Source organism: Eretmochelys imbricata, chromosome 7 (assembly GCF_965152235.1).
Source record: "Eretmochelys imbricata isolate rEreImb1 chromosome 7, rEreImb1.hap1, whole genome shotgun sequence".
NCBI classification, from domain to species: Eukaryota; Metazoa; Chordata; order Testudines; family Cheloniidae; genus Eretmochelys; species Eretmochelys imbricata.
The window spans coordinates 107846848-107991026 of NC_135578.1; the positions used below are offsets into that span (position 1 = coordinate 107846848).

General features: G+C 41.2%; 1 protein-coding gene across 1 annotated transcript; it reads right to left on the reverse strand.

Annotated features, from left to right (window-relative positions):
• Nucleotides 1-17178: 17178 nt before the first annotated feature.
• On the reverse strand, nt 17179-111748 carry PLPP4 (phospholipid phosphatase 4). Its single transcript, XM_077822863.1, has 7 exons — nt 111693-111748; nt 77637-77745; nt 70373-70463; nt 67598-67661; nt 66114-66238; nt 21980-22150; nt 17179-17378 (listed from the first exon to the last, which is right to left on the reverse strand). Exons 1-7 carry the CDS (start codon nt 111746-111748, stop codon nt 17179-17181), a joined length of 816 nt encoding a protein of 271 aa, XP_077678989.1.
• Nucleotides 111749-144179: the final 32431 nt, after the last annotated feature.

Consider the following 144179-nt stretch of genomic DNA (forward strand, 5'->3'; position numbering starts at 1 on the left):
GCCTCATCAATCTACTAGAATTCTTTTAGGGGGTCAACAAGCATGTGGACAAGGGTATATCATGTACTTAGATTTTCAGAAAGCCTTTGACAAGGTCCCTCACCAAAGGCTCTTAAGCAAAGTAAGCTGCCATGGGATAAGGGGGAAGGTCCTCTAATGGATTGGTAACTGGTTAAAAGATAGGAAACAAAGGGTAGGAATAAATGGTCAGTTCTCAGAATGGAGAGAGGTAAATAGTGGTGTCCCCCAGGCATCTGGGTCCTGTCCTATTCAACATATTCATCAATGATCTGGAAAAAGGGGTAAACAGTGAGGTGGCAAAATTTGCAGATGATACAAAACTACTAAAGATAGTTAAGTCCCAAGCAGACTGCAAAGAGCTACAAAGGGATCTCACAAAACTGAGCGACTGGGCAACAGAATGGCAGATAAAATTCAATGTTGATAAATGCAAAGTAATGCACATTGGAAAACACAATCCCAACTATACATATAAAATAATGGGGCCTAAATTAGCTGTTACCACTCAAGAAAGAGATCTTGGAGTCATTGTGGATAGTTCTCTGAAAACATCCACTCAATATGCAGCGGCAGCCAAAAAAGCTAACAGAATGTTGGGAATCATTAAGAAAGGGACAGATAATAAGACAGAAAATATCATATTGCCTCTATATAAATCCATGATATGCCCATATCTTGAATACTGCTTGCAGATGTGGTCACCCCATGTCAAAAAAAGATATATTGTAATTGGAAAAGGTTCAGAAAAGGGCAATAAAATGATTGGGGGTATAGAACAGCTGCCATAGGAGGAGAGATTAATAAGACTGTACTTTTCGGCTTGGAAAAGAGATGAATATGGGGGGATATGACAGAGATCTATAAAATCATGACTAGTGTGGAGAAAGTAAATAAGGAAGTGCTATTTACTCCTTCTCATAACACAAGAACTAGGGGTCACCAAATGAAATTAATAGGCAGCAGGTTTAAAACAAACAAAAGGAAGTATTTTTTCACTCAATTCACAGTCAACCTCTGGAGCTTCTTGTCAGAGGATGTTGTAAAGGCCAAGATTATAACTGGGTTCAAAAAAGAACTAGATAAGTTCATGGGGGATAGGTCCATCAATGGCTATTAGCCAGGATGGACAGGGATGGTGTTCCTAGCCTCTGTTTGCCAGAAGCTGGGAATGGGCAACAGGGGATCACCCTGTTCTGTTCATTCTCTCTGGGGCACCTGGCATTGGCCACTGTCAGAAGACAGGATACTGGGCTTTATGGAGCTTTTGTCTGACCCAGAATGGCCATTCTTATGTTATGTTCTTATGTTCCACCTCTCATTACCATGGGACATAGTTTAAGAGAAAAATGGCTTCCTCTTCAGTATGTGTAATTCTATTACTATTTAAATATGTTGTATATAACCACACTCTCAGCCAATGGGATTTCCACAGTGGGTCAAAGGCAGTTCTGCATATGGCCCATAGTTTGTTTTATATCTGTATTGTTCATTTATCAATAATGAACTCATTTAATGAAGAAAAATGAAACTATTATCCCTATAAGACATATAATGACCAATGACTTTTTTATTTATTATTTGTGTTATCATAGTGCTTACAAAATCCCATTGTGCTAGGTGCTGTACAAAGAACACAGAACAAAAAGATGGTCCCTGCCCCAAGGAGCTTACAATCTAAGTATAAGAAAAGAGACAAACAGATGGACACAGATATATCAATAGTGGAATACGAGGAAACAATGAGACAATACTGGTCTGCATGATAGGCTAGGGTCTGTGCACAACAGCAGCCTAGCTGTTGTCAAGTTATTTATAAGCCACGCAGCAAAGGATAGTTTTAAGGAGGACAATGAGTTGATATTTACATAGAGCTTCTCCCAGGCTTGAGGGGCAGCATGCGAGAAAGCACAAAGTTGGTTTTCCAAAAATTTAACAAGTAGATGAATAGAGGTTGACATTGTTGGCTGATCATTAGTGGAAGTCACATGCCCTGTACAGCTGATAGCTACAATAAGTTCTTGTTTAACTTAAGTGGAAAAGGCTTATTCTATGCAGCAGAAGGATGAGTTGGGCCTTTGGGGATGTGTGTTCAATAATGGTGAACAATCATTGCACAAAAATATAAACACTGTAGCAATGAAAACAAACCTTAATCTAAGTCAGGGATTCATAAAATGGGGATCAGGACGCCTCAAGGGGTCGCGAGGTTATTACATGGGGGCAATGATGAGCTGCCAGAAGCTGAAGAACCGGTTCCTTCAGTCGCTCCAGATCTTCAGCGGCATTTCAGCGGCACGTCCTTCAGTCGCTCCGGGTCTTCAGTGGCACTGAAGGACCTGCCGCCGAAGTGCTGCCGAAGGCCCGGAGCGAGTGAAAGACCCGCTGCCAAAATGCCGCCGAAGGCCCGGAGTGCCACTGAGTGAGTCAAAATTCTCAGGGGAGCTTCCCCAGCCGAGAGCTCAGGTGGGACGGAAAGGATGGTCCTGCGGGCCACAGTTTGCCCACCCCTTTAATAACTGGTTCTAAACCGGCTTCAAAATTTAACAACCGGTTCGCGTGAACCAGTGCGAACCGGCTCCAGCTCACCACTGCATGGGAGGTCGCGAGCTGTCAGCCTCCACCCCAAACTGGTGTTAAATATATAAATGGTATAATGGTATAATGGTATAATGGTGTTAAATATATAAAAAGGTGTTTTTAATGTATGGGGGGGGTCACACTCAGAGGCTTGCTGTGTGAAAGAGGTCACCAGTACAAAAGTCTGAGAACCCTGATCTAAGTGAAATCCCCTTTTCAGCTATTTTTGCTGAATACAAATTTTAGCAACTGGTGGAAGTTGCTGAGATTTTTAGTATCAGCATTTTGAAATGACCCCAAGATATACAAATATAATTTTGTCTGGGAAAGGTATATGCCCACTTAAACTGCTAAAAGAAAGAGCATCACTGGACAGCGTTGCAGGTAAATGTGGTGTTTTCTGGGTGGTGGGGAGTATCTTTATTCCTCACTGTTAATAATTTTTCTCTGCTCATCTTAACAGTTTGTGAGCCCCACCTCCCTCCATCTCAACAAACTCCCTCAACAAACTTTGGAAGAGTACATGATAATCGCCACCATCTCTTGGAGAAAAATGAAAATTCCACCCAATAAGGACATGATATAAAAGCTTTTATCTGAGTCCAACTGACACAAGATGCATTTTTGCCCTAGTGTCTTCTGGCAAAGCCCATTGAAATTCAGCTCACAGGATTGTTTCAAATTGTGTTATGCCTATTAATTCTTGTATTTAAACAAGTTCCTCCGTGGATGGCAGCACTTTTGCCAGCAAAGATTTAGCACAATGAAAATCAGGATGATAGTTCTTAATGTTTGATAAACCTCACAAGGTTCTGGGACTAGTGCATGTAAGTTATGCACATGGCTGAACATTAATACTAATTACAGCAGTGACTCCAGTTATTTACTGCATTATCACAAAATAACGAAGCAGTGTTTCCATGATTTTCTTTGCCTAAAAGAGTTTACTGGGTAATAAATACTTCAGTCCCAAATGCAAAATGCTGCACAGGATTTTGCTGTAATTTAGTAAACAGCCATGACATGATTATAATTTTGCAGGAGGGTCTTAGATTGCACAAACTTTCCTCTGTATTTTTAGTGAATTGCTAAGTAATGTTCATGGTTTACAAAAACCTGTATTCACATCCCTAATAGTTTTGCATAATTTCTTACTCTAATGTTATATGTTTTTGGTAAGCGCCCAATAACACTAATTGGAGTTCTATAAACATGCATTCAAGGGACTCTAATATTTAATTGCCCCTTAAGTGAACACATTTTAGCTCTTTGCTTTATGAAACTATTACAGAGAGAGAGAGAGAGAGAGTGTTTAGCCTCTTTTATATTCACTGTGGCACTGAGAATGTATTAAAATGCTTTATCTTTGCTTGTTTGGAGAATGCTGCAGATACAAATTCCAGCATGTTTGCTCCAGAGATTGATTTATAGCAAGAGTGTTCGTTTAAAGAATTATATTGCCATATTATTCCTTTTCCCCTTCTCTTTTGCAGTTTTACTAAGAGCTTCAATAAGGGATTACAATCTTAATCTGCTGTTGTGGTTTTGAAGCATGATCCTGACATTGAAGATGCAGTTCAGCAGTGTGGCACCATAATGCTGATAAAAAAAAGATAGATACCAAATTCTGATTAATATGATCACATCTTCCATTTAATCTGTTCCATGTACTATTTTAATAACTATTTAGAAAACATCAACTGCAGAATAGTATATGTTACTTGATTTACAAATGAGAATGCTGCCAGGAATAAAGAGGGGTTTGCTTTGACCTAATGCCCTGGTACATGTTAGTGAGCAAAAGAACTGAGGAGAGTTGTGACAGAAAGAAGACTGCAGAGCTCCTCTCAGTGAGTAAACATCACCGCTAACCATCAGTGCATTGTGTGTGCATGGCAAGAAACATGGCTCTGGACTGATGCTTTGATTGAGGTATCAAACATACATTTTTGGATGTACAGAGGGGTCATGCACTGTGTTTCTCAACATTGGAACCTCTTGTCCCCTCCCTTCTGATCATAGGTGCTGGAACCAGTGGTGCTGGGGATGCTGCCACACCCCCCGGCTTGAAGTAGTAATAACAACCCAAATACATGGTTTCCATCTTCAGCACCCCCACTATAAAAATTGTTCCAGGACCATTGCTTCTGACTAGTTTTTGTGGGGCTACTTGCAGAGTAAGGTACTACTCAACATAAGGGTGGCAGATTTCATACCACAGTGCACAGAATGGTTTTTATGCAAAAGGGTTGCAATGAGGAAAGGTTACAGAACCCCTTTTTTCCCCCCACAGAATTGGTTCCATCCTCCACAGGTATCACAGAGTGAGAAGCTAGAGCCAGGTAAAATTTAATTGCAATAACTCCAAGCGGTGGAAATTTGGAGCTGGCAGCAGCCATTGGAATCACACACTAATTGTTTTACTAAACCTCTATATTTTATGCAATAATGCTAGCAATATAATTTTAGTATGGCAAGCAATGTGCCAAGAGAGATCAGCATTACTGGACATTTTCTATCCCATCTACAGTTAGGTACCTGAAGAGATGAGAATCTGCCAGGTTGGTTACGAGTGAGGAAATGTAACGAGAATATATATACGCGTCAGGGAGGGGTTGATATTAATATCTTAGGTTTCAGAGTAACAGCCGTGTTAGTCTGTATTCGCAAAAAGAAAAGGAGTACTTGTGGCACCTTAGAGACTAACACATTTATTTGAGCATAAGCTTTAAGTGAGCTGTAGCTCACGAAAGCTTATGTTCAAATAAATTGGTTAGTCTCTAAGGTGCCGCAAGTACTCCTTTTCTTTTTATTAATATCTTAGTGTCTTAGTCCATTATGGGCTTGAGGTGATCCTGATTTTATATAATCAGCAGGCTGGATTTTGTAGGCATCATGGCAGAAGTGAGTCTTAAGGAAGGATTTGGAGAATTGTCTCCAAACGGAGATACTCCTATCCATAAAGGCCATGAAATACATTTTATAGACAGGTTTCAGAGTAGCAGCCATGTTAGTCTGTATTCACAAAAAGAAAAAGAGTACTTGTGGCACCTTAGAGACTAACCAATTTATTTGAGCATGAGCTTTCGTGAGCTACAGTTCACTTCATTGGATGCATTCAGTGGAAATACAGTGAGGAGATTTATATACACACAGAACAGTCCAACATGTCTGGTAGATCAGATGTGTGCTGCTCTGCTCTGTGGCAGACTATGGATCATAAATGTGACGAACAAGAACCTGATCCTGCTCCAGTTGAACTCAGTGGTAAAACTCCCTTGGACTTTGAGAACAAAAGAGGGCTACATTTAGGCACCTGTCCTTGCTCATCAGCTGTTCTCACTGAGGTTTTAAGGAGTATACAAGTGAACATGCCTTTTTCTAATACATTGCTGAAGAGTCAGATGCAGACTATTTCAGGGACTTAGGGGTAAGATGAGTTGTCCTGCTGGGGTGTTGTAGTTGAGTTTTAAATGGTTTTTAGAGGGATACCTGGTCTGTCATGAGCTACAATTATACCTTGAGGTTAGTTGTAGTTTAGACTGTATAATGATTGAATTAATTGTAGTTTATCCCTTGTAAACACTAAAGTTGTCTACTGAATAAAGAAAACAAAAACCACACACATGGCATCACTGTCCCCGGGATCAGCGACACAGCCAGGGAAGTGGTATTTATGTATTTAAACCTGAATGTTCCTGACATTTTTCTCATTATGACTTCCCATTATTTATTCATAATTATTTCCTGTACAGCCAACATCACCCAAATGTCATGATTTCTAAGTACATCATTTTTACTGTCTGTATTTGTTCCAGATTCTCCAATTCTTGAGCTGCAAACCCTGGTCCCTGTGCACAGCTTTGGAACATGGGCTGTACATAGGGGAATTGCTTGGGGACTAGGAGGGAATGGAAAACCTGTCTTCCCCAGCTGCAGAGTAGCCCAAAAGTGGCTCTGTGGCCACAACTGCATCCTCACTGGATACTCCATTCAAAGGGTTTGGCTCGTGAACACTTGTAATCTCAGATATACCAGCCATACTCCCCCACCGCTAATGTGGAGAGAACCCCCACAGAACAGTGCTCTGTGATGCTTAAGGGGCAAAGAAGAACTCCCTGTGCAGATTTGCTGTACAGCAGACCTGCACCAGTTCCGCTACCTATTGGGTCAGAAGCATCAATGAAGAGCATGGCAGAATTTGACTACGTGTTATATTTGCACTGCTGTAAGCTTATTCGCCAGTCAGACATGAGCAGACAAGTTCAATGGTGATTATCTGAGAAAAAGAGAGTGAGTTTTTGATGGTTGTTTTTTTTAAAGCCTACTTTAAATTCAGTCCTGATGGACTTCACCGAGTGTGGAAACTAATGGCCACTACCTTCAAGTACAGCCACTACATGGGGTTTTCCTTCTAAAAGTGAGGAGTTTTTGAATGTGGATCAGGCCAGCCAAAGCACTGGTACCAGCAAAACAGAGATGACAAGGGAATGAAAGCATGGATTGAACTGCAGCAAAAAAGAGCTCTTTGAAATCCTTTGAGCAACACCAAGAAAGGAAAGAGTTTATTCTCAGGCTTCAAAAAACATTTCTGTTTTTCCTTCGTGCAGCATCCGAAAGAAGGATCTGGAGACTGAGTGGCGAGGGACCCAAAGGAGCATTGAGATGTTAAATTTATCTTTTATATCTGTGACTGCTAGATCAAAATATTTAAATAATAGAAGTGGGTTTTAAAAAAACCTTTGACAATAAACTTTGTTTCATTCCAATCAGGATGAGTATAATAAATTTGTGGTGAGCCTAACACATAACGGATGAGATCTTCAAAGGTGCCATGGTGTTTTAGACCTAGTGTGCTCATTGAAATTAATAGGAGTTTTGCTTCTAAATCCCGTTGCAGCTTTGAAAATCTCAGCTAATAGGAAAACAGCATCCTAAGTGTTTGAGGTTAGGTTGGTTGGGTTTTTTTAATTGTAATTTGTCCTTGACACCCAGTAATACACACAAACCAGTTCAGTTCATCACATAATTGTATACATTCACTGCACCAGACAGAGATTTTCCATTTCATGCCTCATTCAAAATTTGGATTTCAGAAACTGACATTACCATATATTACCTGGTTATACTTTTTTGTTCTTTTTGGAAAGTTTTCTCAAGTTGGCTGCATAAAGCAAGGGCCAAATTCTGACTTCAGTTGGTCTTGTGTAAATCCAGAGTAACTCAAGTGACTTCAATACCATTATACTGAATTTATATCTGACGACAATCTGGCCCCTGGTGTGCATTGGTGGTTTGAGGACTTTCTGGTTGTGCCTGTGACTTTAATCCAACATCCCATAGCACTGAGGCAGCTGTTAGGAAATCTAGGCCCATTTCATTTTAGTATATCACAAATTCTCCACACAGCCTTGTCATTGCAATGTTATACGTGTTTAATATTTGTATTCTGCTGACATTTGGTGAAGTCCCAGTCTGCTGTTTCAGAAATGATCAAAACTGTAGACAGCACAATCTATGCTCTGGTTCCTGTATCTGCACTCCCCCATTTCTAACTTGGCCTTTTGGGATAATGTCCCCTGTCCGTTCAATGGGATGGAGCAAACTTCTACCTCTTGATGGAAAGATCAGTTAGAATAGAACTCATGTGGTTTCTACTCCACTCTGTGTATTTTCCTGTGGTGGAATGGAAAATTATTTACTCTCCATGGAAAAGAGAATGTATTACAGTATCTTTTGTAAAGGGCTCTCACATATTGTATATATCCAATTTAGTTCTAACCTTTTGGAAGAAGGATGTAGGAGTCATTCCGATCAGCTTATACAGAATGTACATAAAGGCAGACAAGAAGGCAGATCATGAAAAGGTGGAATAATGAGGATAATACAACCGCATGTTAATACTGATAATATTCTTGATTATTCAAAAATAAAGTGATGCTTAGCAACTGTTAGATAACTACAAAAAATCTCTATAAATATTTTCATTGTGTATTTAAATAACATGCAATAATTAGCAAATTAAATGTAAACCAGCTGATTCAGAACTGATTAGCACATAGGATGAGTATTTCAAATTGGTCTTTCCGTTTTCATAGAATCATAGAATATCAGGGTTGGAAGGGACCTCAGGAGGTCATCTAGTCCAACCCCCTGCTCAAAGCAGGACCGATCCCCGACTAAATCATCCCAGCCAGGGCTTTGTCAAGCCTGACCTTAAAAACTTCTAGGGAAGGAGATTCCACCGTCTCCCTAGGTAACACATTCCAGTGTTTCCCCACCCTCATAGTGAAAAAGTTTTTCCTAATATCCAACCTAAATCTCCCCCACTGCAACTTGAGACCATTACTCCTTGTTCTGTCATCTGCTACCACTGAGAACAGTCTAGTGCCATCCTCTTTGGAACCCCCTTTCAGGTAGTTGAAAGCAGCTATCAAATCCCCCCTCATTCTTCTCTTCTGAAGACTAAACATCCCCAATTCCCTCAGCCTCTCCTCATAAGTCATGTGTTCCAGTCCCCTAATCATTTCTGTTGCCCTCCGCTGGACTCTTTCCAATTTTTCCACATCCTTCTTGTAGTGTGGGGCCCAAAACTGGACACAGTACTCCAGATGAGGCCTCACCAATGTCGAATAGAGGGGAACGATCACGTCCCTCGATCTGCTGGCAATGCCCCTACTTATACATCCCAAAATGCCATTGGCCTTCTTGGTAACAAGGGCACACTGCTGACTCATATCCAGCTTCTCGTCCACTGTCACCCCTAGGTCCTTTTCTGTAGAACTGCTGCCGAGCCATTTGGTCCCTAGTCTGTAGCGGTGCGTTGGATTCTTCTGTCCTAAGTGCAGAACTCTGCACTTGTCCTTGTTGAACCTCATCAGATTTCTTTTGGCCCAATCCTCCAATTTGTCTAGGTCCCTCTGTATCCTATCCCTACCCTCCAGGGTATCTACCACTCCTCCCAGTTTAGTGTCATCTGCAAACTTGCTGAGAGTGCAATCCACACCATCCTCCAGATCATTTATGAAGATATTGAACAAAACCGGCCCCAGGACCGACCCCTGGGGCTCTCCACTTGATACCGACTGCCAACTAGACATGGAGCCATTGATCACTACCCGTTGAGCCCGACAATCTAGCCAGCTTTATGTCCACCTTACGGTCCATTCATGCAGCCCGTACTTCTTTAACTTGCTGGCAAGAATACTGTGGGAGACTGTATCAAAAGCTTTGCTAAAGTCAAGGAACAACACATCCACTGCTTTCCCTTCATCCACAGAGCCAGTTATCTCATCATAGAAGGCAATTAGATTAGTCAGGCATGACTTGCTCTTGGTGAATCCATGCTGACTGTTCCTGATCACTTCCCTCTCCTCTAAGTGCTTCAGAATTGATTTCTTGAGGACCTGCTCCATGATTTTTCCAGGGACTGAGGTGAGGCTGACTGGCCTGTAGTTCCCAGGATCCTCCTTCTTCCCTTTTTTAAAGATGGGCACTACATTAGCCTTTTTCCAGTCATCTGGGACCTCCACCAATCGCCATGAGTTTTCAAAGATAATGGCCAATTTTTTGTCTATTTCATTTGAGATCCTATTGCCCATTTAACTAGTTTTGTTTGGCCCTTCTGCATTTTTGGTAATTAGTACTGTGTTAAATTATTATTAAAATATTTGCTAAGGATTACAAATGTAGCAACTACATTATTATGCATAACAGATAGTTTTAATGAACATTTTTATTAACATGAAATTGCGTTATATTTGTCTAAAACCATATTTACCTATTTTGATTTAAATGGTTATTTTAAATTTTTGTGTATCGTATATTTATGTAATCTGCATGTACTAACTAAATGGAACTCCCTGAACATATGGATAACTTTCTGAGAAGACCTTAAAAAAGACCTTAAAAGAATTTAAAAAGAAAGCACTGAAACATCTGGAGGGGAAAATATTTGTTTGGATTCCATGACTGGTGGCAATTTTTGGAAAAAAAATTATCCAAACTTCAGTGCTACTTTCTCTTGCAAGCTAATTTTTTCTCCATTAGAAAAAGGTAGAGTGGGAACAGATGTTCATGGAGGTTTTACGTCTTTGAAGTAGTTGTTCTCTGTTGTACAGATGGACCCTGAATGTGAAGCTACAAACTTTTTGCATGTTAGTTTGAGGCTCATGAAATGTATTCTGTGTAATAGCTATGGGCTGGATAGTCTTTTCCGCTTCTGCGAGCAGAAGGGACCTGGAGCATTGATCCCTGTCTTGGGACCCTGCAACAGTTCCACTCCAGTTTCCTCTGCATAAATTTGGGGGCAATCCTGGTAGAGAAATGCTGGTAGGGAAACAAAGCTCATTCCTGGATGAGTCTACAGATATCAAAGTGAATATGCTTTTAGGAACTGATGTTACTTTTAGCTGCATTAACTCTTACTGGGGTCCTTTTTGTAGTTGCTACCACAGGAGCCTTGCTGATAGGAATCCTAGCTATCAGTGAGGAAATGGGCTAACCCAACCCCTCCACACAAGTGTTTCTGTATCTAGCCAACTGTATCTGAAGAGCTACAGGTGAAATTTGGGGCCCTGGTACATTATGTTCACTGCCCCCTCCCCACTTCACTTTATTTATACAGACATTGCAGATCTTTGGTGGGGGAGAAGGGAGGAGGCTGAGCTTGAGGCCCTGGTACAATTGTCCTCACCTTCCTCCTCTCTCATCAGCACTGACAGGGCCTGCAGGCTGCACCTACTGCACACTGTGCTCTCCACAAAGCCTCTCCCCCTGTGGGAAAACCTACTGGGAAACTCTGAGAGCACAATCACAAACTGTTTCCTGGCCCCTTTATTCCCCACTCCCTAGTAGCCCTCTAGTGGAATTCTCTGTGAGAGAGGATGAGCCAGCCCTTAATTTTCTAGTTTCTATGGGCTTAGTTCTAGTGTAAGTCCTTGGCATTAGGCCCAGGATGAATTTGGCCCTGTGGCTTTGATCAGACAAAGGTGATGCTGTACGTTGTACAGCGAGGAAGGAACTGAACTTGCAGTACCTAAGGCTTTCTTCCTTCCTAGGGGGGGGTCTATGATCATGGTCCAGTTCAGAGGGGAAAAAAATCACCGTCCCTTCCTCTCACTTTTATTTGCAGCTATTTGTGTGCACATGTGCTATTCTTCAGGCCTAATTCCATGCTGACATCTTACAAGTGAGCACTAACTGGGTCACAGACCTCTTCTTTATTTCCTCTTCCGTCTATTAGTTCTTTTCTTACATTTCTTCTGGCAGTTCCTCCTCTCCCTCCCCACTTAGACAATGGCTTCTATTGAAATTGAAGATGTTCTTGCATCTGCTGCCAATACTCACATTGCCTCTGAGTCTCTTCCTCTTTATTCTCTGGCTTACAGGGAGCTTCTTTCTTTTGCTGCCCTCTCAAATTCCATTTGATCAACTTTTCCTCCTTGAGTTTTCCTTTCCATCATCCCCCTCCAAATGGCTGTTGTTGGCAGCCATCAGATTATATTAAAAACCTGTTGAAGGCACCCATTCTCTGAGGAAAGATGAGCTATTGCGTTGTATTGTAACATCCATTGTTTAATTTTACGATTAGGTCTCAAGTGATATAAAAGTAAACTGTCCTTTTAAAAATGAACAGTCCCACGTTCTGCACTGATGTAAACCTCCTTCAGCTCACTGAATTTAATGGAGTTGTACCAAGGTTAAATTAGTGCAGGATTTGACACTGTGTGAAGCCAAATGCCAGCGCTAAGTAATAAATCCTTCCATTTTTTATTACAGTCTTGTTTGTGCTGCAACAAACAAACACACGCACCATGGGAAAGGACCGTGACCCTGCTCCTGCTCCCATAGAAGTCAATGGAAGTTTTGCCGCTGATTTCCCTGGAAGCAGTATTGGGTCCATTTTTTAAAGAGCCATGCACACCTATGGCCCTGGGGCCAGGCACACCTCTGGCACATTAATCAAACAGAACACCTGCACTGTAAACTGCACACTAATGGCAGTGTGTTTACCATAGTTACATTAGACCAAGAGGTTCCACTGCCAAAGCCTAATGCCCATTTAACAGCAAGGCACTTTTTTTCCCCCTGGGTCTATGGAATGCTCTTAGGTAATTATTGAGAGCTAGATGGTACCCAGTTACAGTGGAGGTGTGCAAAGGATGCGTGAAGCCTTTGCAACACTTGCATCTCCTCTACAGTGGTAAGACCCAATGGCTGCCTCTCCAAGTTCCCCTGTAGACTCTAGCCACCCCAAAAGGGGTTGGCTGGACACATCCACCCTCTCAGGGAGGTAGGAATAGGCATGATCCCCTGCATGTTTGGGAACACTGGAAGATGTCTTTCCTGAGTTCCTACTCTCTCAGCTTCTGCTCTCAGGTCTTCTTATACATTGCTCTGTATGTTTGCTATAGTTTTGCATCATAAAATGACTGTGTCAGCACTTCCATGGTACCTGAAGCCTTAGGGCTGTATTAGAATGGTGTAAATCTGGAGTAATACAATGGATTTGTATTTACTCTGTATTTGCACTGATTTAATTAAGAGCAGAATTTTGGCTCTTTCTCTGTGAATTAGTATGAGCACAGGAGGAGTGCATGGATCATGTCATATTTGTTCTGGGAGACACTGGGCTACTATAAAGTAATTATGTATCTGGAGTAGACACTATAAAAATAATAATGTATTGTATGTTTCTTGTACTTTCTCATAAATTCTGAACAGCAGACTTTCTGGGCTGATCTGTGCAGAGCAAAGTTGATCTGACCACTCCCCTGTTCCTGCGTCTGCTCTGTTCAAGGCTATTCCCCTTTCAGAGGTCAGAGCAGCGCTGCTCTTAGATCAGCTCTCAGTAGCCCCAAGAACCCCAAACTGCAGCCAAATCTAATTAGATTCACCCTTACCCACAAAACAATTTGTAAAATATGTGGTCAAAAGTTGGATTAGGAGCTTGATTCTGGTCTTGCTGATATTGGTATAAATCTGAGTCAGTGGAATTATACCAATGTCAAACCAGAACCAGGCCCCTAATTTCTATCTTGTATCTTTGACACAGTATTTTCTACCTCCTAACAAATTACAAACATTCTCACTATGTTAGAAACCAAGGGCTTATTGTACTGTTTTGGAAAAAGCAGAGCTCCTGAACCTACCTGAATCTACAGTCAAGAAAAATGTGAAAAAAATGGCTTAAACACCCCTAGATTTGTTTCTAGTCTGAGACGTGCATCCACCCCTGCAAACATTTTCCAAGTTCATCTGACTCTCACCTGGACTCTTAGATGCTCTTGGTTTCAGTATTATTTCATAGTTTTCCATAGCAGTTTATTATTCCTCTTATACTAATCCGATGTTTTATGAAGTATGTAATTCTCTAAACTTCACAGACAAAGAGGCATGTTGTAGTTCAGCTGATTGGATGTTCCGAGATGAACTTCGGATTTTAAGATCTAAAACTGTGTGTTTTTCCTGGATAGAAATTGGATAATGTGTACTAGCTGAATTCTGAGACGGATCCTTTCTTATACCAAAAGTAACTGACTCTTGGAACTGTTCCTTGCTCCTAAGTGACTGCAGTTATTTTAGGGCTGGTGGTTTGCAATACTCGTTATGGTTTACTAATGAAACCAAATTGGTGACCTTTGTCCTTACCAAAAAATGATAACACGCAGATGTACAAAAACCCACATTCATGTGCAGTTTTATTGGTGCATTACAACATTACATTTCCTTCACATTAAGAGAGCATGAAATTAAAATACACTGATCCACAAAAATGCTTTCCTTACACTGACTTGTACTGGTAATTATAGCTCCTCTGGCCTTTTCTGTAAGTTTCATTTTATTACATTTTTCATAATTTTAATTACACCTTAATCAAAGCTTTTCCATGGTCTGTTTTATTACTTTCAATTTAATTACATCCATTAAAAATACTTTCTTTGCTGCATTGCAAAGTCCTTTTCACCCATTTATCTTGCAATATAAGTATTATGGTGCACAACATTTCATATTCCAGCATTTTCACAGTTGCATTTCTTCTAAGTGCTGTGTCAGCCTTTCCCATCCCAACTAAGAAGGGGAATATAGCTAACTTGTATCAAAGTCCATTAAAATAGTGGGGATTTTTACAGCACATTTAGGAGGCCCTACTCATTTTTTAAGAATACACCAGATTTATATAAAAATGTGTAAAATGCACTATATCTCAATAATAAAAGTTCAATTTCAGTTTAAGAATTTTTTAAATAGTTGCATACATGCCAGAAGCCAGGTTTTTCCACTAAAAGACAAAGCTAATGGAAAAGTCCTACAAAATTTATAGAAATGATAAATTTGCTAGTTTTCTTCATCATCCTATATAAAATTATATTCCTGATTTAGAATTCTGTAGAATGGTGTAAAAACTCTATAGCAAGGAGATAATTCTTTATTACATTTGCTTAGGTTTCTAGAGTAATGATTGGTCTACTACAGCTGGGTTTTGTTGGTAAAGCTAAACTAGGAAAACCCTTCTAGTGAGGATGCAGTTAAACCGGCATAACTATGCTTATATTGGTTTAATTTATGTCATTCTGAGGAACTGGCATAAACTATAGTGGCATATAAAAACAATTATGCTGGCATAATTTTATCTACACTAGGGCCTATAGCACCAGTATAAACCAGGCCTAATTTCTGTGGATCCCCTATTGGTCTCATCCCTATTGCATTTTCTACGACTTTTCCATAAGGTCATTTCCTATTAATGTATATTTCAGAATTTTGTATCTGTTTTTATTAAATGACTTTGACAGCATTCTTTTGCGTGCATTTTTTTTATTTAGAAAAAGGATTCATAACTTGTTTTTCTTCTATAAAAATTCAAGTGTTGCCAATCAGGGAATAGCTCTTCTCAAAAAATCTACAAAGTGTACCTTTGACAAAAATAAATGACAAGCCTTTACACTGAGACACACAGCTTTTTTGAATCACAAAACGCCTACAAGGCCAATACATATTCCAACAGGAACACATTAGTTATAAGGTAGCTATGGCACCGATCTCCTCCAATCTAAAGCACCATAATGGATATTGTTGATCAAAGCTGTCATGATCACCTTAAAGAGCTGATCTAGCCAAGAAATGTTCAACTGTCAGAGTGTGATTTTTAGAACATTTTACCTGCTCTTTCCTAATCCATATATTAAAGGAAATGCTGGAAGCTGACATTCTGCCATTCAAAGGTACATCATTTCACTGGAGTGTGATATGTTTTTAATATGTCATACTGCATGAATAATGAATGGAAACATGAACCTAAAAAAATAAATTAACTAACATAGGTTGGACATACACATAGTTACCTCCTCTGCACTGCATCCAAAGCCCATTGGAGTACTATGAAATGATTCCCATTGACTTAATGGGCTTTGGATCAGGCAACAAGATGACCCTTACAAATGCTAGGCTTAGCAATATGATGAATTGAAAATGGGGAAATGAGCAAATGGAATATTTTTCTCAGAATTCAGCCAGGCATATTACAGTGCTGGAAACTGGCTGAAGCATTCATACATGTGAAACCAGTGCTGATGAACCAAAGTCCTTACATTCCTTAAGATCACAACCAATGCTGGAGTGAGACATTAGAGACAGTTCTACCAGGACAGCTGTGGCACATGGAGATTCACAGAAAATATGGTGTTTCTTCAACTGTGCAGTTCTAGGATTTTTGCTTGTTTGTTTTTAAGATTGCAGCTTGTTATATGCCATGGGAGTTGCTGCAGTTTCATTCAATTTTGAAAATAATTCCTGCACGAGCTCTCAGAAAAAAAATGCTAATATTTTAATATCCAGTTTCTAATCCAGCCTATGAACATATGTTATTGCAAGCTGACAATTTCCACAGCTTTGGCTCACTCTGCTGTCAGCCTCATCCTCCAAAACCCTGGATGTGAATAGACTTGGCTCTTTTCAGACTCTTGCTCTTCATACATTTCAGCAACTGTTTAATTACCAGCTCAGAATAACCCTGCCAAAACTTGATAACTAGCACTTCAACATCATGTGGAAGATTTATTATGTTAGAAGACTAGAACAGAAACATAAGGAAGTTGCCGCTTACACATCAAATTATATAAAGAAATAGACCAAGGGCTGATTATGGCGGTTGCTGAAAACCTCCTGAAAGTGATGACCACACTCAACACTCACTGAAGTCATGGACAGTTGAGGACAATCTGCTTCCTAGGAGGTGCTCAGCATCACACAGCATCCACTGTTTTCAGATTGACTGTATCTTCAAATACCTCTCATTCAAAACTATTCAGTTAACTAGCCTGGATTTGGCATGTTCCTTCTATTGACACTTTTCTCCTCCCTGGATTTTTTTTGTTTTGGCAACGGACTGAAAAGAGACAGCTGGACAAAACAGTATGCACTGAAAACTGAACCTTAAAAGTAAGAGGATGTTACTGTATGAAAAAGAATATCTTAAAAAAAAATCACTGCCCAAATGTACTGTAGGAAACATCATGTTAAGAGACCAGTTTGGAGGAATGTGAGAAGGGCTAAAAGTTCATTGTACACAGTTATTAGTCATACTGGTCCTTCAGTTACTCCCTCTAGAGGCAGGCTGGTAGCATTATCTGCTGTAGGTCTCTCTTCTTTCTTCGTTGAGGTCTGAACTAGGAGGCTGACGTAAGGTTTATGGCAAGCCATGTTACCCAAAGGTGGGTAGTGCTGTCTGTAGCAAATATAAGCGAAAATTAGGCCAATGATTCCTCCGACAAAAGCATCTAGGTAGGAAAAGCAACAAAAAATCAAGCATGTTAGTGTTGAAATAGCAGCCAATATCAATGGGGGTGGATGGGGGGAATTAAAGCCTGCATCCAAGAGGTGGAAAGATTCTCTATGAGTGTAAGTGACATTGCATTGGGGCCTTAGTAAGAATATCAGAACGGCCATCTTAAGTCAGACCAATGGTCCATTTAGTGCCAAAGGCTTCAGAGGAAATGAACAGAACAGGGCAATTTCAAGTGATCCATCCCAGTCATCCAGTCCCAGCTTCTCGCAGTTGGAGATTTAGGGAAACCCAGAGCAGGGGTTTGTGACCCTGACCATCGATGGACTTACCCTCCATGAACTTATCCAATTCTTTTTGGAACCCAGTTATACTTTTAGCCTTCACAACATCCCCTGCTAACCAGTTCTAAATGTTGACTGTTCACTGTGTGAAGTACTTAATTATGTTTGTGTTAAGCCTTCTGCCAATTAATTTCATTGGGTGACCCTTGGTTTTTCTGTTATGTGAAGTGGTAAACAACAGTTCCATATTCACTTTCTTCATTCCATTCATGATTTTATAGACCACTATCACAGTGATCTCCATTCCCTCTGTCCTAATCGATAGCATCACATTGGAACTCCCGCTGGAAAATGTCAATATAATGGCAACTCTCATTATATTGATGAAGATGAGAGAACAGCACCCTTTTCATTTAGAGAGGATACTAGGACTCCCAGAGTATCCAGAGCTGCAAGCACACTGTTAATTATGTTATGTCCTTTCCACTATGATCAACATAGTTAGCTGCAGTATAATGACCTCCTTTTGACTCAAACTTCTCCTGACAGCATTGGACTTTACAGCTCAGGCATGAGTATTTTTAATTTCTCTCAGGTTCTTCAAACAAGAGCAGCTGGGAAACCTTGTGTGTTCGTCCTTTCTCTGTCCTTTAAAAAAGAGCTCACCCTTCCTGGAGGCTTTTGAATTATGAAGATTAGTACCTTTTCTTTAGGTTATTGATATGGCATGATTGATAACTCAGACCTCAATTCTGCCAGTCTTACATATAGTAAGTAGCACCTTACTCATGAGTATTCTGATGGACTTCACTGTTACTACTCACAAGTTGCTATATGTAGTGAGGATACACAATCATGTGTTCCTACTACTCTATACTGTACACTACACCCACCTGTTACATCTCCTTAATTAGAGCTAGATTGTACAAACCTTTAAATTGGTGAGCACAAGTTGACATGTAGAGCCCCACGGAAGTCAAAGAGATTGCTTGTGTGGGTACATTCTTGTGTGGGTAAATGCTCACCAGTATGACCAAGTGTTTCACAATCTAGCCATTCATACACTCTTTGGGGTAGGGATGCTTTTATTGTGTGTTTGTACACCATCCACCACAGAGGGACTCTGATCCTGACCAAGGCCCATGGAAACTACCACAATACAAACTAACCACATGACTGCAGTGCTTTAGATCTCTGGGTTGCTGATCTTGCCCCATGTACTCCACAAAATTAGAGTAAGCATTTTCAGTCTGGTTTTCTCCAAGAAGACGCCTGTGTTTAGTTTGAGATCCTAGTAGAGACAGTCTTGTAAAATACTATTTTTAATTAATTTACCAACAATAGAAAGGGAACATTGTTCCAGACTCCTTGTTTACTCCGGTTCTATATATTTCCATTTATCTAGTTAATAAATTCATTGGAATCTTTTCAGATTAGAGAAAGCCATATGTTGAGTTAGGGTCTTAAAATAGTCAATGTACTTGGGATTCTATATGGAATATGCTAATCTGTTATAGTTCACTAATGCCAGCACAAAGACAATGAACACTATACTTTCCATCACAACTGAAGGCGGCTCGGAGAAAGCTCATAATATTGATTCTGAGATTCCGTTCTATGGCTTTTTAATGTAAGGTAATGCTATTTCCTCTTTCACCTACAGTTCACTAAGTCCTGTACAGTATATTGATAGTCCTTGCTCATTCCCCACTGGACAGTTAAGGCTGTATCACAAAGCCACCATAAATAATTTAACACAATTGGCTGCCTCCACTGAGCACAAAAGACAGGGGCTGAGCTACAATGCTAAATTTTACAGAGTGACTCGCCCCTCCCTGGAGACTGCGGTTTTCTCAGGTAAGAGCTAAGGTCACTTGCAGGATAACATGGCTGCCTGAATAATCTCTGGTTTGTAAGCAGCCAGCTGAGTTTTCAGCATCATCTACTTAAGCTTCAAAGACAAACATATGCAGCTGTAATGGACATAGTGGTAACCCCTTGGGTGTAATCTATTTCCACAACATATAAAACACATCATAATTATCTGCCTCACAGCACATATTTTAGTCCATAAATAATTCTTGCTCTTGGCAGGATAAAACACACTGCAAACATGCATAGACCAAGCTAGAGAATAATTACTGAATCTTTTCTCACAGACACGCAGTTTTAATACTACATTCCACAGCATATCTATCTCTATGCACATGAATTTGCCGAAATAATTAGTCTGCAATTTCAAGTAGTTATCTGAATTTTTTAAAATTTAATTTCTATTTTTCTTCATTGATTTAGAATGTTCCACCATCCTTAAAATGTCTTGTCAATAAATTGCTATAAAAATGATTGTCTACACTTGAAATTGTTGCTATTTTACTGTACATTACTTTTACAGCTGGTCAACATTGTTTGACCAAATTTTTTTTCTGTCAGAAAATATGGTTTCATCTAAATCGATTTTCACTAGATATTTTAAATTTTCGAATCAGAAAAAGTACAATGAAAAATTTTGTTTTGAATAGGATAAACCCACTTTTCCATGTTTTGTTTTAAAATTCTTAAATGTGTTGAGGTTGTTTGAGATAAGCATGCAAAGCAAACATTTTTAAAGTTTTTAATTTTTAAAATTTCTTTAACAAACACTTTGTTTCATTTTTTTTAATTATTATTTTGAGGTCTGTAGTGTCAATGATTGGTAATAATTTTGCAGGTTTAGGAAAAACGTATTTTTAAGAAAAAGCAAAAATACTTCAATTTTGCCATTTTAAATTGTTGAAGGTTAAGTTGCTAAAGCGCAGATTTTACTTTTTTTTCCTGAAATAACTTCTTGGGTAACCCCTCTTTGTTAACAAAACATCAGGGCTGCTACTGCACTAACTCTGAATTGAATATCAAGCCACCAGAATGAAGGGCTCTTGCAACACCAAACTTTTTGGTGATTTCTCTGAATGTTTTGTTTTCAAAATGTTTTGTTGTTGTTTTGTTTTTGCTCTCTTTGGGTGTTGCAAAGGGCTCAGAAATGCAAATGTAGTTCCAAAAAAACATCAATTTGTTGCTTCTTTTAAAAGGAGACAACAAACTTGGGTAAGAACACCATCAGGGCTAAAGATTTGTTTCCAAGTGTCCAAGATTAACCACTAGTGCCTAAAATATTCGTGGTTTGTGTAAATGTATAGCTTTAACTGTGTAAGTGGCAAAAGAGGGGATTTCGCACCCCCCCCCATCTTTACCCATCCAGGGCATACAGACAAAGACATGGTAAGAACTGGTTTGTTCTTCAATATCTTACAAATATATAACAGCACCAGTTTTAGCTACAAATTAAGTGAGTTTGAGTTCTTAGTGTTGTTAACATCTGGAAAATTTAACTGCAATTTTGGTAACATTTAATCAAGTAACATCTGTAAATCCCAGTTTTGGAATAAGAAATTTGCAACTTTATAATGCAAATTACACTATAATCGAGTACCTTTTTCTTTTCCTTTCCCCCCCTATATGCTTGTGATAAAATAAGGTTTTTCTTAGTAACTGTGATTTTATGAACAAATGTCTGATACCAGGCGGAATTCGTTCATAAAAAAGGGGAATTATATTATGATAATTGGGCTTACAAATTTATTCTAATTGTGAGCTCAATTGTAAAGGATATGTGAAAGTTCATAAAATGTCATAATAACCTATAATAGCAAATGTTAATGGGAACAGGTGCAAAAAAACCTGATAAAAATAACCTCAGAATTAGTCAAAACAGAAAAGTCTACTGATATAATTCACAGTCTATGTCAAAATCATGCTTGGTAAAGACAAAAGGTATGTAACTGGATTATAATGAACTGCAATTGGTGTGTCGGATATTAGGTCTTATATTAGGAACAAAATAATGAGGGGATGAGCTTATTCCACCCATCACTCCCTTTTTGGGGGGAACCTTAAAGAAAGACTTTGGGGGGGGGAATTAGAAAGCACAGACGAAGCTACTGGAGCGAGCTGCACCATCATGGCGGCCATCCCCAGTGTTTCCTGGGACCCTGGGCCTTCTTCGCCCTAATCCTGAGGGATGTGCTGACCAGATCGGGCCAGAGGGAGGGATTCAGACGACATTGGTATCCCTACCTGCTTGAGCTAATGTGCATTCAATCATATATAAAAACACACAGATATACTGGGCCCCGTCATATTCACACACACTGTTGGAACTAAAATGATGCCTAGAACTAGCAGCGAGTCAAACAAGCTATAACCACTCCATCCCTGGAGCTCTCACTGCAGAAATACAAGGATAATAAAAAGGAAAGGTATCATCATGACTCACCTTGCCAATGATGCTTGTAATCACACATGCGTGACAGGGCAATCATCATGGCACAATACAGAGGCAGAATTGCTGCACAAAGTCGCCAGCTTTTCCCTCGGCCATTTTCGGTGAAGCAGTGCAACTTTCCAGCTAAGTAGAAGGTCGTAAAGCCAAGGCCTGAAAATGCAACTGAGAAGAAAAACACAAAATTACAGAATCATGTAATTAACAACTGGAGTAAGAGTGTGATCCTGTGAGGTTTAACAGAGAAGTGAGAGGCCTATGATATACAGGAGTCAGACTAGATGATAGGGTGGTCCCTTCTGGCCTTAAACTCTATGACTTTATGACAGGTATCTTTCTACTGCAACACGGTCCTGGTCCTAAGGTCCTTTTAGGTTTTCGGACATTAGAACCAGAAGGATACACAAAGCACAGGCCATGCATCCTGAACCCAGATAAACTGTAATGACCATATGGGGGAGCCACGGGTGTAGAGTATCTGGTGGGAGGCACACAGCACTCTTTAGTCTCAGGCCCATATCCACTGTGTAAAGCGGAGTAATCTATTGTTTTCTGTCAAGGTCCAAATTTCTCGGTCAAGGAATAATCAAGGTCCAGACTCCAGAGAAAATAATACAAAAATAATAACAATAACAATAATGATAATAAAATAATAATAAATAATAATAATAAGTAAATACAAAGATTTTGCGGTCTGTTCAAAAGCATCTGGCAGTCCGGACAGAGGCAAAGTGTGTGTGTGTGGGGGGGGGGGGGGGGCAGAATGTGGGAGTCACGTGCCCCGCCAGGTTTTCTGCATGGGCAGTACCGAGCATGCTCATAAGAACTGAGCATGCTCAGTAACACCACTGAAACTGGCTGTCCTCACTCTATCCCCCCACTATTGGTAGGCACAGGTCATCTCTGAGTTCGGATTTGGCCAATTGTCTGCCCATTGACAACCCCTGTAAACTTTGCACACACAGTAATTGAGAAGGTTGCACAGTAATAACCCCCGCCTTCATCTTAACAGTATTGATATATCTTGGCTATTTTAGTTATAAAAAATTAACCTTCCTAACAGCTGACTTTTAAATGTTTTTTGTTAAAAGGCAATAGTGACATTACAAATCTTAGGCTCAAGCCTACAAGTTCTAGGTTGTGGGTACTCGGTCCCATGCAAGATTGGGCCTATTATTAATACATGCTTTCCATATCTGTGATATACATCTATACACTAATACAAGGTAATGAGGTTGAGTAAATACTTCAGAATAAAGCCACCTGCCTTTCAAAGATGTGCAGCTCACACATAACCCACCAAATCCCAGAATACTGTGATCTCTCTCTCTTTTTTTAAAATCTTTTCAGTAAAGTTTTCTTTAACAGTGAACTCTTTTCCTCCGGAAAAGCCAGATCTCCTATCCAGTATTACACATTTATCTTTTGCTTTATGGCATCCGTTCCAATAAGCACGTAAGCATATGCTTAACTTTAGGCACAAGGTTAAGAGTTCTGATGAACTGGAGCCTTTGCTGGAAAGTCCATGATTGATGGTGTAAAAGGATTCACTTATATAAAGATATTTTGATATATTTAAAAGATATTATTGGGTTCCATTTACTTGCTTCTATATCACATTCTTAGCTAGCAGTTATGACAGAATCCAAATGCCAAGTTTCTAGATACTGAATGTTTTTATACAGATTGCTGTTCACATTCCAGATAGCTGGTGATGGATTTGGGCAGTGATTTAACCAAAAAAAAAAGGTTTTTTTTACTTTTTAATAAAAATATGTATCTTATACATTTTAAACATTTGTTGTAGTAAATGTAGTGCTGATGAAAGGCGTGGAACAGACAGCACTGGAAAACAAAGTCTTTTGTTGCTCCACAAAAGGGTACAAACACAGAGTAACACAGAGAGGCTCACCTATGAGCCTTAACTATGGTCTGGAAGGACCAGCTGTAGGAACGATAGCAGAGATTGCTCTCTAGACATCTGATCCAAAGCCCATTGACATCAATGGGAGTCTTTCGACTGACTTCAGTGAGTGTCAGATCAGATCCTTATATTCATTTCCCAATCCTGTAAATTGCTGAGTACCTTCTCTAAGAAAATGAAGGAAGTTGCAACTAATTCATTGATAATTCCACATAACTTAAATATATTGGTTTCACTCTGATTTGAGGTTATGATTCAAATTCGATTTATGCATGTGTCTAGTGAAAAACAGTCTAATTAATACACTGCCATTATGTAAGTAAATGGAGTCCTGAATATTCATGGGGTACCTAATAAAAATAATTATAAAGAACTACCTGTGTACCTCCCTGTGACATCTGTTATGCGTTTGTCACTGTAAGAACTAGGCATTACTCGTTTATTGACACATGAATTGGTCACCTTCATATGATAAAAGCCACCGATCCCACTCTCGTAGAATTCAATGGCAAAACTCTCATTGATCTTGGATCAAGCCCAGATTTGTTTACTAAACTTATGCTTAGAGCTTTCAAATATCCTTCTTCACATACTTTCCATCGCTAAATGAAATATGAAATAAAGTAATTACCTTTGTGTTCTGCAGATGAATCTATGGAATGGTCAATTTTAGCTGATACCACAGTGGAGCATTTTCATACATTTCAACCATGCAGACAACTGAATGTAGTTACTGAAGACTTGTTTTCACCTTTAAATTCACAAATGAATTGTCTCTTTTGAACAGATGTAGCAGATAGAGATGGGATGCATACTAAGCATCCAACAGGGGTACCAAACACTTAGTTTTCGGATAGCCCCCTTCAGCCTTTGGTGATTTCACTACATTCTTCCTGGCTGAAGAAGGTGGGAAGTGGACTCTGAAACCCAGGTAAATGTCTAATGCACTCCATCACAGTGAAAGGTCTCCTACAGATAGTAAACCTACTTTTTAATTCTTATTTCAAAAAAACTTTTAGGATGTGGGTATAGACTGAAAGTGCCCAAACCAATGGATAGTAAAACAGACAGCACTGGAAAACAAAGTCTTTTATTGCTCCACAAAAAGGGTATAAAAATGGTATCTTTCTACTGCAACATCCTTCTATCTGTACAGCAGTGGTTCTCAGACTGTGGGTCACGACCCCAAAGTGGGTTGTGATCCCCTTTGAATGGGGTTGCCAGGGCTGGCTTACACTTGCTGGGGTCTGGGGCTGAAGTCCGAGCCCCACTACCCAGGGCCGAAGCCAAAGCCCAGGGGCTTCAGCCCTGGGCGGCAGGACTCAGGTTGCAGGCCCCCTGCCTGGGCCTGAAGCCCATGAGCTTCAGCTTTGGCCTCCCTTCCCGGAGCGGTGGGGTTTGGTCTTTGGTCCCCCACCCAAGGCAGTGGGGCTTGGGCAAGCTCAGGCTTCAGTTCCCCCCTCCTGGGGTCGTGAAGTAATTTTTGTTGTCAGAAGGGGGTTGCGGTGCAATGAAGTTTGAGAACCCCTGCTCTAGAGGACATGTTGTGGTGGTTTCCTCCCATGTTCAAAACTAGTCTTAACTTGATGCATGCTTTTTATCTTCTTTATTTGATGAGCTAAGTGAGATGTGTAATAATAGGATGGACTAGCAGGGTATAAAACAGAATCTGACCCAGATGTTCACCACCACTCAAATGTAATTAGATTCCCTTTTTGAAATAATACTAAAAAAGTAGGTTTACCTTTTTTTTCATGTCTCTCCTTTCCCCCCTCACCCTACAATTTCTGTGCGCCTTTCCACCTCCTTGTTCTTTCCATGACTGCAAAAGGGAAAGCTGAAATACATTGACAATGGTATTTCCTTCAATCCATCTGGAAGCACATAATGTAATAAATTTCACTAGCGAACCTCCACTTGTGAGATTTGCAGCCCCTAGCAGTTCAGAGGGTTTGGATAAGCATCTGAATTTTGTACTGATTTTCCAAACCTAGCGTCTGAACAGTTGAGAAGTACCCTTGTGCAGTAGCAATCGCTCTTTGTAATGTAGGTCTTCAGGTCACCCCTACTCGTATTCAGAATTGCTGTGGTTTGAAAGACAATTCCAATGCAGAAAAAAGCAGCAAACACAATTTACATTTTAGTCTGGGGAGCAACGTATTTTCCCACAGTGAAAACTCCAGCGAGGTGTTGTTTAGCATCTCTTAGGATCACGACCAACATTGAAGGGAAAAAAACAGCAATTAAAATATGTTAATATGTTAATGTCAGCGCCTATATTTTATTAATGCTTTGAGAATATAAAATTCACCTGGTATGCAGAAAAACAGATTTCTGGGTGCCTGTCTCAAAATTTGTACATTATGAGGGGATGCAGGAACAGTCTTACTTTCCATACATCATGCAATTTAAAAAATGGGAGTTTCTTCCTTAATTTCTTTAATCTAAACCTTTTTATTTTCAGGCACGTAATTTTCACATTCCTAGTGCAAGAAGTATTGGGTTCTATTAAGATGCTCCAGGGCCATAGATTTTTGCAAAGGCAGTGAGACAAATATTAATCATAGACAGCGGTACCCACCAAAAAAAAAAAAAAAAGCACCACGTTGCATTTCAATGAACTTAATTAGCCCCTAAAGACAAAGGACCTAACCAAAGCTTTTTTTAGATAAGATCATTATTAGTTTCAAAAAGATGATGGTAAGTACAGAACTTCCTTGATATTTATCATTTGCATAGGCTGTATCATCTCAGGGGGATTCTCAGGGAACTTAGTATCAGGGGGTAGCCGTGTTAGTCTGTATCCACAGAAACAACCAGGAGTCCGGTGGCATCTTAAAGACTAACAGATTTATTTAGGCATAAGATTTTGTGGGTAAAAAAACACTTCTTCAGATGCATGGAGTGAAAATTACAAATGCAGGCATTATATAATGACACATGAAGGGAAGGGAGTTACCTCAGAAGTGAAGAACCAGTGTTGACAGGGCCAATTTGATCAGGGTGGATATAGTCCACTCCCATTAATACATGAGGAGGTGTCAATTCCAGGAAAGGCAAAGCTGCTTTTGTAATAAACCAGCTACTCCCAGTCCCTGTTCAAGCCCAAACTAATGGTGTTAAATTTGCAAATGAATTTCAGTTCTGCTGTTTCTCTTTGAAGTCTGTTTCTGAAGTTTTTTTGTTCAAGTATGGCTACTTTAAAATCTGTTATTGAATGTCTAGGAAGATTGAAGTGTTCTCTTACTGGCTTTTATATGTTACCATTCCTGATGTCCGATTTGTGTCCATTTATTCTTTCCCTTCGTAAAAGGATAAATGGACACAAATTGGACATCAAGAATGATAACATACAAAAGCCAGTAGGAGAACACTTCAATCTTCCTGGACATTCAATAACAGATTTAAAAGTAGCCATACTTGAACAAAAAAACTTCAGAAACAGACTTCAAAGAGAAACAGCAGAATAAAATTCATTTGCAAATTTAACACCATTAATTTGGGCTTGAATAGGGACTGGGAGTGGCTGGGTCATTACAAAAACAGCTTTGCCTCTCCTGGAATTGACACCTCCTCATCTATTATTGGGAGTGGACTACATCCACCCTGATCGAATTGGTCCTGTCAACACTGGTTCTCCACTTGTGAGGTAACTCCCTTTCCTTCATGTGTCATTATATAGGGTTACCATATTTGAACATTCAAAAAAGAGGACACTCCATGGGGGGGGGTATTTGCTCACGCCCCCCACCCCACCCCACCTCCATCCCTTCCCCGCCCCCATTCCAACCCCTTCCCCAAAGTCCCTGCCACAACTCTGCCCCCTCCCTGCCCCATTGGACCCCTTCCCCAAATCCCCGCCCCGGCCCCACCTCCTCCCCTGAGCGCGCTGCATTCTCCCTCCTCCCCGCTCTCTCCCAGCCACGCGAAACAGCTGTTTCATGGCACAAGCGCTGGAAGCAAGGGGGGGAAAGTGGGCACTCTCTCAAGTGATTAACATTCACTTTCTTTCTCGAATGATCAACATTCACTCTCTTCCTTGAATGATCAACTCTTCTTTGGGGAAAAATAATAATCGCAAAATCCCGGATGTTTTTAGATATTTAAAAATTCTTCCCGGATGGCAATTTAAGAACCAAAAAGCCAGACATGTCTGGGAAAATACGGACTTATGGTAACCCTACATTATATAATGACTGCATCTGTAATTTTCACTCCATGCATCTGAAGAAGTGTTTTTTTACCCACAAAAGCTTATGCCCAAATAAATCTGGTAGTCTTTAAGGTGCCACCAGACTCCTTGGTTTTTTTCAGAGAACTTAGTGACAGAGAGGTATCAAAATTTGCAGACTCTTTGGGCAGATATACAGTACAGCCTAAGTCAAATTACTTATGTCTCTCGGGTGGGGGGGGGAACCTCCTCCCCACCATCCAAGAGATGCAAGTTCTGCGCTGTCCATACTAGCGTTATGTCAGCGGGAGACACTCTCTAGCTGACATAGGGCTTGTCTACATTACCTGCTGGATCGATGGGCAGCGATCGATCCAGCAGGGGTCAATTTATCGTATCTAGTCTAGACACGATAAATCAACTGCCGAGCGCTCTCCTGTCAACTCCGGTACTCCACCGGGGCAAGAGGCAAGCGGAGTTGACGGGAGAGTGTCAGCCGTCGACTTACCACAGTGAAGACACAGCAGTAAGTAGATCTAAGTACGTCAACTTCAGCTACGTTATTCACTTAGCTGAAGTTGCGTAACTTAGGTCGATTCCCCCCATCCCCCAGTGTAGATCAGGGCATAGCTTCCACCTCTCGCAGAGGTGAAGTAATTATGCCAACAGGAGAGCGCTCTCCCATTGGCATAGCGTGTCTGCACCAGATGTGCTGCAGCTGCGCCGATGTAACACTGTAGTGTAGACTTGCCTCTAGCTTCAAATACATTTACATAGTAAAACAAAGGGAAACAACTCATCAGCTGGGGTTCAAAACCTTCTTAAGATGGAATTCCTTCAAAGTTTCTCTTTTGTGAAGAGAAAATGTTGTAATTTTGAAACACTGACAGTGATTCTAATTGGACTGAAATGACGTATTACTGGATTAAATGGGCAGTGTGATGCAATTAGCGTCAGAGACCTTTAATGCTGATTTGAACAGCTGAGTCATGGCAGGCCATGTATATTATAAACATTCAGTCTGTTGCAAAGCATATTACAGCTATATCAAGTACTGACTTTTAAGTTTGCTGGCAGTTCCAATTTTTTTGAAAATTGATAAAAAACAACATTTTTCAGAATTTTCAGCACCTCCCAACCCCCTATTTCCTCACTCACCTAGGATGTAGGAAACCCAGATTCAAATCTACACTTTATATGAAACTGGGCCAGAGAGTGAGAATGATTCTGTAGCTTGGTGGTCAGCGCACTCACCTGGGTTTTAGTCCCTGCTCCAGTGAATATTTAATTATTTATACAAAGTAGAACAGCTTCAATAGGAGAGATTAAGACCCATCCTAGAACAGCCACTACCATAGAGGAGAGATCTGAACCCACTTCTCCCATATCCCAGGTGAGTGCACTAGCCTATCTGATATAAACAGAGGGGGCCCTCTTTTTCCTCAATGTTGTGAACAGCACCTAAGTCCCCTTGTGAATCTTGCCTGGAAAATCTAAATGTTTCATTTTGAAAATGTTGAAATGAACGATAGAAGCAGTAGATGTGGTATAGCTTGACTTTTAGTAAGGCTTTTGATATTGTCTCACATTACCTTCTCATAAACAAACTAGGAAAATACAGCCTAGATGGATCAGTTCTGCGTCTGGTTCTGTTCAATATCTTCATCAATGATTTAGATAATGGCATAGACAGTACACTTATAACATTTGCAGATGATACCAAGCTGGGAGGGGTTGCAAGTGCCTTGGAGGATAGGACTAAAATTCAAAATGATCTGGACAAACTGCAGAAATGGTCTGAAGTAAACAGCATGAAATTCAATAAGGACAAATACAAAGTACTCCACTTAGGAAGGAACAATCAGTTGCACACATACAAAATAGGAAATGACTGTCTTGGACAAGGGTGGGCAAACTATGCCCCAGGGGCCGCATGTGTCCCTTCAGATGTTTTAATCCGGCCCTCAAGCTCCTGCCAGGGAGCGGAGTCTGGGGCTTGCTCCAATCTGGAGCTCCAGCCGGGGAGCAGGCTTGGGGGCTTGTCCCGCTCCACATGTGCCGTGGCTCCGGGTGGCTCCCGAAAGTAGCGGCATGTCCCCCCCTCCAGCTCCTATGTGGAGGGTCAAACAGGGAGCTCTGCATGCTGCCCCCGCCCCAAGCACTGCCCCCGCAGCTCCCATTGGCCGCGCCTCTGTGTACGAGCTGGAGGGGGAACATGCCGCTGCTTCCGGGAGCTACTTGAGATAAGCGCCAGCCGGAGCCTGCATCCCTGATCCCCTCCTGCACCTCAGCCTCCTGCCCGAGCCGTGATCCCCCTACCACCCGCCGAACCCCTTGGTCCCAGCCCAGAGCACCCTCTTGCACCCCCAACCCCTCATCCCCAGCCCCACCCCAGAGCCCACACCCCAGCCAGAGCCCTCACCCCTCCCGCATTCCAACCCCCAATTTTGTTAGCATTCATGGCCCGCCATACAAGTTCCATACCCAGATGTGCCCCTCGGGCCAAAAAGTTTGGCCACCCCGGTCTAGGAAGCAGTACTGTGCAAAGGGATCTGAGGGTTATAGTGGATCACAAGCTAAATATGAGTTAACAGTGTAACGCTGTTGCAGAAAAACCCGAACATCATTCTGGGATGTATTAGCAGGATTTTGTCCGCAAGACCTGAGAAGTAATTTTTCCTCTCTATTCTGTGCTGATTAGGCCTCAACTGGAGTATTGTGTCCAGTTTTGGGTGCCACATTTCAGGAAAGATGTGGACAAATGGGAGAAAGTGAGGACAAAGCAACAAAAATGATTAAAGGTCTAGAAAACATGACCTATGAGGGAAGATTGAAAAAGTTGGGTTTGTTTAGTCTTGAGAAGAGAAGACTCAGACAAAACATGATAACAGTTTTCAAGTACATAAAAGGTTGTTACAAGGAGGAGGGAGAAAAATTGTTCTCCTTAGCCTCTGAAGAAAGGACAAGAAGCAATGGGCTTAAATTGCAGCAAGGGCGATTTAGGCTGGGCATTAGGAAAAATTTCCTAACTGTCAGGGTGGTTAAGCACTGGAATAAATTGCCTAGGGAGGTTGTGGAATCTCCATCATTGGAGATTTTTAAGAGCAGGTTAGACAAACACCTGTCAGGGATGGTCTATATAATACTTAGTCTTGCCATGAGTGAAGGAGACTGGACTAGATGACCTCTCGAGGTCCCCTCCAGTCATGATTCTATGGTTCTGACATTTCTGAAATTGTTTTCCTTTTTTTTTCCAATTAAAAAAATCACTGAAATTGACATGAATGTGTGAAATGTTTCAATTGTCTCAAATCTACATTTTTCAGGAAAAAAAATTCTGGATGAAAAATTCTGCCCAGCTCTAAGGAATAATTTAAGCACATTATCATCATGCAGGTGCCCCTTAGTCAAAGGATCCATGTACATTTTTATACTTTATACAATATCTGAACCCATTGTGAAGTCTTTAGGGAGATCATTAAAAACCTTCCTACATGTAAAATCTTTTGCATTGTGAATTTCCACTTTGTGGGCTTGGATTCTTCTGTAGAATTCCCTTCATGGTGATACATAAATAAATGAAAAGCAGATAGAGCTGTAGTTAAATGTACTCCATATAAACAATATATGGGTGACTGACAGTGTTATAAATTACATGCATTTAATTCTGAAGGCAAGAAGGTAATTAAAAGCATAGGCTAAGAGGCCAAGTCACAGCAAACTGTATCTGACTCAAATGAATGTAGGCAAACCATCCCTACTTTTATTAAGGAACCTCCACATCTGCCTTGTATTCTGTTCTATTCAATCTAATCCACAATGCAATGTCCAGAACTGTATTGATGTGTTATATTGTTCTGAAGATTGGTGGCAGAATCTAACAACATAAAAAATCATCCCTTTAAAAGTATGGTGGAATCTAGTGGTAGATTTATCTTGATGAAGCCTGGATCAAGTCCAACCAAAGAGCCTGGTACAAAAAAATCAAAATGCTCATGGCATTCCTGGTCCCTTTGCCATGCTCTGTATTTGTTCAGAGCATGAAAAATTTCCATTGAGGTCAGTGGAAGTTCCTATCATAAAAGAATGCTCAATACACAGTTGGATCTGTATTTGCAGTGTAGGTGGAGAGACACATTTTGCCTTAGGCTGTTAGCTTGTAACTCTGAACTCAAGGGCAGAAATAAAGACTGACTCACAAAGTCTCCTGGGGGGACTTATGCCCCACATAAGATGAAAAAGTAAAGTCATGATGCTTTAGCTTGTGGCCGTGAAACCAATATTCTCCAGCCAAGCTTTACATTACAGTGTTGTGAGATTGACTTTCTAAAACCTGGAATGTGTACATCCAGAACCCAGCTGCGTGTCCCCATAGGCTCAGTGTGTACTGTCAGCAGCAGAGGAGAACATGGACACAGCAGCTAACAGCTCTCAGATGGAGGAGCATCAAACAGAGAAGTAAGAGTAGACTCTGACATCATTGGATTGCTGTACACTCTGTGTAGGCTGCTACTTTGCTTGCTGGCTATATTTTGAAGACATGGTTAGTCAACAACATTAATACAGGCAATTCACTCTGTAAAAAGGATCAAATACTGCTTTTAGGATAATATTCTAACTGCCCAGCTATTCATATAGGCTTCTCTGGATGGTGAACTAAATTCCTTAGCATTCTTTTCTATACATACTTTGCTTGTTTTACTTTTGCAACTACAGCTTTATGGGTTATGCAGACCTGCAAGTCAGAAGTGTTGTAAGGATATGTTTGCAGGAGATTATAATTTAGAGAGACACCCTCATAAGGGACGGTATTATGAACATAGGAATGTGGAGATGTGCCCTGGAGGCAGGGGTTGGGACCACTGTATGGCTGTTGCAGCAGCTCACTACAGCTCTCCAGTTTGTTTTATTAAGTTTTATTCCTTTCTCATTCATTTGTTTGTTATTTAATGAACCCCAAGATCGTTACAGGAGTCTAACTGATTTTGCTTTGAGTATGGTTGCAAACCTATTTGTTTACTTACTGTACAATGTGTTCCATCAAACAATCCATACCTCAGTGATGTTACAAAGGAATCTTGACCACTCATCTCTCTGCTCATCATAGGAATTCCCTATTCTTATGCACAGAACAAGTCTCTTTTGAGTACCAGTACACACTGGACCAACTTGTCACTGGCTTAGATTGGGCCAGTGTACATTGAGCTTACACAGCCCCCTGTGACTTACATTGCTCAGAACACTGCCTATCTCATTAGCCGAACAGGGCCCTTTACACAATTCCCAGTAAAGCTTCCTCTTTGTCTTTTGTTTTTACTTTAGTATGTTTCTGTCTGATTGGGTATGTCAGTACAGTTGCTGTGTGAAATGATCCGCAAATTATATGATGCTTTATGTACATTTTATCACTCCTTTTCTCACAATCACATCCCATCCTGCTCTCAAGACACTGATACTGAGATGAACACTTTGATTCTGTGCTCCTTACCAGCAAATGAGCAAATCTTAGGAATATCAATTTGAGGGAACAGGAATTTACTCAGAACTAACACATCCACAAATGTTCTGAATCTGTAAAAGAGTCTCCTTTGATCAAAACACAGCCTCTTATATTCATAGACTTTATGAGTCAGCTAGCTCAATGAAGCTGGCTCATTTTTTGCTTGCATTCCTGATTTGCTACCAGCTTGCTGTTCTGATGCTAATAATATTATAGTAATGTGATCAGTACTAGAGATAGAATGAAAGAGAATTTTATTATCTAACTCCTTCCTCCTGAACATCTAAGGTGCAGATGAAGTAGGACTGAGTCAGAAGCAAACCACACCTGACTTGGTCTTGGTTTGACCACTCTGGGCCCTTTCTGCTTATTATCTAAGACCCTGATTCAGCAAAGTACTTAGTATAGGACCAAAGAAAGAACAGACACATGCCAGGTGCTTCAGCAAGGAACTAGAGAACGATCCCTTAAATCCTTCATACAACATATCAATACATGTTGTCTTATTTCAGAGTAATGAAGTACATGCACAACCTCAACAGGACTACTCACATGCATCTTTACATGTATTCTCAAGTGCCTTGCTAATTAGGGCCTAATTCTGCAACAAGGGCCCAGCTGGTACCCTCTAGGGCCCTCTTAGGTACCTGTTAAAAAAGAAAAACCTCTCCTTTTATTTTAAAAGCAAGCTGAATGTACTATTGGTGTACAGTGAACATGAACATATCCTCTGACATGATACTGAGACACTGGAAGAATATCTAAAACAAAATCTCCAGCCCTTTGGCTATTTTAAAAAAATTCAGAATGTTCACCTTGACTCTCTTTACCTAGCAAATTACAGTATGTATTTTACTTGCCATTTAAATGATCAGATATGCTATTCATACCTTACATCATTATGTTTTACAGACCTGATGTATTTCTGAACGTTTAACTTGTGACTCAGTAGAGGAGCAGAATAGATGTGAATGAGCACCAGGCTATCATTCACATAGGGGCTTTGCTGAGGTCATAAACCACTCAAATGTAGCTAAGTTGATTTGCACAGCAGCACAGCCCAGGTTTGAAACCCAGCGAGTTTCAGCTTGATGTTGATGTCCTGGAGCTCGCATATTTCCTTTCCATTAGCGTACATGGGAGTATTTGCGAATTGCTGTAATCGACTCTCAGGGTAGCAGAGTAAAGCAAGGTGAAAACAAGAGACAAGGTGGGAGCGAGAGTCCTTGAGTGCCAAAATCTTTATGGTGATTTGATTGACCCCACTCGTGCAATGACGTGTCAGTCCAGATTGAGACATTTGGGCCTGCAGAACATAATGTTATTTATGATAGCGTGCTTAAAGAATCAATAATTTATTTAGGAATATCTTATTTTAATAGTGTGGAGGAACATGAAGAAAACTAGGACTGGAATTTTGTCTGTTTGAGATGTCACCAGATGCCTTCGCTGGAGGTGGTAGATTGTTAATATTTATGTGATGATCTGGCTGTGAAACAGAGAGGTGTCTCCAAAGATGCTTGGAAAAAGATGTCTCTCTTCCTTTTTAACTTTGAGAATTTTAGATCATTGATGACAGCGGGAGGGGAGAGGGTAAGAAATAATTGTTGACAGTGATCTGAGAGTGACAGGGTATCACTGTTTTCCATTGCCATCATTGAGCCACTGTACCCACGTAGATAGAACTGAAATTATTAAATATGCTTATTTATTATTTATAGATATAAAGGTATGTTAGGCGCTTTAGAGACAAGGGAAAAGACAAGGTCCGTGCCCAAAGAATTTACAGTGTAAGTCCTGATCCTACAACTGGATCCGAACAGGCAGATCCCTGCCTCCATGCAGTGATCCACTAAAGCTAATGAGTTTCTGAACAGGTGCAGGTTCACCCCTACAGGGATCAGGGTCTAAATCAGGCGGAGGCGCAGCCAGGCAGCTCTGCACACTGCCCTGTCCGCAGGCGCTGCCCCCGCAGCTCCCATTGGCTGTGGTTCCCAGGCAATGGGAGCTGTGGGGTCGGCACTTGGAGCAGGGACAGCGTGTAGAGCCCCTTGTCTGCCCCTATGTGTAGGAGCCAGAGGGGGGACATGCCGCTGCTTCCAGAAGCTGCATGGAGTCACGTATGCACGGAGTGGGGCAAGCCCCCGACCCTGCTCCCCAACTGGAGCTCTGGAGCGGGGCAAGCCCCGGACCCTGCTCCCAGGCAGGTGCTCGAGGGCCAGATTAAAATATCTGAAGGGCCAGATGTGGCCCCTAGGCCCTAGTTTGCCCACCCCTGGTCTAAATGATAAACATAGGTTGGGAGAAGCAGTTTAAGTAGAAGCAAGTAACTGAATGGTGATTTCACATCTCCATGAGCAACACTGGCTGCCAGAGGATTTCTGAGTGAGGTTAAAAGTCCTGATTTTGACCTTTGAAGCCCTCAAATGGCTTATGACAGCTCTTTCCCTCTGTTGTTTAAAGAGGAGGGAGATTTGTGGTGGGCTATCTCAAAGTGCTGAACGGAAGATGGATTTTTAAGCTATCCCATGGGTGCCTATTAGCACTGGGAAAATACCAGTTCAATTAAATTGATACATCCCACAGGAACATGTCAACTTCATCAAATCTTCCAACAGAAACCAGGCAAGTTTCCCAAGGAAATGTCACCTGCCTCTTCAGCAGCCAACCTGACAGGCTACCATGGCGCCAGGAGCCTGGAAGCCCTGGCTGGAGCTGGGTTCTCAGGGATTCTAAGCTTCCTGCTGCATAGAAGGGAGCATGGAAGCAAGACGTAGAAAGGTCTCTGCACAGCTCTGAAAGCCTCATCAATTTTGTTTCAAAAAGTCTAAATGAAATGTTTCAATTTGTTGAAATAAAATTTCACAATTCCCACTCAATGGGAAACTGCAAAATTTCACGGGGGTTTCTAATGCCGAATGAAATTGTGTTTTCAAATGTTCAAATTCCCAGGCCATGGGAATTCCAGGTCCCGAGAAGCCTTGGAATGTACACATAGGAAATCTTTTTTGACATTTTAATAATCCACATAAATAAATCTTTCTAGATTCAGCCTTCTGTGTGTGTTGTGTTCACGGATATATGCAAAGAAGTTAAGATTTAAAAAAAAATCAAAATGATCTTGCTGGAAAGTTGCAATGTAACACTAATTCTTTTCTTAGAATTAAGAACCCCAACAAACAAGAACCTAAAAACAGTGAAACACAAAGCAGGCTGCTCCAAGACATGCACACCCTCCCCCGCCTTACTACAGGCTGGCTTTCTGCAGACTGACTCTGATGGCATGCTTCTCTACAGAACCCCCAAGGATCAGGAAACCCCTTACATTTAGAGTGACAGCTTGTAATTTTAACGCAATAAACAATACATCACAGTGTTATTTGTTCTTGTTTTGTTTCCAGTAATTTCCTCCCTCCACCCTCCCCAAACAGTCATTAGAGAGGAAAAGTACGATCTAGAGGCAGTTTGCTTTAGTGGCGAGACCATGTGCTCCATCCTGAAAATGGATCCATGAAGTCAGTGTGGCTCTGCATGAGTGCAAAGACCCATCTGCGCAGATCCTAATGCAGGATTGAGACCCATAAAACTAGAAGCAAGGAACAAGGGACTGATCTAAAACCTATTAAAATCAATGGGATGTTTTCCATTTACTTCAGTTGGAATTGGATCAGGTCCCAGCTGGGTTCTAACCCTCATTCTACCATTAATGTGCTGTATTGCCTTGAGGAAGTCACTTAACTTCAAATCTCAGTTATCCCTGTTTGGGGATAATAACCTATCACCCATGAGTTTGGTAGATTTAGTTCATTGGAATATATCTATATAATCATAAAGGAAAGCACTGTACAAGTGTTAAGTTAAGTTAATATTATATGGAAGTTTACTGAGAAAAAAAATGATTTTGTTGGTGTTTGCTGAGAAGTAAACTACCCCATCCAGAATCCTAATCTTATGAAGTTTTAATGGCTGCTTTACTAAATGTGGCATTATATGTGTCTCCTTACTCAAAGCTGCTTTTGTACTGAAGAAAAACTCTCAACGTATCTAAATAGCAACAAATTATGACATTACAAAACAACAATTTACAAAACTGCCTATATAACAATCAGAGAAAATGATCCGTCTCTTTATCTGTAACACTTTATACTTGAAATGATTACTGTATATTTTCCAAATACAAACAGACACCATTCATCACTGGAATTGCACAGCAGCCTGCTGCAATTTTAGCTGGGGCAACTGGTGTATGTTTTCAGTTTCACACTGTTCAGAGAATGGATATTTATCGTTCCTGAAGGAAAATGGATGGTACCAGATGGTTGTGTAAATTTTAATGCTGAAACTCAGTGCAAAGACAATTTGATAGAAGTACATTTTCATGAGAACATTTTGAGTTCTGTGTCACAGGCATTAGAGCATTTTTGAATAGTCAACCATCTTTCTTTTGATTTAATTTTATTTGTTTTCAGAAGTAACAAAGAAAGACAATTTAGCAGAGACAACATGGCAGAGATGTTAAAGTGTAAGCATACCGATATAACAAACGTATGTGTACCCCATGCCTGCTTGGTGTGGTGCTCTGTCCCTCACTAGTGGCACCTAGACCACCTAGAGATTGATGAGTCTGCCACAGACTTAGCTAAAAGCAATGTGGCTTTTAGCTCATGCAGTAAAGGCTCATGCATTTAGCTCCAGAGATCCCAGGTTCAATCCCGCCTGTCGATAACTGTGTACATCTACTTTAGGAATGAATTATGACTGAGCCAAGTGGGTCACTCCAGACTCTTCTGATGCTGTCTGATGCCCTTGGACATGCCAATCTGGTTCCTTTTTTCCATTTCATAATAGTGGCAAAAATCTTAAGCAGAATCTTAAGGGAAACATTCTACACCATATCCTTGGTCCAGAATGACAAAATATTTGCTTCCCTTAGCAGGAGGGAATCACTCACTTTCTCAAAAGATTTTGAGAGGTTGGTCCATTTGTTTGAGGGGCACTAAAACAGGATGAGCCATCTAGGTTAAGCATTTTACCTCTTCATTTTCAATGGCACTTTCCAGTTTAGTCCTCAGACCCTTTGAGTGCCTAGGTAGATTTGTTCTGTTAATGTGTTATTTTATGTTCTTTTCAGAAACCGACTTTCACTAGAATAGTGGGGAGAGCCGAACTGGAAAATGTTAACAAATCTCTTTGAATTTATATTTTATCAAGCCTGCCCTGTAGCTGATAACTGATATTGATCTTTTGTCCTTTCTCCTGTCTGAGTTTATAAGCAAAGAAAATGTGGGCTTTATTACCACATTATAACAACATTCCTTTAGCTAGCAATGGAATAGCTCTATCTTTTCTTATAGAAAGATATTGAATTTGGCTTCTGGAGATCACAAGCATCCTAAGATTCTTTTGGATCATGGGGGGTTTGGGGTTTTTCCATGTGTTATTTCTAATGGTTCAATTTCATTGTAAAATCTCTTTTCTTTCAATTTCCCTTGCTTTTTCCCAAGAAGCAATGTTCATGAGTTTTCCTTTTATGACTGCTTCATAGGCTTCCCAGACAATGATATTTGGGGGTTCCGCATTTTTAATTAATTTCAAAATATCTTCTTAAATTGCTTAATAGAATTACTGGGTCTTCAGACAGCATCGTTTTCACCCTGCTAGATATCAGTGCTTCACCATTACACCAGTCATAAAGGGCGGCTGAAATTACACCACGATCCCTCTAGCTGACCAATATCAGATTCTCATAGAAACAGCCTAAGAGAGGATGAGATGGAAATACAATCAGGCCTTGATTATATCTGATAAGGCTGAGAAGAATCAGGTGTAGTGCCTCGATAATGGACTTTGTTCCCTGCAGGCATCTAAGATACCAAGCACTGGCATCATATTTTTGTTGTACCGATCTGTATATCTATCTATCTATCTCCAGTTATAATGTATAGCCCGAAGATCTGTCTCCAGTTTTTTATCAGACTTGCCTAAGTTGAAATCAAGTTTTACAATACTAATTAAGATAGAGAGAAAATGGCAGACATCTTATTGTCAAATAAGATGATAACCAGAGACTGAATTTTCCCTTTCTGATCCCAGTTCCAAGATCTATGCATAGAAAAGTTTGTTGGTCAGACTGCATTTTATTTGCTTAACATAATGTTTCTAGCCCTGGGTTGTCTGTTGATTCTCAAAATGTTGATTGCCATATAAATGCTGGAACCGAATTAAAGAGGAAAGAAAACTTGTAATCAGAATGTCTTTAGAGTGCTGCTGGCCCTTGACACAAATGTTGTATATCAGTGAAAAGCTGAGGTTACCAGATTCCCAACAGTGTTAGTTACTAACATTAGGATAATGTGAGGTATTGGACTTCAAACAACCATTATCAAGCAGCATTTTTCTGCTCCAGAACTGAATATGCCAAATTTAAAACCTTGGAACAGCTTGGAACTTTTGCTGCCTGGTAAGGCAATAAATATACCACATTAGCAACCAGCAATGATGGATTGCATTCTTCTCTCAGTTACTTGCACCGTATTCTTCATGCTAGTTCATTGCTGTGTGTGCTTTAAGGTGGTTGGTATTTTTAATTTAAATGTTATTTGTATTGGATTGGGGCAGAAATGTGGATTAGTATTGGAAAGATAGTCAAAAGTGCATTCTGAAGAGTGATGTGGAAAATGGGAATTTTGCCTGAGATGGGGCCAGGGTGATCATACCAGACATCAGACACAGAATGGGAGAAAGCACAGAAGTGCTTTTGGGATACCAGCGTTGATGCTGTTTCTACATAATCCCAGAAGCTAGGGGAACTCCACAGGGCTTTTAGCTATTGCAGTAAGGATTATGTGGAAGATGATTCAGTGAGGCACTGCAGCACAAGAAAGAGTGTTTTACCAACTCCTGATGCACTAGAAGGTGGAAAAAGATAACGTCTACTCTATTCCCTTCACAAAAAAAAAAAAACATTTGGAGTGGACCAGTTCCCTAAAATCTTGGTGAAGGAACAAGATCTGGGAATGCACATCAGACCCACAGAAGGAACCAAACCAAAAAAAATGTGAACAGCAGGTCTGGAAGTAGGTAGGGGCTCTCTGGCCATGTCTATACTCGAGAAAAGGTATATTTGCAACACATTCGTTCACATGTGTTAATAGTCTAGTGTAGACAAGGCAAGCTGTAATTTTAACACGTTAACTGGTCAAGGTAATCTCTAGCGACCCTAGGTTTTACTTTAAGCCGCTAACACATGTTAAAAGCCAGTGCTTAATTTGAAAGAGGTGCTGGGGCTCAAGCAATTTTTTTAACCTTCACAACTTATGCAGCAAGCCCACAAGGGCCTGGCCATGAACTGCCAACCCTAGAGGTGCCAGGGTTCAGCCGTGGCACAAATTAAGCACTGTTAAAAGCACACATTTTCCCTAGTGGGCGCAAGGCATCTGTGTGCAGAGGGAGGAGTGGGTTCGTCCTGAAGTTTTACATCTTCATATAGATCTGCTGGAGTTGGTTCATTGCTAGTCTCTGAGAACTAAAGTTTGTAGTGTTAACTTACAACTCCCTCATGAGTTCAAAAAGCCCTAAACTGTTGCATATTTGACTGGCAAATATGGGTACAACAGGAAAATTTCTGCATATTGCTAGGGTCAAATTAACAATCTCTAAAGGAGATTTCTTTCTGCATATCTGAGAAATTATTTCCTTATTTTCCTGGACTCTTCTTTAAGAGGATGAAATATTTCAGACAGGCATTGCTATATAGTTGTTAATTAACAGATTTATCTTGAAAATATGGAAGTAGCAGTAATTACAGCGAAGAACCTGGAGTTTGTAGCTAAACTATTACTTAAAGTGAACTTTCATTGCAGAAGGTAATATGCTTATGCTCCATGAAATTACTAAGGAAAGATAATTAACAGCTCAAATTCAGATATCCAACTACAATTACATGGGCTGGAGTAATAGTCGATACAAATTCTCTGAGTACAGCAAACAATCCGATTAAAATTAAATATTTTTCCACTCTACAACATGCCACTTAAATTTTTTAACTAATCAATTTGTTTTAAAACGTAAAAATATTGTCTTGTCTACAATTTAGTAGCTTTCCAATTACTTTTCAAAAAGGAACAAGGATCTTGTAGTCCTTTTACATCTGCTGTGCCGTATTTTTCAGTCATCCATTTTCCTTTCTTTTCACTGGCACAGCAAGACATGCAACAAACTCTATGATTAATGGTTCACAAGACAAACATGGTGCTAGCATAATTGGCTTTGATATCATAATAGGGGTAGGCTACTCCAGGACTAATATGATGATAATGAACTCTACAGTGGAAAATGTCACCATTTTGAGGAGAATAGTTAATGGCAAACCAAACAGGAAAATGGACTATTTAATCATCCTAGACTCAGCAGCCTGTAGGCTGCCAACAGGGGTTTCAGTGACAATTGTGATGATGATTTTAGCGGTGCAGACAAGTCTTCACTAGGAACTCAGCTGAAACCACAAAGTCATTTCACATTGTCTCTCAATCCACCACCTGATTGTTCATGACTTTGTAACTGTTTTAAAGAGGTACAGTGCAATAGAGTTGTCCCTCCTTTCCCCAAATACTAAACAATTCAGGAATGTTCACAGGCCACCTCCAGGATCCTTGCTATTCAGATCAGAGGAGTTCAGACAATGTGAGAGTGACGTGCTTAGTTTCTGAGAATGAGTGCTGCTTAGTCAATTTTCTGAGTGGCACCTCCTGTCTGAATTAAGAGGGTGCATTCAATGGCTGTCCCGTTCTCACAGCAAATAAAACACCATCACAATGTTGGCCATAGCTTGAACTGGGCAGAGACTAAACTGGACAATCCAGAATGCAGGAACGTGCAGAAAACACCTGGTGTTCATCCTATGATCAAGGCCAGCTGTAGGAAAGGGGAGACTCTCTATGCCGGGGTGCTGTCACACCAGAAGCCAAAATTAAATAGAAAATATACAAACCTACCCACCCTGCAACCCTATATCTGGGGGGAGTGGGGGGGAAAGAATGTGAGGCAGATGTGCTCATCAAACGACACACAGGAAACAGATGTGCAGCTTCATCGATGCCAACAACTCTGACCACATAAATCTTCCTCATACTGCAACGTGTACAAGGGGGGGATTTCTTGTGAAATTTGGGATACATTCCAAACCTAACTTACTCATTTTACAAGAAACATTTTGATGACGCTAAAGAGGAGATGAGTGAAGAGATCATTAGGTTCCTGCCCAGAAGGGCTTAAAGTAGATTGAACCAGGAAGGAGAGCTCTCACCAGACCAGAGAGCTGGGAGAAGGGGGAGTTGAGAAGAACTGCTCACCCTTGCTCTCCAGCCTTTGCTGCCCAGCGGCACGTTCCTTTCAACACCATTGACTGGTTTGCATTGGTTTATGTTGGTTCACAATACATGTCGAACATGTTGAATTGGTTTACCACTTGACTAAAACTATCCCTTCCTTCAGGTTTTGTTTTCCATTGCTGAATACTCTGCATGATGTTTTTTTTCAGATTCAGATAAACCATACCACACAGCTCAGGTAGCTAAATGAACAAGTGATTAGGTGGGGTGCAAACCACAACACTTGAGTCAGGAAGGTAACTTGATAAAAGTGTATAAATAATGTCTAATTTTGGAGATGTCCTTGGTATTGGTAAGCAATGTGTGTGACTGGGCAGAATCAAGCTATTTTTGGTTTCCTTTGGATAGCCTTCTGTAGATTTCTGTTGAGACAGAAGAGATACAGAACATCTCGTGTTACAATTCCTTCAATGTGTTTAGTTAAAAGATATGGTTCTTGAGAGTATAAAAGACCAATAGAAGGCCTGTAATAGATTAAGATTCACTTAAGATTCAGTATATCATCAGACAGGTAAGTATTCTACAATGAGTCAGATAAAGGGCATACTAATGTGGTTATGTCCATTTCGTAAACAAAACAACTCAGGAAATGATTCTGGAAAGCTTCCTTCTCTACCAAAACATCCTATCACCTGTGAGTGAACACTTTTCACAAAGCAACCACTCTATATTTGACCTATCAGTCCTCATCCTCAAAAGAAACCTGCACACTTTCAAAAGACAAGCCTTAAGTTGATTACTCTGCGAGACACTAAAAATCATGGACAGAACAGAGACACCGGATTTATAGCTTCTTACCACAATCTATAACTCACTAAAGCCCTCTTTTTTGTCCTATGATTGCAGAGGTGTTAACACGCCACTCTGCCTTGAATGGTCCCTTAGAATGTGTGCAAGCTACTTATTCTAAATAATCTGTTCCACCTTGCTTTTAACTGGGATGCTCTAGTACTTGTCCCAGACCTGTAGAAGAGCTCTATGTGACTCAAAAGCTTGTCTCTCTGACCAACAGAAGTTGGTCCAATAAAAAATATTACCTCACCCACCTTGTTTCTCTAATATCCTGGGACCGAAATGGCTACAACTACACTGCACGCATTATCTACCACTGTAATACATGCTATTTCCACTTAATAAGCTGTGGATTGGCACTGGTCCGGTACACTCAAGAACTTAATAGCCCATGGAAATTAACTGTCATTTGTTTGCAGGTGGGTGCTGAATAGTAACATGGAGCAGCATGTTTATTTCTTTGTGACTGGTCACTAGGGGATCATATCCACAGGATCCCCACAAACAGGAGACCATCTCTGTGCAGTCTACCCTTCCGCAGAGCAGAGCAGAGCTACACATTCCACAGTGCATCTGTGTCAGCATCCTTCCATTCCTGGACCCAGTGGGCAGCCCTCTGTAGAAAGGGGGAAAGGGAACAGTTGAGGGTGGGGTCAGTGCTGGATGCACACGGTCCCCGTCCCCCCGGCCCCGGCCACCATCAGCAGTCTATGCGGAAATACACCAAAAAGTAAAAGGAGAATAAAGGTTATCACTACAAAAGGTTTCCTCCCACCCCCCTCCAGCCCCCGCTGGTAATAGCTCACCTTACCTGATCACTCTCATTACAGTCTGTATGGTAACACCCATTGTTTCATGTTCTCTGTGTATATAAAATCTCCCCACTGTATTTTCCACTGCATGCATCCGATGAAGTGAGCTGTAGCTCACGAAAGCTTATGCTCAAATAAATTTGTTAGTCTCTAAGGTGCCACAAGTACTCCCTTTCTTTTTGTGGATACAGACTGACATGGCTGCTACTCTGAAACCTGTCAAAGATGCACTAGTTGTTCATCATAGCCCCCCTCTGTGCTGGGGAGCATCCCTCTAAAGGGAAGCTCCAGAGGCAGTCACTGGTGACATAACAGAGCTGTGCTGTCTAGAAGCCAGACATCAGAACAGAGGCCCTTGGTGTTTATGTGGATGTAATGTGTATTCCCTAAGATCTGCAGGTCTTGGGGGACAACCCCTGTATTTTCTGCAGGGAGGTACCTTACAAGGAGCACCTGAGGGAAATCCTGTGAGAGGAGCCTAGGGGAGTTTTCTTCTCCCCTGTTCCCCTTCTACGGAGTTTCCAACTGGGGGGAGGAAGGATCTCCAAAGAAGAATTTTACTTAAATATATTTAAGGTTGTTACAATAGCTGAAGTAAGCAACTGTAGTTGTATGGAATCTGTCTATTTTAAGTAAGGAATTACTACTCAAAACTGTGATCTTGAGATGTCATCCCATTTAATTTTCCAGCAGTAAAAGTAACATGGATTCTTTTCAATTACTGTCTTCATCCCTCTTCTTGGAAATTCTATTATTTCTCCCCAAGTCTGAGCAAAGATGTCTTAATGCCCAGTAACATCCACTGTGCAGCTCAGACACATAATGCAAAAATAATCTATAACATGCAGGGGCCCAATTCAGCAACTGTACAGAACTTCCATGGAATCCAGTGGTTCTTTGAAGTGCTTTAAGCATGCTTTAAAGGGTTTGATTCTTCTGTTATTACTTGTCACTGTCTTCAATTACTGATTCATTTTTGAACCATTAGCAGTAGTTAATAATAAATTGCTATTTTCATATTAAACTCAGCAAATGAGTTTTGCCATTGATTTCAGTTGGAGCAAGATCACCCTCCAAGATGGAATTGGACTCAAAACCCACTTGGGTTTGAGTTTAATTTTGCAAAACATAATCATGAATGATGAGGTGATGCAAAACCCAAATCACCCCAATAGTATCCCATCCAAATGTTGAAGTCTCAGCAGAAATGATCAATAGCAATCAATAGCATTCGCAGTGATGTGTTAACATGTAGAATTTTTTGCATGAAAATATGCACTTCGGGTTATTAAAAATAGTCCCTGAATAGGACTGTTTAACTCTCAATCGTACAGTTCTAAGGCTTGCTTTTGAAAGCATTGATTTTCTACAGAAGAAAGGGTCATGCTAGGATTATATATATCAATGAACTTTTTTCCAGTTGTTTGCTGTTGTGATGATGAGGTAAATATATGCCTTGCTTTGGAAAAGGGAGAAGATCATTTCTTTTCCACTTCCAGAGGGTCATAATTCTTTCAGACATATCACGAGCCCTCCATTCATTAGGGAGTAACTAATTCAAAAAGCATATGACACAAAAGCCACTGTTGTTGCACTTACAGCCAAGCATGCTGATTACATGCTTCATCTCAGATTTCTAATTAAATTCTCTGAAAATCCTTCAGCTGTACTCAACAATAATTGCTACAACTATTTTTCAGCCAGTATAATACAATCCAGGGATAGAAGAAAATAAGCAGAAAGGAAAGAGATGGTTTCATGTACAGCAGGAGTTTAAGATTCATGCTGGAAGCAGATCAAGTTGAACTGAGATGCTACTAAAAGCTACTCTGGAAACAAGGAGCCTTTGAAATAAATGAGGATTCCATGGGCTGTATGGCCTAAGGTCAACATCTCAAATTTATTTAGGTTACTGAATTCAAGCTAAAATAATAGAATCACAGAAGTGGCATACGCAAAAGACCCATTAGGACATTTTCATTCATGTTCCTGCCAATGTGGGACTGTTTCATGCAAAACAATATGTTTTCTATTAAGTTTAGTATCACTATACATAAACTAAACATCACCTGTCTGTAACTTTGTGTCTGTCCAACAACTTTTATTTTTATCAGTTCTGTTTTTCATTTAAGGCCTGATTCAAAGCCCACAGAAGTCAACTGAAGTCTTTCCATTAGGATCAATCGTTTTTGGATCAGGCCCAGTCAGTAAAGATCAGACTGGTGAGAGCCGCACTCATACACGTAGTCCCTTTCATGATTGAATTTTACTGGTAAAAATGAATGAAGTTAGCAAGTTTAGAAGTTGCACATATGAGTATTCATGGGACTCAAGAGCCTGATTCTCTGCTTGTTACACCAGAATTACACCCACAAAACATGGCTTCAACAGAGTTACAGAATAAAACATGCAGAGAACAGATGTAACAGAATGAAGAGTCAGGCCCCAAGACTTTTAAATGCGTATGTTTATGTATTCCCACTAAAAGTACTTCTGTGCTCATCAAACAGGGAGCAGAAACAATATCACATACTGTATGAGAAAGATCTCTTACCTAAGAAACACAGCTCAAGGGTTAAATCTTCTTGATCAATCCATAAGTGAAACATTTAAAAACATTCAGTAAATGAATTAGAATAATTAAAAAATTCTGAAACAACCACAATCTGCTCACAGCTATTTCTGAGCAGGAAAAAGAGGAATAAATTATTCATCACAAATTAGTCATTCATTTCTACTGAGTCAGCAAATAGGGCTAGAATTTGACATGTTATCTGCAAAGCATTTTTGGTGCCTTTGGAATAAAAGATTCCATACCAATGCTATTATGTACTCCTATGAAGATTTTAACAATCTGATCCAGCAGCTTCCAGCAAAGTCTATTGTCTTCAGTGGGCTCCGGATCTCGACCATCACCTTCTCCGGATCTCGACCATCAAATCCTTCAAGATTTTAGAAAAAAGGAAACCACTGGAGAAGACAGACTTGCCAGCAGGCCTGCTGATAGGGGTGGGGTCAAAGGGGGCAATTGCCCAGGGGCCCGAGCGATTTGAAAAGGTCTGGTAGAAGCGGCAGCAGCTGGGAGCCCCAGGCCCTTTTAAATCGCCTCGGTGGGCCGCAGGGCTCCTAGGCATGTGCAACCGCTCCAGGCCCCGTGCTTTGGGGGGCCCCATGGGCCAGCGCGATTGGCCAGCGCAGTCGGTCCTGGAAGTAAGATTCGTCACTTCCGTCCCACGCCCCGCACCACCAGGGACAGCCCTTGCCCTGGCCCTGGGGCCCAGAATTGCTGTCGGAGGGCCTGCTAGCCAGACATCGATATCTAATTGTCGAATCAGCTCTAATAGTTGACTCCATAGTAAAACAGCATTTGCAGTAATTTTGCATTAATATTTATTTGCACCGCCCTAAAAAGCTTTTACTAGCTACTTTCCCCAGCAGTATGTGTTAAGTATGTCAACGTGCAAGGAAAGAACTGATATGCGTTTCTGAAGATATTTCTTGCTGATACTAAAAGCTAGAGCTAACTCAAAATGTCCATTTGGTTATTAAGCTGAGATGGCAGGGCCCTTGTAGATTAGTCTATAGATCTGCATACACCCTTTGTATAGCAGTTGGCTGGGTTCATTATCTTAGTTTGAAATGCTAGTCTGAAAAATCTTTTCTTCAGCTTTTATAACTACCCAGGGAACAGTTAAACCATGTGAAGAAGGCAGCAGCTACTGGTAATTAGAGTCCCACAGTCTGAAAAAGAGAATCGCACACTTCCCTTAGCTTTCCCTGTAGCAATAATTCATGAACTTCAGAGCCAGAACCAAGGCAGCAAAGCTACTCAGGGGGAAGATTAGAGGCACAATGGTGTTGGCAGCCTGCTCAAGTGTGTCTGAGTTTTTTTTAATCTTTATTGATCTAGATCAGTGGTTCCCAGACTTGTTCCACCGCTTGTGCAGGGAAAGCCCCCGGCGGGCCGGGCCAGTTTGTTTACCTGCCTTGTCTGCAGGTTGGCCGATCGCGGCTCCCAGTGGCCACGGTTCGCTGCTCCAGGCCAATGGGAGCTGCTGGAAGTGGCGCGGGCCGAGGGACAAGCGGCGGAACAAGTCTGGGAACCACTGATCTATATGTATCTGAGCGCTTGTTTGTTCAGACTATATCCAGACTGCATGTGCATCCAACTTTTGGGAACACATCATGCTGCTCTTATCTGATGTGGTTCAAACAAACACAGCACACACTTTTTTTTCACAACACAACTATGTTTGTGTCCACACCTACCATACTGCCAACCATGTTTGTAACAGTGCATTCTGAGAAAACCTAGGCAGCTATCCCACAGTGCTTCAGTGGGGGATAGAGTGCCCTTATGACACATACACAGAGCAGGACCAGCTTTGCATGGGGCAAAGCCCTCAGGGATGTTGTATCACCCAGAGAGCTGGGAGGAAAGAAGAGAGCTTGAACTGCCTCTACAGGCACTACTGAGTGTTAGGATATAGATATTCAGGCCTGTCTGTAAAGGCCTATACTCTAATTTAGGTGTATTCTTATCACTTAGCTAGTTATAGAGGTATAAAAGAAAGAATGAAAATCACTGTCTGCCGGTGTAAGGGCCTTCTCTTACTGTGACAGTCTGAGGCCCTGTTCTTAGGCTGAGATCTCTAGCTAAGCAACAGAGGCAGCCATAAGCTGGGAAGCGAACGGTCACATCCTGACATTCCAAACTAGTCACATTGAAATAAGGTGCTATTGGGCTGTTAGGATACAATCCTGTCCTGATAATACCTATCGCCTCCAGAGAAAGGGAAGTGCCTAGAAGATGTAAACGGAAACTTAGTTTGATAGCATCCTGTCTGGTAAGAACTCACTTATCAATAGCTGGGATGTGAAATCCTCACTTCTGTATTGTTTTGTCATTATAGTTCCCAATTTGCCATTGTTTGTCTGTATAATCTCTGTCTGGTTCTGTGATTGTTTTTGTCTGCTGTATGATTAATTTTGCTGGATGTAAACTAATTAAGGTGGTGGGATATAATTGGTTAAATCATGTTACAATATGTTAGGATTGGTTAGTTAAATTTCAGTAAAATGATTGGTTAAGGTATAGCTAAGCAGAACTCAAGTTTTACTATATAGTATGCAGTTAATCAGGAAGGGGGTGGATGTGTGGGTGGGGGAACAGGGAATGGGGGTGGGGAAACTGGAATCATGTTTTGCTAAAGGGGGAAATGGGAACAGGGAATGGGGGTGGGGAAATTGGAATCATGTTTGGCTAAGGGCAGGAATGGGAACAGGGACACAGTTGTAAGGCTCTGTGGTGTCAGAGCTGGGAATGGGGACACTAAGGAAGGAAACTGAAATCATGCTTGCTGGAAGTTCACCCCTGTCATAAATATAAAGGGAAGGGTAAACCCCTTTGAAAATCCCTCCTGGCCAGGGGAAAGCTCCTCTCACCTGTAAAGGGTTAAGAAGCTAAAGGTAACCTCGCTGGCACCTGACCAAAATGACCAATGAGGAGACAAGATACTTTCAAAAGCTGGGAGGAGGGAGAGAAACAAAGGGTCTGTGTGTCTGTCTAAATGCTGGTTTCTGCCGGGGATAGACCAGGAATGGAGTCTTAGAACTTTTAGTAAGTAATCTAGCTAGGTATGTGTTAGATTATGATTTCTTTAAATGGCTGAGAAAAGAATTGTGCTGAATAGAATAACTATTTCTGTCTGTGCATCTTTTTTGTAACTTAAGGTTTTGCCTAGAGGGGTTCTCTATGTTTTGAATCTAATTACCCTGTAAGATATCTACCATCCTGATTTTACAGGGGGGATTTCTTTAATTCTATTTACTTCTATTTTTATTAAAAGTCTTCTTGTGAGAAACTGATTGCTTTTTCATTGTTCTCAGATCCAAGGGTTTGGGTCTGTGGTCACCTATGCAAATTGGTGAGGCTTTTTATCCAACATTTCCCAGGAAAGGGGGGGGAGTGCAAGTGTTGGGAGGATTGTTCATTGTTCTTAAGATCCAAGGGTCTGGGTCTGTAGTCACCTAGGCAAATTGGTGAGGCTTTTTACCAAACCTTGTCCAGGAAGTGGAGTGCAAGGTTTTGGGAAGTATTTTGGGGGGAAAGACGCGTCCAAACAGCTCTTCCCCAGTAACCAGTATTAGTTTGGTGGTGGTAGCGGCCAATCCAAGGAGGACGGGTGGAATATTTAGTACCTTGGGGAAGTTTTGACCTAAGCTGGTAAAGATAAGCTTAGGAGGTTTTTCATGCAGGTCCCCACATCTGTACCCTAAAGTTCAGAGTGGGGGAGGAACCTTGACAACCCCAATAAGCATCGAATTGTTTGCACCTTTGGACTTCAGGTATTGTTGCTCTCTGTTCATGCGAGAAGGACCAGGGAAGTAAGTGGGTGAAGGAATAAGCCCCCTAACACTGAGAAATCCTGTCTACACTGCAAGGTAACAGTGTTACAGAAAGACTTTCATGAGCTAGCCTCAGCTTCTAGCAAGGGTGACATGCTGTTAGCTGCTATGATTACTAATTGTGTATTACCATGTTGTGTGGGGGGGACACAAACCATGACCCTAGCCAGGTACAGACTCAATTAAAACTTAACATGGAAACGGTTTACAAGAGATTAACTTAAATCAAAACTGTGAATCTCCATTTTGGGAAAGGATGCATACACAGATCTTGGTTTAAACTTCAACGGTCAGGCCTTTCATCATTTGGCTGAGACCTCAGTCCCAAAACTCAACATCACAAACTTGGAAAAACACTGGATCTGGATAAAAAGAAAAGGAGTACTTGTGGCACCTTAGAGACTAACCAATTTATTTGAGCATGAGCTTTCGTGAGCTACAGCTCACTTCATCGGCTGCATACTGTGGAAACTGCAGCAGACTTTATATACACACAGAGATCATGAAACAATACCTCCTCCCACCCCATTGTCCTGCTGGTAATATCTTATCTAAAGTGATCATCAAGTTGGGCCATTTCCAGCACAAATCCCAGGTTTTCTCACCCTCCACCCCCCCACACACAAACTCACTCTCCTGCTGTAATAGCCCATCCAAAGTGACAACTCTCTACACAATGTGCATGATAATCAAGGTGGGCCATTTCCTACACAAATCCAGGTTTTCTCACCCCCTCACCCCCCTCCAAAAAATACACACACAAACTCACTATCCTGCTGGTAATAGCTCATCCAAAGTGACCACTCTCCCTACAATGTGCATGATAATCAAGGTGGGCCATTTCCAGCACAAATCCAGGTTTTCTCACCCCCCCACCCCCATACACACACAAACTCACTCTCCTGCTGGTAATAGCTCATCCAAAGTGATCTGGATAGAGGCTTCACACATCAAGCCCTTCTCTAGCGAAGTTCACAGAAATGAATATTAAAAATATCCTTTGTAATTCTAGCTGGCAGGTTTCAGGGAAGAATTTCTTCTTGAAACATCATGCTCTGTTGTTCAAGAGATTCAAGCATCAGTTCTTTGCAAAACTTTACCTAGTCTCATAAAATACGTTTTCAATTACAGTATGTTGCATAAAATAGCTCCACAAGAGTTTCAATTACAGTTTTTCTGGGGTGACGTTTTGCTCTTCCTGAAAGAAGCTACAAGAATAAAATCACAATAGGAAAAATGCAGATACATTCCTAATGGGATTTTCACATAGGCCCAGACTGAACTGAAATCAGTGGGAGTTAGGCATTTAAATACCTTTGAGGATCTTGGCCCAAGCAAATTTCAAAATTCCCGCTAGATGTCTATCTTCATTTTTAAGTGCCTGAATACCTTTGAAAATCTATCCCTAAATCTATCCCTTTCTTTTGCTGCCCTGGTGGGAGATGATTAGAGGGAGAATTCTTTTCTATGTAAGCAACATGGCAGGTCTCCATAATAGTCTAAAGAGGTCTAGGAAGTATATTTGGAGTTATAAACAGCCTCTGGCTATATATTTCAGTGCCCCACTCTGAGCCATTCTGCCCAGAAGTGCAGGATGGTTTCTTGCACTGGTTGGTAGCCAGCTCTGCTCCCTGCACTAATCCCCAACTGGCTCTTTCAGGTCAGGGCAGGATTTTTCCCATTGAGCTCGATACCTGAATAGATCAGTCGAGCAGCGTTTGTAACTTTTCGTTTCTGAACTACTATTTGTTCAAGCAACAAGAAAATGTGACATGCTACAAAGGAAATTTGTGGTAACTGCATAGGCTGTACTTCCACAAGAGCAAAAAGCAGACTTTGTAACAAATAATTAGAGCATTTAGTAAACTGGCATATAACGCAGCATAGCTTAATAGGGGAGAACATACTGAAATGAATTCAGAGCATTATGAAATGACGCATTAAGTACAAAAGAGAAATATCCAATTACATGGCTCAAGATTAGATCAGAGAGAAATATGTGCCCTATACTGAACACGTAAACTGTATAATAATATTCCTAGGGAATTGCTGGAAACTCTATCAGTTAAAATGCTTAAAATTAGGCTGGAAAAGCTCAAAAAATATATTTTGTTGGGAACAATCCTCCACTAGTAAGGGACTAATCTACTGTAAATAATTTGATAAGGCTTTTGCATCTCTAGCTTCAATACATCTAGATTCAGGATGGACCAGAACTGGAAAGTTTGGTTCTGGATCCAAATTTTCTGAAAGTTTTTAGGGAAGAGGGTTACTTAGATATAGCACTCTACATAGAAAAGGGTCAACAGAAAAGTTCAGATTAAAACTCTAAATCCAAATTCCTCAAGGTTCTGGAGTGTTAAATACCCATTGATATGCTAGGCCCATTACTAGTAACACTGATCAATTATGTTAGAACTAGTTTGTACCTGTGATACATTGGTGGGATTGTTAAATCAAGGCAGAATTTCCCCTTCCATTTTCTCCCTGCCCTCACTGAATTATGGCCTGCTGACTGGTGGCATTGTGACATCAGGACTAGATTAACTCTCCTATTCTCTTTTCCCCTTTATTCTCTCTCACATACTGTCATGATCTTCAATTCACTTGCATACTGCAATCCTATCGGTTGAAATAATTTAATTGCAGCAAAGCTTTGTTGCAAACTGATGTTGCTGGCTTGAGGATGGAAGTTTTAGACAAATACATATGTGGATGATATGCTCTGCTCTATAATACAGAAATGGTTGAAGTGGCCTATGTTTTGAGCATAGCTTCCTGGCCTGCGTAGTCCACTCCACCTTTCCCTATGGAATACCACTGAAGGTCAAGCAGACACCCACACACAACATTACAGCCTCTACTAATGCCTGACAGTGACTTGGAGGTAGAGTCCAGAGGAGAAATAAGAGTTAGGCTTTTTGATGTCTCCTCTTCTTGAGAAGTGAGGTACACTGTCACTAGAGGGTCAGCCTGCAGTATAAAGGAGGAGGAGCCCCCATGTTGACTACACACATTTTTAGAGATTTTCCAAGCCCAGGGAAGAAAGTGAATTAGAATTTGGATGCAATCTAAAACAAAGCTTGTAAGTATGTCTTACAATATTTTATGGTTAATTTAGCAGGAACAGTTATCTTTGGTGTTTGCATCTCTCCCAGTTCTGTTTGGGAATCTCTGTCCCTAAGAAACCCCTGAAGATTTCTATCATGAAGTCAGGTTAATCTTCTCCTGTGTCTTCTGTATGAAAAGTGAGCTGCAGTTTCACTTCTGACCGCATATCCTTTATAGAAACATGAGGCCTCATGGTGGAGAACCTGTTTTGGATTCTTGTCACATTGGTTCACCAGGTGCTTGAGATATGGCCACTCACCTTCCCATCAGGCAGAAAGTCAAGACCCTTTGTCATACTATTGAAGCTCACTAATAAGGGGAGGAAAGACAAAGAGCCCAATCCTGCATGCCTTGCAGCTCCAATATTCCCACTAAATTCAACAGGAGTTTTGAGTGTACAAGGAATTCGGAAATATTCCCTAAATGAGGGAATTCACTTCCTGAGTAGAGTGATGACAGACATGGAGAGTTATTTTTTTGCAAGCTATTCAGTTTATTTGCATTGAAGAGGAAACAGGGAGCTGGACAACTGATTTCATTCTTCATGGTCCCATGGTGATAGTAAGCGATAAAATAATGCAATAAAGATATATTAGGATGTCCTCCTACTAAAGCATAATTATTTTATTTCGTCATAAATGTCTGTGGCCATTCATTTATAAAACTGGAAATTGGGGTCACTGAATTATGGAAAAATTGTATTCTACTCTTCTCTTCCAAATTTTCTAACCTAATAAAACTCAGATCCCCCTTCTTCCCCCCAAGTACTAGCTGAAGCCTAATATCAAATATTCACTGCAAGCATAGTACACAGAATTGATGCTTTGAGAAATCTCTCTTGAATTGGTAAACACAAAGCTACTTACAGTAACAAAGGGTTGACAGATATTGAAAAGAACGTTTCTGATTACATTTCCAGTCTTTATCACTGGCCATCTGGTCTGCTTAGAATTGCTTTACTGCATGTAAAACTGGCATTAGAAGGGTTTATTTCCTGTGCACTCTGTTGTCTAAGGCAATCCTGAAACTTAACAAGGAGCTTTTGTGTGATAGTAACTTTTTAACAATAGAGATTCCAAGAGTCAGACATTACTGATTGTTCAATAAATTACATGACAGAACTCCAGGCTCACACTTTGCTTATGGAAGGATCTTGTGGACCTGACACAGACATTAAAATGACATCAGTCACAGGATAAAGGGGAAGAAATCAATTATAGGAGGCTTTCTGTCCACCCCATAAGTATGCTGTACGCCTGCAAGTTCAGTGTGCTTTTCAATCATCCACTACTATGTGCATGGCTTAATCAATTAAGTGGACTTTATTTATACGTTGTATTTTCCCCCATTCAATATGCCAGATGATCATTCTGTTATAGGTATCATTAAATCCAATTTATTCTGACTATAAGAGCTTTTACTGATTTCTGCCCAATTCATGCTATTTGTTGTGCTAAATGTACCAGAGCATCAAGTCTGCATGTCTGTCCATTTTGTCCTTTATTGTTTATTCTGATTGGCTTTCATTTTGCTATATTACAGGGCTGAATTGTGCCTCATACTAGGAGAGAGAGAAAATAGCAAAAGGAGCATTTTTGCCTTCCTAGTTCACCTGTTCACAAGGAGGAATAATCTGCCTCCTAGCACTGGGAGGAGTGATCCCAGAAGGGACACAGATTCTCCTCCCCCTGTTACACTGGGGCGGCTGCACTGAGGATGAGGGGCAATGTTAGCTGGATCTGTTACACAGGTGTGATAAAGGGTATTTCCCAGCACACGCACCCATCACTCAGCAGGAATTATGCCTTTGGAAGGCACATTACTGACAGCCATCTCCAGTGGCATGGCTGATTTCCTCCAACTCAGCTACCTCCAAGGGTACTATAACTTATTCTGTTCCTGTGTGCTCTGACATATCTTCAGAGGTAGTAATTTGGAAGAGAGTAAATAAAATAGCCAATAAAATATAGTAGCATTGGAATGTCAAATTCAAAGAGTAGCCTTGCATTTCAGAAGGACTCTGCTTGGATTCAGTGCAGGGTCAATACTGGTGGTCAATTCCAGAGCAGGACAACCAGATGAAAAGTTCTCCAGGGTAAGAGGTTGCATTGGTATAAAGAATCCACAACCTCAGTTGTCCTGCATAAGGCATAGCGTGGGAGAGTGGTGGGGATTAGGATTTCTTGGGGTTGTGTTGATTCCAAGCATCGTCTCAGCATCTTTCACAGGTGAGGCTCTGACCACAAATGAAAGCTTCCCCATTCAGAGAAGGTAGCAGTATCGTTGTCTACTTTGGGGTCAACCCACTCCTCCCACTCTGGGCACAGATGACTTTATTGGTTCAAGCAGCTGTAATTTACACCTCCCTGTTCCGCTACTAGTGAATCTGACCAGCTGTTTGCAAAGGATTGTGGTGTTGGAACTTTTCCCCAGACCTTTTCTGAGTTATAGGTTGTATTTTCCACAGTGTTTTGATCTGCAACCAGCCAATTCACCTAAAATACCATAAAATTGGTGTTTAAATGCAAAATAGGAACCATGCTCTGTCATTATTCATGATATGGTTGTGAGCTTTGTTCATCATTTTAGCCACGGGGTTAGTCTAAAGCAGGGATCTCAAACTCGAATCACCATGGGGGCCACATGAGGACTAGTACATTGGTCCGAGGGCCGCATCGCTGAAACCTTCCATGAGGCCCCGCCCTGCCTCTTCCCACCCCTTCCCTGCCCCCATTCCAACCCCTTCCCCAAAGTCCCTGCCTCAATTCTGCCTGCTCCCTGCCCCTATTCCAACCCCTTCCCCAAATCCCTGCCCTGGCCCCGCCTCTTCTCTGCCTCCTCCCCTGAGCATGCCACGTCCCCACTCCCCTCCCCGCTCCCTCCTGGAAAGTCCTAAGTGCCGCCAAACAGCTGTTTGGTGGCGGGAAAGCGCTGGGAGGTCGGCGGAGGAGCAGGGACGCAGCATGCTGGGGAGGGGAAGCGGGGGGTGAGGGGAGCTTGGCGGGCCATAGGAAATAACTCCGTGGGCCGCATGCGGCCCCCGGGTAGCGTGTTTGAGACCCCTGGTCTAAAGGATCTAATCCAGCAGTATCTATTGAAGTCCATTGTCTGCAGTGAGCTCTGGATCTGGCCCATCATTTACAAAAGCCGCAATCAAGAGTTTAGAAAAAGGAAACCATTGGAGAACACAGACCGTTCATGCAACAGAGGCACTTCCCAGTACCTATCCCTCCATCAGAGAGGGAAGGACAGCAGTTTTCAGCAGTAGCCAGTGCTACTTCTCAGCCAGCTGTTAACAGGTGTGTGCTCCTTCAAAGCTGTAAATATTCGAACATTGACATATAATTAGTCTCCAATATAGCTGCCCTGAGTCAATGCCAGTGTGATGATTTATTGTATGATTTGCTTATCTAAGAAATATAATATTTGTTTGTGGAGAAATTCATCCAATTTTACCTTACTTGGTGTCAGAGTGGTTGTGTTTGCTCTTGAATAAAGGAGAAGAATAACCTATGGTTTCCCAAATGTTGGCAGGTACCAAAATTTCCAAATACGTAAAGGGTCATTCTCAGGACTGGTACATGTTGCTCTGTGCCCACCATCCTAGCAGTCCTTCCATCCTTATGAGAACACAGAGGTGTTGACTGTACAAGATTCCTGCCACCTGTATATTTCAGTGCTTTGCCTGCTTATCGGAATGGATGGACAGAATATTGCCCACATGCCCATTGGCAAACCACCTCAGCACTTGGGGTTAGTCCTAACTCAGTCTCTGAAGTTTTAACAATACTGCAGCACTTTTTTTCCTGGCACTGAATCAGGAGAATTTTATTATGTTTACGGGTAAATTCAATTTGGTGTCTTTCCACTATGACAGTCACAGTGTGTTTTGCCTCTGCTGGTGACTATTCATAGATTATAAGGACAGAAGGAATCGTGATCAATTAGTCTGACTTCCTGTAAAACACAGGCCCTAGGACTTCACTGAATTAATTACTAGAACTAGAACATACCTTTGAGAATCTAGTCTTGATTTAAAAATAGGTTGTGATAGAAAACGCCACCACAACCTTTGGTAAGGCGTTCCAATGGTTTATTACTCTCACTGTTAAAAAATTTGCACCTAATTTTCATTCTGAATTTGCCTGACTTCAACTTTCAGCTCACTGGATCGTATTGGAGCATATTCTACCTTTCTCTGCTGGATTGAAGAGCTGACTATCAAATTTCTGTTCTCTCTGTAGGTATTAATGAAGATTAAATCACCCCTTAACCTTTTATTTGTTACGATAAACAGATTGAGCTCAGAGTCTTTCACTTTAGGAAGTGTTTTCCAATTCTTTATTCATTCTTGTGGCTTTTATGAACCCTCTCCAATTTACCAACATCCTTCCTGAACTGTGGACACCAGGACTGGATACAGTACTCCTGTAGTGATCTCTACAGTTCCAAATACAGAGATAAACTATAATCTCTCCACTCTTACTCAAGATTGTGTCTGCCAAACAACTGCAGCACAAACACAGCATGTGATGCTTTTGTATATTATTCCATTTCTTCATAAATTAATACAGTAACCACAGAGTAGTGATATTAAATTCTAAAATTGTAAACAACCCTACTACTGGCCTCCAAAATCTTTACTACAAAGATGCTTAGCTTCTTGGCATTCCCATTAAGTACCATCAAGCTGCTCAAAAAGAAGGTGACTTTTGTCATTTATTTAGACTATTTCTTGTACACAAGAAGAAAAAGCCACTCAACCTGGAAAGTTAAATTGGGGGAGATTAAAAAAAAAGTATCCAAACTGCATAAATCTTCCAGATGCACTTAAAAATAATTCTACACTGCTTGCAAGAAGCAGTGAAACGTATTTTACAATGAAAAAAAGACTTTACGTGCTTCTAGCTCTTGCTGTCACCAGCTTTTGAGTTCAACTGCAAAATAAAGTAGTCAAATCCTTTACCCTGTTTAAACACCCTCCTGTATGATAAGGGTACCTTCAAAGTAGGGCATCAGTTTGACACTCTTACACACTTAGAGAAGTAACTTACTTCATGTACAGTCTCACTGGAATCACAGATGACCAACATAACACATCTGTGACTGCAAGAATTCTCTGGTGCCCACTTCCTTCCTGACCTTAATCAGCAAGAAAGACCAAACCAGAAGCAGAATCCAACACAATGCGCTTCCCCCAACCGTCTCACTCTACCCTAGGTACAATATTTTTTTAACATTAAGGACCTGGACCCTCATCCTCTATACAGATGCTTGCAACCCACCCACCACCCACCACAGCAACCCCTCCCTCCCCCCAAACACAGACACACAGCATAGAAAGATGCATGGGAGGATGCTTGGAAATTTTGCTGATCTTCTAACCCCCCTGAGCAGGGTTATCACCATACGTGACTTATCTACCCCTTATAACAAAGTAACATGAGCCCAGTTTTTATCCTGCGTAATGCACTATCATTCTTAATCACATCACTCCAGGAAATATCAGACCTGAAAATGGTGCTTCCTTCAGTGAAGTCATATGATTGGATCTCATTAGTTGTACTCTGCAGTGATATGACTCTGGAAAGGGTTTTCTGTAAGTGGCATCATTTTCTGACTTGACGTAAGCAAATTACAACTTCCTAGCAGTTTGCATCCCTGCCAGGGAGAATCAGGTTTTTATGGGATACATACTTATAGCCAGGCAGCTTAAGCATCATAAAACTTGTTCAACTCTCCAAGTGCAGCAGCAAGCCACGCAAGAGCCACCAGTTAACCTCAGAGTACAAGTAGAGTGGCATTCAACATGGTATTACTGCACATGTAGTTTCAGGTTCCTCCATTGATGATCTGTCAGTGTGACCGACCTTGCTCTGCATCTATGTAGCACCACAGCCACAACAAACAAATTTTCTTGTCAAAAGTCTTGTCTGCCTGGATCCAGTATCAGATCCTTGTACAACAAGGCTTTTGATTGACAGCCTGGCCAAGGAATACTCGCAAGAATGCTGGTTTGAAAATGAAAATAGCTTTTGACTGAGGCTTTTAATCTCTCTTTACCAGCTTCTGAGCAGCATGTTACTTTCACTTGTGATTTATTTCTTTCATATGACCAAATGAAAGAGGAAATGCCAAACTGCCGTGGGCTACTTTTAATTATCGTTCCAAGAGAGATGCTATGGTTTATTATGTCAACTTTCATTCCTCCCAGGGTAAGTGATATATTTTTACTACCAGAAAAACATGAAACCATAGGAAAAACTATAAGCTTCTTTGATGCAGCCTAAAAGGAAAGGGACATGGGGTAAAACTCACCTTCAGTACTGCTCCATCCATTCTACACGTTACAGCACAGAAGCTGCAAGGGAACATAACATTGAAGGAGCTAATGCAACACTAAATCCTGTTTCCACTTACCCCTTTGTAAATATGGTGCAATTCCACTAATGTCAGAGGAGTTTCTCTGGATTTACAATGGTGTAAGTGAGACTAGAATTTGGCCCTAAGAGCTAGGTTTACACATCTGTAACAGGTTGGATGGATTCTCCTGTTGTCCTATCCTGCTGGCAGGTTTTAGGTCCAGGCAAGGAGCTGCTGGTTAATTACTAGTAAATCATTGGGTTGGTGTGGCTGATTAGATTCCATGCTCTACAGAAAGGGAAGTGGGAGTAGTCCTCTGACCGAGAGACCTAGGGTCTAAGACAAGAGAAATCCCAAGGGAAGGAACACAGCCAAGCCTAGGGAGAAGTCTTAGGCTTGGCTCTTTGGTAATTTTGGAAATAACTTTATATTAATAACACCAAAACACAGGAGGGTTAGCATTCTGACTCTAGGATGAGTGTGTGGTTTTTGTTAGGAGTTGTGTGGGGAGTTCACCATGTTACACAGAAGAAAGCCAGGAAATGTATAGCTGTAGTAACAGCTCTAAAGAGAACAACTCATAGAAACATAGAAATGTAGAACTGGAAGGGACCTAAAGAGTTAATCTAATCCTTCCTCCTGCACTGAGACAGTCTTAAATATACATGACCATCCCTAACAGATGTTTGTCTTGTTCTTAAAACCCTCCAATGATGGGGATTCCACAGTCTTACTAAGTAACCTGTCCCAGTGCTTAAATCACACCAAGAACATGATGTGATGCTGCACTTTACATGATGTTTGCTGCTTGCCACACTTACGCCCCGTGGAGTAAGTTAAGGATGAAGTGGCAGCAAGGAAATTAATTTACAATGATTATGATTTTTTAAATTTAATTTTATAAACACTCGTTAATCCTATAATCTGGATACCCCTTGCTATATAGAAAGTTTGGTGGGTACCGAAGTAAAAATGTAATCTTAGAATAGTTTCTTTTTCCTGTGCGGAAATAAAATATTTATTATAAACTGCTTTCTGAGTCTTCAGAGCATACAACACTGCCATATAATGGCATCAAATTGGAAACAACTAAGGATTTGTAGCAATTTCCGAACTGCTGCACTTTAGCACAGGATTACCAACAGATACAAATTGCTGTGTATATAATATCCTCTCAGTAGCATCACTTCGTAATAAAAGGTTTTGTGGTTAGAAATATAATAATCTAAACTGTATAATAAAGTTATGTTAACCGATGGAGGAAAAAGGTGTTCTCAGAATTTTGGTCCGTACCCCTACTGATGTTGCATAAAGTCAATTTACAACTCATTGCTTACAAATCCAACCTAGTTTTTAAAAAAATCGATCCCAAATATACACTCTGGCCCAGGGGCACATCAATAATGTACTTTGCTATATGACAGGGAATCTTGGTATGGGAACAGTGGTCGGCTCCTGGGCTGTGCAACAATACAGACCGGAGCACATTACAGCCAATGATGTTCTTAGCCTCTGGGGAAAAGTACACTGAATGTCCTCTAGTACCTAAACTTTGCAGCCCCCAATTTATACTGAAATATGTTCCAGCATGGGGAAGGGACACTGTAATTCACATAACATTAGTGTTGAACATTATTCTATAGACGTGGTGCTATATTTTTAATATGCGCTCAGCACAGGTCCCTTATTAGTACATCTCTGTATATTTACAGTACTTGAAGTAAGCATGCAGTTATCAAAATCTGTATAGGTGTAATTTTTCACTATGCTGAACCAAGCTGATTGCAACCAGATGTAAGGAACCACCATCTGGGGATGTATTGCAAATACTTCAAGTTACTTGAACGTGACATATGTACTATACACATAGAATCATAGAATATCAGGGTTGGAAGGGACCTCAGGAGGTCATCTAGTCCAACCCCCTGCTCACAGCAGGACCAATCCCCAATTAAATCATCCCAGCCAGGGCTTTGTCAAGCCTGACCTTAAAAACTTCTAAGAAAGGAGATTCTACCACCTCCCTAGGTAACGCATTCCAGTGTTTCACCACCCTCCTAGTGAAAAAGTTTTTCCTAATATCCAACCTAAACCTCCCCCACTGCAACTTGAGACCATTACTCCTTGTCCTGTCCTCTTCTACCACTGAGAATAGTCTAGAACCATCCTCTCTGGAACCACCTCTCAGGTAGTTGAAAGCAGCTATCCTATCCCCCCTCATTCTTCTCTTCTGCAGACTAAACAATCCCAGTTCCCTCAGCCTCTTCTCATAAGTCATGTGTTCCAGACCCCTAATCATTTTTGTTGCCCTTCGCTGGACTCTCTCCAATTTATCCACATCCTTCTTGTAGTGTGGGGCCCAAAACTGGACACAGTACTCCAGATGAGGCCTCACCAATGTCGAATAGAGGGGAACGATCACGTCCCTCGATCTGCTCGCTATGCCCCTACTTATACATCCCAAAATGCCATTGGCCTTCTTGGTAACAAGGGCACACTGCTGACTCATATCCAGCTTCTCGTCCACTATCACCCCTACATCCTTTTCCGCAGAACTGCTGCCTAGACATTCGGTCCCTAGTCTGTAGCTGTGCATTGGGTTCTTCCGTCCTAAGTGCAGGACTCTGCACTTATCCTTATTGAACCTCATCAGATTTCTTTTGGCCCAATCCTCCAATTTGTCTACGTCCCTTTGTATCCTATCCCTGCCCTCCAGCGTATCTACCACTCCTCCCAGTTTAGTATCATCCGCAAATTTGCTGAGAGTGCAATCCACACCATCCTCCAGATCATTTATGAAGATATTGAACAAAACCGGCCCCAGGACCGACCCCTGGGGCACTCCACTTGACACCGGCTGCCAACTAGACATGGAGCCATTGATCACTACCCGTTGAGCCCGACAATCTAGCCAACTTTCTACCCACCTTACAGTGCATTCATCCAGCCCATACTTCTTTAACTTGCTGACAAGAATACTGTGGGAGACCGTGTCAAAAGCTTTGCTAAAGTCAAGAAACAATACATCCACTGCTTTCCCTTCATCCACAGAACCAGTAATCTCATCATAGAAGGCGATTAGATTAGTCTGGCATGACCATCCCTTGGTGAATCCATGCTGACTGTTCCTGATCACTTTCCTCTCATGTAAGTGCTTCAGGATTGATTCCTTGAGGACCTGCTCCATGATTTTTCCAGGGACTGAGGTGAGGCTGACTAGCCTGTAGTTCCCAGGATCCTCCTTCTTCCCTTTTTTAAAGATTGGCACTACATTAGCCTTTTTCCAGTCATCTGGGACTTCCCCCGTTCGCCACGAGTTTTCAAAGATAATGGCCAATGGCTCTGCAATCACAGCCGCCATTTCCTTTAGCACTCTCGGATGCAACTCGTCCGGCCCCATGGACTTGTGCACGTCCAGCTTTTCTAAATAGTCCCTAACCACCTCTTTCTCCACAGAGGGCTGGTCATTTACTCCCCATGTTGTGATGCCCAGCGCAGCAGTCTGGGAGCTGTCCTTGTTAGTGAAGACAGAGGCAAAAAAAGCATTGAGCACATTAGCTTTTTCCACATCCTCTGTCACTAGGTTGCCTCCCTCATTCAGTAAGGGGCCCACACTTTCCTTGGCTTTCTTCTTGTTGCCAACATACCTGAAGAAACCCTTCTTGTTACTTTTGTCATCTCTTACTAGCTGCAGCTCCAGGTGTGATTTGGCCCTCCTGATTTCATTCCTACATGCCCGAGCAATATTTTTATACTCTTCCCTGGTCATATGTCCAACCTTCCACTTCTTGTAAGCTTCTGTTTTATGTTTAAGATCCGCTAGGATTTCACCGTTAAGCCAAGCTGGTCGCCCGCCATATTTACTATTCTTTCTATTATCTCATGGGGATGGTTTGTCCCTGTAACCTCAGCAGGGATTCCTTGAAATACAGCCAGCTCTCCTGGACTCCTTTCCCCTTCATGTTAGTCCCCCGGGGATCCTACCCATCCGTTCCCTGAGGGAGTCAAAGTCTGCTTTCCTGAAGTCCAGGGTCCATATCCTGCTGCTTACCTTTCTTCCCTGTGTCAGGATCCTGAACTCAACCAACTCATGGTCACTGCCTCCCAGGTTCCCATCCACTTTTGCTTCCCCCACTAATTCTTCCCTGTTTGTGAGCAGCAGGTCAAGAAAAGCTCCCCCCCTATTTGGCTCCTCTAGCACTTGCACCAGGAAATTGTCCCCTGCGCTTTCCAAAAACTTCCTGGATTGTCTATGCACCGCTGTATTGCTCTCCCAGCAGATATCAGGAAAATTAAAGTCACCCATGAGAACCAGGGCATGCGATCTAGTAGCTTCTGCGAGTTGCCGGAAGAAAGCCTCATCCACCTCATCCCCCTGGTCTGGTGGTCTATAGCAGATTGCCACCACTACATCACTCTTGTTGCTCACACTTCTAAACTTAATCCAGAGACGCTCAGGTTTTTCTGCAGTTTCGTACCGGAGCTCTGAGCAGTCATACTGCTCCCTTACATACAGTGCTACTCCCCCCACCTTTTCTGCCCTGCCTGTCCTTCCTGAACAGTTTATAACCATCCATGACAGTATTCCAGTCATGTGAGTTATCCCACCAAGCCTCTGTTATTCCAATCACGTCATAATTCCTTGACATCACCAGGACCTCCAGTTCTCCCATGCACTGCTCACCATATATGAGCTAGATTCTGAGCCTGCCACAAGCCCTATTGATGTGGTGGTGAGAAGCTACACTGTTCTAGGAGCAGCCAATGGAAAGAACTGTGCCTCAATTCCCGCTATACTCCAGCGGATAGTAATTTGCTACTGATTTACTGCCTCCCATTATGTGAGGAATCATCTGTGCTAGCACATTAAGGGTGGAGTCAAAGCTCTCCATCTACCTCCTTGGAATGAGCACACAGCTCTTACTTATCCCTGTGTGTGCTTTGACACTAGACAAGAATGTAAGGATGGGGAAGCAGTCTTATTCCCTTTTACAGCCCTCTGTCCCCTCACAGTCCAGCCCATGACACTGAAACAAAAGTAAAAACTCTAGGATATGGAATACTGTAAGGAAACATCACTGTGAAACTGTAAAGATATGGATAAATGTCAACCTGTACAGATAAGCCACCTTAATGACTCAACTTTGTGTTCATGAAGTAGTGCTAAAAAAGAACTAATGATGCATTATTTGCAATTTTTTCAAAACTCAATAAATAAATTAATCAACTCCTGCTCAATTCAAGCATATTTCATTTGAATATAACTAATGAAATAAAACACAATTTAATATTTGTAGACACCTTCCCCTGCCCCAGTCAGAGGCTGGGGTCCCATAATGCTGGAAACCTGTGACACAAATCTTACATACAGTTCTCAATTCTGTCATCCTCTCTCACCTTGAGCAACTCTACAAATTGTCTGGATGAATTGAATGGGATGGCCTGTGGAGTAAGGTAGTGCTCAAGATAAGAAAGGGTCACAGAAGCAGAGCCTAAGTGTTTAAAAGGGGTAATGTCAAAAAGTTCAAGCCAGGTGTTTTCTACAAAAGTACTGTTCCCTCCAGCTAAAACCAGGTGCATGATCCATCAGAAATAGCAATGCTAACACATAGATGAGGATAACATTGCCAAAGATGAGTGGTATTTGAACGAACTTACAGGAAGAGTGGATACTGGGAAAACTCTTTCTGCCTTCGGACACCAGATCTGGATCACCTGTGCAGTGCATTTCAGAGTTCATTACTCCATCTGGAAAGCAGCGGTAAAAGAAATCGGGACGAGGTCTACAAAAAACACCATGGACATTTGAAATATAAGAGCTGTAGTTATAAATGAACCTCAAAGTGATTATTAAATTTACTGACTATCACATAAAGAGAGTTTACTTCCTTCTTTTTATTCTGCATGTGGTAGCAATAGATATGTTTCTTTATTCCTTCCTTCCTGCCAAACTTTTGCACACATGCTGTCTGTAGGAAAACTTCCAGCAGAGTGTGCTAGCAGCAGCTGGATGGTGGCATCTCTGCTTTCTGACAGGCTCATTCCTGATGGGCATGTATAGGCTCGATCCTGAAAGGGAATATGCAGGGCTACGCATTGCATATCCCATAACTCAGTCAACCTGCTCATCGTGCTCAGTGATCAAGCAGGCTATCCAATAGATCAATAATTACCACACATGTTCCATGGGGTTGCACAGGGCTTGTTGACTCTGCTCAGTAGCACCCTTACCTGTTACTATAAGAGGAGGTATGGCCTGCTGGTTAGACTAAAGAACTGGGATCAAGGAACTACAGAATTCTAATCCCAGTCCAGATGCTGAGGTTCAGATCCTCAGTGGCATTTAGGCACCTAACTGCCAGTCACTTCAATGGGAGTCAGGCACTTAAATACTTATGAGGATCTGGGCTTGACTCCTGGGACAAGTCAATTAACTTCTCCGCTTCCATTTCCCTATGTGTAGAATGGAGCTAGTGATACTTACCCACCTCCCAGGGCTCTTGTGAGGATCAGTTAGTTATGTTTGTAAAACGCTTTTAAAGTGAAAAGTGCTAAGTATTATGAGTGCCTGCAGAGCAGTGTTGGGGTGGAGCAGGATGCGTGTCAAAATATAAGCAGAGATACTTTGTATGCTCCACTCCTGAAACAATATGAGACAGCCCTTTCAGGAGTCCATTGGTAATGGACTCCTGAGTTTGGCAATCCTGATGGATGCTGCTACTGATGGAAGATCTCATGGACAGTAGCATGTATACTTGAAATGCAGAACCATGAATTGATTTAAATTTTGTTGTGCTAGTGGGAACTGGCAGCTGAACCCCCGCACACTGTGACTGTTCCCCTTATGTGACACCAGTAAAATGTATAGATTTCAATTTACACCTTTTCTTGCTTGTCTGGATCTTCAAACTAGTCTACCTGCCACACAAACTCCAAAAGCTGACAGCAAAGAATCCTGCCAGTCATATGTCACATAATGACGATATGCGCCATCTTTTCCGGGGGTGAGGACAGGGTAACAGGAATCTCTGCTAATCCAGTGTGTTCTGGAGCCTTGCTTAGTCTTTATATTAAAATGGATTATAGATAGACAATCTTAATTTGACAGTTTAAGCCATCACTTAGAACATGACAAGACTTACCTCCCCACTATTAATTTAATAGTATTTGTGCAGACTCCATTCAGAGCGAGAGCCAAGGAAACAGCTAAAAAACAAAATGAACAAAGAGAACAACAACAACCTAGGTAACAAGTTATAAATTCTAGTGTTACAGCATTTGATTTATGAACTGAAACTTTTCATAGATTGAAATTGGATTCTTCAGTATAGCTGAAAGATTTTAATAACCCCATTGTTTTGGCTGACAGTAAACTGCAGAACAGGGTAATAATCCTGGTCTGATTCTGTTGTGCTAAAGGGAAAAAAGGAACAATATATTTTGCAAAAAAAAAAGAACCAGCCATAGTGCTGACATAATAAGTAATAATAATTAATAATAAATGAGGAACTTTATAATTAAATGTCAATCCATTATAGTATGGAAATAGCCTACTTTTTATTTGTATTTAAGAAAAGTTCACCAGTGTTCACAAAGGGCCTGATCTAACTCCCACAGAAGCTTTTTCATTGACTTCATCAGGCTCATATATTCCTTTCTGTTTGGATTTAAATTGCTTTAATGCTGCAGTCTATGTTATAGCTACATGGTGTAATGCAAGAACCATTGCATTGCATTTCTTTTTGGCAAGCCTATCAGGCAGATCTCTTATTTTCGTAGAACAGTCAATGCAATGTGAGTTGATTACGACACCTATATCAGGCTATTATGTAAAGAGTAGAATGAAGAGGAAGGACTCAAAGGCCAATCCTATATAGATGTGAGTAAAGCTAGAAGAAGAAGACATCAGGCTATTATCTCGTTGCATCGATGTCTTACTTGTTGTACTCCAGAACTTCACTAGCACTTATCATTCTGTATCCACAAAATCTTGCCTGATGACTCTGTACATCATAAGTTTTGTCTATTTTTTCTCTTTTTTAAAATCAAATACTAGGTCTTTCAGAGAGAAGGGGGGGGAAGGTGTTTTTCCAGCCATTTACAAGGCTGCTGGCAGAAATAAAGGAACAAATTGATACCAAGGACAGCAGTATTGTTCAACACAGTCCCCTACCTTCTACTTTCAACATCTCTGGTCATTTGCTATCTCTTACTCTCTCAGTTTTTTATGATGATTGCATGTGCTCAATAGAAATTTTCTATAAGATCAAATACCTTTGACCAGTAGCATCACAGCACTGTATTTCCCTTTAAAGAGAATGGTAATAAAATGCGAGAAACATATATATGAAATTTCCTGAGTTACACTGTGTGATTCTGCACACAGCCTTCCATCTTGTGTTGCCATTTACGTTTATGCAAAGTGAGTGGAATCTGGCTATAAAATGCTACCATCGGTGTAAGTGGCTGGAGAACTAAGACCTGCATTCAGTTAACATGTATGTTAATGGCTAGACCGGGGCAAAGCAGTGGAGAATCACAACCAGCATTTTCAAACATTTTCCCAGCAGAATCAAAGAGTTCCAAAAGAAAATAATAGTTTAGAATAACAGTTTCTTATTTTTTATTTTTTGTTGTGGGCAGAATGCAATGGGCCAGATCCCCATCTGGTGTAACTCAGCATAGCATCATCAAAGTCAGTGGATCTACACCAGCTGAAGATCATGCCCATTTTGGGTCTGAATTATCTCTTTGAATATAACCAGCACATAAAAGGTTTGAATTTATGCAAATATTGAACATTGGGATATTTTGTAAAACATTAAAATTGTGGTGTCTTGTGTGATTTGGTGTCTTTTTTTGAGGCTATTTTTTATTATCTGGGCATTTTAGGGCTAATGGTAACAGCAGTCCAAAATAGGGAAAGAAAAAAAAAAGATAGAAAATACCAATCTAAAGTATCCCTAAGCCATGGAGGGAGAACAAACCATGGAGACAGATCCAGAGCTCCTTTGCTTTTGAAATGAGAGAGACAGAATGAAAACCAGCACCATGACTATATATTTTTATATGTATAAATGCATGTTCCCCCTGCCTACTAAATACATTTTCATCAATAAAACATTGCTCATGATAAATTTAACAACAAACTGCCAAGTACTGGCAGCATCAGAAAACAATCTCTTTTCTCCAGCTGATATAACACCAGAATAGGTGAACAAGCTCCAAAAGAATTCCACTCTTCCAAAAATTGATTTTAGCACTAATACCCTTTACATCCAGTCTAGCACAGACAAAAGTCTGGGCAAATATATGGGTCTTAGCCCATGATCTGAAAATCAACAAACTCAAGCTCTGCTTCACCAGCAAAAGGGCAAAAAATTCCAGTCATGGACTCTTCACTACAAATACCCTGCCACTAAGCTCCAAATGTTTGAAACCATAACTATTGGCAAAAGTTCTTTGGCTGATCTCAGACTTTTGTAGGGTGAAGTGTACAGAGACAATTTGAAGGTCTCTTATTGTAGTCAGTAAGGACCCAGACCACAGAGAGCTTTACAAATTAACACCACTGCCTTAAATTGCACTTGGAAATAAACAGGAATTCACTGTGGCATAGAGAATAAAGGAGCTGACTGCCACAGATTCTAGCCAATCAACATTAGAAAGATCTCAGCTGAGTTTCATTACCTTACCCAGCAAGTACCACAATCTGATTTGATCAGGAGAATGTAGAAACAAGGCATGGAATTCATAGGCTTAGAAAAGTATGTAAAAGAGAGAGATTTTTTAAAGATTTTCTTGACTTCAGTGGAACCAGCATTTCACCCACATTTTCAGGGCTTGGAATACTAATTAGAACAATCACCGGTAGGAACTCTTATGCACTTGCCATCTTAAAAATCAATCTACTTTACCTAAGAAGGCTTCTTTAATTTCAGTCTTATCTGTCCGCCGGATTATTTTCACCACAAAAATGACAGCCAGTGGCGTGAGGAATGAAATTGCCTGGGAGAGATAACAAATAATCACGTGTGAGAGCATCAGCTCCCTGTCATCCCCACGGATTAATAATTAGTTCCAGTTAGCGCCACTTAGACCGGATGGCTGAATAATCTTTATTGAACTCCTGACCTTGAGCAAAGTGGGACGATTTATACCTGTAACTAGAGGGCAATGAATATACTTAAAAATTGTAACCTAATTATGGGTTATAATTGATTTGTAATTACTTGGAGCTACATTTAAAGTGTCAGTTTTGCAAATGAAAAAGAACACTGCATAAAGATCATGACTCAGTATTGCCAACAACTACATCTCTGTACGTTTGTTTTCTAGAAGTGGATAAGCAAGTTCTTCACCTTTCTGATCTATTAAGAAACACATATATCACACACAACAATGTAATGTTTAATAGAGTAAAACATGTCAGGTTGTAGACCCTGAGCCTGCAAACAAAGAAGCAAATAGGTAACTTTATTTATTGAGTAAAGTTGCTCATGTGCTTCAGGGTCCGGACCATAGTTTGCAAATTAGACACTAGAAAATAGTATTGGACCTGATTCTGCCACCCTTGTATTAAGTATGTTGGTAATCTCATTGAACCCAATTTCACCAGTGGGGCTATTCACAAAGAAACTACTGCTCAATGTGACAAAGCATGTCAGACAGGTGCATTATTTGTGCTGTATTTCATGCAGGCTGGTCACAGTTAAAATTCTTGGTGAACAACTCACCATAAATATACCGTACTGTAGTTTGAAAAGAATGAACTATTTAGCATATGTAACTGGCGGTGCACAAAAGCAAACGGCCTACTTACTATTTTGCTGATCCAATATTTTCCTCTGTACAGATTCCTAACAGAAAAATACTTCTAACTGAACTCACTGTGCTAACTTGCTTCATATATCTAAAAATGTCCTTTTCCTGGCTTCCATAAACAACAGGATTATAGGTCACTTTACAGCCTAGGGCCGTGGTTCCCAAACTTGTTCCGCCACTTGTGCAGGGAAAGCCCGTGGTGGGGTGGGCCGGTTTGTTTACCTGGCCGAAACTGCGGACGCGGCAATCGCGGCTTCCAGTGACCATGGTTTGCTGCTCCAGGCCAATGGGAGCTGCTGGAAGCAGTGGCCAGTACGTCCCTCGGCCCGCACCGCTTCCTGTAGCTCCCATTGGCCTGGAGCAGCGAACTGTGGCCACTGGGAGCCGCGATCAGCCGAACCTGTGGACGCAGCATGTAAACAAACCGGTCCGGCCCACCAGAGGCTTTCCCTGAACAAGAAGTGGAACAAGTCTGGGAACCACTGATCTAGGGATTAACTACTTGGAAATGCATGGGCTCACTGCTGTGAAACACATAGCCGTCACATATCCCATCATACTTATCACAAATCTCACAAAATCCATCAGTGTTGGAATTTGGTTGCCATTCTTTACTACTGCCTCAGGTTAAAAAAAAACCCACTCATATTCAGACCTCAATTTTCTTGTGTTGAATAGTGTTTTTTCTTCGTAAGAAAATCCATTCACTTCAAAAGGACCACTTGTGGAGTAAGATACTACTCAGTGTGAATAAGGGTAGAAGAATCCAGCACAAGCTTTTCCAGAGCTTGGGGATGCTTAAATCTTTTCTTAATATTTTTCCCAAATCTGCAAAAGTGCACTGAGCTGACTTTTCTGGAGCATTAGGGGATCTGAGCCTTATGATGTACAGAACAAGTGTACTGGAGTGGAGCCAATGGCAGGTTGCTTAATCTGGGTCAAAAATTATGGGTGGTGGGGTGGTGGTGGGGAACAGCTCCCAAAGATCTACAACTAAACTCTAGGGAAGCAAGGTTCAGCAATAGCATATTGTGTGCCATTCTTGTCTGGCAAAGGAACTTGCAGACAAAATCTACCTTGGATGCATGTGCATGACTCCTGGGGACCTTAATGACATTCCCATTAAAGGAAGAGTTTGGCCTTTGGCGGATGGATCACGTTGCAATAAATGCTTGATTGCAAAGACGCAGTCTGGATTCTTGTGAGGCGTGTCCTTCAGCAGGGATGCTGCTCGTACAGCTCTGCTACTGCAGGCAGTTAATTATATTGCATAGCAGAGCAAGTGAAAATAAGCTGCCTAGGATGTTTTAGAGAACCTGAAAATTAAACTGTACATTATGGTACTGATTTGTCTGCCATGCTAGCTTGGGCAGGCCATTTAACCCGGGCCAGATTGTGCTACCTTTGTTTACACTGAGTAGTATCTTACTCCTTGAGTAGTCCCATTTAAATAAAAGATGGAGAAACTGATGGAGACTTGGGGAACTAGGACGAAGAGGCCTCTGTGTCCTAGTTCACCCTTCTGAAAAATGGAAATAATACCCCATGCTCAGAGCCAATATTAAGCTCTTTTAAATCATCAGACGTAGTGAGCTATATAAAAGTGCAAAGTATTTATTGCTGTTATAATTTATCCTGGTCCAGATTCCACTCTCTCTTATATCCGTGCAACCCCATTGACTTGAGTGAATAATAAGGGTGAAATTGACAGCAGGAAATGGCTCCCTATTTTTACATTTTATTAAGCATGCCATAAATTTTTGTGCAGAACATCTTTCGTTCCAGTTGAATCTCCTGTGTGGACTGGTGGCAGAATACAGTGCTAAGAATGGACTTTATTTCTTTTACCATAGGAATGCAAACATCTCCATCTCTCTCTGAAAACAGAAATTAAACCCTATGATCAGAGACAGTGAAAAAAATGGTTAGTGTAAAATCTAGGCTTATTATTATTTTTAAAAAGAAGGATTCCCAACACACACAAAGACCAAATCTGTCTTCCATTATTGAATAACATGTCAAACTATAGCCTCGCTGACAGACTTATAGCTTATACAGATGAAACAGGGGAGTTAGAAATCTTTTGAACGGACAGGAGCAACAGAAGATATCAACAAAGGATAGAAGTAAAGCAGAAACTAAATCCAAAATGTTGCACAATCCGTCTGGTAACACTCCAGGTTTTCATATATTTTTAACAAACTGATGGATTTGTTATGGAGATTCAGAACTGTTCACATTTGCAACTCATTGTGTTGGCTGTTATTGGTCATTTGAAAACATCAATTGATAACCCCATGCTCTGGGTGTCCCGAAACCTCTGACTGCAATAAGCTAGGCCTGGCATCAGGGTACGGATCATTTGATAATTGCCCTGTTCTGTTCATTCCTTCTCAAGCATCTCACACTAGCCATTGTTGGAAGACCGGATAATAGGATAGATGAACCATTGGTCTGCCTCAGTATGGCCGTTTTTATGTTAGGAAATCAATTTACTCATCAGTGCAATATATGTATAAGCTAAACCTGACCTACCAGAGATTGCCTTTTACTTCCATAATAGAACCGTGCAGGGCTCACATCTATAATATATGTCACAAGGGTCTAGATAATAACATCCCCCTCATGATTCAGTGAAATCTGCTAATATTGCCTTGATGGGTGAGACACCAGTAAAAGTCTAGCACATTCATTATTCATCTTGGCAGCCTAAAGATAAATGGAAGTTGCACAAATCTCCCAGAAAAGCACTTGTTGTTGTCTCTGATTACTTCAATAAAATCCATTGGCACACAAAATTTAATTTGTATGGTGAAAAATACTGATTTTTCACTTCCATGCTGCTTTATTGCTTGATAGCATACTTTAATGATTTAGGGCTAGATTGTATGCTCACCCTCGGAGCCTGTGTAAAGGGCAGTATAGCAGTGCGGTCCTGGAAGCAGCATTGGGAAGGAGTCATATTCTCCCCTTACTCCAGGGGGGTAGTAATCTGCTACTTACCCATGCCAGAATACTACCCTTCCTGCACCACACCAGCTTAGCCCCACTGGCTGGAATGTTTAGGGGCTGGGACCATGGTTCAGGAGCTCAAGCAGGGAAGCATGCACATGGGTTGGTCAGGCTATGATCCAGTGGTTCTCAACCTATTTACCACTGTGGGCTGCATATGTGGCCCGCAATTCGTTATGTGGGCAGCATCCAATGCTACCTGTATGGCCCTGATGATGTCACATGGGCCGCAGCTGTGTGCTGATCGGGCCACAAGTGGCCCACGGGCTGCAGGTTGTGAACCATTGATTGGGGAAGGCATATTTTTCTATAGTATAGAAATTAGAGTGGAATCCACCTAAGCAAACACCTGGTACTGAGTAAAGCACTCACTTGTCTTATTAAACAGTTAGCAGATGTGATGGACTGTGTAAATGCCTAAAGCCACAAGGTGCTGTGCTGAGCAGTTCCTGGGAGGGGCACTCCCTCAACCTTCAGTGGGAGCTGAGGGTACTCAGCACTTTGCAGGGTCAGCCATGAATATCCTATGCATGCCTGTCCTTGAAGACACAGAACAGTGAAGTCCCTTCCTGTTCTTCCCCTTTGCCAACATGCAGATTTAGCCTAACTTGAGTCTGGAGCTAGACTATTCATGACTTTTCTCTGGACTTTAAAACTGCCCAGTGTTCTAAATGTAGGACTTTGTAACAAATGCTAAATAATTCTTTGTTTGGACATTCATTTTAAAATTGGTTTATGACGCTGGTAACAGGAAGCACCTTCAATTATGAAAGTAAATAACAGGTGTGTGTGTGTGTGTGTTTTGTTTTTGTTTTAATTAAAGAAATAAGATCAAGTTTCTTAATTCAAGGAGTCACTCACAGATGAGCTGCCTTTTACTGAGTGAATAGTCTAAGACAGAGATGAGCAAACTATGTCCCTGCCTGGCCTGTCCTGAGCTCCTGGCCCCTGAGCTCCTGGCCAGGGAGGCTAGCCCCCGGCCCCTCCCCTGCTGTCCCCCCTCCCCTGCAGCCATGCCACCACAAGGGCAGCATGGCTTGCGCCCGCCCACCTCCCAGGCTTTCCAATAAGCCTGTCCTGCCGCTCTGAGTGGCCTGGTAAGGGGGCAGGGAGGGCGGTGGTTGGATAAGGGGCAGGAGGTCCCGGTGGGCAGTCAGAGGACAGGGGGTGGTTGGATGGGACGGAGGTTTTGTGGGGTGGGGGCGGTCAGGAGACAGGGAGCAGGGGGTTGGATGGGGTGGGGTCCTGGGGGGGGCAGTTAGGGACGGGGGTCCCAGGAGGGTTCATCAGGAGACAAGGAGTGGGGGGGCATTGGATGGGTCGGGGGTCCAGGGGGGCCTGTCAGGGGGTGGGGTGTGGATAGGGGTCGGGGCAGTCAGGGGACAGGGAGCAGGGGGGTTGGATAGGGGGTGGGGTGCCGGGGGGGCCGTTAGAGGCAGGGGATCCCAGGAGGGGGCGGTCAGGAGACAAGGAGCGGGGGCGGGGGGGTTGGATGAGTCGGGAGTTCTGAGGGGGGCAGTCGGGGGCGGGAAGTGGGAGGGGGAGCATAGGGGGTTGGGGCCAGGCTGTTTGCGGAGGCACAGCCTTCTCTACCTGGCCCTCCATACCGTTTCGCAACCCCCCCGATGTGGCCCTCTGACCAAAAAGTTTGCCCACCCTGGTCTAAGCCAATCCGAGCACATGGTTACTGACTCACAGCTGCACTGGTGCTTTCAGCTGCCCTACAATATGCCAAAAACTGGCATTTGGGGTAGGAGAAAGATAAGGATCAAATGTACCACCCTTACATTCTTGCTACTTATGAACCACTGGATGTCCTCTATGACATCTAATGCATTATCTTTCCTACTTCTCCCACGGCCATTTTATTTTTTTAATGTGATTTCCACATTGCTGCAACCCCCTGCACAGTTATTCACTACTGCCCTAAGAACTCATCAACTATATGCCCAAAGCAAATTTTGGGCAGGATTCGCTGACCCTCGTACACTGAAGGAGTAGTACCTTACTTCACTGATTTCAGTGGGGCTGCTCATGAAGCAAGATACCACTCTGTGTGAGAATTAGGCTCCTGGCTCCATCTGCCTCTATCTTTTTACACTGTTCAAAATGTCTGCTTTTCATTTAACTTTTTCACCCTATTGTGATGGGGAAATACTTAATGAGGCTTCCTCCTAACTTAGTAATAACTGTATCCTGGGCGATTAAACATCTTGGACTTCAGCTTTTGACTTTGTTTGGTCAGAACAGGATTATTGTCTCGTAAATAAGAAGCACGCTCAATTTATCAGCTATATAACTAAAAATATTTATTAACTTTGGATTTACTCTCTTGTCCAAAGACAAAAATCATCAAACTACATCATTTGTTTTGCCTTCCTTCTGAATTAAAGCCACTGACCTTAAAGACAAAAGACTCACAGGGAAACCCTGGCCCCACTGAAGTCAGTGGCAAACTCCTTTTGACTTCAAGGGAACCAGGATTTCCCTGAGGTAATTCCACACAAGCTGGTGGAGATACTGTAGGAATTTTTCCACCCGTAGAATTATGTCCACTGACTTCTAAAAATATATGCTCTGTATGTGGAGGTAACTGGTATGATGGGCGGGGAGGTACTCAGTGCCAGGGACTTATTTAAATAAGTGTAGTATCTCTCCACAATAAGTGCTGAAAGCTAGTATTGTAAAGGTACCTTGATATAAGTTGCTCCCACTAGCTTAAAACCATTCCTGCATGTGCATATGAACTCTGCTGGGCGTGGCAAGGTGAACAATAACACTGTCATGTCAGGTGAGTGCTAGGATTCTTGAAAGCCTGATTCTGTGATATACTGGGCACCCTGATCTCCCATTGACCCCTTGACTGTTCACAGAAAACCAACACAAAGGGGCTGTGAACGTGAGCAAATCATAATGTAGAGATTTGGGGTAAAATTTTCAAAGGTGCCAAAGGGCACTAAGAAAGGTAGTTAGGTGCTTAGGGATGCAGATAGATGCCTAGTGGGATTTTCAAAAGTGCCCAGACACCTAATGCAGGAGCCTTTCTATCATACCTCACATCCATTAGTGAACTCTTGCTTAAATCTGAAACAGCACCATCAATATAGAATTCAGAATATGGGACTTCCGCTCCTCCTGCACTGTTCGTTGCGTTTTTTCTAAGCATGCTCTGTAACATTTCTCATATTATGAATACGTTCAGGCTTACATGGTTTTGAATCTTATCATAATCAGAACCCAAGGAACAGTCTATATTTACACAAGTTTTCCTGTTATCAAATGAAAGTGTGTTTAGTTTACAGTTCATATAGCTGTCAAATGATCCATTAAATCTCTGGTACTTACAAACATGAGGCGTGTAGGTATGTTGTCTGATTGTACCAAAGGATTTTTATAAAGCCAGATTTCTTCTGGCTGGATAACTCTCTGGAATGGATCCAAAAACTCTGTAAAACTAAACATAACAATAAAAGATATTTTTTCCAGTTCAAAAAGATGATGGAGATTGAAATAATAGCCTTGCAGAACCCCCTCCCCAAAACTAATTAGGACACTACAGCCATTAATCATCCATACATATTGCCACCCTACACCACTGTGTTATAGTTATATAACCTTCATACATATACACTCAGCAAAATGGTTCTGAAAATTGCATGAATTGCACCTTTTAAAGAGTATCTTAAACTGCACTCAAGGGGATAAATTACCATTATTTTCTACTCAAGGTACAAACTAGAACAGGATACCATGGGAAGAAGGTGCCATGTACAGAAAAAGAAAAACACTAATTGATAAGTCATAGCATCCAAATTTCAAGTCTTGGGATACAAAGTTTGAGGTTCAAAAACTAGTAGTCCTATAGTCATTAGGCAGATAGAAAGATACAATGAAGAGAATTTCTCCCATTGACAGAAAGAACAGGATAATCTTTACAAAACATCTTTTCCAAAAGACACTTATCCCCTAAAAAGACCCAGTTGGTGAGCTCTTTAGATTTGGAATATGGGCAAGTAACAGTGTCCAGCCTTTGAAGATGGAAAGAGCTATTACTGAAGTCAAGTCAAGTAAGTCCCTCCTCTCTTGTTCAGATACCTTTGATTGATTGTCTTTTAAAGTCTCAATACTTTAATTGGGTAGAAGTGTCCTCTGGAACTTTGGGGATAACCTGGAGGTCTAGATTGATTTGTAGTTCTTGAAATATATCAGTCTAAAATCATTCCTCCATGTCCTCTGACCTGTCCATCTTAAGGCAAAAGTGAGATGCTAGAAAGATGGAAAAATTCAAGAGGAAGAAAGGATGTTTATCTTACAATTGTGGAATGCAGGTGGAGGTGGGGATGTGAACCAACTAAGAAAAGCAGGATTTGGAAGGAAATGGGATAGTCAAAAATAATGTAGGGCCACATTTATAAAAGTATTTACGTGCCTAGTGGGATGTACAAGAGTGCTTAAGCTCTTAACTCTAATTGAAGTCAATGGAAGTTAGGCACCTAGAATCATAGAATCATAGAATATCAGGGTTGGAAGGGACCTCAGGAGGTCATCTAGTCCAACCCCCTGCTCAAAAGCAGGACCAATCCCCAATTAAATCATCCCAGCCAGGGCTTTGTCAAGCCTGACCTTAAAAACTTCTAAGGAAGGAGATTCCACTATCTCTCTAGGCAACGCATTCCAGTGTTTCACCACCCTCCGAGTGAAAAAGTTTTTCCTAATATCCAACCTAAACCTCCCCCACTGCAACTTGAGACCATTACTCCTTGTCCTGTCCTCTTCTACCACTGAGAATAGTCTAGAACCATCCTCTCTGGAACCACCTCTCAGGTAGTTGAAAGCAGCTATCAAATCCCCCCTCATTCTTCTCTTCTGCAGACTAAACAATCCCAGTTCCCTCAGCCTCTCCTCATAAGTCATGTGTTCCAGACCCCTAATCATTTTTGTTGCCCTTCGCTGGACTCTCTCCAATTTATCCACATCCTTCTTGTAGTGTGGGGCCCAAAACTGGACACAGTACTCCAGATGAGGCCTCACCAATGTCGATCACGTCCCTCGATCTGCTCGCTATGCCCCTACTTATACATCCCAAAATGCCATTGGCCTTCTTGGCAACAAGGGCACACTGCTGACTCATATCCAGCTTCTCGTCCACTGTCACCCCTAGGTCCTTTTCCGCAGGACTGCTGCCTAGCCATTCGGTCCCTAGTCTGTAGCGGTGCATTGGGTTCTTCCGTCCTAAGTGCAGGACCCTGCACTTATCCTTATTGAACCTCATCAGATTTCTTTTGGCCCAATCCTCCAATTTGTCTACGTCCCTTTGTATCCTATCCCTGCCCTCCAGCGTATCTACCACTCCTCCCAGCTTAGTATCATCTGCAAATTTGCTGAGAGTGCAATCCACACCATCCTCCAGATCATTTATGAAGATATTGAACAAAACCGGTCCCAGGACCGACCCCTGGGGCACTCCACTTGACACCGGCTGCCAACTAGACATGGAGCCATTGATCACTACCCATTGAGCCCGACAATCTAGCCAACTTTCTACCCACCTTAAAGTGCATTCATCCAGCCCATACTTCTTTAACTTGCTGACAAGAATACTGTGGGAGACCGTGTCAAAAGCTTTGCTAAAGTCAAGAAACAATACATCCACTGCTTTCCCTTCATCCACAGAACCAGTAATCTCATCATAGAAGGCGATTAGATTAGTCAGGCATGACCATCCCTTGGTGAATCCATGCTGACTGTTCCTGATCACTTTCCTCTCATGTAAGTACTTCAGGACTGATTCCTTGAGGACCTACTCCATGATTTTTCCAGGGACTGAGGTGAGGCTGACTGGCCTGTAGCTCCCAGGATCCTCCTTCTTCCCTTTTTTAAAGATTGGCACTACATTAGCCTTTTTCCAGTATCCGGGACTTCCCCCGTTCGCCACGAGTTTTCAAAGATAATGGCCAATGGCTCTGCAATCACAGCCGCCATTTCCTTTAGCACTCTCGGATGCAACTCGTCCAGCCCCATGGACTTGTGCATGTCCAGCTTTTCTAAATAGTCCCTAACCACCTCTTTCTCCACAGAGGGCTGGCCATTTACTCCCCATGTTGTGATACCCAGCGCAGCAGTCTGGGAGCTGTCCTTGTTAGTGAAGACAGAGGCAAAAAAAGCATTGAGCACATTAGCTTTTTCCACATCCTCTGTCACTAGGTTGCCTCCCTCATTCAGTAAGGGGCCCACACTTTCCTTGGCTTTCTTCTTGTTGCCAACATACCTGAAGAAACCCTTCTTGTTACTCTTGACATCTCTTGCTAGCTGCAGCTCCAGGTGCGATTTGGCCCTCCTGATTTCATTCCTACATGCCCGAGCAATATTTTTATACTCTTCTCTGGTCATATGTCCAACCTTCCACTTCTTATAAGCTTCTTTTTTATGTTTAAGATCCACTAGGATTTCACCATTAAGCCAAGCTGGTCGCCTGCCATATTTACTATTCTTTCTATTATCTCATTGGGATGGTTTGTCCCTGTAACCTCAACAGGGATTCCTTGAAATACAGCCAGCTCTCCTGGACTCCTTTCCCCTTCATGTTAGTCCCCCAGGGGATCCTACCCATCCGTTCCCTGAGGGAGCTATCTTGCTTAGTCACTTTTGTAAGTCCAATCAGGCATCTATCTGCATACCTTTGTAAATCTGGGCCATAGGAACACAAGCTCTGCAACAGAAACTCTCATCCAGGTCTCATAGCTCTTTCAGAAATCCACCTGAAATTTCTTGTCAATGTCATGGCTAAGGCTACAAGAAAGCCCAGTACAATACAGGCTGACAAATAATATATGCAAAAAAAAAATCCCACATTAATTTGTTGGCTGAATCCTCTTTCCCCCGTTTTTTTCCCCACAACCACCCAAATTCTTTTAAAAGCTTGAACAGAAATCTAGAATATTTACAAATCTGTGATGCACAATACATTGAGCCCCATTTACAATGAGTCTGGGCCAAAAACTAAATGAAATAAAGCTGATACTTTAGAAAACCAGAAACTCTCTCAAAGGACTGCAATTAAATTAATCATAGCAATGATTTTAGGATTCTGCTAGTTCTATAATCAAGGTCAATAAACCCAAGAACATTAAAAAGGCTAGAAATAACAAAACTTTTCCCTTTAGGTTACTTCCTAAAAAAAGAAATCTGCTGAGTCGAGAAAAACAACACACTTTCTCATGCGCCTGGTGATTTTTTATATTTTTTTAAATTTTTTTGTGGGATGACTGGCAAATAAAGGATATTCTAAGAAATGCTTTTTTGTTTTGCTTTGAAGAAAGGGATTCAACGATTGTTTCCAGCAAATTTTATTTTCTTTTGAATGTATCAGCTGTATAAATTTTGAGACATTCTTAAAAACAAAAATTGCTTCAAGTCAGATTTTAAACGTTCTCTGTTAAGGCAAATATTTTACATAGATTCAGTGGCAGATTTTCAAAGGGACAAATGGCACCCTAAGGTTAAAACAAACAATACACACACTTTCCATACAATATTTTTCTTGTTGGTTCGGTAGGGCCTAATCAAGTCTGTTTAGCTCAAACAGTGAAATGGTATCTTAACAGATTAAGAAGATTTTTGTTGTAAAAATTTTTTACAGATGATTTTTCTGTGCTCAGATAACTCAAGTATGGCTATGTTTGAGAACTTCTGACTCCTCGTGTGCTACAAAGTGTACAGTCCTCTAAGAAATATGTGCTTTGCTGCGGTTGAAAAAGATCACTTAAGATCTAATTGTGATATAATACTGTTGCTCAGTGGTTGTGAAAAAATTCAGATAACAAGCCAGGACCCTGTCCTCCTGTCTGTTAACACGCACGCACACAAACACACACACACCATTCATGACAGCGGAACGAAGCTTTGGAGTCCAGTCTGACACATTGTTAAGCTAACTATCAGGTGGATTCAGGGTATGTCTCCATTTGAGCTGGGAGGTGTGATTCCAGCTCGTGTAGACATACGCATGCTAGCTTTGCTCGATATAGGACCTAAAACTGGCCATGTGTCCACAGCAGCACAGCCAGCAACTTGGGCTAACCACCTGAGAATGTACCCAGGGGTTTAGGACTGGATTGTTTTGGGGGTAGCTAGCCCAAGCGGCTACCCATGCCGCCACAGTTGCAGCTACTTTTAAGGACTAGCTCAAGCAGAGCTATCATAGGTACATCTATGCAAAATAGGACTCGCACCGCCCAGCTCCAATGAAGACCTACCCTAAGTGGTGAAAAAACCTTTCCATACCCGCAGCTCTGTAGGAAATGCCACCCTCCCGTTGGACTGCAGATCTGGCCACAGTGATGCATATGCTAGTTATGCCCACGCTGGATTATGGTAACACACCGCATCTGAGGCTGAATGTTGAAAATATGCAAAGGCGCCAGCTTGTGCAGACTATGGCTGCTGGCCTCCTCAGCAAGCTGCTATGAATATATCAGTGATTTTGTCTCCATCAGTAGCCAATCTGGAGAAGTAAACTCCTCTATACTAGGCAGAGCCGAGGACAAAATGCATGAGAGTTGGAGGTGAAGCATTCTCAACTGAGAGCATTCCATATGGTTTGGAAAGGATAGCAGTATTGTCATTCGAGTCATTCTGGGAAAGTTGAAGGCCACCAAGAATCATAGTTCTACTATATCTAAGGCACTTCACACCCCTGATTGTAAAAGTGGAGTGGGATAGGGAGAGCACAGATTGCTCCTGAGGGTGCTTATCCAGACATACATATATAGACAAGCACATGTGTCTGGATATCCAAACAATGAATGAAAGTTACTGCTAGAATTTCAGAGAATGCAGTTATTGTAAGGTCACATCTTAAATGACACCTTCCCCCATGTATCTAGTGGTCTCAGTGACTCAAGGATCTGTTTCAAGGCACTGGAAAAGATAGACATGCCAAGGAATGGGAGGAGTGGTAGATACACCGGAGGGCAGGGATAGGATACAGAAGGACCTAGACAAATTGGAGGATTGGGCCAAAAGAAATCTGATGAGGTTCAATAAGGATAAGTGCAGGGTCCTGCACTTAGGATGGAAGAATCCAATGCACAGCTACAGACTAGGGACCGAATGTCTAGGCAGCAGTTCTGCGGAAAAGGACGTAGGGGTGACAGTGGACGAGAAGCTGGATATGAGTCAGCAGTGTGCCCTTGTTGCCAAGAAGGCCAATGGCATTTTGGGATGTATAAGTAGGGGCATAGCGAGCAGATCGAGGGACGTGATCGTTCCCCTCTATTCGACATTGGTGAGGCCTCATCTGGAGTACTGTGTCCAGTTTTGGGCCCCACACTACAAGAAGGATGTGGATAAATTGGAGAGAGTCCAGCGAAGGGCAACAAAAATGATTAGGGGTCTAGAACACATGACTTATGAGGAGAGGCTGAGGCAGCTGGGATTGTTTAGCCTGCAGAAGAGAAGAATGAGGGGGGATTTGATAGCTGCTTTCAACTACCTGAAAGGGGGTTCCAAAGAGGATGGCTCTAGACTGTTCTCAATGGTAGCAGATGACAGAACGAGGAGTAATGGTCTCAAGTTGCAGTGGGGGAGGTTTAGATTGGATATTAGGAAAAACTTTTTCACTAAGAGGGTGGTGAAACACTGGAATGCGTTACCTAGGGAGGTGGTAGAATCTCCTTCCTTAGAGGTTTTTAAGGTCAGGCTTGACAAAGCCCTGGCTGGGATGATTTAACTGGGAATTGGTCCTGCTTCGAGCAGGGGGTTGGACTAGATGACCTTCAGGGGTCCCTTCCAACCCTGATATTCTATGATTCTATGAATGCCTTGAAGCACAGACACACTCTTTGATATGTCTAGGCCTTGATGAATTTCCTCAAGCTATGAAGAACAATGGATACATGTGCATTGATGCTTCAAGGCATTGCTTCTGGCATCTAGTTGTATGAGCATCACTGCACTTCTTGAAATGTGTCACATTAGACCGCACATTTATATAAACACACATTTGAGTACATGAACAAACGACAGTAACATTAAAGGTTTGGGGGGCTTTCTGCTGCTTTGCCTTCTGTCTCCTTTTTTTCCTCTTAAAAACAAAAAGTATTAATTAAACATTTGTTTGAGAAGTTAAACAAATGTAAAGAAATACAAATGTATAGTTCTCATAGCAATCAACACCCAACCACACTGCAAATACATATTAAGGCATAAAAGTTAACCCCTTAAAGGTAATGTGAAGTACTACATATTCAGAGGAGAACAAAGTGTAATTAATGTTAGCATATTTTGGTTCTAGCAGGAATCATAACTGAATTTTCTGATTCTTAAGCTTCCAAAATCTTTGTAATCTTCTAATGACAGATATAATTTTGTCTCAGCATTTAACCAACAATTATAGTTATATAATTAGTAAAAACAATCCTGTGTCCACATAGCTTATTAAATTCGATTATGAATATGTTGCTTTCTTTTAATTGTTTCTATGAACTGTGGTCAGCTACTGCATTGGAACATAATGAACAAAAAGGAAAGCAATTTGCTGAAACTGAACAAGAATCAATTAGAAAAATTATAACTGAACGAAATGAAGCAGAAGTGGAGGTGGATATTGTTGTGTGAGCAATAAAGAAAGAAACAATAGAATGAGAGGGAATGAAAAAAAAGAGACTGTACCTGAAAAAAAATCACATTTTTGTATAGAAAGACCAATTATTTTTCATACCAGTTCACATCACCGGTGGGCAACAGGATCTAAGAATTCACCAGCTTTGAATGTATATGTCCTATTAAATAATCATGTGGATACACTGGTTTCCTAAGTTTCCTGATACTGAATGATTTATGTTCCTTGGTCCTGTTTGATAGTGCAGGCTATTACTATTCATAAGATACCACAAGTTTGTTTGGATGAGTATGTATATTAGTAATAGATAGCTATACTCTGTTTTGCCAGGTCTTACATAAAGAAAAATGGTTTCTAGATATTTTGTATCATAAATCAAAACATAGGCACATCCATCCTTAAATAAAGCAAATCTTATGTTTCCTGGGGTGTAACTTAGAAAGTTTACACTTTATTCTTATGAACGATTTACTTGCTTTCCTCTTTCCCTCCCTTTCCATACTTTTATAGGTTTGGAAAAATGTATAACATTTGTTAGTAATAGTCTAACAGACAAAAAGACAGACAAAATGTTCAAATGTAACAGCCTGAGTCAAAGCCTTAAGTGAATGGAAAGACTCCCACTGGCTTGGATCAAGCTCTTGGGATATTTAAAGAAGCCTAAAGGAGTTAGACACCCTAATCCCATTAAAAGTCAACTGAAATTGGGTGCCAAGTTCACTTAGACTTCTTTGCAAATCCCCGCTTTAGGGTCTAACCAATACACTCCTAAACTGGTAGTTAAGCACCTAAATAAAAGTGGTCTGATTTTCAAGGCACTGAGCACCAACAGTTCCTATTGACTTCAGTTTGATTTAAGGGTGTTCAGCACTTCTAAAATTGAAACAAGTTGTATGTAGGTGCCTCATTATGGATTTAAGAGCCTAAAGCTAGATATTAGTGTTTAAAATGCTTGTCCTAAATAATGTTGTCAATAAAAACCATCCAGGGATACAGAATCAACCAAACTTCCTTTGGGCATCACAAAAATACCCACAAGGAATCTGGGAATTGTGCCTCCTCTGTAACAACTGCTACTGGCATTAAAAACCACAAATAAGGGCTAGGGTCGCTATTTAATGCATAACCTTTTATTGTTTCAAATTGACTGCGTAGGCTATCTGCAGTCATAGAGTCATAGAGCTGGAAGAGACCTCGAGAGGTCATCTAGTCCAGTCCCCTTCAATCAAGGAAGGACTAAGTATTATACGCGTTGGCATTCAGCACTGTGAAGTCATAAGGAACCAGGGACATCAGAAAGTGGCTGAGATCAGAAAGAGTGGAGATAAAAGTAGAACAGAAAGCAGAAAAACATCTCAGGAGAGTGACAGTGAGTGCAAAGGCAGAGAGAGATCAAAAAGAGTCCAAAGCCTACTAAACTTGTAATAATGTGTGGCTTCTGCTACCCAAATATTAATTGTGTCACACAGGGACAGAGACTGCATGTTTTAGTATGACATTACATTTAAGAGGGCTAAATGTAAATGTATACATCAAAGAACAAAGAATATAAGCCATATTTAGAGTATGGGGGACTCTATCCTGGCAAGTAGTGACCCTGAAAAAGATTTGAGGGTCGTGGTGGATAATCAGCTGAACATAAGCTCCCAGGGTGACACGGAGCTAAAAGAGTTGATGTGATACCTCGGATACATCAACAGGGGAATCTCAAGTAGGAGTAGAGGTTATTTTACTTCTGAATTTGGCACTGGTGTGACTACTGATGGAATACTGTGCCCAGTTCTGGTGCCCACAATTCAAAAAGGATGTTGATAAATTGGAGGGGGTTCAAAGAAGGGCCAGGAGAATGATTAGAGAATTAGAGGATTAGAAAACATGCCTCATAGTGATAAACTCAAGGAGTTCAATCTATTTAATTTAACAGAGGGAAAGTTAAGGGGTGGCTAGATTGGGCTGTAAGTATCTACATGTGTAACTTGGACTCTTCAGTCTAGCAGAGAAAGATATAACATGACCCAGTGCATGGAAATTGCAGCTACACATACTCAGACTGGAAATAAGGCGTACATTTTGAATCATTGGAACAATTTACCATGGGTCATCATTGACAATTTTAAAATCAAGATTGGATGTTTTCTAAAAGATATGCTCTAGGAATTATTTTGGGGAAGTTCTATGGCCTGTGTTATACAGGTCAGACTAGATGGTCACAATGGCCCCTTCTTGTTTTGGAATTTATGACTAGAGCTCATCAGATTATTTCTTGCAAATAATTCATCTGATAAATTTAGATCTTTATTTTTTCTGTTCACAAATAGTCCCAAGAACCGGTTGCAATGTGCAGTTGCTCATCTAATAACTGATGGAAATGTGTAGCGCAGGGAATCATTGACTTCAATAGGACACCACATGGTCTACTCACATGCCAGACATTGCAAGGGGGGTGGCAAATTACGCACTGTGGCTTATCCATAAATTGGTAGCTGTATTTTATATTTGCATTTCCTGCCACATGATGAATCACAAGGTAAAATTTTTCAAAAGTTTCTAAATGGTTTAGCATTTAGCTTATGTTCAGCTGATTATCCACCACGACCCTCAAATCTTTTTCAGGGTCACTACTTGCCAGGATAGAGTCCCCCATACTCTAAATATGGCTTATATTCTTTGTTCTTTGATGTATACATTTACATTTAGCCCTCTTAAATGTAATGTCATACTAAAACATGCGGTCTCTGTCCCTGTGTGACACAATTAATATTTGGGTAGCAGAAGCCACACGTTATTACAAGTTTAGTAGGCTTTGGGCTCTTTTTGATCTCTCTCTGCCTTTGCACTCACTGTCACTCTCCTGAGATGTTTTTCTGCTTTCTGTTCTACTTTTATCTCCACTCTTTCTGATCTCAGCCACTTTCTGATGTCCCTGGTTCCTTATGACTTCACACTGCTGAATGCCAATGCGTATAATACTTAGTCCTTCCTTGAATGCAGGGGACTGGACTAGATGACCTCTCGAGGTCCCTTCCAGTTCTATGATTCTATGACTGCAGATAGCCTACGCAGTCAATTTGAAACAATAAAAGGTTATGCATCAAATAGCAACCCTATCCCTTATTTGTGGTTTTTAATGCCAGTAGCAGTTGTTACAGAGGAGGCACAATTCCCAGATTCCTTGTGGGTATTTTTGTGATGCCCATAGGAAGTTTGGTTAATTCTGTATCCCTGGATGGTATCCCCATTGAAAGTCAGGCTCCTAAGTCACTTAGGTGCTTTTTTAAAAGTTTCCCCATGTTATTTTTTCTGTTCCTCGATTCAACAACCTAAGCTTTATAAACAAGAGGAGTCCGTTACCATTTGAAAATTATCTCCAAATTGGTCAAGAGTTTGAGGAATTTGTTGACTATTCATATTTATTTCTGTATTTATTTATTATAATCAATACATACATCCAATTTTTAAAATGCCTGTGTGCCAGAAAAATACTAGAAACATTAGCTGTGCTTCCTCACCCATAGAACCAAAGCTAATGACCCACAAAATGAATAAATCAAAAGCACTTGTCTAAATCTTCTTGGGAATAAAAAGAACTATGTAAACTGGCCAGCGGGAACTCTTCCAGTCTGAGAATATTTGCAAATATTTATTCCTGCTGGCATTTGCATGGTTTAAACTTTTTCTACAAACATTCTTGGAAATGAAACCTCCATCCCCTAAATGTTTGTGAATTCAGACCAGAATTCAAAAAGTACTGAATTTCTATGGGAACTGAGGCACTTGACTTTGTGAAGAATCAAGCCCTATCTGAGTCACCCAACAGCACACAGGAAGCCTGTGGCAAAGTCAGGAATTGAACCTAGTTCCCAGACACCCACTGTAGTAGCTTAACCACAAGACCAGGCTTCCACTCCAGCGTATTGGAAGGGAGCCCACTCTGAATGGATAAGTGCACAAGCTAACATGAGTTAAGACTCCAGAAGAATTAAATGTTCACAAAGGTGAATGAGTTTTATTTGCCAGCAAACAAGTTCATATCAAGAGAGAAATGGGTGGGGAAATAGGTCCCCCTCCAACTTCAATTTAAAATCATGCGTCCATTGCAAACCTGGGACTTATCATCCACTTACTGATCCTGCAGAACGTGCATGATGTTGAGCTTAACATGTTTCAGGTGAACACTGTCCACTGTCAATCAGCAAGACGAAGTGACATATTAGTTCCCACTCTTCTGCCCATGGTGCTATGTCCAGCTGAGTGACTCCAATGTGAAGTCAGAAGGACAGCAGACGAAAAGGAGAGAGAGAGTGGAGGCAGAGGGTATAATTCAAGAGAAACGACTAGCAACGGAGGTTGCAGAGAACATGGATAACAAGAAGAAGAGAAAGAAACTGGGGGAGGGGAAAAATGGAAAGTGAGAATTGGGTGTGAAAAAGGAAAAGGACGAGAAAGTAGAGGGAAACAAAAAGAGAGGAAGAAACAGAAAAGGAGTGGGACAGCATCTGCCATCAGTCATAGTGAGACAAGGAGCCAGGAAAAAACTGCCACCAGAAAACACAGTTTAGGAATCTGAAGCGCATAATGAAGAGATATCGACTAAGGCCGAGGGATTTAAAACAAATAAACTGCACAAGAAAAAATGCTGTGCGTGTGGGTGTAGTTTGGGGGAGCGTGGGAGATGTTGCCACCCAAACTGCAAGCTTCGGGCAGGTGTGGAATTCCTGCAGTTGGCCTGGCTTGAGCTGCCCCTCCCCAAAATATACAAGTCAAACTCCACCTATAGTTGTAGCCGTGTCAGTCCCAGGATATTAGAGAGAGAGACAAGGTGGGTGAGGTAAAATCTTTTATTGGACCAAGCTCGTCTCTCACACCCACCTGGCAAGAAAAAAACTGCTCAGGTGAAAGAGGAGTGTTTGGTCCAAGAGACTAGAAATGATATACCAAGCTGGCTCCTCTTTCTGCCCAGATTGGTAGTGACTGAAAGTGGTTGTGTGCTGTTTGGTGAATTACGTGAGATGAATCTGCTGGTCTCAGTCCAGTTCTTAATGGACAGCATAATGTTAGTCACTTGAGGCAATGGATACTTATCCCAGTCATGTGAGGACACTGGCTCCCAGGTTGGTATTGGCAGTGCTCCTACATTGAGAGAGCTAACACCTGCCCACATAGTAACCAACAAAGCAAAACACAAAGAGAAGCAAACCCAAGTTCAATCTTAGCAGTTGAACAAGCCAAAGCAGAAGGAACTGTTTTGTCATATGACCTTTGTCACCCTGACCCGTGATAACGTGATTGGATGTCAGGAAATAAAGTGTAGTCTCTGAAAGGAATTACAGAGAGGTGTCTACATCATAAAATAGTGTCATCAAAATGGTATCCCTCTAGGTAGTATCATATATTTCAGTATATATAAAACTAGTAATAGTAACTCAGAGAATGGATGGGCTCAACGTGATGCCTGGCAAATTAGAGGTTAAGATCCCGGCCCAGGCACCTCTCCACCTCCCATAGGTTGCTATGCCCCGGATGGAGTTATAAAGGTAATTGTCAGTAGGTAGCCCTGTTCTCAGAGGATATAAACCCAGCAGGAAGGGGACTGAAGGGCTTGCTCCTGAGAATTTGAGGAGGCCAGATGGGTCTACTACTCATAGATGCCACTCGTGTACTTCAAGACATGGGAAGCTTCCCCCCTTACTGACTGTGAGCCACAAGAAGCACAAGCCTTTTTGTCTCTACTTTGAAGCCTTTATTTTGTGACTGAACTGGAGGGTTCAGATTCCTCTTTTCCCTCCCTGATGCAATTTGGTTCCCAAACCCGCACCCCTGACCACCACTACCCCTCAGCCCCGGCCTGTTACAATAGCTGAGAAACAAACGGAAGTCCAGCCAGATACCATATAAGTGAGAAAGAAAGAAAGAACATTCGAAATAGAGTAATGTAAAAATAAAATGGGGAGGGATCCTTTTTTTTTTTTGGTGTGGTTATGGTAGGTCTTTGTTGCTGATGAATCTTTTATCCTCAAATACCAAGAGACTAGATCTCCTTTCTTCTAAGCAATACCTGTAGGCAAGTGGATCTAAGCCTGAACCTGCTTTGAATATAGTTCCCTATACGCCTTACTAAATACCAGAGAGGTAACAGTAAAATTATAAAGGTCAATGAATCTCTCACATAAAACATAAGAAGGCTGTTTAAAGTAAAAGAATGGAAATTGGAGTAATTTCAGTTTAAATAAAGAAAAATATTCACTCTTTTAAAATGAGCTGGCTACCTAATATTCTTCAGAACTCTCAGCATGAGTTAACTTATCAATATTTACCTCACTGACAAAGACTAGTAATGTATTGGACTCATTACCTTTTCAGTGAATTAGGTATTATATGGACACCTCTCTGCATGAATATTTTCACAACCACTGTGGATTTCAGTAGTTGAATGTAATAATAAAAGCATTTAGAGCACATCTTTAACCCCAAACTGTTTTGCAAACTGTGACCTTGATCCTGCAATTGGATTCAGGTGGGGGGAGTCCAGGAGGTTTTGTATGGGTTGATTTGATTACAGGATATGTGTATGTTCTTTATACATGTACAATGGGCAATGGGTGGGGAAAGAGGAAAATGCTGGCCAAAGACCACTGGGCAAATGTTTAATCTTAGAAAAAATGCCCTGGGATCTTTAATGTCTGCATAGCAGATGGAACCTTATGTTGTTAAACTGTAATGAACTCTATTTTTCATTGTAAGGAATGAGTTGCCAGGATTTGAATATGAGGCTTGGATGATTAAATCATCCCCTCCAACTGCAACATGTAGCCCCCTGCACCCTCCAAAATAGTAATTTAAAAGGTACTGATATTACAGTATTTGTCCACCTCCCTACTGAATAACTTCGTAGATTTTTTCATTCATGGTATCAAAATATCATGTCTTCTATGCATTTAATATTATTCAAGGAAACAGGCGTTTGGGGATTTATTGGGAGGAGGGTTGGTTACTTTGTGGACTTCTGAAAATAAAGGGCAAATATTAAATGCCAGAGATGGACTGTGGCTGTGGTGTAAAGCGGCATTAACAGAGCAGAAGTCGATAGGCAGGGCAGTGGTAAGGCAAGCTAAGTAGTGAGGACTGTGGGTTATCACTGCTATTCTGCTCGCCACATGGAAGCTGGAACAATTCTATCAAAGCTACTAAAATGCCACTGAACAGTTGTCACCATTGGGGAGATAACCTGGTTTTATATTAGCATAAAGGTTAGTCTCAGGAGGGAGCTCTGCCTCTAATTAGATTTTTATGCAGTCATTTGGGAGACTAAGAATTCCTTAGCTGGAAGCAAATGAAAACGATATGTTGGAAGTACAATGAAAAGACTAAGACACTGATGATCTGTAATCTCATTAAAAGAAACCTGACACCATCATTAAATCTTAAATCAATTAAACTTTTATTTAGTTCGAAAAGGGCGCTTGGCCTAGTGATTAAAGCACAGGACTTGGAGTCCTTTCCCTTTATGCCACTGACTTGCAGTGAGACCTTGCTCAAGTCACTTAGGCCAAAAGTTCGGTGCATAAACCTAAGCGCCCAAGTCCGTATTTGGGCACCCCAACACGTGCTCTAATTTTCACAGATGTGGAGTATCCACAACTGACAGGTATCATAGTATGAAAACATTGGCCTTAACTTCTCAGTGTCTCAGTTTCCTCATCTATAAAATGGGGCATTATTATATCTATCCCTTAGCAAGGATCTTGTGAGGATTCAGAGTAACAGCCGTGTTAGTCTGTATTTGCAAAAAGAAAAGGAGTACTTGTGGCACCTTAGAGACTAACCAATTTATTTGAGCATAAGCTTTCGTGAGCTACAGCTCACTTCATCGGATGCATACTGTGGAAAGTGTAGAAGATCTTTTATACACACAAAGCATGAAAAAATACCTCCCCCCACCCCATTCTCCTGCTGGCAATAGCTTATCTAAAGTGATCACTCTCCTTACAATGTGTATGATAATCAAGTTGGGCCATTTCCAGCACAAATCCAGGTTTTCTTACCCACTCCACCCCAACACACACACAAACCCACTCTCCTGCTGGATATAGGGATATATCCAGATATAGGGAGGAAAGTGGAGGTGGGGAGGAGCTAGGAGGGATTGTTAATGGGTTATAGATTGTTGTAATAAGCCATAAGTCCAGTGTCTCTATTCAGTCAATGAATTTTAGTGTCAAACAAAGTTATGAATTTATGCTCCCAGGCTCATCTTCTGAAAGTATTGTGCAGGTTTCCTTTGAGGATGAGGACTGATAGGTCAGATATATAGAGTGATTACTTTGTGAAAAGCGTTCACCCACAGGTGTTAGGGTGTTTTTGTCTTTTATAATTTTCCTTTGGGAGTTCAGTTGAGAGCATAGTGATTGTCTGATTTCACACACATAGTTGTTATTGGGGCATTTAGTGCACTGAATGAGGTACACTACATGTTGTGATAGGCATGTGTAAGACCTATGGATCTTCAAAGATATGTTGTGAGGAGTATTGATCATTGTAATAGTTGAGCTGTGTCTCCAGGTTTTGCATCTGTTGTTCTGGCAGGGTCTGGTACCGCTTTGAGTTGGTGTGTCCTATTCTGTGGGGAGCTTGCTTCTGATGATGAGCTTGGAGAGGTTGTTTGAAGGCCAGAAGAGGGGGTTCAGCAAAATTTCTTTCAGGATGGGGTTCCCAGTGAGTATAGGTTGTAATTGTTTGATGATCCCCTGTATGGGTTCCAGTAAGGGGCGGTAGGTGACAACTAGGGTTGTGTGGTCGGAGAGTCAGAGTAAGTTTCTAAGACCTGAAGAAGAGCTCTGTGTAAGCTCAAAAGCTTCTCTCTCACCAACAGATGTTAGTCCAATAAAAGATATTACATCACCCACCTTGTCTGTCTAATATCCTGGAACCGCCATAGCTACAGCACTGCATACCACGGAATGGTTCATTTATGTGAAAGGAAGGAGTCAAATGTTGTATGAAAGGGCCATAAGGTCACTGAAATTGCCTCTGAGGATTGTTGTGTTGAACTGAAAGGTGCATAGTGGTAGAGAGAAGATGAGGAGAGGAGAACTTGTAAATAATTAGCTGTGTGCCTATCATCACCCAGAGCCCTCTGCATGTCGCATCCCTTTCTCCCCACACCCCGCTCAACTGTCCTTTTTTTTATAGACTATATGCTCTTTGGGGCAGGAACAGTGACTTCTTCCGCACTCAGAAAGTACCTAGTATATGGTGGGCAATAAGACAAGCTCTGTAATAAATAATAACAATTAGCTGCTGAAACCGCGTGGGAAAGAGAGTTGAGTGGCACTGTGTCACGGACGTTGCTGCAGCACAGAAAAGGAGGTAGGCTTAACTGGAGACACCACGACAATGGGCTAGGCAGCACTGCTCACTGGTACCTTGTGACAGGAATATAGCAACAGACTAGTACAGATGTTTTCAAGACCAGTAAATTTTTCTAAGCTGTGGCCCTGGACTCGTGATCAGATGATCTTTTATCACTGAGAAATTGTGTTTACTCAGCCTCCCAATAATTTGCAATCCTCACTCTCTCCGGGGTATCTTGAATAAATAAGCTGCAGTGACCTTAGTGTTTATACAAAATTAACAATGTTTCCTCTGTGGCATCAAAGTTTGCTCCATTTAAAACATCAAAAATTCAGCATGTTTTTGCCCAGGAGATGTTTGAAGGAAATCAATAGAGAAAGCATCAAATAATTATGAACCAAAAGAGAAATGAATTGGGGACTGGGGTAAAGGGCCATAAAAGCAATTTGTTCCTATGCTAATCAAAGAATGGAAAGGTAAGAGAGTTGCTAGGAATATTTTGATTTAATGCCACTGAAAATCAGAATGCTGGTTTTCAAGGCGTGGATCTGGCTAGGATAAATAGGTTGCAGTTGATGCCAAAGACTTTTCAATGCTTTAAATCAGAGGTGGTCGTGCTAAATTTAATCAGTGCACACACCAGTTCCCCACTAGACCTTGACATTTATGGAACCTCATTTTAATTAAAATCCTATTTAAAATCAGTTGTAACATGAGTTTTAAACCACACAGACATTAAAAAGGGAATGCAGATATTACCTAGCAGCTCTGTGTTCTTGGGGAACCAGGGCGCAGTACCCAGCCTGTCTGACTCACGAAAGACCCCGCTGCCCCCCCCCCACCACCAGCTTGAACCAAATCTGCATCAGAAGAAAGACTTACAAAAAAGCAATGAAAAGGCAATGGGAGACCTACCTAAACCCTTGGGATAAGGATGACAGAATTAAGGAAACACCCCTAGCCTCATTTGCATCGAAGATGGGACAGGGAGGCATCTCCATTAGCATACAGAATGGAGAACAGAGATTCCAAGGCAAGAACTGCACGGAACTCTGGGACCAGAAAAGCAGGGAAGCACTGCATGATGGGGGATCTCTGCTCCAGATGTTAATGAATCCATGCCTGCACACACCCAGCTCAGTAGTTATCGGACCCAATTCTAGTAATAAATCCTTTATTGGTATCCAAAATAGTGAAGCTCCCTAATTGCATTGTAAGCTCCCTCCAAGGAACACCGCCCAAAGCCAGAAATGATCAGGAATCCCATGGTCTAGCCTGAACAAAAAAACTTTGGTCTTCTCCCTTGTTTACACGTAAATAAATCTAGTGTTCTCACTTGAACCATTGTTGTTTCTCTACAAAAACCCCTACCCATGCTCAAGTAAGTGCTCTCATGCCGAGATCCAAAATCTGCATCGGTTCCACTGGAACTTCATCTTCCCCTGACCTATCATGCTGGGGGCTCTGCCTGTCTCCAGCACTCCAGACTCTCAGCTACCACCACCACTTGGGACCCCCAATCTATTCAAGCTTCATGGAGTGGTGAAAACCCAGCTCTCTCTCTCTCTCTCTCTCTCTCTCTCTCTAGGTATAGCCTTCTAACCCTGACTTGTATGATCAGCTATAGTTTGGTAAACCTGGCTTTTATAATCCAATTTAAGTTAAATTTAATATTGTAACTGTTTTGTTTGTTTGGCTCCCCTATGGCTATTACTTGGCAATACATAACTTTCATGATTAAGCTGGTTGCTTCTCTCCCTCTCTCTCTCCCCCTCATGGGCCATTTTTTGGTTTCCTCATTCACTCTGCAGCAATGCTCCTCATACCTAAGCTACAAGATCCCTGCAACGCCCAAAAATCCTAGGGGATTTGCTCATCAACTGGGTCACTACCAGACAATTATAACGTGAAAGTGGGGATAGAGACGTGCTGAACCAGGGACATATGAGGGCGGCAGCTTGGAAGTGCCGCTTGACCCAGCCTGCTGAGTCCAGGGACATATAAGGGGTCAGTTTGGGAGTGCTTATTAACCCGGTCCTCTCAGATGCACTCTGTTAATGTGTGTGAGTCTGATTCTGGGGCTAAAGAACCAAGCCCTGGGGAACGTAGGTCCTGCAGAATGGCTCCTCTGGGAGGGAACCTGCAGCAGGGAGAAGTAGAGCTCCATATGAGAACACAAGGGACACAATCAGTACATTGATCGAAGTACAGACCCCTCCGCCCAGAAGAGTAACCCTAATAAATGACCATACCACAAAGTAATGGGCAAAGTTGGTAACACAGATGACTTTATTCCATTTTTCATTTTGTGGCTGAGAGGAGAATGTTTGGTGTGTGGTTATAGAGTATCCGTTAAATTGGGAAACGGAAAATTAACTGGGTCAAATGTTTCCAGGGCAGGTGTCATGTTCACCACCAACTTCTATGACTAGGGCCTGGGAATCATTGCCAGCAAGCTGGATTGATTAGTCAACATTCTAGGACATCTCCGCTGATTGGCAGTTTGCAAGGTCAGTGGTGGGACTCTTGGAACCGCTTGCAACCACAGGACTTTTCTGCTGCTGTCAGTCATATCTGGTTTGGGCCTTATGACATCATCATTCTAATCTCCTGCCCCTACGCTTTAGCAGACATGAGCTATCTGTGAACACAGGCGATCTGTGAGGTTGATAGTGACTAGTGCTTCAATGGATGTGGACAGCAGTTGGTTGTATTGTCTTACAAGTCTATTGATCCTACAGCTAGACACTGTTCTCAGCTATCAGAGCCCTCTGAAGCTCACTCAACCCATGACTTGCTAGATGTGGATCATTACAATTGTCCCATCTCCCAGATGGACAGAAAGGCATGCCCTGATAACTGTCTGAAGGAGGTGATTGTTGGACTAGGGCAGTGCTCAATTTGTAATGAAAGAGGTGCCGGGGCCTAAGCAATTAAGTGCTGGGGCTCAAGCAAGATTTTTATTTTCATAACTGATGAGGCAAGCCCAGAGGTGCCGGGGCTATGAACTGCCAAGCCTAGAGGTACCAGGCCTCAGCCCTGACAAGCCCTGGCACAAATTAAGCACTGGACTAGGGCAGGAAGACAATGGGACTTTGAGAGAGTCTTATCAGCAGGTTTTCCAAATTGGCCTTGTCCCTCAACTCACATACCGGGTGTATGTTTTGGAATGGGGCATCTTTTACATCTCAATGGCCATTCCCCCTCATTTTCACTGTCTGGTCTCCTGTTTCACAGAGTAGCCTAATAAGAGTGAGCTGTACTAGCAGTGGGCAAGAAGATTATCCCAGTAATGCAACCCAGATGGCGTTCTTTCTCAGACTGTGGATGATGGTGGTGTTTTTGATCCCCATTCTTGTATCTATCATCAGTATCTAGCTACTGGGCCCTGTCCTGATATGGTGTTTGGGCCTCCTGGTGCTAAGCAGATAATAGATACATAAGATAATAGATACATGATAATAAGTATCTGCCTTTAGATCTGTGCCTGGAGATTGGATCTTTTGTCTCAGGACCTGCTATTCACACGCGCCTACACAAACACAGAAGGAATGGGAGTTGGAAAGTTTCAGAGGGCATTCTAAGTTGTTGGGGTTTTTTTGACAAAGTTCAATTCAAATAAGGCTCTGAAGGTGAATGGCTGAGTTTTATTTCTGTCTGAAATCTTTATGAAAGAATGTCAGCCGGAAGTTTAATAATTCAGTGTGAGGTTTCTCAACACCAAGTTACAAGTCTGCTGCTTTCTCAAGCCCTAGAATACAATTCCAATCTGACTACATGATTGCACTAACTCATACAGTCCTATCAAGCCTAAGAGGAAATATTCTTATGTTAGGAAAAGGCAATGGTTAACTGAACGTGCATGAACCACACAAGTACATTTGATAAACACAGCAGGATAATTTCACTGACATGGATCTAACATTTCTTTTACATGTGCCAAAAGAATCTGAGATCCTAAAGCCTAGAAGCTCTTCCTATTAATTAGCTAATGTTTGGTAAAACATATGGAACATGAATAGCACTGTATCTTGCTAAGTATCATTATTTCCAGTGTGTACAAAGGGAAACAACTTGAACATGAAAACCTCTATTCAATGAAAAGCAAAAGAGATTTCTTATGTGGGAGTTAGACAACTTTTACTTGGACCTTTTCTAACTGTCTCACCCTTTTAGAGGATAATGATCAAAGTGAAAAGGAAGAAGAAGGGGAAACTTGGATAATGCTACACCACAGCTCTGAACAAGGTAGCAGATGACAGGGTGATTATGATGAAATAGGAAAAAGTACTGCAGAACTGGTCCAATTCTCATATTTTTTGGTTCTCTTTGCTTCTTTTATTCAAATGTAATTTCTTTTAACCTATTTAATTCTGTCTTTGCATCATTTGCTTCCTGTTCAACTCAATATGTAAGAATCATTTTAAAATAAAAACATCCCCATGTGGGCATTCAGCTCATCCAGGGATACATCAACTCATCTAGATATTTGCCTAGTTTTACAACAGGCTACGTAAAAAGCACTAGTGAAGTCAGTACAAACTAAAATTTCATACAGACAATGACTTGTTTATACTGCTCCATATACTATACACTGAAATGTAAGTACAATATTTATATTCCAATCGATTTATAATTATATTGTAAAAATGAGAAAGTAAGCAATTTTTCAGAAATAGTGTGCTGTGCCACTTTTGAAGTTTTATGTCTGATTTTGTAAGCAAGTAGTTTTTCAGTGAGGTGAAACTTGGGGGTTCACAAGACTAATCAGACTCCTGAAAGGGGAACAGTAATCTGGAAAGGTTGAGAGCCACTACAGTACCTTAAATATCTGCAAAAATTCTTAACTGAGTTGCACTTGGGATGAGTTAATATATTATGGACTCTGAACAGTCATCGCTCCCCTTTTACAATAATAATTATAATTAAAATTAATTTTGATCAGGTGATACATAATATAATTTCATGTGCTTGTGGCTGCCTAATAATGGGCTTAATAGCAGACATTATGGGGATGATATGATTTAAATGCTTTAGTAAATTGAAATCATCGACTGTTCTGTGTTTTATAATCTAGTCCAGAGTCCTAACATCAAAACACGTGACAGGGGACAGTGTAGCTCTAAAGTCTGTCAAACATCTGATGTTTTCAAAGTGTCAGAATTGCAAGAAACATCTGAGATTAATCACAATAGACTGTCTGTGGATAGACTGATCCACTGTGAAAACTGACAGCAATAAATAGCCCACAGCTATCTCATTTCCTTTCTGTAACAGGTGGTCTGTTTTGGGCTATAGTCTAAAACTTGGAAGGAACAGGACAATGGGCTGAAATCTCATAAAGGGGTTTTAGCTCTTCCTCCAGCAAACATGTAGTGCTCATTTGACAAGCAACAAAATAACCCTCATCCTTCAAGTACCTGAGTCAGGAACATTAAAACTCACTATTGATTAGGGATATATATCTGTACCCACTGAATTGCCAATAAGCCACAAGCAGCATGCCCCCTGTGAGCAGGATGTATGTCTTGAGAGGGGCGTGAGCTCCTGATGGGGGAAGAGTTCAGAGGTTTGGTTTGGGACAGCATCCGGAAGTTCAGATTTATACTGTATATTGATTAAATATATTGATTCTCATCATATCTGAAGTAAACAAGATCAGGCTGGAAATCTTCTAAGACTACTCCTGACATTTCTGCTTCCAGATCTGGGGAGAGCCTGGGAAAGCAGAGGTGCAAATGAAAACAAATGGGAAGTGAGGGCAAAGATTAAAACAAGCAAATGGTAAAGTTTACAGTAAAAGTTCTGGTTATTTCTTATTTTACCCAAACTGACTCACTTATCCCTAATTCTGGACCTTTATCAAGGTATAGTTGTGCCTATGACCTGGAAAGTGGGTGAGGGAGAATGAGTTTGTGCCTTCCTGTTTATTTGTTTGCTTGTTTTTACAATGTATAAAGAAAACCTCAAAGGCTTTTTTTTTCTTTAGGTCTTGTTTACTGTTTCCTTCCTACAAGATTCTGTGCATGACTGACCTGCTAATAGGGAGGAAGAGCGGCAGTGGATCTCAGGGAGACATTGGTTCAATTCTTAGCTGTGCCATGGACTTCCTGTCTGACTCTATGCAATAACTTAATCTCTCTGTGCTTTAGTTCAGCCACTGAGGATCATACTTCCTCCGACCCTTTGTCTTGTTTAATTGCAAGCCCTTTGAGGCAGGCACGCTCTCTCTCACCATGCGTATGTACAGCACCTCGCCCAATGTATCATTTCTGCACTGGTGTAACAGAAATAATAATAATAGCAGGCTTGTGGTAGCACAGATACCAAGAAAGTGAAACCTTATTCCTCATCCTACCAGCTAATATTTTTATTAAATTATTTTTCATTCTATGCATCAATTCTTAATTTATGCTAAGTACAGTTGCCCACACACTCTTTTTATGGACAAAACTTAATTTGGGGGCCTAAACTACTTAACAGTGTCCCTTTAATCTCTGTGAAGAATAAACACAACCCTAAGCAGTTAAAATGCTGACACAGCAGTAGAAGATTTCATAAGACATTGTTCTGCCAGGGGATTAATTCAAAGCAGGCAGTTTTCTATTCTTCAGAACTAACTGAAAAACATAATTCATATTATAGACTTAATCACACAAGTACACTAATCATCAATCAAAATATATTGCTGCCAAAAAGTTTTATTGTTGAGACTTCTTAATGTTTGATTTTTCTTATACATCAAGGAGTCCTTGTTTTCAACCAAATTACTCTCAGAATTCCCTAGAACATTTGCTTAATGTTCACAGATATTCTGATAAAACAGCGCACACTCCAACTTTACTTGTATATTGTCATCTTGTTGGCTATAAAATGAGAAACTGAAAAAATAGGGAAGATAAACAAGGATATTTAGTTTCTACTGGTGACCATAACTTTTCCTTCTCTCTTCCTTTCATTCTCTCAGTACCTCCCTGCTAAAGGTCCCTTTGTATTTCACTGTCATCTCCATGCTAACCTTTAAGCTGATACGTACCGCCCCCCCACCCCCCGCCCCCCGCCTTCTTGTGTCAGTTCTTTAAAATCCAATAGCTAGGCACTGATGCTGTGACAGCAACTGTGTTGGGTCCCACTGCTGATCTGTTTCTGTTGCATGCCACGTTTGAGCCATTGGTTGAGGCTTAGGGCTTTTCAGTCTATGGCTTGTGGTTTCCTTTGGTTTTGGTGTGAAGTGAAAGGACAAAATTTTGAGTGAGTTTCAAAACTCAGATGGCGTCAACATGCAGATATCAAAACTGAAGGAGAGATCTGCATTTTTATATAGGTCCCTGTGGAGGCAAACAGCTGATCTTTCTACAGTTTGCTCTGCTGAAGCACGTTAAGCCTTTTGAATATGTTATTTTATGTTTTTCTTTTTTTGGGCTATCAAAATATTTTCCTTTTGTAGCTTTCACCGGAACGCAGCCATAACTATGTGAGTGAATGAAAAGGCTTAGTGATATCATTACATCTTCAGCTTCCACTCTTCTGCTACACAAGGATGCAGATCAGAAGTGTGATTTTCTGTTTAATAGGAAGAGGCAGCTAGACTCCATGCCATGTCAAGAATCAGTGACCAATTGTGTCATACTTGACCCTAGAAGATGGTGTAAATGTTAACCAGCAGAATGAGCCTTGTAAGAAACATCATGTGAACTTTATCAAATAAGATACCGATGCAGTTTAGGGAATCCCCTGAATGCATGTAAACAGATTGCAGGGGATGGTTGGCTAGATAGGTTAGATAGAATCCATTACAACCTTTCAGCAAAAAAGGGAATGCCTTAAGAGTCATTCCTGTGTTAACAGAACTCTGCCTACTCAAGCAATTGGCTTCCATTCACCCAATCCTAATAAACTGGAAGGAGCTGTGTAGTTCTGACAGCTTGTCCTGGGGCATCATCTGCTCTAACGACTACATTTTCTACATACTGGAGACGACATTCCACCATTTGCCCCCTTTCTGCCCTTCTTCAAAGTCCCACATCATAAGGACTTCAAGCTCAGCTAAGGAGAAATTAACATAAGAGTAACTCTGTCCATCTCTTTCCTAGACCTGGCCAACAATTTTCAAGGAGTCATGCTTCATTATTCATGATGTGTAATCAGTCACCTTAATCACATGGTATTATTTCTGCTCCCTCATATAATGATAGAAAGAGTAGCCTAATAAAGAACAAACCGATTTGTTCACAAGCAAATCCAGGTATACCAAGACTAGCCATTCTGCAGACATCAGTGTGAACAAAGACGTTGTGTACAAAGAGACTCGTTAATAGTGAATGAAAAGGAGTCTGAACATGGGTAAGATGGCTATACCTTTCGGAATTCAGTTTCTGCACTATTCACCAATCTCTACTAGCATTACTTACCCACCCTGACAAAGTGCTTTGGGCACTACAAGAATAAAATGTATTATTTATAATAATTCCCAATATGGGCTATGAAGATATTAAGCCAGATAAACTGGAAGACAATCGGAATATGCCAGCTTACGCTGAGAGAGGATCTAGCCCATTGTTTCTAGAGAAAATGTGCTATCCCAAATACACCTAGCTGGATCCCATAAGCATTCTCAAACGCATCCAAGTCTGGGATTTCTTTTTCCCACACTAACATCCAGATACAGGATATTTAAACGATGTTATCTGAGTGCAAAAAAAACCAAAACATGAATATAAAAATCCTGGAAACCTGAAAACCTATTGAAAATACACTACAAGTGCCACAAAAGATTTGGCCACTTTGTCTGCTCCAATGAAGACAGTGGCATTCAGATAATTTTTGAAGCAGTTGCTCTAACATAATGTAGAATACACTGACACTTTCCACTGTAAATCCTTTATGACTCAGAAGTGGATCACAATCAATAGTTTGGGAAGCATTGTGTGTAAACATTTATCTTCAAGGGATGTTATTAACAAGATTGAGCTGTCGAAAAGATATCCAATTATCTTGAGTGGCATTTATATTGTAATTACATCACATTCATTGAAGAGCTCAAGGTTTGATGAAGCAGTCTTGAAAGACTTTCTTTTTAATCAGTTAGAAGCAGCTCTAGAATCATTGGAGATATGTTGTTGATACTAAAACTCACCATGCTAAACCTTCAACAATGGACACCAGTACTCAGATCCTCACTTTAAGCCAATGTTGTGATGTTCTAAAATGTCCAAGAAACATTTAAAAGGACCCCCATTCAAGATATAGCTTAGACTGAAGGTTGATCTTGTCAACTAGCTTACTAGGTAACTCCTATCTACAATCATCCTTAAAGTATAATAGCACACTCCATGCATATTTCATTGCCAGTACTTCCTTTTTTATGTGAAAGACAAAATATGACCTGAGATGTTTTTGTAGTTTCCTCTAATTGTCAAGTCAGTCAGGTCTGCCTGATCAAATCTCCAATGACTGGCAAAAGTCACAGTCACTGTGTAGTGGTTTGGGGTGGGGCCAGGCCCCACCCCCTGAGAAAAAGGGCTGATCCAGGCCAGAGAGGCTGCGCAGACTCGCAGCCAATCAGAGAAGGCCTGGGGAGAGCCAGTAAAATGCATGGTAGTCTCTCCCTGACTGGCAAGGGAGGAGGACTGGCTCTTGAGTGGAAAGGTAGCACCTTGGACAGAACAGTGCTGGGGAAGGGCAGAAGGAGCTGGGGAGCTCCGGCCAAGGAAAACCCCAGGCTGCAGGCCTTGCTACAAAGGGCTGAGCAGGTGCACAGGGCTGAAGGGGAAGTGGCCCAGGGACAATAGTTTGATGAGGGCAGAGAGGCTGCTGACTAGAGGGTCCCTGGGTTTGAACCCAGAGTAGCAGGTGGACCTGGGTCCCCCCTTCCCCTTTGTACTACACCTGGCTGAGGAGGAGCATGGCCTGATACAAGCTGTGGCTGGCCCCTGCAACAAAGGAGCTAGACTTTGAGGCTGCATTTGGCCACTAGAGCTGGTGTAGATTGAAGACTGCTGATAACACCTCACCCCTGGAAGGGGGTGAGACTGGAGCAGTGGGCACTGCTGGAGGGCAGTGTCCTGAAGAGGACGCTGCTGAGCCGGGAGCAATGCAGGTCCCCAAAGCTGCAGAGCAGAGAAAGGGCAAGGCACCACATGCAAAAGGTGCTCTATGACTGGATAGAGCTAATTCCCAAAGCAACCAGCAGGAGGCACCAGCAGTGGTGAGTCTTGACCCCGTCACATGGTTGAAAGGTTAAATTTAACATGCTTTAGCATCAATCAGGCACTATCAAAAATACCGAGTCATAGGAATAACTACAAAATGCATGAGGCACAAAATATGTTCAGATCATGGATCTGTTCAAACTATTTTTTTTATTCTTGAAAGAATAAGATTAAACTCCTATGATTGTTATATCAAACAATGATCCTACACTACCCTAAAAATCTTTCCTAGTAAACACAATATGGTATCTCTTTTTAATACAAAGTAACTTAAAGCATGAAGATAAATTGGTTGACTTTGATTTTAAAAGATATTTGATTTTGCAGAACCATATATAAAATTTGCCTACACTTAAGTTTTATAAAGCTGATGAACTCCTAGAGTTAAAAACATTTCTTTGCCTGCAAGTCATCACTCCCGTTCATAGAAGGATGGGTTCAGACAGCCCATTTTATGATCTTGAATATTTTTCAAAAAAGGAAAGACTTAATCAGATGAGAACCAGGAAAAACTGTACGGCATAACAAAACACTACAGTTTCTTCTGTTTGCAGTTATGGGTCGAGGGCTGTTTCACTGAATGCACTCAAAGGAAATGTATCCTTGCTTCCAGGGAAGTGTGCATTATCCTATCTTTTTCCTTTTAAACAATTTAGTAAGTTGTGGCTCAGAACTGTAGGCAGGCAGAGATCTTCAAATAATTATTATTGAACTCCTCTCTGCTTCAGTAGCAATAAACCCTGAGGAGTAAAATAATCTTCAGCACATGGTCCTTATAAAGGCACAGGAGTTTTATTTGATTTTAATAGTTAAGGTGTTCCTTAATTATTTATCAAGCATCGATAAAGATATCAACTTAAATGATTTCTCAGACTACCTCATTATTTTATTAGTCTGGACTTGAGAATTATTCCTATTACATGCTAATACAGAACTGACAAACAGGTGCATAAATTATGGTGGTTTCTGGTATTCATTTGATCAACAAACTTTCAAAACCTTCAAGAGTACAATTTTTTTGCTGTCATCAGAAGAGTCTAAGATGGTGATTACCATCACCGCAAAAAGAAAGTCTCCAGTCTTTTAAGTACAGGAGAGACAGTTGTCGCAGTGTATTTTCAAACTGGAAATACAGTGGATTTCAACAACTGTCAGCAAAGTTACATGAACAACTTTATTAAATATTCCACTTATACATATTTCAGCACTTTATGAAATGTGCCATTCATCATCAGCCAATGTTATGGTACAGAAAGTGCATCTTTCTCTTTTGTGTCTCATAATGAAAAATGCTCCAGTATATTATTTTGAGTTAGAAGGTTGAAGCTAAAAAGCCATCTGGGGGGGAACAAACAGATCTCAGGATCGGTTCCATAGTTTAGTACCTTTCTCCTAAAGTCAACATTTAATTCTGTGAAAATTGGTAGTGATACAAAATCAACAGCATATTTGTAAATGGAATGCACATGGGGGTCTTTCCCTAATGAAGGATGGAGACCACACAGCCCTCCCAATACTAAAGATTCTCAACCGTAGATGGTTATTCCAGGCCAGGACTGTGGAATAGCATACGATAATTTTGTATTGCTGCTGACAGGATAGACAGAGGGCTTGAGGCTCCAGAGGACTGTCAATATGCCAGATTTCACTAACACTGGTAGAATAATTATTAATAAAAATCAGAAATCTCCCCATCCCCATAATAACTCCATTGATTGTGTTACAAAACAAGGTGTAACATAAAACAAATATAAAGCTGTATGAACCAAGGAAGTTTCAAAAGCATAATTCCCCCTTCTCACTGCAAAAAATAAAACTTAGAAAGGAAAAACAGAGATTGGAAAATATTGTACTTCAGCAGCAGCAAAGAGCTGCTTGAGGCTAAGATTATCAGAATACAAAGTCAGTATATTATCATTCAACCCAGGGATCATATCCTTACAACTATTAGTCTAATGTACAAGCTTTCATAAAACAATATCTACCCAGATGTGAATTGCAAATGATAAAATCTTCAGTAGTTTTAGAAGTCATGATCTCTTCTTTGCCAAATAGATGCTGAAAATTACCTACTAGAGTGTCATAATGTGTATATCTCTCCAGAAGTTCCAGAAGGCAAGAGTGGAAGACTAGCCATATGAAAGTGCCAGACTTGTTAAGTTGTTAAGCATTTGGAGTTTTGGTGACTTTACATAACGCATTTCTTTCCACCATTGAAAGCTGTGAGTTATTGAATCCAGATTATGGGATGCTGTTGTGGGAAGGAGATCTGCTGGGAAAAGATGGGGTCCACCGAACCAAGAAGGGGAAGAACACCTTTGTGCACTGACTCATCAATTTAGCAAGGAGGGCTTTAAAAAAAAAAAATTGTTTAGGGACAAAAGCCCACTAATAAGCATTAAAGAACGGTGACCTTGACAGAAAGCTAGATGTTGGGGGGCAGAGGAGGGACATGGAAAATTACAATAGTCATAGGAACTGCAAGAATGAAATCAGGGGGAAATTTGCTCAACATCTTAGATGTCTATACACAAATGCAAGAATAGGGAATAAACAGGAAGAACTGGAAGTATTAATACATAAGCTAAGTTGTTACTTAATTGACATTAGAGTCTTGGTTGGATAAATCTCATGACTGGAATAACAGTATAGAGGGGTATAGTTTGTTCAGGAAGGACAGGCAAGGAAAAGGGGAGGTGTTGCATTATACATCAAGAATATATATACTTGTTCTGAGGTCCAGAAGCAGATGAGTCAAAAGTCACTGGGTAAAAGATAAAAGTGGGGGGAATGGGGTGATGTCATGGTAGGAGTCTATTATAGACCTCCAAACCAGGAAGAGGTATTTCTAGAACAAAATAACAAATGTCCAAAACACGAGACCTGGTAGCAATAGGGGAATTTAACTAACCAGACATCCGCTGGAAAAGTAATATAGCAAAACACAAAATTTCCAGCATGTTCTTGGAATGTATTGGGGACATCTTTTCATTTCAGAAAGGTGAGGAAGTAACCAGGGGACAGCCATTTTAGACTTGATTCTGACCAACAGGAATAGCAAATCTTAAGGTGATAGAAGGCAATTTGGTGGGTAGTGATCATGAAATGATAAATTTCATGATCCTGAGGAAAGGAAGACATTAGAGTAGCAGAATAAGTAGAATGGGCTTTGAAAAAGCAGACTTTAACAAACTCAGAACAGGTAGATAAGGTGCCATGGGAAGAAAATGTAAGGAATGAATGAGTTCAGGACAGCTGGCAGTTTTTTCAAGCAGACAGTATTAAATGTACAACTGCCAACTAGTCAGTTGTGATGGAAAGATAGGAAGAATAATAAGAGGCCAACATGACTCCATCAAGAGTACTTTGAGGATTTCTTTTTGATTTTCAAATCGTTAAAGTGGAAACATGGATGAATTGCTAAGGAGGAGTATAAAAGAGGAACATAAGCATGCAAAGACAAAACATTAAAGGCTAAAGCACAAAATGCACAGAACATAAAAGGCTTTAAATATACTAGGAGCAAGAGAAAGAGGAAGGAGAGTGTAGATTGCCTATTTAGCAAGGAAGGAGAGCCAATAACTGATGACATTAAGAAGGCTGTGGTGTTAACTCCAATTTTGCTTCAGTCTTCCATAGAAAAGTAAATGGTGACCAGACTTTCAACAGTTAATATTAATAACAAGAGAAAAGGCATGCAAGTCAAACTAGTGAAAGTACAGGTTAAACAATATTTTGCTAAATGAGATATTCAAGTTGGCAGAGCCAGTTGAAATTCATCCTAGGAACTAGCTGATGCAGTCTCAGAACCGTTAGCAATTATTTTTGAGAACTCACAGAGAATGGGTGAGGTCCCAGAGGACTGGAGAAGGGTAGACGAAGACTATCTTTAAAAAGGGGAACAAAGAGGACCCAGGGAATTACAGAACAGTTAACGTATCTTCAATACCCCAAAGGAGACAAACAGATTAATAAACTTGTCAGCACCTAGAGGATAAAAGTGGGTTTTAAGGAATAGCCAGCATGAATTTGTCAAACAAATCATTTTTCTTTAACAAGGTTACTGGCCCAGTGAATGGGGGGGAAGCAGTATATGTGATGTATTTTGATCTTAGTAAGGCTTTGACACAGTCCCACATGATATTCTCATCAGCAAACTCGGAAAATATGGTCGAGATGAAATTACGATAAGGTGGATATACAACTGGTTGAAAGACTGATAACTACTCTGAGTACAATGATCAGATGTTAAACTGGGAGGACATATCTAAAGGAGTCCACAGGTGTCAGACCTGGGTCCAGTACTATTCAATATTTTCATTCATGCCATGGATAATGGAGTGGAAAGTATATTTATAAAATTTGCAAATGACACCAAACTGAAGTGTTATGTGTGTTAGAGGACAAGATTAGAATTCAAAATGACCTTGATCAATTAGAGAATTGGTCTGAAGTCAAGATGAAATTCAGTAAAGACGAGTGAAAAATACTTCACTTACAAAGGAAGAATCAAATTCACAGCTACAGATGGGGAGTAACTGGCTAGGTGACAGTATTGCTGAAAAGGATCTCGGGGGTTATAATGGATCACAAATGAAATATGGGTCAACAATGTGATGCAGTTAAGAAAAAGGATAATATTCTGGGGTGTATTAACAGGACTGTCATATGTAAGACACAGGAGGTAATTGACACACTATACTCAGCACTGGTGAGGCCTCATCTGGGGTACTGTGTCCAATTCTGGGCACCACACTTTAGAAAAGATATAAAAAACTTAGAGAAAGTCCAGAGGATAGCAAACAAAAATGATAAAAGGTTTAGACAACCTGACCTATGGGGAAAGATTAAAAAAAAAAAAACAGGCAATTTTTAGTCTTGAGAAAAGACTCACAGGGGCACCTGATAATCTTCAAATATGTTCGGGCTCTTATAAAGAAGACAGTGATCAATTGTTCTCCATGTCAGCTGAAGGTAGGATAAGACTTAATGATCTTTAATCTGCAACAAGGGAGATATAGGTCACATAGCAGGAAAAACTTTCTAACTATAAAGGTAGTTTAAGCTCTGGAATAGGATTCCAAAGGAGGTTGTGGAATCTCCATCACTGGAGGTTGGTGGTAATAGGTTGGACAAACATTTGCCCTGGGATGTTCTAGGTCTACCTGGTCCTGCGTCAGTGCAGGGGTCTGGACTTGATGACCTCTCAAGGTGTCTTCCAGCCCTACACTTCTATGAGTCTATGAAAAGTATCAGAATTTAGATCAAAATGAAGATGTCACATTATCAAACATGCTCCATTTCTAATAAAAGATCTGCCTCAATATTTTAAAAAAAGAGCTTTGAAGAATATCAGCTAGAAGTATATTAGGCAAATGACTCACTAGCAATGACAGGCCCAGATAGAAATAAAATCAAAGGATTCAAATATTACTAGCTGTAAGGCAGTGTCATGGCTTAATGGATACCCTGTACTATTTTTGTATTTGTTTTGTGTCAAACTAGAGCCATAGTTAAGTCGGTAAGAAGCAAACAGGGCTTTTAAAAATGCCATCCGGTGGCAGTAACCTTCATTCAATCAAAAACTGCTGCAGTTTCTAATGCACAGCAGAGAGATCAAAGTTTGAGAATACAAATCTGTAAACGTTTAGCAGCTGAAATATGAACTTATTTAAAATACTTAAGTTTTTCATTGCTCAAATGTCTAAAGAGTGAAGGATTCTACCATAAAGGGGGGGGGGGTTAAGGATTAAATTTTATTGGGTTGATAGTTGATACATAACTTAAACAGAGAATTCTTGTAGGACTTTCTACTAGAGTAGTACTATTTGACAAGGAATAAGAATTAAAGAAATAGTGTAGGTATAGAAGTACTTGTACTTCTTTCAGAATCTTTAAAAGTCAGTTTTCCAACTCCTTAGCTTCCTTTACACAAATATACACATATATATATATATATATATATACGTGCTTCACAATGTAAACTACAATATTTTGATATTCAGGTCTGTCTTAGGAACATGACATCATTATATTGCTCTTTTCTCATGAATGCCTGTCCTTGGAATGTTGAGTGCACCCTGAAGATTCTGAAAGAAACGTGACACCCAGCTAGTTGTTTCAAGTCTCTGACACATTAGTTATGCAATTAAAAATAACACTGCTCTAAACGAAGATAATACCTGATGGAACTCCACACACACACACACACACACACAGTCTCGGACACAACTTGAGATTTTTTTTAATAGCAAACGTGTTAAGGTGCTTGACACATCATTGTTATCCCAGCATAGATTGGGCATCCCTGTCTTTTTATTCATGTTCTTTACAGAAGATTATCCTCGAGACAAAATGAAATTCACTGCAGCAGCTTTGCCTTCAAAAACGTCTATGACAAGAGAGGGGTACGAACCACCGGTCCCTACTATCCTGCAGTCCTATTTTCGTAGATCGGCGAATAGCAACAGTTATCCACTTGCTTAAAGCTACAGTGCGTGCTACTGAAGCAGAAACCATTGCTGAAAACGACCTTGCACAGATAGACTGAATGCTTCCCCTTTACAAGCAGAACACTGCAGCTCTCAGTCAAAGGCTAGTAAGGCTGTGAGAAAACCGTTGTTAGGAGCATGCATCGATTTTGATAGGGGTGATTAACTCTTCTCTTTACACTTCTCCCCCTCCCTCCCACCTTCGACATTCAGCTAAAGCCGGAAGCGTATTAAGAAGGAAGCCGGACGAAGGGAGGAGGAAGGACAGACGGGCAGGGGAACTGCCAGGCGTCTGGCATGCATGTACAAGCCCCGTCCAACTTCTGCTGTCCCTGCCCCTTAAGTCCTATTTTCCTTAGGGCCATCCCAATCCCACCTGCCGCAGTTGATCAAATCTGTGCTTTAAAAATCAAATGGGGCGAGGGGGCAGAGAGGGAATTTAGGAGGAAACACGCCAGCCCATACACTTTAAGCCATTAACCTGCCATCGGCACTGAACGTGATTTGGCTTCATCTCTAGAAATGATGGGGGGGGAGAGGTGTAAAGGAGGGAGAGTGTGTGTGTGTGTGGGGGGGTAATTATCAAGGAAATGGGGGTGACCAAAGAAAGTCCAAGAGCCAGGGGAGGCAGAGAAAACTCCAAGGGGAGGCAGAGAAAAGTTCGGGCGGCCGGAAGCATCAGCTGGGAGGGTCAGGAGCTAGTTCTCCCCATCGGTCCGGTACTTACACGAAGACACCGAAGAGCAGAACTCGTATCCCGATCTCGATAGCTAGATCCCGCATGGTTTGGCGGAGGGGAGGATCCAGGCAGGCTTCGGGAACTTCAGCACCCCGCCTTCAATTCCATCCGCAAAACCAGGCGGAGCGGGCTGGGGGGAATCCGCGGCGTGCGATCGGCCAGGAGCCGGCTCCTTCCCCACCCGCGCCGGGAAGAACGTGCTGGGGAAATCTGCAGCCCCGCACAGCCCGAGCAAGCCCCAGACCCGCCCTGTCCATTCCCTCCCCGCCCGGGCTGAGGGTCAGCAGCGGGGCTGGCGCTCTTGCAGCTGCTGGACGCGGACAACCTTCTTCCCGCGGAGCAATGGGGCCGGGCTGCAGGCACCTGGCGCTGGGCGGTGCTGACTGCCAGCCCCCGCCGCCAGACTGACACATCCACCCGGGCGGCGGCGGCGGCTGCTGCTATTGATCCGCCGGTGCCCAAGCGCAGAGAGGGGGAGGGTTCCCGGGGCTAACTTCCAGGCGGAGGCGGGGGAGAATCCCGGGGACTTCCACTCCCCTTCCCTGCCCTCCTACTCGGTGAACTATCTGTTGCTTGCCTCTGGCTGTTCAGGCTCCGCCCAGCAGCCCTAGGGAACTCTTCTCCCCCCCCGCTAGCTGTGTGCTTTATAAACTGTTTGCTCACCCCACCCTTCAGCCTGCAGCTCCCAGGCTTGGCGGTGGTTTCCCCTGGTCTCTGATGAGCAAGAATGTCACAGCCCACGCCCCGCTGCCTATCCAGACAGCCCTCCTCCCCCAAGGGGGGTTTTACCGTGCCCGACAGACTAGATTCGCTCGCTCAGACTCTCCCGCTGGTTCGGTGAAGTTGGGCATTCCCACGCTTCTTGGGGAAAGGCGAATCCCAGCTCCCAAACAGACACCTGCAAAGCCTCGTTCGTTTGGACCCACCTGGAGTCATGCACCAGGCGCTGTGCTTAGGACACTCCGCTGCGGTCAGGAAAGATTTTTTTTTTTTCTTTTCTCGGAGCAGTGGCTCATTTCGGTGGATAGGGACAGCTCTGCAAAGGGAGGGCCTAGGGACTTTCACGTTCGCACGGGATTCCACACTGGGCTGTTAGGTCTAAATAAAAATGAATATTCGGTGAGGACGCTAGTTCAAATCCCCCGCCCCTGCTAGGAGTGGGACTGGCTCAGTGAAGGTTGCTCAAAATCATGGAACCGCCCCCTAGTAGTATTGAGTATTTGGGTAACACCTGGCAAGAATGCTCCTGTATAGTTGTACTGCCCTGAAGTAAGTGAATGAAGGTACAATACTTCTCAGTTTAAATCTGCATTCTCAGCGAGAAAGAAATTAACAATTTGGCCTTTATCATAGAGTGTTGCCATTTTTGGGGGGGGGGGGGAATCTACTCATGGAACAGACTGCAGGAGGCTGACTCATGTGACCTACCGCTCTGATACTGTGTAATTTCAATAAATAGCATCTAAGATCAGGATTCAGCAGGTTGAATTTCTTTGCTTGCAACTGGCTCATAAAGAAGGAGTTTGCAATATGAAATGGCGCACCTCCCAAAAAAGGGGGGGAGGGGGAGAGAGGAAAGGCTACTATTGCTGTAACTTGTGCAGCTGGCAGTTACAGGCCAAACAACTCATGTGGATACTGTGCTTGGCAGCATTATGGGATAATATTTGCCTAATGGATTAACAGTCTCTGGATACTTTCTTCACCGTATTTGGCATATATAATAGGTTTTGTACCAAGCCTAGGCACTGATGTCTTTTTCTAAACCACATTTATTGCTGTCAGTGCAAGTAACATCTTAATCTCTGATCATATGTATATTATTATTATTTATATAGCACTTGAAAGTGTGTTAGATGCTTTACAGACATGTAAAAAGACAACTCCTGTATTTATAATATAAGTGCTAAATTGTGCTGCCTTTGCTCAGTGAGTAGCCCCATTGACTTCAGTGGATTTGCAGAGCAAGCAGGGCAGAATCTGGCCCCATATAGGCAATGAACAGACAAAAAGATGCAACATGAGGCTGTTTCCACTATGTATTCCATTATGTCCATTGTAACATCCGTGATAGTAATAGAGTATTATGTGTATCTCAGTTCCATAAAGCAGTTGGTAATGTGTGGTCATTTTCCGAACCAGTAGTTCTGTTTTTTGAGCAATGAAATTCATGTTCCACATCTCAGTTTGTGATAATCTAGACCCAGCAGTTTTCCTTTGACCCCTTTTCACTGAGGAAATCCTCCTTGTAAATTGATCCAAGGCAAACTTCCCTATTGCCTATGGATCTCTATGTACACCCAAGGCAGAGAGTTTGTCTGAATTCTTCTCTTGTAGCTTTGGGGATGGGGTGTATTCTCAGACTTACATTTCTTCTGCATGTGGACGGTCTCCAACTAATATCTGAGATTAGATTTATGTGTGCGTATTTGGCCCAAAGTCCCTGTGCAGACTGACAAACACAAACCTCACTTAGATTCCCCTCTCCTGAATGCACTTGGGACTTGAATTATTTTTAGCATATTTATTGTGCTGGAAGTTCAGGATCACCACAGTTAATGCAAAAGAGTAATTCACATTTAGTTACATAAACTCCCAACCTACTTTCATATGGCCTTTGAAAAATGTGTTCTTTGGAAAGTGTACATGGTTATTATTACTGCACACAGTTACAAAACAAACATCATTGCAACATGTGGGCACCAACTCACTTCAGTATATTCATACTTAATGACTAATTGTATGCTCTGGATTATTCATATCTGTGTTGTGATCTTTACCCTAGCAGGTCCATGTATAATACATATGTCCCTCTTCATAGTGCCTCCCCATTTCAGGTGGCTGCTGTACATCAGGTCCCCCTCTTAAGGCTCTGTATGAGCTACCATATAGTCAAACTGCCACTGATCTATAGTTGTGGAGGGTCAGGCCTAAGAGAGACATAAATTGCCACATCAATATATTATAAGTAGTAATTTGATATGTACTCGATTAAATGCACAACAGCTGTACTTCTAAGAAGAGTGGTTGAAGCACAGTGCACGTGGCAGTCCTGATTTGGAACATTGACCCATTTGGAGAAATTACTTTTTTGCATAGCTACTGAAAAGACATTTCTGTTATTTAGCTAAGATCCCCCTCGTGTTTTATTATTGTCTATTTGTGGCATGCACTGATTTTCAATAAAAATCAGAGTTGCTTTGGGTGGAGATACGTCATTAGACTTGCACTATGCTCCCATTTCTATCTTTGGTCCTTGCACAAACTAGTAATATGCTCACCTGTGCCTAACCAAGCGAGCGGTGCAGATCTGAGAGAGGCTGCAGCTAGGGCCATAAAATAAATTTCAGAAGCATGGGGTCTACTTTAAGGATAGAACATGTCCCCTGCATGGCCACATGTGCAAAATTGGGTCTAGTGGCCTGTCTTCCACATTCCCTGTTTTTTTTTAATAATTATGACCCTACTTCAGCAAGATATTTAAACGTGCTTAATTATAAGTACATGAGTAGCCCCAATGAGGCCTCTTTACCCGATTGTCCTTTTAAATGAAGCTCATCTCCCTCTCCATTGAAAAGTCTCAACTGACATGTCTTCCATTGTCAAACACTTGGGCCTTTTCTAATCTCGCCCCTAGCTGACTGGTGTATATAACATACTACCTGTATTATGTGCATCACTGCTGGAACATGTGACTAATCCTTACTCATATCTGGTCGGATATCTCTGGAACTCCTAAAGGCAGCGGGGGAGAAAGCTTGTGAGCGACATCCTTACACTTCTCTGCACCTGCTGGGAAGAAAGCCACATGCAAACACAATTACTTTATACAAAAATAAAGGGGAAACAACTACTGAGGGATATCTTTGCTCAGCGTGATCAGCAAGGTGCTTGCAAGAGTCCTGCTGAAAAGACTTCAAGTCCTTGATGAGAGAATTTATCCTGAGAGCCAGTGCAGGTTCAGAGCTGGACACTCCAAGACTGACATGTCCTTCATAATGCACTTGTTGCAAGAAAAAAGCCGTGAACCACAGGCACTTCTCTATGTAGCATTTGTCGACCTTCAAAAGGCCTTCAACGTGGCTAGAATTCTTTGCAATGAGGTGAGCATTGATACTGGCATAAAGCAAGACCATGTCTTTATGTCTAATGGCTTTGGCATCTTTTTCTCTATTCTTCTTAAGTATGCTTTTGGAAACATTCAGTCTGGAGAATTAATTGAATCGAGGACGAACATCAGCTTGTTCAACATCAGACAATTTCAGAGCAAAAAGTATGTCACCCAACTCACTGTTCGGGATCTGCTCTTCACAGATGACGCTTCATTCATCTCTTAACTCGCCTGATGAATAAATTCTCTGATGCATGTATCAAGTTCGGCATGGTAATCAGTATCAAGAAAACAGAAGTAATGTCACAGGGCACCAACATCCCACCTCAAATCTATGTCAATAATGAAGCGCTAGACAACGTGGATCACTTCTCTATCTTCACTCAACTTTAACCAGCTATCTTAGCCTTGCTAGAGAACTTGACATGAGAATCGGCAAAGCTGTCACCTTTAGCAAACTTACCTCCTGTATCTGGAGCAACAAGCTGCTAACCCTGAATGTAAAGGTGTCCATTTATCAGGCTTGTGTCCTCAGTATCCTCCTTTACTGCTGTGAAAGCTGGGTCAAATAAGAGCAGAGGTAGAACAGCTTCTACCTTCACTGTCTCAGAAAAATCCTTGGAGTCACTTGGGGCCACTAACAACAAGATCCTTGAGAGAACGGGCCTACAGTCTATGCAGACCATGCTGGATGTTCACACCCTTCGCTGACTGGGACATGTGGAGCATATGTCTCAAGATCATCTGCTGGAGGCTGTGCTCTATGGCCAACTCAAGAACTGCCTGCGACACAGAGGAAGGCCAAAGCAACAAAGTGATACAGCAACAAAGTCAAGCAAGGTCTCAAAAAAGAGAAGCTGGATTAAGATTGGCGCGGTCACCATGGAGAGCCATCAGAGAGCCCAGGCTGAGGCCCACAGGCAAACCAGGAAGCAGAGTGTGCTCCAACCTCCATCTGGTGAGTGGACCTGTAGCCACTGTGGGAAGGTCTGCCGCTCGGGCATTGGGCTCTTCTCCCACACTACTGTCAAGCACCACTGACTGATTTCATCATGTTTCCTTTAATCCATCAAGATGTTGGGATGGCCATACTATACTAATCCTTACTTATGTGAATAGTTTTCATCAACTCCAATCGGACTACTCAGATAAGCAAGAGATTGCAGGTTTGCAATGTAATATTTCCTGACTATGCTACAATTCCACACAAACTGTGGTGATGGGAATTGGACAGCTCCATTGACTTCAACAAAGCTAAAAGAAAAGGAGTACTTGTGGCACCTTAGAGACTAACCAATTTATTTGAGCATGAGCTTTCGTGAGCTACAGCTCACGAAAGCTCATGCTCAAATAAATTGGTTAGTCTCTAAGGTGCCACAAGTACTCCTTTTCTTTTTGCGAATACAGACTAACACGGCTGTTACTCTGAAACAAAGCTAAGCTAATTGTGACACAAGAACCTCTTAATGCCAACTGACAAGGGGATGTAGAGGAGTTACAGGGATTTCTTATTGGTTTCAGAGTAACAGCCATGTTAGTCTGTATTTGCAAAAAGAAAAGGAGTACTTGTGGCACCTTAGAGACTAACCAATTTATTTGAACATAAGCTTTCGTGAGCTACAGCTCACTTCATTGGATGCATAAAGTGGAAAATACAGTGAGGATGTTTTTATACACACAGACCATGAAAAAATGGGTGTTTATCACTACAAAAGGTTTTCTCTCCCCCCACCCCACTCTCCTGCTGGTAATAGCTTATCTAAAGTGATCACTCTCCTTACAAAGTGTATGATAATCAAGGTGGGCCGTTTCCAGCACAAATCCAAGGTTTAACAAGAACGTCTGAGGAACAGTGGGGAGGGAAGGAATAAACGAGGGGAAATAGGTTACTTTTTATAATGACTCAACCACTCCCAGTCTCTATTCAAGCCTAAGTTCTTAGTCTGTCGTGTACATTCTAGTTCACCAAAGATTGTCATGTGAGGTCTCAACGAAAAACTGGGGTTGCTCTGGTCATCAATATCATTGTGAAACTCATGTGTGTATGTTGGTTAAGGAGTCACGTATATACATTGAAAATTATTTTTGTTAGGGACTGGTCACCAGCAAAGATGAAGAAAAGGTCTTCTGTCAGACAAGACATGTTTATCTGGTTGTTTACATGTCAGTTAAGTATTGTATTATTTCACAATGGGTCTCTTCCCACCCGTATGAACCGAACTGAACGCTAATGAAGGATTGTGGAAAAACTTAAAAGAGAGGAAAAGTAACAGGAAGAAGCAAACAATAGGTGGGGTTGGAAGGGGGTAAGAGAATGCTATCTTAAGATGCATATCAAAGATTTGCTCTAGTATATCTGGGGCACAAAGAAGACACCCTGTCAACCTTCTGCTAGGAAGTGAACAGATTGAGTGCCCTCTTTCATGAAGAAAACGCGCTACCAGGCTTGGTTTAAAATGCTGTAGAGAGCTTTGGGTGAGATAACCTTCTTTGAGTGAGAAAAGCTTGCTTTTAGATACAAGAGTAACTCCTGTTAGTTTAGCATCTAAAAAAGCATGTTATGATTGTCTTATATGTAACCAGTTGTTTCCATTATTCTTATTCACTATCACTTGAATCTCTGTTTTTGATAATACACTCGGTCTTGTGTTCACTGTAAATATGTCAAAGTGCTGTAGTGCTAAGTGGTGATCCTGAGTTGAATCTTACAAGCTACTTTTCCTTTGGTAACAGCAGGCTTGTAATTCTGTGAATGTTCAGTGGAAAAGCGGCTGGACCCTGCATGGAAAGCTCTGAGGATTCAAGGGTTGATGTGTGCTTATCATGGCTTGTACAGAGAGAATGGGGCCTGGAAGGCAGTGCTTGTGCGGCCAGAGGCTGGCGGTTTCAGGAAACTGATCCACAGCAGGCACAGCCATGACTTCCTCCCCTAAGGGCTGGTGGGAGTGAGGTGTCTCACAACCCTGGGTACCTCTGGGGAGCATCATACCAATTTATACCAGCTGAGGATCTGTCCTGAAGTATATAAGATTTGGGGGCAGAAGAAAAGTTTATTTTTTCCTCTTCTTCTTTCCTTTCTTCTTCTTCCCCCCCCCCCCACTTTTGTAATATTTGGAACTGAACATATTTATCTCATTCACCTGCAGCTATTTCCTGTCCTTACCTTCATTACTGCCTGGGGGAGTTCTGTGTACAGTACAGGGGTTCTCACCAGCGTATTAACTATATGTCTTCATTTGGGGTTAGTCAACCTTTACTTGAACATAAAATAATAATTTTAAAATGAAATAAAAGCTGTCCTATGGCAATTATCTTTTTGTTAAGGTCTGATTTCAAAATCCTTACAGCTAAATATCTCAGATTGGTTTTCTGATACCAAGTTGAACTTGCAGTGCTAGAATCTGGATTTAACTTGTTCTGACTTTTCAACTTTTCAATCACGCAAACTAGGTATAGGGACAATTGGTGGGGAATATAATAAAGTTGACATTGAGTCATTAAGCCACAGCCTTGAATTAGGAGCGGTGCAAAGCCCCCCTGCACCAGCAGAATTTTCCTACAGGCATTGTGCCTCTGAAAGGCACCGTGCCTCTTGGAGCTCCTCAACTTGCTGTGGGAGCTTGGCCATTGCCCAACCCCTAAAAAGGAGTGCAGCATGTGCTTTTCTCAATGGCTGCCCTGTTCAGCGAGCTAGTATGGTGTAGAGATGAGGTCAAGATCCCAACTTCTCTCTTCTTCTTTTAGAGTGGCTATCAGGCTACTGGTGCTCTTAACAGGGCTCACCACACTTGGTCCCTTTGCTCAGGAATGGCCGCAGTCTCTAACTGTACGTGGCTCCTCCTTGGGGGCACAAAGATGGAGGATCTTGGTGCCTTTCTTGCAACTGTGCACCTACACAAGGCCCAGCACAGTTCAGCCCTTAACATGGCCCATCTAGATCCTAGTTTTACAGAGTCATTTTGCTGACCATGACCTAAGTGAGTGCAACATTCCTGGGCTTCTAAAAAGTAAATCTCTCAGTAATACAATGTAGTCTGACTCATTGCTAGGCCCTGCAGTAGTTCTGCATCCCTTAGAGCTTTCATGGACTGATGGCTAGAAGGTTTATCTCTTTTATAATGGAGCCCAGAGAAATTCAAGATCCTTTGAAAAGGTGGTAGAACATCTAACTTTTCTGCTCTTATATAGTTAGATAATTACACATTGGTAGTTATGTAGGTCAAGAAGCAAACCATAGATCTACTATGCTTGGATTATTTAATGACAACACCATCACCATCCTACATATTTTGAAACTTTCTGTGCCAGAGGAGAATTAAACCACTGCCATGTACAATAACTAACGAGAAGCAAGAAGATTATCCGGTCTGCAGGATAATCGATATAATTTTTTTCCCTGATCTTTGACGGATAAAAATCAGAGTTGCTTTCCATGAAGAACTGGAAGCTACATTCTCACAGTTGGGCAATTCCTGATTCCCAAAGGAATTTATGAGACAGAGCCCCATTGGTGCCAGCTGGTAAAGGGTTCACTGTTCTGTGTCAGCAACTCCCAACAGGTCTGACAAACTCACCGTACCAAGCACACCAGTTTCCTAGTATTTATCTATAAAGAATATCCTGTGAGGTACCAATTCTCATAATTGCTGTGAGATGTATGTACAGATGATATTTAAGGAGTTGTGTATATATACTGAAAAGATTTTAAAAATCTATGTCCTAGGCAGGGCAGACAAGCAGGTTTTGCCTGACAAAGGAATGTAGAATCGCCTGTCTGCCCTGGTTCATAGTACACTAACACAATCAAAGCCCTGTTTTTGCATAAGGGATCAACATGAAAATGTGAACGGCAACTTGGAGCCAGCCCACCGGAAATGGAACCATGGAGTGGGGAGGGAAGGAGGGTCATGCTGGCTGTGGACAAAAAGGAGAAGCAAAAAAACATTTTGTTATCCATTCACTGATATCCATGAATCCTGGCTAACTGAAAACCAGCTAGCTCCATGAAAGACTGAATCCTTGGGGGAAAATCTGCTTTATAATATAGGAAAGATAACTAATAAGTGTAGACTCAAGTTTGCGTTTGATGTTTTTGTTTTATATGTAACAATTTCTGCTTCTATTTTTCTTATTTACTATCTCTTAAATCTTAGCCTTTGATAATAAACTTATGATTGTTTTCATTATAACTAGTATCTCAGTGCTATGATGTTTTAAAGGACCTGATCCTGAGTTGTACCACCTAAGTTGGGTATATACTGGTCTCTTGGAGACAGCAAACATGGTAATTTCTGTGAATGTCCATTCACGGGGCTAGATACTACAAGGGGCTGCTTTCAGAAGGACTCGGGGGGCTAAAGTTCATCTTTGCCTTGCAGGCTAACAGTAGTAAAGGCTGGCAGAGCCCTGAGGAGGAGGTTGGGTGGCTAACAGACTGGTGATATCTGGGAGCTGACATCCAGTCAAGCACAAACAAATCTTTCTGTGTCCGGAGGCAAGGAGAGTAACAAGGTGAATCATAGATCAGAGCACCCTGGATTCCGAATGAAGTTTGTTATTTCAAAGCTACTCCTATCTCCACATCATTTTCAAAAAAGTAAAAGCCTGAGAGCCTGAATTAAAGCCTATTGAAGTCAATGGGAGTCTTTCCACTGACTGGAATGGGCTTTGGATCAGGACCTTACACATTGCTTTAGAATGAACAGGCATTCAAGTTATCAGTGGTTTCTTGAGTAATGTATTTTCCTTGTCATCGTGCCTGACCAAAGATTTCTGCTTTAAAACTTATGCCATAATGTGACTCATTATTATGATTATTGTACTGAAAACAAAGGATGGCTAATCAAATGAATGGGGATTACACATTTTGTAGTTTCAAAATGGGGTTGGAAAAGGAAGGGGTGGTAACTAAGTAAAAATATTTTATGCTGTGAAATGTGATTTGTTTCTTCATGCTTGAATAATTTTGATTATATTTAGATTCGAAGCTCTTTGGGGCAGGAACCATATTTTTATTCGGTGTGCACCTAGCATAGTGGAGTCTTGGTCCATGACTGGGATTCCTAGGTGCTGCTGCAATGTAAATAGTAAATAATAATGACTTTTTTAAAAAAAAAAATCACCTTTGAGCAGAAAGCAAGAATAAGGTAGTTCATCCCTCAACGGAACACGAACTGCTGTAACTGACGTAGGGAGTCAAAATCAAACAGCTCTTTCAGTCTTTGCTTTAACATTGTTGCTGAAGTGCTGTGCTCCCAGCAGTTCCTTGTGGTTTCACCAAATCTATCTTCAGGAGAGGGAGATTTGAGGTATCAATATTTGGGCTCAGTCAGGGGAGGATTTGCCTTATCTTCCCAAATCTGAGAGCAGAATCAAAAACAGTCAAATCAATCACAATAACAATAAACACATAAATAAAATGAAAAGGATACTCTTGTTTACAATTGAGGGCTATGCAAATACTCTGATTTCCATTTTCTCTCTCTCTCTTCACATCTCTGCAGCTGACAAGGTGTTTCTCAGTAAATTGACGTCTTCTAAATTGGAGGTATCATGCACAAAAGTTCTTTAACAGTATCGCGGTTATATGTGATGAGGATTTAAACACACTCTGATATCATTCATTATAATGCCAAAAGTTTGGTTGTCAGATTCCACTAGCATTGATTTTGGGATAACAACACAAGGTTGTCATTAAAGTTCATATGCCAAATTCAGCCCTGCTGTAAGCAGATTTCATTGATTTCAGTTGTAATTGACCCCATGGTTTCTGCTAATATCCCACCTCTAAATAGAAATTACTACCTCCCTTGGCCACACTGTGGGGCTATAAACATGGAAGGTTATAACTGAAAGCTTTTTCATCTGTGGAACAATGTCCTAAGTAGAGCTGGATGGGAAACTATTTTCCTCTTCTGGGAAAATGTTCAAGATTTGGTGTGTGTGTGTGTGGGGGGGGGGGGAATCCCATCCCATCCCATCCCATCCCAAACTGAAACAAAACTATAAAACCTCAAAAATGTTCACAAACTAAAATTCTACAAAAAACACAAATAGGTTTGGGTCAATAGAAGTATTTCATTTTTATTTTGAAACACTTTTTTAAACTGTAAATTAACTTTGGTTTTTAAAACAAAAAGTCATTTTGAACCAAGAAAACTGGACTTTTCACTTTGCAAACATTAAAATGTTACATTTTAACAACTTCAAAACTTTTCTGTGAAAATTTTTAGAAAAAAAATTAATCAAAAGCTGTCCTTTTACCATGCCAAGTTTTGGTTTCGTTGAGCCAGCATTTTTAATAAAAACTTTTTGTTGAAAAATTCTGTAGTCTGAAGATTGAGCATTTTTCCAGTCTACTTTCTGTCTTTTCCTCTCCCATTATACAGTTAGTGATTTTAATGATGGTGAAAAGGATTGATAGCACTAGAAATTCAAGGCCAGTTTATACATGGAACAGATACCGCTTGGCCAGTAGCAGTGTAAATTTCCTTAAACTGCCCTGCTAATGTGATTGAACCTTAAGTTAAGGGACCATCTTGAAGTGTAAGAGGGATTTAATAACCCTGCCCTAGGCCTCCAATGTGAGCTTGCCAACAAGGTTAACAAAAAGTGCAAATTGAGACCTTGACCCTGCATTGAGAACTGTGCAGGCAGACCCCCGTGTCCACCCAGAGCCTTGAAGTCAAGGTATAGCCACAGGAATCCACCCATACCTTCTCAGTGAAAGACCAGGATCTGAGATGGTGATGTGAATACCCAGGCATTAGGAACTGGAATGTTGCCACCAACTCATTTCACATGCATCCTAGAACAATTTTGTCACCATAGCCTGGGACTGAACTTTGTGCATAGCCTTGTAGATGAAAAGTCCCACAGCCTAACACAATGTACTGTCTGTTATTTCAGGTTATTTACCAAAACCAGAACTATAAGCAGTGAAAATTATGGAAAAGGTGGAATATGTTTCTTCATGACATTTATTTCTGGCTAAATCCTTATGTTTATGGGCAATTATCTCATGGGAGAACTTTCAGACCTATATAAGTCATTCCTTAGTTACTAAAATTCACTCCAGAATGAACTAACCTGTATTTTTGCTTATATGAGGTCATAGAGGGAAAGCATACTTACTGAGGTATGGTTTCAGATGGTTGTGAAGAGAAAAAGTATATGGTTACACATTTGTGTCATAGGAAGTGGGCCAGAGCCAGCACCACCTGTTAATTAACAGAAAAAAAATGACCAATACAATATTTGCAAGTATAATTTAGTTGTGAGCATATGGGATATCAAAGATGTCCTCCAGAGTGGAAAGCCAAGCCTAGTTATTGAGACACTTGGCAAATACAACTAGAATATCTGAGACAATCTTCAGAGTAACAGCCGTGTTAGTCTGTATTCGCAAAAAGAAAAGGAGTACTTGTGGCACCTTAGAGACTAACCAATTTATCTGAGCATGAGCTTTCGTGAGCTACAGCTGACTTCATCGGATGCAACATCCGATGAAGTGAGCTGTAGCTCACGAAAGCTCATGCTCAAATAAATTGGTTAGTCTCTAAGGTGCCACAAGTACTCCTTTTCTTTTTGAGACAATCTTGCTTCCTGTGGGACATGCTCTGCTGTATCTTGCACTTATGTAAATGTGGCATATTTTCACTAAGCCTTTCTATTGAATTACTTCACTCAACTGAAGCCACCAAATGAAAGTCACTGTTATTGGTGTAACAGAGCTGAATTTATTCTACATGTGTTTACACAGGTGCAACTGTTAAAGGCAATGGAAACTGTACTTTCACAAAGGGAAAATTGGGCCCATTGTTGAGAGAGCCTGCCATACAGCCCTATTTGCTGCTACCTATAAGTGACCTCTATACCTCAGAGCAAAAAAATCTCAAAAGACAAGAATATCAATTCTCCATCAAAATCATGCAAGATGTTTGGAATGAAGTCTGAAACCAAAGTCTCACCTAGTTTGATTTTTCATTCAGCCCAAGTTTGTCAAATAATTTGCTAAGATTTGAGAATATTTTCAGTGAAGTTGAGCCAAGCTGTTCATTTTAATCAAACAAATCTTAACAGTTTTGATGCAAAGTGAGTTTTTCTTTGAGCATTAGGTCCATTTGAATCTGACACTCAAAGCAAAAAATTGCTGGGGTGAGCCCAGACAGATTAGAAACAAAGAAAATGTCCGAATGAACCGAACTCACATCTTTCAACTGCATTATTTTGTAGCCCTTCTCTCCCTGGGCTTCTTGCCTTCAGTGATACTGGAGCTATTCATTCTTTAATTTTGGGACTACTGTCCCTCACTCTCTTTTCTGGATGGACACTGGGGACGGGAGATTGATCTAAGTTAAGCAATTTCAGCTACGTGAATAACGTAGCTGAAGTCGACGTACTTAGATCGACTTACTGTGGCGTCTTCACCACAGAGAGTCAACTGCTGCCGCTCCCCCGTTGACTCTGCCATCCCCCCTCACGGCGCTGGAGTACAGGAGTCGACGGAAGAGTGCTCGGGGATCGATTTATCGCGTTTAGACTAGACGCGATAAATAGATCCCCACTGGATCGATCACTGCCTGCCGATCCGGCGGGTAGTGAAGACATACCCTGAGCAGCCACTGAGGGAAACCTCACTCTCTCTCTCTCTCTCCCCCCCACACACACACCCCTCATATTTAGGATTCCCTGTACATACTCAAGAAGTCATCCTGACATCACACCCTCCAGTGCTGATTGACATATGTGGCAATCAGGACTGAAGGATCTCTAGGGATCTGTTCTAGGAGAAGTGGCAGCAAACAAGTTGTACCTCAGACTTCCACAGTTTATGTTACTGAGGGATTTGGCCTACTGAATTAGCTAAAGACTTCTATGTAGTTACAGAATTTCCACAGGGACAGAATTTTTTAAGACATTAGGTGATTTGTCTGCTGTATGTATCTAGCAAATTAATTTTCCATAAAATACGCCCATTTTGCCAACAAGACCTGTTTCTTGGGCTGCATGTTCTTGCAGTATATACATTTTTGCGTAGTTCAGGATAGCTGTCTCCTTATGGAAATGGCTTTGAAATGTGCACATCACTGAAAAAAACACCTCTATTCTGGCTGTAATTCTACCACTACCACACACAAAGTTTTTTCCTGCTAGGAATAAGAATAGCCTGTGCAGGTAGAGACACTTAATTGCCACTGCCAGATCATAGAGTGTATACGTTGCACTGCACAGGCATACTATATAACCCTTAACCCTAGATGTTACCTTAGAACTTCTCCTCTATTACCCTGGTCATGAAGGACTTTTGTACAGGGAACCAGAATCAAGGCAGAAAATGTTTTGATGCACATGGCAGATGGAATTTGGCTTTTGGTCTGGATATGCAGAGTGCAACTATTGAGGGTTTGGTGCCTAAATAACTACTATTCTGTCCATTGGTGATCGTTTCTTACCCTAAAGAGGGCTCTAATGGGCAAAAGAAACTTCAAAGAATGCAGCTCAAAAGAATTACAAACAGTCTTTAGATGTAATTATCTTGTATGAAGATAAATTATTAACATTTCTCTTTAGTTGCTGTATAAATGTCTCTAGTTGTCTTATGATTATGTCTAATTAGACAGTTATTCTGAACATTAAAGTATTTCACTACTCCTCATTTAATGAAATCATGTCAAGTGCACATGCTGAAAATTTATTAGGCCCTCAATGCATGCGCTTGGAGCCATCTTGTGGCCTAGAACTACACCGCAGTAAGTATAGTTACTCACTGCATCTACCTACACAGAGAAAATTTACTAACACATACAACAGTGCTACATTCCACTATATCAACAAAGTAAGCTCTATACATTCCCGTAATTACAAAGCCCAGCAGAGTGTAACATTATTTTCAGTGGACTTTGTCATTTCTCACCTGTCTTTGGAATAAAAGCTTTGAAATAGGTCAACAGTATTTCCACATTTGCCCTGATGGACATGGATATATTTTCAGGCTACAACAGTTGCATTTAAGTTACACGCCAGTCAAAACAGCTAGAGCTAAATAGTGCAATGCATATATCCTGTTAAGAGCCATTTGGCTGTTTGTGGCACCGCAGTCAGCAGGTTTTCCAGTACAGTATGTACTGCATACTTTGTTGTGATCTTACAGCTCATAAAACCAATTCATGATCCCAAATACCTGTGTTAAATCTACTTTTGTAAGTGAACTATATTAAAGTATTCATAGGGTTGTATGTAATAGGAGAATCACTTCTCATCACAAAGCATCCTTACAGATGGAGGTCACCATTCATTTATGTAAGTGGCTTGTTCTTCCATTACCTCCAGCCTGGTCATGTCCCTGCATACAACATCCTGACATTTAATCAGTGGCCAGCCTCTGACTGACCTTGGTTGTGTTCACATTATTTTCTTGGCCATACTATCATCTGTCTTCTATTGTGTCCACACTGCCACAATCTTTTCGGTTGAAGCCAATCCTGTACCTACATCCTACTCACCTTCTAGTTTTTTCATTTGCCTTAATATTATTCCACTTTACACTTGCCATCTTCCAAAGAACTTTCATCTCTACTGCCTGCAGCTTTCTGATGTCTGTTTTGTTTAATGCAGCTGTTTCCAGACTATAGAGTAATACTGTTAGTAGGGGGTTTCATAAATTTTCACTTTGGTGCCAAATGTAATGTTTCTATCAATCCATAATTTCATCAACTTCTCTGCAGCCTTTGTAGCTAACACACATCATTTCTATACCTCATCCTTGATGGAGCCATCGGCAGTGATCAAGCTTCCTAGGTACAAATGAGATTTTACTTGTTCTACGACTTCACTGTTGCTGCATTTCTGTACTTTATCTATTGTCCCCCAAGATGCAACCATTTTGTCTTCTTGGCACTTATTCGCAAAAAGAAAAGGAGTACTTGTGGCACCTTAGAGACTAACCAATTTATCTGAGCATAAGCTTTTGTGAGCTCCAGCTCACTTCATTGGAATGCATCTGATGAAGTGAGCTATGCATCCGATGAAGTGAGCTGGAGCTCACGAAAGCTTATGCTCAAATAAATTGGTTAGTCTCTAAGGTGCCACAAGTACTCCTTTTCTTTTTGTGAATACAGACTAACATGGCTGCTACTATGAAACCTGTCCTTGGCAGTTATTGTAATTTCAAGTTAAACTATATCAATTTTCCAAGGTAGTAAAGGGAAATCTCACTTGAGGCCAAATTCTGATATCCTTACTCTTAGTCGAACCTTACAGCATAACCTCAGTGGAGCTATTTGTGCATTAAGATGCTGTTAAGTGTGTGACGGTATCAGAATCTGACCCTCGATTAGCAAACTCACTTTGTTGAAAATGAGAGAGACAAGGCGGGTGAGGTAATATCTTTTATTGGACCAACTTCTGTTGGTGAAAGAGGCAAGCTTTCGGGCTCACAAAGCTCTTCTTCAGGTCATTTGGTGAAAAATGACAGTTGGCCTCCAGGGAACAAAGTTACATTAAATAGGAAATGTAAAACTCAGGTGGAATTAAAGGAGGAAGAATGAATAATGCTAATACCATGAGATAACAATACAATGGAATGGCTACCTCTTGAAATACAAACAAGTTGCAAAATTTGAACCCCTGAGAGTTTGGATCTAGGGTGTTTTTGGCATATTATAAAAGCAAGGGGCCATTCATAAAAGTTATCTGAGTCTTGGATTCTGAGTAGCCCAGAACTTTGGTTGTTCAGATCTGGAGCCTTGGTTCTGTCCCATCTCTACTTGGAACTAGTCCCAGAAGACATGAGAAGGGATGAGTTCTGATAACTTAATGGATGCCACACTTGGCCTTTTATCATCTTCCATTCAGGAAAGCCAGGATTATGAGTGTTGTTATGATGCCAGGGGAAATCATACCCTGAGGATTCCTCTTTTCTGATAATGCAGTGGCTCTGATCTTGATTTGACATTTCATAATATTCCTCTACCCATGCCAGGAGCCTCTGTAACAATAACAGTAAGGGAAGCAGTAACATTTTCTCAATGAAAAGTCTCTGGGCAAATTCATCTCTGGTGTAACTTCAGTTGAGTTATACCGGGGCGAACCTGGTCCAGTACACTGTACTTACTTTTCAGAAAGTCCTTAGTTGCACACTCCGAGTAGGCTGACTGGTTAGCAATAGCACTTCTAAATGCACACTAAAACTCCTTCACAATGCTGAAAGAAATTAAAATATGCAGCTATGGCTGTATTCAATGCAACCATACCTTCAAGCTGCAGAAGGACTGTGCGGAGGGGATTTCCCACTGTGAATCATGTTACATTATCATTCCACAGGCTTCCACCACCCAAGAATGTGTCAGTGATAATGTGGGGGGACAGAGGGAGAGGCTTCTATGCTGGGTAATTGTGACAACCGGAGTTGCTAAGGTTTGAGCATCTGTGAATAAGATGTGAATTCTATTCCAAAAGCAGGGACCAGGCAATGCTAACAGGAAAGTTCTTTCCTAATTGAAATTCCTAGGTCATTGTCAGATTCAGTGCATCTATCTGTGTCCAGAACAAGCAGAGCGAATCGTTTCTCACAAGCTGCAGCTGTTAGAGGGTGCACTTATTTTGTATCGACCACAGGGACATGCAGGTGATGTTTTGTTAGACATACTGGGTAGGTCAGTGGTCCTCAAAATGTGGGTCAGGACCCAAAAGTGGGCTGTGATCCCATTTTAATGGGGTTGCCAGGGCTGGCGTTAAACTTGCTGGGGCCTGGGGCCAAAGCCTGAGCCCCATTGGCCAGGTCCAAGGCCGAAGTCCAAGCCCCACCACCTTGGGTGGCAGGGCTCAGGCTTCTGCTTCAGCCCTGAGTGGCAGAGCTCAGATTACAGCTCCCTCCCCTCCCCCGCCCAGGGCTGAATCCCGTGGGTTTTGGCTTTGTCCCTCCGCCCCCTGCCCAGGGCAGCTGGGCTCAGATGGGCTCAGTCTTTGGTCCCCCTCTCCTGGGTCATGTAGTAATTTTTGTTGTCAGAAGGGGGTCATGGTGCAATGAAGTTTGAGAACCACTGTGATTCTGGCAATTAATTGATCTTTAACTATTCATGGTAAATAGGCCCAATGGCCTGTGATGGGATGTTAGATGGGGTGGGATCTGAGTTACTACAGCGAATTCTTTCCTGGATATCTGCTGGTGAATCTTGCCCACATGCTCAGGGTTCAGCTGATCACCATATTTGGGGTTGGGAAGGAATTTTCCTCCAGAGCAGATTGGAAGAAGCCTGGGGGTTTTTCACCTTCCTCTGTAGCATGGGGCATGGGTCACTCGCTGGAGGATTCTCTGCACCTTGAAGTCTTTAAACCATGATTTGAGGACTTCGATAGCTCAGACATAGGTGAGAGATTTATTGCAGGAGTGGGTGGGTGAGATTCTGTGGCCTGCATTGTGCAGGAGGTCAGACTAGATGATCATAATGGTCCCTTCTGACCTTAATATCTATGAATCTATGAATCTATGAAAGTGGACGGAGCACAGAAGGTGTTCTGATTTTTTTATCAGTTTTCTTCTCAGACCACTGGCGAAGGGGATCTTATTAGGCTGGAAACCCAGTCTTGTTAACTGATGTCACACATAGCTTGTGCCAAAGGTGTCCTCCATCTCAGAAGATAGAACTGCTGCTTCATTAAGAACACAATACATGGGTTTGTATACAAATGTACAGGTCATTGCTGTTTGACCCATCATATAAAATGCAGAGTTCAACAAATGAAAATATCCTATTTAATCTGTAAGTATATCGTTTTCTCCCATAACTCTCATGTAATTTTACCAAGTGACTAGTGTGGGACAGATTTTGCAGATTTCTATTAGTTGATATTTAATATTGTCATCCCTCATAAGGAAACCTTGCACCAGAAAAATAAGACACCAGTGTGAATTTGCCATCTTGCAACATCAGTTAGCTCTACAATCTGAGATGGTAAAACCATCACAAATGCCCTGGGAGATTAAGCATAAATTAATGTGATCTTTATTAAGACCAATATGCAAATGCAGGTTTTGTTTATTTAAAGGCCTTGGTAGCTTATGGAATGAGAACCAATAAGCTGAAGCATGCATGCTGTCAAGCATTTGTTTACTTGTCTATGTAGGGTGCAGTTACCATGTGAGCATCTGTAGATCACTTTCTACAATGCTCCCAACCCTTTAAAAGCTGAGTCCCCATCAGGAAATAACTCCCACCTATAGTAAAGTGGTCTTAATGAGGTTAACTCTTTGGTTAATGGGAATTTTTCCTGCTCCACCCTGTTCTGTGATGCAGTTGAATAAAGCCGCAAGTTCCCAGCTTGCAGTATTGTGAGTAGAGCCTTCTGCTTGTTGAACTGGAAGGTCCTTTTAAAAAAACATCCCTGCCCTGCAACCTTGCCCAGGGTGGTTAAAGACCTGCACATCTTAATTTATACAACTCCCTCCTTCCCCTGACTAGACCTTCACACCCCCAATACTTGGGGAAATGCAGATGCTGGTGAACATCTTCATAACATGGTACATCCTCTCCTTTCTAAACCGTTTTGATGAGCAACACAAATGGGACCGTGAGTGCACCTATCAGAGGTATTGTTCCAGGCTCTGTGCAGACATTGCTGCATCTTGGGCCACTTGGGTCACATTTCTAAGGTTTTCTTTGCAATCAGAACAGCAAGATACTGACTTTTTAAAATGAAAGCTGAGATTTGAAAACAATTGAGAGGTTTGTCTATGCTCCCACTGTTACTCCTTCACATCACCTATGGGGTCGTCACACCCCATGCTTTGGGAAATTCAACTTTTTAAATCTTCATGATTGTTTTGTAGTATTACAACAGGGCCAGATGTAGCATTGTGCCGGTTACAAGATAACTCAGTGATGATGTCAAGGAAGACCTGAGTTGTTTGAAACTCCTTCTTGTAAACAAAAAGCACAGTAAGTAATGGCAAGCCATAGGTCTGGCCATTGCAATAATGAAACATTTGTGAGACTGGCTATTGTGTTTTTATGCAGGACTTAAGTGGCTTGCTTTCGCTGTGATGTCCTAAAAATTAACCCATTACCCACTTGCATATAGATCTATGTTTCAATTCAGGCCCATCTCTAGTGAAGTGGCTTGCCCAAGATCACACAATATAGGAGCACAGGATTTGCCACACCAGAGCTTCCTTTTGATTTTAGTAGAGCTAGGAGCAGTCTCCAGTTGCAGGGTTTTCTTTCCAAAGGACCATCTTGGCATCACAACCTTTCTCAGTCTTATTCTATGATGCTTTTGTGTGATACCTTTCAGCTAGTGCTTCAAGCTAGCTATGAATAGGCAGGCATCTCACTAGAAATATTTCACACAAAACAAATTATGAGTGCAAAATTTGTGCCTGCAAAATTGGAAGCAAGTTGTTAAAACCTACTTTGAAATTTTTGAATTTCCTGGGTTTTAGGTGTTTAATGTATTTGCAGTGAATTAAAGAACATGTGTTCAAGATGACAGAATGTTTACTATTTGCCAAACATCCAAGATGGTTCTTTGTAAACATTCAGCCATCTCAGCTAATGAAATAGATTCTTTGGTTGAATATGTATATTAGATTGTAAGCTCTCTGGGGCAGTGTCTGCCTTTTTCTTTTGTATTTGTACAGCGCCTAGCACAATGTGGTCCTGGTCCATGACTAAGGCTCCTAGATTCTAACTCGATTTATATAATCATAATAATAATGCAATATTTTAAAAAAATATTATGTAGCCAGTATAATAGAGCAAGTGGGTTATTTTTTTCAAGAGGGGTGGTGGTGGTGTTCTGGTGTTATTTAGTTAGGACTTAATCAAGTTTTTTAAAATAGTAAAAATACAGTATTTTATACTATGGTTTCCCTGGATGTCTCGTCTTGTTCAGAGACTTCTGGTTAAATAAGCACTAGAATTCCCAATATTTATGCAGAAGTCAGAGTGGGTCTTAAGATGGACAGAGCCAGCTGGCTTCTCATGAAATTAATTAAGGGTACATGATAACATGTTATGCATAGTAAAGAACCCCATGAAAGCTCTTTTAAAAAGTCACTGTGGTGAAGGCCAGTTTTCACACTTGTTATGCTGTTTCCAAGTGTTCATGCAACTTGAATATTCAAAACATTGGCATGTGATTTTTCCCTTTGTGGTGATAGGAATTCTTTCCCCTTCAGCCCCCAAAACTCCATCTCTGTCCATCTCTTTAAAACTCAAAATGTTTTTTATTGTGGCTAACTTTTTGCAGCAGCTTTCCATATTGGTCCCTCCTATTTGGTTGTAACTTTTTGACTCATACAGGGTATTTTCCTGTATTTTAATTTGCCTTTGTGATGTTGTTTGGCACTCCCAGTCTTTGTCAGGTGGTGGCGGGAAGGGGACACTGTAGAAATAAAATAAGTTATAGAAACAAGCATTCCTCTGAACTAAGGCCCAGATTCCCCCCTGTCCAGTTCTGCTGAAACAAATTGCTCCTAGAGCTGGCATAGTCAGCAATGGAAGACCCACCCTAGTTTAGTGTGATTCCCGATGGTAGAAGGCCAGCATTATGGTTTCTATACCAACCCTTCCTTGCAAATGGCATATGGGGTGTGATTTGGGAAAAGGGGGTGTGACCAGATGCTCTTTAAACCCTGGCAATCTCCAGCTGCTCTGTGAATCTTTGGGGCCATTAGCAACCAGTGTAACCCTGATGCTGCAACCCTTAGGCTGTTCTGACTTGACTTACAGGACATGACTGGCACACAGCTGGCCAGGATCAGGCAGAGCACAAAACTGCTGAGGATTAGGACTGAATTAATAACAAGAATTTCCAATATTTACTGTTTTGTTTTACCCATAAGCTTTGCCTTCTCTGAACAGACACAGACTACATAGTACATAAAGATGGTATTCAGACATATATTTGATATTACTGATTAGATGCCCAGAAAATGTATTAATAATTTAGTTATTCCCTGTAATGTAGCCTAGAAATGCTTGTGAGACTATGGTGCTTATTTTTGCTTTAGCATTAGTGTGCCATCTTCAGCGTTTTCTTTCTTTTGCTTTGTCTTTGTCTTGCCTGCATTAAAGGATGCAACAAGACAGCAGACGAAGGAACAGACTACACAACCGATTTTATGTGAGTGTTACTGGTAAATTTCATACGACCTATGGCATTTCGTCAAAGTAAAGGCTGCTTTTTCAGTAAATGATCTGGTATAGTTCTAGCTCACAATGCAAAGCAGCTTCTTATTCCACATCAGTTAAATTCATTAGTCAATTTGATCCACAGTTGTTTACAATGTGCAGAACTACAAATTTACACCATTGTCTGATAATCCTACAGTTTTTGCATCAGCAAGTAAATAATTTGGCAAACAAATATATTTCAGAATTTAAGCAGGAGTTTGCTTGTCTTGCCCAAATATACTGAAAGTAGTAACAGCTACTGGTAAAGATGGATAAGAAAACTATGCCAGATCTTCAACTGGCTTAAATTGGCATTGATTTCAATGGAGCTACGCCAGCTTATACCAGCTGAGGATCTAGCCCACTGTTTGGGTATGATCCAGATTTAGATTTTTATTTCACTGGGCAGTTGTACCACTTATCAGATAAAAAAGATAGGAAATTCTTCTGATGGAACAGAAGCAGACTTTGCTGAAAGAGAGAATGTAGGCTCAAGTGCAACTATTAATAATTTCTCTATATATTTTTAAAGTACTGTGAAGTTTTATGTAATTAAAATTCAGAAACAACATAATGGAGTAAATTAGATGACATCCACTCTTTTTAAAGTCAAGTCATTGTGATTGCTTTCCCATCTACAATGCCAGAAAGATTTTTAGCAGCCAACGTTCTTAGAGATTAATGTATTATAATGTTTGAAAACTGTGATTACTAGTTCTCAGATGACATACATGATTGGCTCTTGATCTACAGAAAGGGAGACCGTGGCCACTTTAGAATTGAACTGAAGGGAGTAAAGGCAAAGAGTGTAATAACAATATTTTAAATTCAGGAAGACAAGGTGAGTCAGGTAATCTTTTACTGGACCAACTTCAGTTGATGAAAGAGACAAGCTTTTGAGCTACACAGACTTCTTCTTCAGGTCTTGGAATGTCACATGATTTTTAGTGTCTAGCAAAGTTATGAATTTAAGCTCCCAGACTCATCTTTTGAAAGTGTTGTGCAGGTTTCCTCTGAGGATGAGGACTGACAGGTGAGATATAGAATGATCATATTGAGAAAAGTGTTCACCCACAGGTGATATGGTGGTTTTGTCTTTTATCATTTTCCCATGTCAGTTCACCCACATAGTTGTTATTGTTGGGGCATTTAGTGCATGGGATGAGGTACACCACATGTTGTGATAGGCATGTGTAGGACCTATGGATCTTGAAAGATGTAGTGTGGGGGGGTATTGATTATTGTAGCAGTGGAAATATGGCTGTAGATTTTGCAGCTGTTTGTTCTGGCAGGGTCTGGTGCCTCTTTGAATTAGAATGCCCTGATCTGTGGGAAGTTTGCTTCTGATGATGAGCTTGGAGGGGTAGGCGGGTTGTTTGAAGGCACTGAAAATCATGGTCTTAATAAAGACACTGGATTTATGGCTTATTACAACAATCTGTAATGTACTAACCCCCCTCTTTTTGTCCTATGACTACTGGGGTGTTAACAGGCCATCCCTTAGAATATGTGCTAACTACTTATGGTAAACTATCTGTTTGACCTTGTATTTAGCTGTGACACTGGGAGTACCTTTCCCAGACTTGAGGAAGAGTTCTGTGTAGCTTGAAAGCATGTCTCTTTCACCAGCAGAAGCTGGTCAAATAAAAGATATTATTTGACCCATCTTGTCTCTTTACTATCCTGGAACTAACATAGGTACAACAACCCTGCATACAACTATTTTAGGTTTGACATCTTGCAAACTACCAGGCTAGAAAAACCTGTTTTGGGGTGTTGGTAGAGTACTTCATGACAAAGTACTTAAAAAAAAATACAAAGAAAAATTCTCCGAGCAGTGGCAGCTCCTACAGCTCCTGTCCCACGGGCTGGTAGTCGACTCCCCACTTCAGGTGTTGTGACTTGGTACACAGAGTCGTGGCACACCTCAGGTTTGGCCCAGCCACCCCTCTGCCAAACCTGGCTGGCGCTGTGACCCTGTGTGCCAGGTCACAGTGTAAGGAGTGGGGAACTGGGCCCAGCCCCAGGGGACAAGAGCGGCAGGAGGCGCCATTGCGGGGTGAGTGTGGGCTGGGCTCGTTCTGCAACACATACTCTCAGGGACTCCCACACTGCATGGGCATGGTGTAAATCCAGAGTAACTGTGCAATGGAGCCCACTGGGCCAAATTCTGCACTCAGTTACACTGGTGTCAATCTGATGTAATTTCACAACAGTCACTTTAGATTTGTACTAATGTATCAGACAATTATTAGAAGTCCATTGTAATCATTGGAAAGACTCCCATTGGCTTTAGTTGATTTTGGATCAGGTCTAACTGACAGCTAGACTGACACACTAGTGTCCAATTCTGGCTTCTGTTCCAGCTGTACAATTACAATGAATTATAGAAACATAGAACTGTAAAGCTGGAAAGGACCTCGATAGGTCATCTAGTCCAGTCCCCTGTGCTGTGTCAAAACAAAGTATTATCTAGACTATCCCTGACAGGTGTTTGTCTAACCTGCTCTTAAAAACCTCCAGTGACAGAGATTCCACAACCTCCGTAGGCAATTTGTTCCAGTGCTTAACTACCCTGACAGTTGGGAAGATTTTCCTAATATCTAACCTAAATCTCCCTTGATGCAATTTAATCCCATTACTTCTTGTCATGGCCACAGCAGTTAAGGAGAGCAATTTATCACCCTTCTCTTTCTAACAAACTTTTACTTATTTGAAGACTGTTATCATGTCCCTCTTCAGTCTTCTCTTCTCCCGACTAAACAATCTCAATTTTTTTCAATCTCTCCTCCTAGGTCAGTGGTAGGCAACCTGCAGCCCACAGGCCACACTCAAACAGTCAGGGAAATCCGCTGGAGGGCCGCGAGACAGTTTGTTTACATTAATTGTCCGTAGGCTGTGGTTCGCCACTGGGGAGTGTGGGTGGTCGTGCCTGCAGACGGTCAGTGTAAACAAACTGTCTCACGGCCAGCCAGTGGATTACCCAGATGGGCTGCACACCACTGTCATAGGTCATGTTTTCTAGACCTTTAATCCTTTCTTTTGTTCTCCCCTGAACTTTCTACAGTTTTCCCAGGCCTTTCCCAGAGTGTGGTACCCAGAGCTGGACACAATACTCCAGTTGATGTCTTATCAGTTCTGAGTAGAGTGGAATAATTACTTCTCGTGTCTTGCTTACAAGAAGATATATGGTTGTAACTTAAAGGCAGAATTTGACTCTGTGTTTGATCAGAAGCATTGGCTCTCAGTTGCACCAGCGGAAATACAAAGTAACTTCATGGGTATTGATGAAGGTTACTCTGGTGTAACTAAGAGCAGAATCTCACCCTGTGATTTATATACTCAGATCCTACTTCAATTCTATTCTGTTAACCACAATTGCGACCCTGTAGAGAAAGCCAAATAACATTGTGTTATGAGAAACCAATATCGCTGTAGGCAAATACCACAGTGAAATTGGCAAAAGATCCCCCTTTCTCTTCTATAAGTGTGTATAAAGGGTACTACTGTGGATACCCACAGTATCACAGAGGATATCAATTAAAACTACACAAGGGGGCATTCCTACATAACTGTACTACATTCAAATTAATTCTAAGTGTGTTAATCATAATTAATGTTGTTGTTGTTCCAATGAATACCAAAGGAATTATGATGATTACCTACTTATTGTTGAGTATTACTGAAGAACCTAACATTACTCTGAGTTTTCAGTCTCTGTGTACAAAAGAACATTTCTGGTAATGATGCAGCCCATAACTATAACATGATTTCTGTTATAGTTGCAGAAATGTTTCATGCTCTAATTTATTCTAAAGGGAGCATTTAATTGAACTTCAATTAGTCGTGGAGGTAGAGGTAACTTGATCCTAGAGGTTCCTGCACTGAGGTTGAACTATAACAGTATCATAGATTTACAGTATCTGTAAAATGCTTGTAAAAGTATTCTTTGAAATGCATTTGATTAGGCCCACTATAGAATTCCTGTGTAAGCAATACAGCTTTATTATTCTTCCGTCAGGCTGCCTTTGCCATTAATTCAGAGATGGAAAACTTTCTTTCCCCCTATACCTGGGTTTTTCTTTAAAATATTATTGTGAAAAAATAGAGAGAGAAAAGAGAAGAAAACTGCTATTCCAAAAAAGACTGTAGAGACATGAAAACAACTATGCCCTCAAATTATGAGGGATACAGTCAGCCCTACAATAATCTATCCCTCTCTTCCCTCAGTATTGGTAGTGATGATATAAATGTGAGGGGCAACTGATTATTCCAACATGTGTTTGGTGCAGGAAAAATGTAAAACACCAAACCGCATTGTAATGATCAAAATGTCTTGATAGAGTTTTGCTAACGTGTTTTGTTCTTTTTTTTCAGGGGTTCTCAACCTTTTCTCCCTTTCTGATCCAGTCTCACAATCTTTTGCCTATATTAACCATCAGGATATTTTTGCTCATATCAAATATTTATTATTTACCTGGGGATTCCACATAAATGCACACAAAATATTCATTATTTATATGTACAAAATAAAAGACTAGTTAACTGAAACAAGTTAAAATTTATAGGTGGCTGCATGATCAGATATCCTAGTTTTACCCCCCCAAAAGTCTTGAAATCTTGGGTAAGTTGTTTGGACACCAAGGTTTCATCCAAGTTCCAAGATTTACCCATCTGAAGTAAAATCTTGGCTGGATTGAAGTCAATGGCAAAACTCCATTGATTTCAGTAAGACCAGGATTTTGCCCCTAGTTCCTCTTCCCCTGTTATTCCCAATTCTGCTTTTCTCCCCCTTTTCCAACTCTCTGGTTCTGCTCAGGCTCTCCTCCCCTCTTGAATTTCCCAGGCCCCATTTCCATGTTCAGGGACATATTTCTCTCCCTAGCCCCATTCTTTGGCCCCAGTGGCTCAAGACACATATGACCAGACCTCAGTGGAGATCTTTGTGCACCAGTGGCAAAAGCTGCAGTGGCCTGCTCCCCTCATCCAGAGACTGCAGTCTCCTTTTGCTGCATAAGATTAATTCATTTCCACACTCTGCAGTCTGAAATGAGGACAACTTAGATATACTATGGAGCAAAAGTATCAGAAGGTTTTTAATGCCATCACAACCCAAAGATAACCTTGATTTCACATTCTTTCTATGGTTTTTTATTGATGGAATATTGATCTGTGACTGTGATTTGTCCTGTGCCCGTTGGAGCATAAATCATTGCAGCAATAAGCAGAAGTTAAAGGGAAATAACTCTTATTCCTACTAGTAAAAGGGGAGGCAGCAAGACTGAGATCGGAAGACTTCCTACAGCCAGATTAGGGGTGCATCAATGCCATGAAAAGGGTCACCTTCCAACCACAAGAATGATGATACAAGGTGATTTTTTGTTTTAATCAAGAGAATTTGTCTGCAAACCCACATCTCCCCTCTGAGGACCAACTCTGGGTTCCTAGATTGAATAACAATATTTTATTTCATTATTTTCTCATTGAAAAATGAAATGAAAAACATATAGCCCCATTGTAATGAAAACATTTCAGCATCTACTTTAAAATAGTTGTTACTTAGCAATGTGGAATTTTTTTAAAATAAGAGGCCATGAGCTGTGGTTTGGGGTGCCATTTTAGTCTCTCTGAAATATTGGGAATGTTCCAGCTTGTTTATTTTCCTGTTTTTAAATAAGGGTCCCATTTCTACTGAGCTATGCTCTTGAAAGCAAAGTTATAGTCTGAAGAGTGACAATAAAAATTCCATATTTATTGCACCAGATCCTCAATTGGTGTAAATAGCTGAATCTCCACTCAGCAATCACAGAACTCTGCTCATGTATACTAGCTAAGGACCTTGCCCCTAATGACTTCAGAGCAAATGATCATTTTACAAGTATAAAGCATGTCCTTTCTATTTGCTAGCACTGACCACTCACACTGGATTTTGAAAATCAAACTGTTATTCCAGTTTATATATCATCAGTAGTGACAAAGATTCTGCAGCTGGAACTTAGTTAACAATTTTGTTGACAATCCACAAGCCAGAATAGAACCCAACTCACTCTCCAATAGCTGCGTTGGCTCTGTAAGGCTAACAGAAATAGCAAGTTGTAGGAATTTGTCTTTTACACTGAGATCAGGAGAGCTGACTCAGAATATACGTGATGAACAGATCTGGTTAATACGAAGGTGCTAATTTTACAGTTACTTTTCTGATCATACACTCACTTTAAAAAAACAAAAAGCAATAATATCATCCCTATGCCTTTGCCTTCTCTCCGTGGAGCAAACATCCTTTCATGTTTGCAGTGATCACTGCTCTTGAGCATTCTTTCTACCCATCCCTTTGTAAAGTCTCAGCTCGACAGCAGAGAAGTAATTGGATCTTTTGTTTGTGGGGAATGCTGCAAATTGAAAAAAAAGTTTTATTTTCCTTTTGTTCCATTTCAGTATTAAACTCTGAAACTTCTCATAAGACTAAATTTCCCCAAGAAAAAGACTGAAATGCTTTTTTCCCAGTTTTTCTTCCAAAATGAACGTTTATCGAAATCGACACATTTACATGAAAGATTTCATTTTTGACAAATTATCATTTTCCAGCAGAAAAAAAGTTCCACTGGCAAATTTCTGACCAACTCGACTTAACTCCTCCCTCTCTTTAGTGTTCTTAACTCCCAGCCTGGTTATGAGCCAGGATCCATCAATGGGGGTTTCTACATTGCAATCTGGAGATGTGATTTCAGCCTGTGTAGACATACCTGAGATAGCTTTGATCGAGCTAGATCAAACTTTGATTTAGCACGATCAGAGCTAGCTTGGGTATGTCCACATATGCTGCTGCAATCAACCCTCCTAATTGCAATGTAAAGATACCAAATTGGGAGGTGTGCATTTTTCTCCTAAACACACTAGCTGGTTTGCACACCAAACAAATGGCTGAGAAAAACCTGAGTTAGATTTATAGCCAGTGTCCTGGTATAACAGAATGGATATGAGAATTATAGATATCTGTAGTGTGACTGAATGGGTAAATGTTACACAGCATTAGGTTTGGATATACACGATTGACAGCTATATGAGTAACAGATATTTTGCAGGTAGAATGTCTCATTATTTCTCCTTTCTCTTTAGTACCATATAGATCCTATTTTCCACTCAGCAATATAAAATGGAGAGCATACCACCGCTCTTTAAGCCACTGACAGTAAGAAATGCGCTAAAAGCTTTCGGAGCCACTAGCTATACTTTAGCATTCAATAGGCATATATGTTCTCTGAGTTTCCAAGGAAATCTTTCCCTTTACTTATGTTAACAATAAGTGTCTGACAAGTTATTCTTTTGACTGGTAGGCTTATGAGCTCAGGCATATAACAATTTCTCCTTTCACAGCAAGATTTGTTTTGCAATATGTGAACTGTATTGATTGTCATATCTGTATGTTCTGAGAGATGATTACACAATACATACTATTCAAGGCTAGAATTCTGTCTAATGCTTTTTATTTTACTGTATTCTAGACTTAGTGGGCCAGATCCTCAGCTAATGTAAACTGATGTAGCTGTATTGACTTCAGTGAAGCTATCCTTACGTCAGCTGAGGATCTGGCTCTCTGTATTCTTTTGTGCTTAAAACTACAAAGGATGGTTATTTAGAAATATTATGCCTTTCTATGTTTGCTTAATATTCTGGTGTTAGTTTTTTGTGGGGTGGAGGGTTGTAATAGATTCTTCATTATATCTCTTTTGACTGAAAGGGGAGAAAAGGGAGAGAAATTAATTATTTGATTAGAAATGTGATAATAGACTTCCAACAGTTTTATCTTAGAATAGAGCCTGAGGCTGAAATGGGCTGTTCATTTCAGGTTTGTGGTGAAGCATTAAATTGACTCCACATTATTTACTGAGCTTGCTTTTTCCTCGTATGTGGAATTTAAATATCTTGGGTGACTGCTTGGGATGAGACTATTTCTCTGCTAGTTGTATCAAGTATGATCTGCACAGTACAAGAATACAGGGTCTGCAGGGATTTGGGGCATTCCATTTATTGGCAGCAGCTATGACATTTATGCAAATTTGATCTCTATTTCTTGCATTCGTTTTGGACACAGCTCTCTCTCATCAATGTCACTTTAGACAGGTGCTTCCACCAAAGCAGGAGGAATCATTGTAGCCCTTCCTGTAGAGCAATCGCAGGATCACACAAGCAAGTCAATCAAAGTAACTGTGATGCTTTCCAGGTAACTCTGCCAAGAAAGCCAGGAGAAAGAGGGACCCCAGAAATAAATCCAGTTTATAAAAGTGTGGCAGTTCATATGTAAAAAATATCAGACCAGATCTTCAGCTACTTAAGGACCAGCCCCCTAATTTATAACTTTATGATCCTTACTTGCATGAAGATGTATATACATCAGCAGTGCTAAATCTATGATCGTTTGCTTGTCCACTCCCTAGAACGCTTTCAGGTGATCCATCAAACTGCCTTTTTCTCAATGGCAAAGCATTTTTCAGCCTTCAAGTAGTGAAGCTGGAGTCTAATCCAGGACTCTAATGCTTTCCAGAGGTTTATTTGACCTACTCAAACAAAGCCAGCACCTCTTAGCATCTTGTGGCTGCTTCATTTGTGTCATTTTCTGAAATTTCTTTGCAAACAAATCTGAAGATGAGACAAACTGGAAGAGGTAGTAAATAGAGCTGGTCAGAAAAAAGTATGGACTGTCTTGGAGTTGGGGGCCCCAGGGCTTCCGGGGCCCCCAGCTCTGGGATAGCGCATCATATGGACTGCCTCCAAGCAAGTGCTCCATTCATGGAATTAACTGAGGAGAAAATTTTCATTTTGGGATTTTGCTCCACATTGAAACAAAACCACATTTCAAAATATCAAAATTTTCCATGAAATAGAATGACTGTTCTCTGCTCAGCTCTATTAGTAAACACAAAGGAGGACGGAACCCAATTGCATCATAACCTGGAGAGATTAGAGCAATGGGAAGGTTCAATATTAATTCAGGTCAAATTCTGTGCTGAGAAAGCAGTAAATAAACAGCCCATATATGAGGGGTTGTAACCAAACACTTCACCAACTGCATTAAAGTGAGATTATTTTCACCTCTCCTCCCTCCCCGGGCCTTAATACTAACTTTGCATTGAACCAAGTGTTATAATTGCCCTTGGCAAGGTGTGGAGTTAAGATTGGGAGTTTGGCAAGGAAGGGGGCCCAGACAAGGATCTCTGTTTCAAGAAGTGACCCGCAATTTAAAATAACTGAGAACCACTGCAATAAGCAGTAAAAGCCAACACAGCATGGCGTTAATGATAATAATACCTAAACCCACAAAACACAGAGTGCAAGATGTCAAGACAAAGGCTAAATGTCTTCTGATTGTGCTTTCTGCAGGACAGGGACTGTGTATTTCAAAGGTCATTTTGAGTTCTACTGCACTAAAAATAATGATAAAACAAGTATGGCACAGGGAAATTAACTGTACACTAATGATGAAAATAGCTCCTCTTATCTTTGGGGATGGTTGAGCGCTTGGGGCCTGATCCAAAGCCCACTGAAGTCAATGGAGAGGCTCCTATTGACTTTGATGGATATTATATCAGGTCCATGAATGGGGAATACTTAAGGCAGTAGCCAATGAGAGTTAATGGATTTATGGTAACTAATCAGGGTTGAGACGTGAGAGCACCTTTCATTATGATGATGATGAAAATAACTTGAAGCTCCTTTTTGCTAACTCAGAAATAACTAGAAACTGGCCTAATAGTCTCCCTCGCCTTTCATGCCTGGGTTTATTTAGTTCAGGATATGACAACCATCTCTTTAAAAACCAAAAAAAAAAAAACCAACCAAAAAAACCCTATACATTTTAATTCAGTTACCTCTCTTGTGACATACTAGTTGTTGTAGTAGATGCTGCTGGTATCCTACTCTCAATGGTTAGAATTGCTATAGACTCCAATAAGACCAGGAACTGGCCCAAAATGAGAAACAACAGTGTTCACCTCTTTCATGATTTGTGATTAACCTTCTACCACTGTTTAAGTAGAGGCATTATACATTCTTACTATACTTTGTCTTATTGTTATTATTAGATGTTAAATCTTGTTCCTATCACTAAATATATAGGGCCAAGCTTTTAAAAAGTTACTAGTGATTTTGAGTGCCTCTATTTTTGGGTGCCCAATGTAAGGCATCCTTTAA

What these genes read in the sequence shown, in the direction of transcription:
- PLPP4 (XM_077822863.1), bottom strand. Translation starts at nt 111,748, where the DNA reads ATGCGGGATCTAGCTATCGAGATCGGGATACGAGTTCTGCTCTTCGGT. An exon ending in CTGCTCTTCGGTGTCTTCGT is followed by an intron (nt 77,746 to 111,692) that starts GTAAGTACCGGA and finishes TGTTATGTTTAG; the next exon opens with TTTTACAGAGTTTTTGGATC. An exon ending in TACCTACACGCCTCATGTTT is followed by an intron (nt 70,464 to 77,636) that starts GTAAGTACCAGA and finishes TATCTCTCCCAG; the next exon opens with GCAATTTCATTCCTCACGCC.